The 144,179-nt window shown below is 42.7% G+C and overlaps 1 protein-coding gene across 5 annotated transcripts; it reads left to right on the top strand.

Moving 5' to 3' along the window:
* Positions 1–45,635: 45,635 nt before the first annotated feature.
* GPAM (glycerol-3-phosphate acyltransferase, mitochondrial) lies at positions 45,636–105,584 on the top strand. Of its 5 annotated transcripts, XM_063102591.1 has the most exons (22): positions 73,236–73,347; positions 74,072–74,163; positions 75,138–75,268; positions 76,453–76,575; positions 78,732–78,805; positions 81,799–81,912; positions 83,648–83,794; positions 84,446–84,542; positions 85,195–85,331; positions 88,069–88,168; positions 88,488–88,700; positions 90,485–90,598; positions 91,797–91,882; positions 92,527–92,645; positions 94,560–94,630; positions 95,386–95,650; positions 96,209–96,351; positions 97,506–97,583; positions 98,225–98,365; positions 99,699–99,888; positions 101,058–101,116; positions 101,763–105,584. In XM_063102591.1, the coding sequence occupies exons 3-22, from the start codon at positions 75,167–75,169 to the stop codon at positions 101,877–101,879; spliced, it is 2,490 nt and encodes an 829-aa protein (XP_062958661.1). In that variant the 5' UTR covers positions 73,236–73,347; positions 74,072–74,163; positions 75,138–75,166; the 3' UTR covers positions 101,880–105,584. The 5 variants fall into 5 exon arrangements, with proteins under 5 accessions (XP_062958660.1, XP_062958662.1, XP_062958661.1 ...); XM_063102590.1 differs by lacking the exons at positions 73,236–73,347; positions 74,072–74,163 and adding an exon at positions 45,636–45,830; XM_063102588.1 differs by lacking the exon at positions 74,072–74,163.
* Positions 105,585–144,179: the final 38,595 nt, after the last annotated feature.

Genomic DNA, 144,179 nt, shown 5'->3' with positions numbered 1-144,179 from the left:
TTTAAGGGCTGGCTGGTTTGCTCAGTTGGTTAGAGTGTGGTATTATAACACCAAGGTCAAGGGTTTGGATTCCTGTACTGGCCAGCAGCCAAAAAAAAAAAAAAAGTTGAGAAATAAAAAAAAAAATTATTAATACTAAACCCATTAAACACTAACATAACTAATGTATTTTTAATGAAAAGTAACTATATTTTTCAAAAAAATAATAGAAGATAGCTGGATTCTCATACCTGCTTTTACACTTAATCTTTTGTGATATGTTGTTTTGGCTGAAGTATATGAAGAAATCTGACTTCACACAGATTTATAGTTAGAAAAGGGTGAAGTATTTGAGTAGGCTTTTAAGATAATTGTGGATATTCTTTTTTGATAACTGCACCAAAACTCAACAAATAGTAGTTTCTTATAGATCAGTAGTAATGTGGAATCTGAAACCATATAAATGAACTTTTTTCATGCTCTATAACACTAAACTCCATCGGTTTATCTTGCACTCTAATGGGGCTTTTGCATGCTTGATTTATAATACCCTATGTCGGTCTTTTGGAAAATATTGGTACACTGAGTTATGCAGATTTTCCAAAGGTTGATGCATTTCATTATAAATATATATATAAAAAATCACATTCCTTAATACCAAAATCTCATCAAAAAACTCAATGAGTATTGAGAACTGTCAAGATCCATGATGGTAGATATTAGATTTTGGAAATTCCATCCTTCTAGTGGAAGATCAAGTTTTATTGTTGGCAACAGACATTGCCTCTTGTTTTCTTGTAGTGACAAGGTCATGTTGTTTATTTTAGAGAAAATGTCTGCCAAAGACATAACTCTGAATAATGATAGCTTGTTTGTCAATTGTTCATTCAAGTAAGAATGTTGTTTCATAAAACAGTGGCTAGATAGGTCATCCTTAATTCAAACAATCTTTCAAGTACTTTTCCTCAAGATAATTTATTATACTTTGGTATGCAGCAGAAGTGCTTTATACATGTTTTCTATTTTGCCATTTGCAATACTAATATTAAAAAGTTATGTACTCAAGAGCTGGAATTTTCTTAATATTTTTTGCTACTTCACCAAGTTTATTCTTAGGTGAAATTTTTTTTTATCTTTAACTGCGAGTGTGTTGCATTGACAAATATGACTACTATTAGGGTTTGCTGCCATTGCCTCGATTCCTGCTAAGGAACCAGCAGTTTTACCCACCGTTACTTTTGAACCATTAGAGCAAATGTCAACCCAGTCAAAAAGGCCAATAAGATCTTAGTATAGTATCATTATGAAAATGGTTTTTACCTGGCTGACTCCCTGAAAGGATCTTGAGGACTCAGAGAGGTCTGCAGACTACACTTTGAGAACTGCTGGTTTAAGATAATTACAAACAACTTCTGCATCCTCATTTTCTGAGCATGTTGAGGCTGTCAGCTTTGTGTTAATGGTCACGTTATTAATTTCTCTGTTTGAATGCCTGTCTCTCCCACTATGCTGTAAATGCATGAGGGCAGAGAACTGTCTCTGTCTTATCCACGGATGAATTCCCATTACCCAGTCTGGTGCCTGGCATTTTACATGAGCTAAATATTTGTTAAATAATGACATAAAATGCAATGATTGCTGTCAGTCTCTTTCTAACCAGAAGATAGCATCATAGCCTTGGCCATAAGTGTGATGTACAGTAATTGTTTAAGTAATGATGGGAGGGGTTGTAGAAGAAGCATGTGGAATGGTTAAGAGTCAGGGCTTGAAAGTGAGACTGACTGCCTGTGTGTCTGTGGTCAAGTTACTTTACCTATAATTGACATTTAAATCATTTACATGACATCTTCCATCTGGGCCCTTAGGGCTTCTGCTGGATAGGCTCTCAGATACATCATATACAAGGAGCCCGTGGCCCATCTTTTCACACTGTCAACACAATTACCTTCAAGAGTTTGGGCACTTCAAGAATCCCAAGGTGCATGTGACCCTACAGCACAGTCTTTTTGACACTAACTTTGCTTTTAAATCACCTTATGGGACATTCATTCACCAACTCTGTCTTATCATCCTGTGTCTGCTCACATACTGAGAAATCAGGTCAAAGCACAACACGCAAGATCTGAGCTTGCAGGAGAACCCCTTACCACCTTTCATGTGCAGTACTGGGACACGACATGAGGTGTTTTTCTGGTTGCATTCCCTCTTGCTTTTTGTTAATCAGCTCTGTATTTCCAGAGCCAATTGACTTAATGATTTTGTGGTTACTGAATATTTCCCCATCACATTAACAATTTACAACTGAAAGGCTTTATCTGGCAGTGACTTCCTGAGGCAATAGGTCAGTCCAAATAACAACATTGATATTTCGGGGTCATCCAGAATTGTGCTCATGTATGCACAGCTGCAAGATCCTTTATGGGAGAACATAGTGCAATGATTTTTTTTTCTTTTGAAACAATAAACAAAACGGAGTAATCCAGTAAGATGAATTTGAGCAACTTGGCAGCTGCATAGTTAGGCCTGCAATTTTTTTCAATTATTGCAAAAGCTAGATACTTCTTTGCTTTCACACCCTGACCTTTGTGCCTTATGACCTTTACTAGTTACCTCAGACCGTTTACATTCCTTTAGCTTCTGCTTCAAAACCAGCTCTCTTTTCTTATCGTTGGAGTAAAAGCTATGGACATCAATCCTCCCTAGCAGACTTAAAAGATGGTTAAAATTGATAGAAAATCCACTTATGGCTGTGAGTTCACCACCAAGATAACCACAGCACAGTGTGTTCTTCTTTTGGAGGCAGAAGGGCTGCTGCAGAAGGACTTGGGCTTAGGAAGCCCAAGTCAGATTCTCCCCAGTTCTGGTTCTGCCCTTAACTTACTGTGCGATCTTGGGCAAATGGCTCTACTGCTTTGGCCATTCATTTCCACGCCATTCCTTAGGAGGCTGTGGTGAAGGTCAGAGAAGAGGCATTTGAAAAATGTTCTGAAAAATTAGAAGTTGTGTATTAAAGTATTAATTACATGTAAAAAAATTATGCCAGATCCATGTATATCTATCTATCCTACCTATCTATGACATCTCTTGCTACTAAGTAAAGAGACAGACAGACAGACAGACAGGTGGAGGTCATAAAAGCATTTTCAAAACCACAAGGTCACCTATGCATGCAAGGCACTTGTTAGAGATCTCATGAGAGATCACCATTTCTAACAGTGAAGCTGGCCTTGTGGCTGGGAGTGCTTTTATCTCGAGGAAAGGCTGCTGGTTAGACTGTTGTATTGACTATGATTTACTGGGTGTGCAAGTGGAGATGGGCCTTGAGTCGTGACTCTGAGCTGTGGTTTGCATGACCAGGATTAGCTTGAAACATTGTCTTTGGCTCTTACTGTCCTTTACCAATCTCTTTCTTTTGTGTTTTTATTTGTTCTTACTACAGAAGTACTACTTGATCATTGTGGAAATATTTAGAAAGTGTATAAAATATTAAAGAAGCAGAAAAAACAGAATTCTATCATCTTGAGGCAACCTCTGTTAAGACTTTGACCTATTTCCATTCTTGTGTTGTTGTTACTATTTTTTAGCTATGCATTTTTAAAACATCATGGACAGCCTACTGCTTATGAAACTTGGTATCCTGCCCCCCCTTATTTCTGACTACAGCATAGTATAACCTTGATGATTTTGGGGGATGAATCTCAGGACCCTCTTGAATTCCCATATTTGCTAACAAGTGCATGGAATATAATTTCCCCAGTAAAACCTCTCTTCCTTATACCACCTTCCTTTCTTTTCACCAGCAGTTGATTCTCTGTTCTGGGTCACTTCCCATGACTTTCCATGAAAGAGGACATGTGTGATAATAATTGGATTGCACTGTGGCCCATTGACTGGACTCCATCACTAACTATGGAACTGGATCCCATAACCCAGGCCTCCACGACCTGAAACTCTAAATTCACACGGCCAGAAAGAACAAGTGACTCATGCCTTGGACTTTCAGGATCATTTGCGAATCGTTCAAACCTCAAATGTTCAACTGTGGCGGTCAAGTGTGTCCTCACCATACTGTTGAATAAGAGGGGCAGTTTGAGCTTCTGTCTTGTCTGTCCTTGATTTCTTCCAGGTGGAATTTGGAGAAATGGAGCCTCAGAGAAATCACCTCAGTTAGCCTCATTGCCATCCAAGAAGGGGGGACCCACAGGAAATTTTCTTCCAGCTGGTGAAAGGGATTCAGGTGGGGTTAATAGCAGAATGACCTGTAAGCTGCCCACCAGAATCTCTCATCGGGGCCCAGTCGAGGACCCCTATCAAATGGCCACTGGAAAAATGCAAATGTTGACCTCTCCCCTCTGCACTTGAGCTTATCCTGAATGGAACTGGAATTCTCTCCTCCATATCACTCAAGCCCATGACTTTACGCCAGGGCCTCCTTTTCTGCACACTGAAACTATTATCCTCCAGGGCAATCCCCATTTTTCTACATTTGTGATTTCAAGGGAGCTGATAGCGTCCCCCATGGAGCAGGACTCATTGTCCTAGGACGTTTGGAACCCGTATTCAGTAACTTCTAGGTGGCCCGTTAGAGGCAGCTTACACATTGCAAGTGACGGAATGACAAGAAAGTGGCCTTAGGAAAAAAGAACAAAGTTGAGTCAGTGAATCAGTGGCACTGATATGGGCTTGGGTTTCAGTGACCCAGTACCACAAAAGGGCTGCAGCCCTGCACAGCTCTTTCTTTCATTGCATGTCCACTACTTTAATCAGAGGGAAAGAGAGATTTTCATACTTCAGAAAACAGGGATTCTAGGGGAAGCCTGATTGTGTGTAACTGCTCTGCAGCTAAGTGTCAGTCACTCCCTGGCTCAAACATTTTCGGTGGTTTCCTTTTATTTCCAGGATAAAATCGAATCCCCAGATACTAATGTTTGGGTCTCCCAATGATCTCTCTTAATTCTTGCTTACTGTTTTATTTCCTTCCTCTCCACGCCTTTTACTGGATCAATCACGTTCTCTATTGTGTTCTATTGATTAGCACGCCCCGGCTTTTGCTCAAGTGTTCCCAGTAATGGCTTCCTTCTCTGTGGGGAGAATAGACTAGGAGGTTGTGAGTCTGTTAGATTTGATGTTCCCATTAGACATCTTTTATGAGCTGAATTGTGTCCCCTTCCGAAAGATATGTCAAAGTGCTCACCCCAGTCCACCAGATTATGACCGTATTTGGAAACAGAGTCCTTAAAGATGTAATTAGTTAAGAGGTGTTGTATTGGAGCATGGTGGACGCTTAATCAAATATGACTGGAGTTCTTATAAGAAGAGGGGACGTGAATACACAGGAGGAAGATGGCCATGTGATGACAGAGGCAGAGAGTGGAATGACGCATCTACCAGCCAAGGAACTCCGAGGACTGCCGGTGACCACGAGAAGCTTCGAGAAGCTTAAAAAGTCAAGGAAGTGTTCTCGCCTACAGGCTTTAGAGGGAGCGTGACCTTGCTGATACCTCGATTTGGAACATCTAGCCTTCAGGACTATGAGAAAATAAATTTCTGTTTTAAGCTACTCAGTTTGTAGTGCTTTGTCATGACAGCCTAGGAAACTGCTACAACATCCAGTGTGAATGTTGAGCATGTGGTAGGATATGCAAATCTGGAGCTCAGTTACATATTTTATTCTTCTTGGTGCACCTGAGTCTTTTATACCCAATTGTATCAGTCACGAGCCCTGAAGGAATATGACAGCACACTCGGAGTAGTTTCAAGAGGGATTAATAAAGGGACTTTTTCCCAGGTGTGGGCAAGATACAGGGAAAATTCAGGGAAGAGTGCAGGGCCCTGGTGCTAGTGACCGTGGGGACTGAAGAGGTGAGAGAAGGAGACATGTAAAGGGACCTGGAGTCAAAGAGGGCTGAGAGGATTGTTTCTCCTAATCGGGCGGCACATACCCAGTCAACAGTGGCACCGCAGAGGGACGCAGGAGCCAGGTGTCAGGGAGAATTAAATACCCTGACCTTATTCTCTGCCCTCCAATCTCACGATGGTCTCTCCATTGCTAACCCAACGGGAAGCCAGAGGATAAGGGAGCTTGTTGAGGTGGTTCACAGAGGCCATACCTCCTAGCGCAAAGAACAGGGTGGAAATGAGATCTGGAAGGACACAAAGATTTCCCGCTCACCCTTTGCACACATGTGGAAATGACTTCAAGGGAGGTGAAGACATTTGCCTGATGTCATGTGGCTAGTCAGCCTGAGTGACTCCCAAATCTGGATTCTTTACCACTGCATGGTGTGGCTTCCCTGATGGCTCACAGGGTTCCAGGACATGAAGAATGCCTTTCTAGCTGGGGGCATCAGACACTGAGATCAATTAGGAGAGGAGGGAGATATTTGTGAGTCCATCAAAAACCTATCTAACAATAAGGATGTCAAAGGTGCTAGCCTGAGGGGAGTGGGCTGACTCAGGGGGACCATCACCACAGTTAAGTCAATCAGACCAGACAAGATTTGTCCAGCCCGGAAGCAGGAGGGCCCCAGGTTCCACTGTCTGTTGTAACATGGGTAAAGGCTGCACTTCAATGAGGAAGACAGTGGGAATTAGATGAAAGTAACTGCTATACCATGTCCTGGGGAACAAGAAATCTAGAGGGCAATTAGAGGCCTCTTGGTCAAAAAACCAAATGGAATCAGAGAGGAAGTAACTGGGCAAAGTGCACTCTTGCTGTTCTAGGCCTCTTGGCAAAAGCGGAGATCGCAAACAGCGTCATCTCTAGTGCTAACTCTGACTTATTGGTGGCGGCTGTCTAGAAAGCTGTGTTGAGAAAGATTCTCAGATCACTGGAGTCAGCATTTGGATAAGTGCTGAAATTGATTAGCAATGTCTGCCATGAGCGTTGAATCGGGAGAACCAAAATGCATGACACACGTGTGTGTCCTGGGGTGGGTGCATGTGGTGATCAGCAAAGCATTTCATAACCTGTACGGAGATCATAACATTTTACTATAGAAATGTGGTGACAGTTACTCTGCATTTTCTGTCCTTTTTTTTTGTTGTTGTTTTTTCTTTAATATTCCATAAGTTTTTGTTTGCTTTATTTTTAAGTAAAAATGCCACTTGTTTTAGCTGTGCTGAAAGGAACTAAAGAGAAGCCTTTTATGACCACTGTGGGCCTGAGTGCTATGAGGGGAAGGCCGGCCCTGGAGCTGGGGTCAGGGCTGACACAGGAACGGGGGAACCCGGGGCTGTGGTCGAGGCAGCTTATGTCACTGAGGCCCTCCCTCTCACTGTCTCACTCAAGCCTGCAGGTTGCTGGTTTTCATTTAAGGGATGTCATTATCCTCTTATACCTTTTTTCCAACCATCATCAGCCGATAGCTTGTCCCCATTTTGAGGTCTTCCTGGCTTCACCTCCCGCTGCTCCCCTGACCCCCATCTCCATGAAAGCTTAAGTCCAAAGCCTCCAGTTCTTGACGTCTCAGAGGCAGCTCTGGCTGAGTGGCCGGACACTGGGTCTCACTCTCAGGCTGGAGGAACATCAGGCTGTGACTTGGCCAAATGTAACAGCTAATGGGAATGACGGCCTTCAGGAGGCCTCCAGACACATTCACTGCTACATTCAGTCAAGTCACAACCTAAGGTACCTCCAGGAACTCCTCCAGGAATTTTCTCATTCTCTTGGGTGACTTTCTCTGGTGGTTTTGTTTACAAGAAACCTTGATAGCACATCTTGGGGGTGTGGAGGGGAAGGAGGAAGGGACTAAGGAGGGGTGGGGCTTGCTGTCGAGGGTTTCCCTCCCCACCTAGGGAGGTTCGGGGGGATGGGTGGAGGAAGAGCTCCTAGATAATTCTGGTGGACAGTCTCTGGCCTCGACCCATCATACTCAAGGGTGTGATTGAGGGGCTCCACTAGCCACCTGGCCTCTTAATTTCTCTCTTTCTCTCTGTTGGAGTCTAAAAGTTCTGCTCCAGAACCATTCCTTGGCAACCACTCCAGCCCTTATCCTTTAAAAGATATTAGGGTCCACGGAGCAGGTGGTACATTCAAACGCCCAGGATCTGAGGTGGACACAACACTGATCCAGGTCTGGAGAGTTCTGGATTGAGCCCTGGCTCTGCCCCAGGTAATCTGAGTCTTTCCCTGGGTTTCAGTTTCCTCATCTGTGCAATGTGAGAGCGGTGGGCACTCGGTGATCTTGGCCCTTTCTTTCTCTCTGTGTAGGATTCAATCTACTACCTCCCACCCAGGGCACCAGGGAAATGCCTATGTGCCCTCCTCTTCTACCACTGCCTTCCAGTTTCCAGTACTTTCCATAGCTGAAGGTCGACAGGGGTTTCCAGTGAAGCCTCTTGACAGCGGAAAATGTCCCAGAGAATCCACATGTCTCAAGAGTGGGTTGTGAATGTCAGTGTTTGGGGGCAGGGGACGGGAGTTCGAGGTAGGAGTTGGGGCCTGGGGAGGTGGTGGGAGCAAGGCTGCCTTAGGCACTGCAGAGGCCCTCAGCCCTAAACGCTCATGTTGCCTCTCCTATTTATAATCCAAAATATACACACTAAACAGCAAAACACAAATTAGGGCTGCAATGTAGTTCTGAATTTTTAATGCATGCCCTTTTGGAAATATAAAATAGCAATTAAAAAACAATACCTCTCTCTCTCTCTCTCTCTCTCTCTCTCTCTCTCTCGGGGGTAGGGTGGGGTGGGGGTGCCTGTGCTTTGCTGGGGTGGTTACCCTGGCTCCAGCTTCTCAACAAGTGGTGAGGGAATTTGTTCCTTGAGTGTAGGAGCCGCCTTCCTTTCCTGGTCGCCACGTCCACGTCTGACCTGGAACAAGTCACTTCCCTCTGAGCCTCAGGGGTCTCATCTGCTAAATAAGAAGTTGGCAATAAAAGGTCTCCAAAGACACTTCACAGAGAGGACACTTTATTCCTCTACAAATAGAGCTGGTGCTTCGGTTTGTGTTGAAAATTCTTTCCACCCAGGCACCTGTGCTATTGCTTGTTGAAGAAGCTGTCAAATGCAAGCTTAGAAAGCGCGAGAAGCAAGTAGGTCCTGTGCAAGCCTGTCCTGTCTGTCCAGGGTTGGTGCACTTGGGATTGGAAGTGTGGCCTAAAGACTGGGAATGATAGTACTCGGGTGTTTTTCTGTTTTTTTTTTTTTTTTTTTTTTGCTTCAAATAGATACGCTTTTGGAGGAAAACTGTGTGAGAACATAGGAAACATTCCACTCTAATATCATCTGGCTCCTGTCCCACTATTACTAGAGGAATCTTATAACAGTGAAAACATTGTTTCTAGAGGCTTTTTGTTGCTTTCTCCTGCCTTTCAAAGAACCGCCTTGTGATCTCCAAAGGTGGTGGTAGAGAAAAAGGGTCCTGAGGGACAAGGTGACAGGCCCGGCTTGCTCCCCTCCCCTCTTTCTCAGGCCAAAATAGGGAACAGTCTGAGTTGGCTTCAAACAGAAAAGCTCTTTTCAGGGAGGGGTGGGCGGCAAGAGGAGGCTCATGGTAAAAGTGCCTATTTTCCAACGTCTGAAAAGGCCTCCTGTGTTACAAGAAAACACGAGAAACTGGAAGGAAGAAAAGTGGGATTTTTATCAGATTTGTAAAAGCAGTAGTGGGGGGTGGTGGTGGCATAGAAACGGGTGGAGAGGCAGAGCTGAGCATTTCCTCCTGGCTGGTTTCAGAACCTCCAGTACACTGGCTGCCTTTGCATTTTCAGGTAGGTTAGGGGTTACTACAAGAAGCAGGGAGTTGGAGAGTTGGTTCTGCATCCAGTGTGTTGTCCTCCAGGAAAGCTCCATTGAATGGTGAGAGTAAAGCTTTCTCACTTCCTATATGTGACACCATCCTGAGGCACCATCTGCACGAAGCCTGTGCTGCCTGGAGGAGGCTGGTGCACCCTCTGGGATGGTAAACTCTAGGAGTTTGAAAACATCTAAGGATAAGAGTCTCTATCTTTCTCTTATTGGTTAGAAATAAAAGCAAATCTTTTTTCTGTAAACAGACTATGGCTGGATATTTCTGGGGACCTTTGGGAAGGCATAGACTATGATTGGTACCTACCCGTCCCTGGCCTCACACCTCTGGTCCAGGAGCAGGTCTGCTACCCTGGCCTCCTTGCCCTTCTGGGACCCTCTGCGGGGACTTCTCCCTGGATCTGGCCTGGAGGGACCAGATCTCCTTGACTGGTCAGCCTGGTCAAATCTGGCCTGAAACTTCCAGTTAAATCCTATGTCAGGTCTCAACCAGTAAGTGATAGCATGCAGGTGAGTTTCCTGGTGTGATCTGGATGTTGCCTGGATTCATTTCTGCCTTCTAGAATAACAGAACTCTCCATCCTTTGTCAAGGGCTTCATTGATTGCTACTGCATTACTAGGGGAAGTTTGGGGCTTAATTGGCAAAAATACTCCCACTAAAAGTCACTTCTAAGTGTTACCACTTGTGAGGCACTGTCGAGGTACTTAGTGAGCATCATATGGATTTCTCAAGGCAATCCAGTGAAATAGGTACTTCCAACATCCCCATTTTTCAGATTAGGAAACTAAGGCCTAAGAGTTTAGAATGGTGAGTAGTAGAGCTGGGACGATGGTCTCATACAAGTCTGGCTTTAAAGGCTCTGCTTCTACTACTGTTGTGTCTTCTCAGTGATAAAATGGATTAAATGGAATGTGTCCTTTTGCTGATGAAGAAACAGAGACTCAGATTGGTTAAGAGGGTGCCTGGGTTCATGTCCTGGCTGTATCCCCAACTAGCTCTGCAACTTTGGACAAGTTACTCAGTTTCTCTCTGCCTCTATTTCCTCATCTGTAAAATGGGGATAACAGTACCCACCTCATGGCATTAGTGAGAAACTTAAGTAAAATAGTTCTTATAAAGTGCTTAGCATAATAAACTTTAGCTATTTTTGCTGTTATTTTTCTAACAGTGAAAAATTGAAAATAAATTTTTAGTAATATTAGTTAAATAAATTATACATACACATATACATATTAAAATGTATATATAACTGCATAATTAAATATATGTGTAATTCACTATATACTTATTGACTACATATAACATAAATACATAAAATAAAATGCGATAAATACAATAAACTAAATACCATGCTTTTACAGAATAAGGACATTGGAAAATGCTCATAATTTATTGTTTAGTGAAAAAAATAGGTTACAAAATATTGTGTAAAGTATGAGCTCAAATTTAAATTACACATGCACACAGAGCTATCTATCTAACTGAAGCTACACCAAGATGCTAATAATTATTCAGTTATTTTTTCCAGGAGAGGGAATTATGGCTGATTTTTACTCCTGGTTTATGCTTTCCTGCACTTTTCCAATTTTATGCAATAAAATGAATTGCTTTCAAAAAGTAAGCAGTGCTCAGAAATAATAAGAATTTTGTCATCCTTGATGTTTAGTTGATTTGTGACCTTTCTTTCCATGGGAGCATTTATAGCTTTTAAGTTTCCTCAGTAAGAATGACTGGCCCATTTCCTATCTGTCGCAACATCACAAGGGCGCCTGCCTCAGCCCATGGGATGTCCATGAAGGCCTTTTGTCCCGGGTACAAAATGATAATGTTCCCCTAGGACCATGCAGTCCTGAAGCCTGGCGCCAGGGAGCACTTCGTTTGTTGGCAGTCCCCGGCTTGCTTGCTTTTTGAGCTAATTTTTTTCAAGGTGAACTCAAATTTTCTTTCCCACTTCTGTATTTTAATTTAGTTATTTGCTTTTGGTAAGCTCTGACAGTCTTGTGTGGAGGGGCCGGCCTGGCGCTGACACAGGAACACAATCACATGAGATCAAGGGAGACCCTCCTAACCTGTGTTTCTTAAACTTTTCTACCTCACAATAGAGTATGTGAATGGGTTATGCCCCCTCCCCACCTCGGTCTTAAAAATCCATGAAAACCTTGTCACTGTAATATTTTTCTGTTTGTTTTAATAAAAGCAAAAAAACAAGGTTTTATATTTCCATTTTAAAAACATGGCATAAAAATTAAAATTTTAAAAAATTGGAATACAACTGGTGTCTCAGTAAGACGAGCTGGCTGTCTCTGCATCTTTGGGTGTCCCTAGCTCCTGCTACATTCCTGCAAGGATACTTGTTCTCAGTTTGAGAAGCAAGGGTTTGTAACCACCTAATTCTACCTATAGGGTCCGAAAGGCCGGGGCAGGCCCCTCTCTTCAGTTTTCCCTTTGTGGTTACTGGAGGCGTGAAGGCCCATCTTTCCTGTCCTTCAGAAAGAAGCATCTGCAAAGAAGTTTCCCTTGATAATATCGGCCAATTCTTATACAGCAAATCTTTGATGTGCTGTTTTGCTAACAGGGTTTCTGTCTCTTTTCTCCATCTTACTAAAGTCTCTCTCCCAAGGTAGCTAGGAGCCTTGCTGGAGTCAGAAGGTTGTGTCAGAATATAGGTTAACTGCCACAAACCACCTCGCTTTCAGAGACTTGACCAAGGTCATTCCAACTTATTAGTAACAAATCTGAAGTCAGAATTCAGATGTTCCAGTTTCTAGTCCCAAACTTGTGTAACATTGCTACTTTCAAGGTTTGGCCTTTGAGTGTAGACTTCAGGGAGACTCTAACTGGAAAGAAGGACTTGACCCCCTAAGAGAACCCTGAAGGCTTTAACTAAGACCAATGAAATAGACTCAGTCTGAGAAGTTTGCACCTTGCACTCTTCTGTTCCTTCTTTCGTTAGTCCATAGAGCAAATGGTTATTAAGGAAGCACTCATTCAGCATTTGTTGGATATGAGTGAACATTTACTATGTACCTGGGGAGGGGTCTTAGACACTTTGGGAATCTGATGAGAGCTGTGGCTCTTTGCAGCAGACAAATGCACACATGAACATCCTCAAAAACATTTTAAGGAGTTATTGGACCTGCTGAGGCCTGTCCATTGAGGTCATAGGCTCCAAAGGAAGGCCTTTGTCCTGAGCATTAGACCTTGAGTCCGACATAATTCCTGTTCTCGTGTTCCTAGTTACCTCCTGCTCAACCCTTAAATTTCACAGCCCGTTCCACCTAAGGACTGGCAAACCAGTTAATGAAGTACAGAGTACTTCTCATTACAATTCCCATGATGTGGAGAGAAAATCCATCTATTCTTGGGTTATTATGAAAAAGGCTTTACACCAGGTGTCATGGAGGACAAACCCCACATAGGCTCTGCCCTTGAGGTATCCTTTGTCCGCTAGGAAGTGCGGACAGTGGTATAAAATATGGCAATTTCAGAGCCCTGTGTATGGAACAGCTGGTGAGGATCACAGGTGCCTGAGGCAGGAGAGCGCCTGGTAGGCTCAGGTGGGGCTCAGGTGGGGGGAGGTGGAGCTAAGGCTGACTTCCTGCTATTGGTTCCTGTCATAGAGACAGGTGAGGTGAGAAGGATTCTGTGCAGGGTAAGTACTCCGATAATGCAGGCAGTCAAATCTTACTCCTAGGGCCCAACAACCAATATTCCAGAAAGAATTGCAGAGTGGGGAGAAGGAACTGTGTAGTCAGAGAGACCTGAGTAGGAACCTTGGCTCTACCAGTCACTCACTTCATTTCTCTGAGTCCCAGTGTCCTCATAGGATTGTTGGAAAAATGAAAAATAAGATGTATCCAGTGTGCGTGTGGGTGCTTAGCAGGTTAAGGTTGGTTAGTTATTACCCCTTAAGGAAAAAATATGGGGCTAGGGAGATTAGCTCCTCTACCTTGGCCCACATCTGCTCAGTGATTTCAGGCTGTGACTCATCCCCTTAACCCATTTCACCAGACAGCTTTGGAAGGGAGGAAAGAGCAGTGCAAACCTGGATGTGAGCCCCAGTCCCTTCACTCAGTAGCTTGAATACCCTTGAATTCCTCAGTTTCTTCATCTGTGAAATGGGGATATGATAGCTATCTCACAGGGCTGTTGTGGGGATTGAATGAGTGAATATATGTGACAAAAAATAAAGCCACTGTGAATGATCCACAAAATGCCTATTGATGTCATGATGATCCGACCGAGCCCAGGTGGAAGCATGAGGCCCAGGCAAGGTGGCCCGGCCTGCATCTCTGAAGATGGAGATGGCAGATGTGAGCAGATGGAGGCTGGAGCTCATGACTTCATGCGTGCTCTCTTTCCCTGGGCTCAGCAGAATCGAACCCTGAGGATGACGTGGCAGGGAGAAAATGGATGTCTACCAAGAGCCTGCTGGATGCCAGGCCCTGAAACAGGTGCTTTGAGTACATCAGCTCATTTCTTACTCACACAGCCCTATTCAGAGATGTTCCAGTGCAGAAATGATCACACTGAAGCTCACGAGAGCCTCTCCAGACTCTTGGTATCAGGATTGCACTGGGATGTGGCAGAAGGCAGTTTTATAAGGGGGAAGGAATGGAGAGAGAAGACACAAGTCAAGCGGAGCAAGAGAGAAAATGTAACTGGATTCCTCTAGCATCCTCTTTGCAGACACTTAGCATTCCATAGAACAAGAACATTTCAGAGCTATAAAGAGGTATGTGATCTAGATTAAAGGGGGAGATGATCTGGATTAAATTCTCTTTTTTAAAGTGAGGAAGTTGAGGTTCAGATAACTGGGGAGTCACCCAAACTCACAGCTACAGAGATTAGAATTTAGCTCTCAGAGCCCTTGTTCCATGGCACCATTATTCCGTGTTTTGGTTTGTGCCTGTGTGCCTGACTAGGAAAAGGAAATTTGAAGAGGAAAATGACTTTCGAGTTCATCGCTTAAGTGAGAGGCTCAGGGGTCATTGAAAATATATTAGATTTTTCGGCATCACTAGGACGATTGTTAGTAACACTTGATGGATTGCTTTGGTGTCCAGGACTTATCTTTCTGGGTCTTGGGGAAGCAGGTCATGTAGGTTTTGGAAAATTTGGTGTTCACATGTGCAAAGAATGCTTTGCTGCAACTGAACTTTGCCATTGAATGTTATTAGTTTTGAAAGATGCTGCCAGGCCTCAGGGCCCAAGTTAAACTTGGAATTGGAGCTATGTCCTAATAGGTCAGAGGAGTAAAGTGCAGTCCAGATACAGTCGGTTGTGGTAGAAGACATGCCAATTCATTCAGCACATATTTATTGAATGCCTGTTCTTAGTCTGTGCTGGGCTCTTTTGTAGATTTTCCTAATGGAGGGAGACGGACCACGACAAATAAGTAAAACATACAGCGGTGATAAGAACTATGAAAAACGACAACAGCAACAACAAAAAAACCCCAGGAAGTTCCACAGATGGGGAGTGGGGTTCAGAGTAGGCCTCACAGAGAAAGGGATACATATCTATGAACCCTTAACATGAGCTCTGTCCTCTTAAATTTTTAAGTGCCCAGTACAGTATTGTTAACTATAGGCAGAATGTAGTTCAGTAGAACTTACTCATTTTGTGTAACTGAAACTCTACTCCTCTTCTTTCCACCCCCTGGCAATCATTCTACCCCATTTCTATGGGTTTGACAATTTTAGATGCCCCCTTTAAGTGGAATCCTGCAGCAGATGTCCTTCTGCATCTGGCTTATTTCACTTAGTGTAATGTCCTCCAGGTTCATTCACGTTGTTGCATACGGCAGAATTTCCTTCTTTTTGAAGGCCGATAACATTCCACTGTATTTATTCACTCATCTGTCAATGAACATTTAGGCTGTTTCCATATCTAGCTTATTCTGAATAACGCTGCAGTGAACACGGGAGTGCAGATATGTCTCTTTTTCAAATCCTGACTTTAGTTCTTTTGGATATAAACCTAGAAGTGAGATTGCTGGATCATAAGGTCGCTCTTTTTAATTTCTTGAAAAACTCCCATCCTGTTTTCCGTAGCAGCCGCACCGTTTCTCATACCCACCGACAGTGTCCAAGCATTCCAATTTCTCCGTGTCCTCACCAACACTTTTTTTTTTGGTAATAGCCCTCCTAACAGGTGCGAGGTGATGGCTTGTTGCAGGTTTGATGTGCATCTCCCTGATGACTGGTGACGCTGAACACCTTTTCATATACCTGTGGACCGTGTATGTGTCATCTTGGGAGAAATGTCTATGCCAGCCCTTTGCCTGTTTTTTAATTGAGTTGTTTGTGATTTTTTGCTATCGAGTTGTAGGAGGAGAGGGGGACATTTGGTCAGAGACTTGAAGGAGGTGAGAGAGCGATCCACCCTGCCACCTGCGGAAGGTTTGCTTCAGGCAGAAGGAAAAAGCAGCACAATGTTCTAGAGACAGGAGCCTGCCCAAGGAGACGGAGGAGTGGGAAAGAGGCCACTATGGCTGGACCCGTGGGTTAGGTAGAAGTTGAAGGACATGAGGTCAGAGTGGTACCAGAGAGCAGAGCCGAGGTGGGAGAAGTAGCCTGACACTGGGTGTATTTTGAAGGGGATATCACAACAAATCATCCAATGCAGTTTTACTTAACAAATACATGGTGCGTGCTTTCTACGTTCAAGGTAAATAGAGCACAGCTTCGAAGCACTCACTGTGACGATGGAGTGATAAGAAAAGCAGAGAAATAACTGCAATACGAGGCACTGTCAGATAAGCTCCAAAAGAGAGGAGCAAATTGCTAGGGTGAGTCTCTTGTTCCAGGTCAGGAATAGTGAAAGCTTTGCTTATTTGGCATTTGAGATGGGTTTTCAAGAATGGATAGGATTTCCAAAGTCTTCGTACTGTTCTGATAATCAAAATAATATGTGCTTATTATAAAAATGTCATAAATACAGAAAGATACACAAATAAAATACCCACCAATAGTCGGACACCAAGAGATAAATTTTGTCAAATTTTCTTTTCCCTTCCCCTCAATACACAAACACACACAGTATAAAGCTTGGATCAAACTATTTCACAGATTTATATTATTATTTTCCACTGAGCCAATTGTGAGCTTTTAAAAAAACTATGTGATTGCAGTGTTGTAACACCAAAGTCAAGGTTTAGATCCCCGTACAGGCCACCTACCAGAAACAAACAGAACTACATAATCTTTGAAATAATTTTATTTATTGCCTAGTATTGAATTATGTGACACCAGGAGTGATTTAATAATCTTCTGTTGTTGATAATTTATTGTTTTCATTTCTTTGCTATTACACAGCCCCATTCAAAATGCTTACCTCATCGAACATCCTTTTTCATAAACCTTTGTGCATATTTCTAATTCTTTTCTTATAATACATTATTGAGCTGGAATTGCTGGATCAAAGAATGTGTACATAAAGTTTTTGAATATACTGTATCTATTAATCAACTGCCTTTCAAAAGATTGTAGCAATTTATAGACTCAAAAGAAATCTGGAGGAAGACCTGTTTCACCATACCCAAATTAATAATGGTCATTATTACTTTAAAAGAAATTTCCAGTTTTAAAGGCTTAAAAGGAATCTCACTTTTATTCCTGCATCAGTTAGCTTTTGCTGCACAAGTCACCCCCAAAATAGTGGCTTATAAAAGCAACCATCTATTTATCTAATGATCCATGGGTCTGAAACTCACAAATCATTTGGGCTGGACTCAGCTGGTTTCAGCTGGAGTCACTCATGCAACTGCGATGAGCTACTATCAGCTATGAGGCTCTACTTTGGGGAGGTTTGCTCCTTATTGGCAGCCAAGGCAGGGAAATTTGTGACTGGATAATGTGCATCTCATCATCCATCAAGCTGGTCAGGGCTTTTTCACCTGGTTGGGAAGGGGTTCTGAGCACAGCAGGAGGGGACAAACCTAATGCACAAATGCTTTTCACATCTCTACTTGCATTGCATTTGTCACGTGGCTGAACTGTGTCAGTATGGGAGCGTGCTCCAATGTACATGGCAAGGAGGTGTGAATAGAGGGAGGGGAAGAACCTGTGGCCTTTTTGGCAATCTATTACAGCTACTGCAAACAAAACAGAATAAGACCAAACATTACTGAGCAATTAATTGTGTGCCAAACACTTTCTATGCATCATCTCCTTCAGTGTGTGGTAGGGATTGTTATCTCTGTTTTAGAGCTTGAGGGCTGTATTGGTTGGAGTTCAACCAGAGAAGCAGAACCAGTATGAGATATATCTTAAGAGATTTATTGCAAGGAATTGGCTGTATGCAATTGCGGGGGCTGTCTAGGCAAGTCTGAAATCTGTAGGGCAGGCTTTGGAAGGGCAGGCTGTAACTTCCAGGCATGGCTGAAAATGCAGCCCATAAGTGAAATTTCTTCTTCACCAGGGAAGCCTTAGGTCTGCTCTTGAGGTTTTTCAGCTGATTAAATCAGGCCTACCCAGATTATCTGGGATAATCTTCCTTCCTTAAGGTCAACTGATTATGTATTTTAATCACATCTACAAAATACCTTCACAGCAACACCTAGATTGGTATTTGATGGAATAACAGAGGACTGAAGCCTAGCCAAGTGGACACATCAAAAGACCATTACAAAGACTCAAGAGAGGTCAAATAACTTAACCCAAATTGCACAACTATGAAGGTGGTGGAGCTGGAACTAAAACGCAGCTCTGATTTTGGAGACCTGTGTTATCAATCAGTACACTTCCTTTTGGATTTGATTTGCATTTCTTCTATTATTAATGATGTTGGAATATTTTTCTACACATATTAGGCATTTAAGTATTTTTTTCCATTGTAACTTTTCCCTCTCTACTTTGGAGTGAAGGTAGCAATTTAACAAGTGGAGATGTGAGGTGCCCCGGGAAGAGGCAGAGCACATTTATAAACATACTGTTGGGAACTGAGGGGTTATAGGCAAAGGTGTTACTTTCCTGTTGCTGCTGTAACAACTTACCATGAACTCAGTGATCTGAAACAACACACATTTATTATTTTGTAGTTCTGGAGGTCAGAAGTCCAAAATCAGTCTCAATGGGCTAAAATCCAGGTGTCTACAGGGCTGTGCTCCTTCTGCCAGCTCTTGCCTTGTCTTTTCCTAGTCTTTTCCAGATCTTACAGGCTGCCCCAATTCCTTGTCTCACAGCCCTGCCTTACTATGACCTCTGCTTCCATTGTTACATCTTCTCTGACTCTCCTGTTTCACACTTATCAAAACCCTTGTGATTACATTGGACCCACCTGGGTAAGTCAGGCTAACCCTCCCCCCCCACCTCCATCTTAAGATTCTTAACTTAATCATATCTGCAAGATCACTGTTACAGATTGAATTGTGTCCCCTCAAAGTTTAATGTGTTGGAGGCTTGGCCCCCACTGTGACAGTGTTAAGAGGGTGGGAAATCCTATTATGGTAATTGAAAGGTGGGGTCTTGAAGAGGTGATGATTAGATTGTGAGAACCATGCTCAAGTGAATGGATTAACCCACTGATGGCTTAATTGTGGTCATGGGTGTGGTTCTGAGGGCTTTAAAAGGAGAGGGAGGGAGGCATTAGTGGTCTCTCTCCTTTCCCATTCTTGCTATGTGATGCCCTGCATTGCTTTAGAGTCACTCCACCAGATGTGTTCCCTGGACTTTGGACTTCCCAGCCTCTGAAACTGTAAGCATTAAATATCATTTCTTTACAAATTACCCAGTTTCAGGTATTTATATTGTAAATATAAATAGTACAACAGAAATGGACTAATATAGTTGCTTTTGTCATATAAAGTAACATTCACATGTTCCAGGTATCAGGTTGTGGACATCTTTGAGGCCCATTATTCTCACTATCACAAGGAGTTATGATGTGAGTGACCTATTAGGCCATGCGGTCCTTTATGGGAGGTGGCCACATAAGTCGAAAAAGGTGGATTAGGGCAGATAGGGAGAGTCTTGAGTATCTTCAGGAGTAATAAGAGCACTAAACTGGACGTCAGAAGACAGGGCTTCAAGTCCCTGCCCCACCTTTAGTTGTGTGCCTTGGTGAGTTTCTCTAACATTTCTAGGCCTCAACTTGCTGTTCAGAGTTTTTACCTTGACCTTAATCAGCAGTTTCTGTGGGCTATAGGACCTGGGGTCTGTGGAATTATCATAAGTCAATGAGTCCATGTACAGTACAGTGTAGACAAATCACAGTGCACTTCTTAATATGTGCTGTTTCTCAAGCATATGGAGATTCCGTAGTGGTGATTAAGAAACACCATTCATTTAAAAGTGTTACCGAATTCATAGCAGCTATCTGTCAGTCCACAACCTTTGCAAATAGACTACTGACATATAGGGATTCAGTGAATTTATTTTTCAAATGGGTTTGAAGCTAGTAGGATGGATCGATTTTTCCACTAATAAGATTCCTTTTGAATTGAGGAATGGAGAGACCTGCATTTTTTTTTTTTTTTTTTTAAGGAGGGGAGAGAAGTGGGTGGAGCTGTGTTCTAGGAAGGTGACTGTGGGTGGGGTGGTGTAGTAGTGAAAGGGAAGATAAATGGTCAGGGTCCCTTGGGGGTTTGGAGTCTTGCTGAGCATTTGATGTAAATATACAGGTGCACCCAGGTGTTCCTTGGTTATTGTCTAATGTAATTGTGCATGTGCACCCAGGTGTTTCTGGGTTGTCTGACTCACATTCAGGTGTCCTGGGTTATCAGACTTGAGTATAAAAGATGAATGGCTCTGATCCACAGTGTCCTCCTGCTTCTTGTCCCCCAGGGAGGCTGTTACTGCTGCTGGATCTGCTGGAGGCTGCCATAAGCTGCTGTAAGCTGCTACTGCTGAGGACTGAGCTTGTATCATCTGCTAATGGCTCCTGGGATCACTCCTAATTACCTAGCTCATGGACCTGCATGGAGGTGTCTGGTGACCCAGTCTGTACAATGGGTTTGAAGGGTGTGAGCCTTAGCAATACAATTGGCTATGTTGGCAGGATTCCAACAGTCGTCCTGGCCCGACAGGGGGCGTGGGGGATGGGCTGTGGACTGCACAGTGCTTCTCAGCCTTGCAGGCTCATTGAAATCATGTGGATCAACTGATGCCTGGGCCCCCTGCCCACGCATTCTGATGTAATTGGTCTGTGGTGCACCTGGGCATGGGAAGGTTTTAAAAACTCCCCAGGTGATTCTAATGTGCAGCCAAGTTAGAGAACCACTGGTGTAAGGTGGCATTGGACTCATCAAAATGTCAAATGGATCCCACAAGAAATGATAGGCTCTGAGCTTGTTCAGGTAAAAGGTAATGTGAGGGGGTTGGGAACAGAAAGGAGGGGATGATGGAGTCTCTGCAGAGGTGGAATCAGTAGCTCCTGGAAAGTGATTGCATTTGGGAACTGAAGTCAAAGTAACCTGAGGTTTCAACACTAATATTAATGGTCAATGGCAATGATAATATAAGAAAAGGAAAGATCCTTTAAAAATATTTAAAATATGTCACACCCTGTGTTAACACATCCACACATCATCTGTTTCTCCTTACAGCAATGCCTCCAGAGCCATAGGGGCTTCCTTTAATCATTAAAACAAGTGTTCTTTTAAAATACAGCCATTGAAATGCAACACATTAAGAAACATGTAAACACTGCAGCTGCTTAATTACAATTTGCACTGCTTGGTTTAGTACCTATGCCCTCCCAGGCATGGGGACCTTACAGGAGGGGGACAGGAATCTCGCCTCACTTTCATGGTTGGACAGAGTAGAGAATGGGGGCAGAGTAAGAGAAAACAGAACTCCTGGCTTGTGCACAGCTCCTGAGAGAATTGAAGCAAACTCTATCTACTAGTTCTCCCGGAAGAAAAGTTTCAGATGTTAGGAAGAAAGTTGGAAAATGAATTTGTGTTGTAAATTGGGAGGCAGAGGAATTGACAAATGCTTTCTAGTTAGGATACCAGCTATTGAAAGGAGGCACACAGGAGGGACTGCTGTATAGTAAACACTCTTTTGGTTCTAGAGAGACAGGTGAGTCAAAGTAGACTTGACCATGACCTTACAGTCCACGGAAGACAGACACAAATCCAATAACCACACAAATGAGATGTGTAAGTATAAACTAAGATTAACTCTCTTAAGAAAACTGGCTCAGTTTTAAAAGCATTTACCTGGGAACTGGCCAAGACTGAGGAAGAGGAATATCTAAAAATTATATGACAATTATTATTAATGGGGAGGGGCTTAGATGAACACTATAAGTATCTGATAAATAACTGGATAGTTAAGTAATCTAGTGTTTTTTTCATATCATGAGATGTGGCCCATTCATGGGTTGTAAAATCAACTTACTGGTTGCAACTGGTATTTGAAAAATAAAATGGAGTCGAGTCAAATATCAGAGTGCATTGCCCATTAGTGAAACTTTTAGTTATACATGTGTGTGAGTGTGATCTGAGTCCCCATGTAAAGTGTATTTTGTAAGGTGTCCTCATCCAAACGGAGAAGCATTAGATGAACTTCTGTGATGCAGGTGGTGGAGCTCCAAGTTTGAATCCCTACCTTGCCTCATTCTTCTGGAGTGACTTTGGGCACTGTACTTAACTTCTCCGAGCTTTCTCCTCTCCTAAAACACAAGAGCATCTCTCATGCCTTTATGACTGATTGCAAGCAGAGAATGAAGCAATGCACGGGCAGTGTCTAAAACGTACTGTCTTCCTTCCACCAGGCTTGCTCATGTCCAGAGGGCGCTCGCCTAGTGAAGTGAGCCCCCTGCACACTCACTTTCCTCACCCCTGTGTCTTTCTTAGATGGTGAGCACCCAGGAGCCTGCCCACCATTGAGCAGACCCCTTATGTACCCCATATCCCAACCCTTGGGCCCCTCTAGTTACAGGGCAGCAGTGGTGGACCCTGCCCACTGCCAGTGTCCGACCTCAAGTACCATATTCTACCTCAGGGCTTTCTCTGAAGTGGAGGGAACCACTGAGCCCACATGGAGGTGTAGCCCGGAGCTGGGGGCAGTTAATGTCCTTGGACAGACCCTCAACCGAGAGACACAAATGCCTCAGTCTCTTCGGATACTTCTGAGTCACATTCTACACGGTGCCTCAGAAATCTGCAGTGGGTTTGGGCTCTATTTCTCAAAATGGGAACGAGCTCGGTAATGCACCCTTAGCTGGCTTCTCCCCTCCTGGTCTCACCCTGCCTAGTCCCTCTCCTCCTTCCTGAGGTCGTTTCTCCATACACTGCTTCCCAGTGCTTGTTTCAGGCTCTGTATCCAGGGAACCAAACGAAGGCATGCCGGCACCCAGACAGGCTTGGCAAGACTTTTCTCAACAGCCCTGGCTTACAGAAATCGCATCCAACCCGCTGACTGTTATTTCTGTAGACACATGGAAACAGAAAAAGGTGGGGACAATGGAAGTCTCAGAAAATACACCCTTTTCCCCTTTGCAGCTTCCTCAGTATGAGCTTGAGCTCATGAGCTCAGCCTGGGTTGGTCCGTGCCTCACTTCTGTGTTCCTATGACTCACTGGGACAGTATTGATTTCATCAAAACAAATGCATGCAATTAATGATAGTGGTCATTTAGTGAGCAACTATTGTATCTATTAACTTTTAAATTTCTACTTTGATAAATTTTGATTTTTAAAATTTAAATTTGATGTTTTTAAAGAATGAAACACTACCATTTGCAGCAACATGGATGAACTTAGAGAAAATTATGTTAAGGGAAATAAGCCAGACACAGAAAGAGAAATACCATATTATCTGGCTAGGCTAAGCTAAGGCTGATGTTGTGTATCAGGTCTTAAAATTTTAGAACATTTTTATCATCCCCCAAAGAAACCCTGTACCTATTAGCAGTCATCCTCACTTGTCCCCAACATCTCCCCACCCCTCCCCTCCAACCTTGGCAACCGCTAATCTATTTTCTATCTCTGATTTGCCTATTCTGGACATTTCACAGAAATAGAATCATACAACAATATGTGGTCTTTTGTGCCTGGTGTCTTTCACTTAGCATGTTGTCAAGATTCATTCATGTTGTAGCGTGTATCAGTGCTTCAATCCTTCTTGTCAAAGATTTCATGGTATGAATATACCATGTATCTTTTTGATAGTCTCTGTTCACTGTAGTTTCCCTAACACCTAGAACAGCACCTGCCATAAATACTGTTGAATAAATGTATACATGAATAAATGAGTGATCAGTGACAGCTATCATAACAGGAATAAATTTTGGCCTACAAACTAACCTGTGAGAGAGGTATACATTTCTTTATTTTTCTATAACCAAGTTAAATTCCTATTTTGAGGCCTACCCTGCTCAATTCAGTGCCTTAGGCTTTTTTTTTTTTTTTTTTTTTTGGCCTAAGAAGATATGTGTCTCCAGAGTCATTACCTCTCACACTGGTGTCCTCTGGGGTAGCTTTATTCCCAAAGGCAGCAGGTTTGTGAGAGCCTCAGGTAGGATGCAGCTGGGTTGCCCCCTTTCCTGGTCACTGGTCCAAGGATTCCCCCTTGAAACTTCCATGCCCTCCAAGTACCAAGGGCTCCCTGCCAAGCTGGGCCCGGGGACATCTGTGAAGCTGTCCAAGATCCTCTTTGCCTGGATACAGCCTGTGTCTCCTTCTCTGGGGTCTTGCCCCTTTCCCAGGTATTGCAAGCTGACCCAGGACAATTGGATTGTTCACAATTCTTAGTTCTTCTTTGTAGATATGGACAGCCTGTGCTAGTAAAGTTTGCAAAGAAAGCAAGTCTCAGTTGAAAGTTGCCACGTGTGCATTTGCTTATTAGCAAACAGACACAGAAACATGTAATTTCATAAGCTTGATGAAGACTCAGCTCTCTCCTTTAAGGTGCTCCTGCAGCCTCTTGCACAAAGGGGTCTTTTTAGACAAATGTAACAATATTTTAGCAGCAGGAATCAGATCATCTATTCTGATTCAGCTGGAGAAACCTTCCAATTAGCCTATGGACAGAGTCTTAGGCCCAGGATGCCTTTCCAGAGAGCACAGGCTACCGGGCTGTCTAGATTTTCATATCCTATTCTTGCAAGAGCAGTAATGCCTGGACATGCCAATCTGTATATCAATCCATTTCACCGAGGAAAAATTGTTTCCAACATTGCATCATAACTGTTTATAAATTCTCTGAGGGCTGGTTGTAGCTTCTATTTTGGATTTAGATCAGTTTAAATGTTTACCAATGTCTGGAGTGTATATTCCTGATAAGTATATTTCAAATGTAAAACACACACACATCCCACTAAGTGGAATATTTCCAAGTAAATTACAGACAGTGTAACACACGGCCTTTCCCTCTATGAATTGAGGCACACAACTGGGTGACTACATAATTTATCATCTGCACTGGGATTATGTTAGGATGAAAGGGGGACTCATAATAATTCTGCAAGACAACAGGGACAAAATGGGACTGTCCCGTGCAAACAGGAATATGTAGTTGCCTTAGGTATTATTTCCCTTTACTCTCAGATCCCACAATTATGTGGGGGTTGGGCTGTTCTCATCCTCCGGGTTTGGCCCTAAAGAGAGAGAAGGGTGAGCAGGGGTCCACGACATCTCCCTGACTCTACTTCTCCCTTCCTTGACTGGCTTTTAAGAACACACAGAAGGTGGCGTGGAGCGTGACATTGGAACAGCACCTTGCTCGTGGGAGTGAGTGAGCCGTGAGGTGAGGCGGGACCTTCTAATCTTAACTTTCACCCGGTTCCCTCAGCAGGCACCTGCACGCCTACTGTGTGCCGGGCACTGCCATCAGCACTGCACATCTGTTGTCCGAGTAGGTTTCTCTGACGCTTTTTCTCCAGCTCCTGACTCTCCACTTTTCAGCTAACTGTAGTGGGAAGAGCAGAAGCTTGATCCAACATTCTCAGGAACACATCCAGCTTCCATCATCCTAACGGTGTGACCTTGGACAATTCCTTTGACCCTCCTGACCTCACTTGCCTTATCTGTACTGCAATGGTGGAAACCAGATATACTGCACGTGTCCCGCAGAAGTCTGGGGGCCCCCTTGTCTCTATTGTTGACCTTGTCCTGACCTCAGCACTGTCAACCTAAATAACAAACAGAAAGAGGTTCTCTAAAAGAAAATGCTGTTTATTCAGGAATAGGGCACTGCAATGGGAATATGCATGTCATAGTGAGTATTAAGGGAAGGAAAGGATGACAAAAGATTTTAAAAGAAAAATGATGGAGGATTGCATAACTGTTTTGGAGGAATGGTGGCTCCTGGCTTCCATCCGCACACGTGTGGTCACCCCGGCCACCTCCACCATGGTGAAGAATGAAGGGGTATTTGATGGTTTGCTGCAGTCTCACAGTCGTGCCCCCCCATTTGCTTTCCCAGCCGGGTATAATCCAAGTTGCCTAATTTACTTCTTCCTCTTTATCGATTCCACATTTTTCTGGGTTTTTCCTTCATTTTTTCCCCATAATGTTCTTGTACCTTATAAAATAGGCCCAAAGAAGCACATCTGCTCCATCCACCATGTGAGGACACGGCAAGAAGGCACCGTCTGTGAATCAGCAGACAGCCCTTCCCAGACAGAGGGTCTGCCAGAGCCTTTATCTTGGGCTTTCCAGGTTCCAGAAAAAGTGAGAACCCTGGCCAAATTTTCACAGGTGGCTCCAGTAGAGCTGCTGGTGACCCATCTTGCTTTCAGGAGGGCAACGAGACAAAAGTTCCCTCAGTTCTTACTGAAAACTCACCTCCTTCATGAAGCCTTCCCTGGCTTCCCCCAACACCACTCCTATTCGCTTCCCACATAGCTCCCAATTCATATGCCTCCTCTCCTGCCTTAGGTTTCACTACCTAACATTTGAGATCCTTAACTCTCTGTATCCCCCACTATAAGATCAGCTACAGGAGAACAGATTTTGATCTGTTGAGTTTGCTGTTAAAGTCCCAGCACCCGAAACACTTCAGAAGGTCTATTTGTTGAATGAATGAACGAAGGTGTGGGGGGTGGAGAGAGCCTCTATTGTCCAGCTCATCCTATGCACTGTCTGTCTGCAGGGCTAACCCCAGATTTCCCATCTGGGGACTTCCCATCTGGGGCCTTCTTAGCCTCTGAGTCTCCTGCTCCCTCTCCCTCCTCTCTCTCCTGCCCCCAGGCCTCTAGCTGTCCCATTACTAACTTTTGCACAGCAATTCAGATTTTTTAAATTTGCAGACCCTGCATGAGGAGGGCAGCCCAGAAGGGCCAAGGGTTCAGGAGTAAGCAAACATCAAAAAGTCCTTTTTTCCCCTGTTCTGTATAAAGTGCTTATCAGAGGCCTGAGCAGAAGCGCATGTAGACAACATGCCTGGCACACAGTAGGTGCTCAGGTGTCTGCTGAGGGGACCCAGGATGGAACTGGAGGGTCGGAGGTGCTGCCTCCCCTCACGCTCCCTCCCAGGATCGAGGTGCTGTTCAAATGGCGTGCTTCAGAATCTCAACACGCCCCACTCCACCTTCTTTGAGCTTTTAAAACCTAGCCAAGGAAGGGAGGGGAAGTGAGGTCAGAGAAGAATGGAGCTATACACAGATGTTGGGGATCCCTGCCCACACATCTTTTGCTCCAGAGCCAAACCCTGAGGTTTACTATCAAGTGGAAGTGGTTGATAGAGCTGCTGACACACACACAGAGGGTGAGGGCAACTTCGTTTTCTCCTACCGTCAGCACCTTTGCTCACATCTGCTTAGGTGGGCAGTGGCATACCTTAAGTGCTCACTCCTTTGTGCAGGGCCTGAGGAGCAAGTGGTCTAATACACTGGGAACATTTGGTTCTAACTGTATTTAACTTCAGCTTGCTGTGTGACCTTGAATAACATCTTCAGCCTCTCTGAGCCTTTGGATTATCCTCTGCAGAGATTGAATTAAAATTAAAATGTCCAGTAGTTTTCATAGTTCTCATGTCATGAGAAATAAGATGCCTTGGACATAAGGGGCTTTGTGTGCAATCTGCCTTAGCCCTTCCTCAAGCAGAGGTAAGAAACAGTTGCATGGGCCGGCCCCGTGGCGCACTCAGGAGAGTGCAGCACTTGGGAGCGCAGCGACGCTCCCACCGCGGGTTCGGATCCCATATAGGACTGGCCAGTGCACTCACTGGCTGAGTGCCGGTCACAAAAAAGACAAAAAAAAAAAAAAAAAAAAGAAACCATGATTTGGGCCGGCCCGTGGCTCACTCGGGAGAGTGCGGTGCTGATAACACCAAGGCCCCGGGTTCGGATCCCATATACGGATGGCCGGTTCGCTCATTGGCTGAGCGTGGTGCTGACACCAAGTCAAGGGTTAAGATCCCCTTACCGGTCATCTTTAAAAAAAAAAAAAAAAACAAAAGAAACAGTTGCATATCTGCTATGCCAGGTTCTTGATAGAGATGTGGACATCATGTGGTGAAGCTTCAGGCACTGCTGGCTTCCGGTGGATGTTTACATCTGAAAGTACAGACCAGTTGGGCTTGTCAGTCTTTATTTCTCCCCCATCAGCGGTAGGATCTGGAAACTCACGTGAGGAGCTGGACTTTGCCGTTGACTCCCTTCTCTACCCCCCAGCTAATCACCAATTTTGAGCAATTTCACCTCCTAAAGAGCCTCCAAGCCATCTACTTGTCTCTATTCCTCCTGACACCACCCTAGCCCAGGCCTGTATGCTCCCCGGTTTGCAGGGAAGCTAGAGTGATGTTTGGAGTTAGACCAGGATCGCTTCTCTCTCCTGCTTAAGCCCTTCCAAGCTTCCCCGCTGCTGTCATGCAATATCCAAACTCTTCACATAGCTCCCACTGCCCTCTGTGATCATCTCCAGCACCTTCTGCCCTCTGTTTTTATAACCCGGATACATCGAATTACTTGCCCCACCCTTTCCCACCTCCAGCCCTTTCCACATGCTATTCTGGAAAGAACCACCATTCCTGCCATCTTCACTTAGGTAACTCCCACTTAATATTTAGGGCTTTGTATTTGGGGGGCACTCTCTCCCCCAAATTTCCCTGACCCATCATTTCTGTCTGGCTTAGTCTGAGATTTCTCCTGTTCTAACTTTGATTAATTGTGGGCACCTGAAATGCTAGTTTGAGAAGGTTTTGAGGTGGAGGTTAGTGGAGAAGAGAGCGGTGGATGGTTACAGGTGTTTGCCGTGGAGGGAGGAGTGGGTGTGTGCAGCTGGCCCTTGCACCCCACATGTAGTCCTTCCCCTCTCCTATATCTAGCCCACTCCTCCTGCACAAAATCGTCTGGTTGCTTCTCCTCACACTGACCTCAACTTGTCCAAATGCCCCAAATGCCTTTGTGTGGAATTAGAGCCACACGAGTCCCGATTTGTTCCGTAATTGCATTAGGCATGATTTTTGTCTCCTGGCCTAGACTGAAAGCTCAGAGAAAACAGAAACTTTTTAATCTAATCCTCTATGTTCTCATCTAGCTGGTCTGGAAAACAGTTGCTGACGGATGTATGGCTGCTTGTAACCTTTGCTTTGGCTCCGCAGTACCCTGTAGATGCCACTTGTTCTTGAATCCAAACTCCCCCTATGGCCTCTAGTCCCTGAGCTGCTGCACTACCTCTGGGGGCTTCGTCCTGCTGCCTGCCTGTGCCACGCCTCCCTGCTACACATCATTCAGCTCTCAACTCCAATGTCATCTTCTCAAAGACCCTTTCCTGACCATCCGCCTACTCCTTTGTGACTGTCTAGAACCTTATGCTGCTTTATATTCTTTAAATCACACTCTCATTTCCTGAAATTATTAATGTGATTCCTTCAAAAAAATTTTCTCTCTCCCCTTAACCCCCTGCCTCCCCCAAATAAGCTCCCTGAATGCTGGGTTTAGTCTACCTTGTTCGCTCTGTACCCCTAGGATGCTGAGTGGAGGGATGAACAACCAAATGAATGAATGAATGAATGAATGAATGCCTAAGGAGGGCTGTCTCCTTTTAAGACTGATCCAGTAGGAGGCCCCTTTTCCCAGGCATTTGGGATTATGTTGCTGGGCTCTGCAAATTCAGGAGAATTGTAGATAATCTCTGGCTTTCCGGGAGAAAGCAGAGTGTTTACTGGAAAGAAAACAAAAATAATAAGAGAAAGGAAAGGCTGCTGGATTTGTGTGTGGACTGCGCCGCCTGAAAGGCAAATGGGCCTCTTCCCTGCTTCCCGGCTTCCCCAGCCTCCTGGGAAGAAAGGGGCCGTGAAAGGGCCCATTTCAGTGGCCATATTTGCCACAACAATGAGCCACGTTTCACAGCTGACTCACCAGAAAGGAACAAACACCCCTCTATCTATGGAGCTCTGAGCCTTGAACTTGAGAATCCCCTGAAGAATGTTAAGGGGGTTTAATGTTTCTCAGCAGAAACTGCTTTTGGAGAAAGGAAACAGGGAGGGAGGAAAGGATTTTACCATATCCTTTTGGTCTTAACAAACAAGGCCTGTTCCTCAGTAGAATGTTTTCTCTTCCTTCCTTCCTTTCTTTCTTTCTTTCTTTCTTTCTTTCTTTCTTTCTTTCTTTCTTTCTTTCTTTCTTTTTTTTTTTTTGCTGCGATTTTCATTCCCAAAGCCTGTTTTTCAGTTTATGCTCAAAAGTCTCTGTTTCTTCCAGGTCCAAATAGAGAGCTGCTTAACATACGATTGCTATTTGTTTCTAATAGTTTTTACTGTGATCGATTTGGAAAATGCCAAAACGCAGAGGAAGAAAATGCAAACAATCTGTGTTCCCACCATTCAGAGGCGACTCTCCAGGCTTTTACTTCTCTCTTATATAGTTACAAAAATTGTGAATACATTGTAGATACTGCTTTTCTATTTGATAATATACCATAAACAATCATGAATATTCTTACTTAAGAAAATTTCTTGCTTTCTTATTATAAAAGAATGCAGTTTTGTTATAGAAAATTAAGAAACAAAATAAAACAAAACCAGATAGCACAGAGAAATAAATTTAAAATACCTGTAGTTTCACCACTCAGACATAATCACTATACAATGTGTATCCAACAAATTTTTTAGAAATATATTCTTAAAAACATAATTATATTTAAAGACTCACTTTTAGGAAGATAAAAATAAGGCTACTTTGTACATTCACTGGGGCCAGGGAAATAGCTTCTTCTAATATGATCAGATAAAACAAGGTGAATTTTATACATTACATGATTATTTTGTACAAATATACGGCACATGCTATTGATCCAGTGAAACCTATTTGAATCCCCTCTCCCTTGCCTTTCTTTATTATGAAGCCTGCAAAGTGAAAAACAGTTCCCTTGCAGCTGAGGTGGCCATTTAATTTGTTCTGACCATGAGATAAAAGTGGATACCTGAGGAAACCTTCTCTTCTCAAATAAAAAGGCCATAACTTAAAAAGAGAATCCTTTTTCCCTTTACACTGCTCTTGTTTTTTTGTTTCTTGGGATGTGGACACAATGCCCAGAAAGCTGCAGTGATTTTGAAAACATGAGGACAAAATCCACAGCAGAGGACACTACAGCAGGAAAATAGGAGAAACTAGTGATGATGATTTTCATGACAACTTTACCAGCTATGAGCTGTCTAAACTCCAGAATTCTTGATGACTGAGAAAAATATGTCTTATACTTGTTTAAGCCACTATCTCAGTCATCAAGAATTCTGGAGTTTAGACAGCTCATAGCTGGTAAAGTTGTCATGAAAATCATCATCACTAGTTTCTCCTATTTTCCTGCTGTAGTGGCCTCTGCTGTGATTTTGAAAACATGAGGACAAAATCCACAAGTAAATGGATTCAAGATGAATGGCATTTTATCAAATCTAGCATTATTCATGTCTGTCCTTTATCTCACCATGCTCTATACCAAATTATCAACTCTCAAATCATAGCTTTTCTGATTTGGAGCATGTTCACAATAATGCCTAATCCAACAAGATACCTATTGAGGACATTTATTTCAGTGGATGTTCCTAACATCTGGCTGAGTTTCCACTCACTTATTTTTATGTAGGTTGTAAAGCTTTTCTGTCCTCAGACCCAATTTAGTGATCAATTCAACATCCCCAAGTTGAGCACTTAGCTTTATATGTAATAAACCACAGCACAGTGCCTTGTGAATGGTAGATGCTCAAAAAATATTAGTGGTTTGATTGTTTGATTTTAACTCTCTTGATTGCTTGGTTATGGAATGTGTAAGGATTTCTGAAACCACTGATTTTACATCTTTATAGAACCCACAAACACAAAATGTTGTTTGCTTTCTAAAATGCTAAGCAGAACTGTCGAAATGACACTAACTGTCATTCTTTGATTTATAGTATATTTTCAGCTTCTTGTCATTCGTCACTTAATATCTTAGTCTAGTGGTGAAATAACTCCTTTGAAAGAAAGGCTGTGTTTGGAAAGACCTAGAAATGATTAGTGAGCATGCTATGATTCTCTTTATGTTGTCTTGTCATGATTGCAAGTGGGGGGTGGTCAGTTAGTTGAACTGTGCTCTGTGCATCCCAGACCCTTATAATTGAGGGGCTGGTGTTCTTGCCTGTCTGGGCAGACCAAGGGTCAGCAGGGGGCCTCATGGCCAGGCAAGGAGGGAAGAGGGCAGCGTGGTTGCCCAATGAGCCTTCAAAATAAATTGATCCAGGCTGTTTGTGGTTACAAAAGGCACCAGGCACTTGCAATGTGGCTCTCCCGGTGAGCAATTGGGCAATGGTAGAGGGTGGGAGGGGGAACCTTGACCTCTGTCTGTCTATTGGCAACATCAAGAAGGGAGCCAACTGCTCAATGCATGTCTTCTGCTTATGTCTTCATTTTTCTGGCTCAAGCCATCTTCTCCAGCGATGGGGACCAGCATGATGAAGGAAAAAATCACTTAAGAGGCCAGTCTTGTTGGTTTCTGCTTTGTGAGGGCCAGAAGCCAAGGCCTCTTGGTGCCTGCAGGGGCCTAATGGGCTTTAGACCTCACAGCCAATTAGGTGAGTCAGGAGCAAAAGAGCCAGGACAGCCTGTGGCTGAGCTCCAGGAAGGGGAGGTCCCAGGGGAGGGTGGAGCAGGAGAGAAGGCTCTAGGGTGAGCCGGAAAGAAAACAACAGAGAAACCACTGAACTCTTTTATGTTCTTTCATCCCCCAAACTATTTTGCCTAAGAAGTCAAAGTTCAGGTTTAATAAACCCTCCTTTAGGCAAAACCCACATTAAACACCAAAAGTCATTTTCTGTGCTGAGTTATCAGGACAGGGCCCACAGGAAATAAAGGAGGAAGATGCTGTGTTGGTTAGAAAGGATCATAGATATTTGCATGTAAAGAGCCTTAGAGGTCATTTAGGCCACCATTACTGCCCATTACTGACACGGAAACACCCATGACAGAGAGAGTGGAATGCCCGGGGTCACACGGGTTCTTTACACCAGGCCTGGTGATTTTTCCTTACATTTCTTCTAAGCGTCCCTTTGTATTTCCAACAGAAAATGGATCCTGTCCCCTTTCTGCCTCTGTGTTCTGACTCCTGCACCTGGCAAGTCCCCTCTCCTTCCTCTCCCGCCCTCTGTGCCCTGATAAACCTCCTTTCAGGGGGAAACCCACCTGGTTATAGAAGAGCCCATGTCACACACTGAGAATGTAGTTAGTGCCCAGGCAATGTCAGCCTTCTCCCTTCTTCAGCATCTCCCTGCTCCTTGGGGAGAAAAAAAGTATCATCAGGAAGCAGTTAGAAACCCAAACTGGATGTTTTTATGTGCCAAACTACATTGCAAGCAATTTGAAGGCAAGAACTTTGCTTAGTCTCTTCTGTAAACACAGGGCCTAGCATGGGATCTGGCACATAGTAGGTGCTCAATACAAGCTTGTTGAAAAAAATGAATGAACACCGTGAGAAAAATGGTGTGATCCTCAGAGCAGTTGGGGGAGGCTCCCAGAGGAGGTGGAGCCTGGGCCAGGCTCCAGAAACATGGCTGCTTGAGATCCCTTTGTTTCGTCATTCAATTGGTTCAATAAATACTTATTGTGCCAGGCATTCTCCTAGGCAATAGAGACACTGCTGTGGGCAAATCAAAATAAAAAGTTCTTGCCATTAAGAAGGTGATATCCTAGTAGAGGTGGGTAGATAATGAACAATGAACTCTATAGTATTCTACAGTGATTCATGGTGATTCATGGAATGGAGGAAAACAAAGGAAAGTTAGAGGGACAGAGATGCTGGGTAGGGGGGGCGGTGGGGAGGGAGCTGACGTTTTATATGTAGAGGTCAGAGAGATCTTCACTTATGGAAGGCTCTATAACAGATCACAGTGCCAGGGGATCCTACTCAGGCTGCCCCTTGCCCATTGCTCCCTAGAACATTCTTTTCCCCGCATAAACATCCTGGCAGTGAAATCAGGCTGGCTAGCTGGAGCAGCTGGGAGGATGTAATTGTGGGGTTAAAATGCATGGGGGGTTACACTGGGCCCTGTGCTCTGTACCCTGAAGCTTTGAACCTCAGTCCCCGGCTTTCCATGACTTGACTCAGCAGTCCTCCCCCTAAGGACACCTCTCTCAGGAGCCAGTGGCTCTCAAGCAGTGTCATTAGAAAGCCTTATCTAACACTGGGCTCTGCTCTGGGATTCTGAAATTGTGGACAAATTTGTGCCTGTGTGTGGAGGGGGACCCTGGGTGGTGCCATGTTGTGATGCATTCCAGACTGGATGCTGAAATTCGTTTTGCAGCAGCAGCCACCCTGTTCTGGGAGGGATCCCTGGGAGACTTCTTTGTCAGGCAGTGAGGTTGGCACCCATGCCTGATCACCAGGGTGGCCCTAACTACGGCCAAGTCATCCTAAGGCACATGGTTCAAACTGAGTATTCTTATTAATGATGAGAAAGGCTATTTGCATCTTGCAGAAATGATTATCGTGTTATCTGGTCTGGGATTACTGCTGTTTGTACTCACATATACATAAAGAGGTGATTCTGGAGGCTGGAAAACTTGGGGTGATGAAGATATATGTGCCTTGGCTATCATTACATTTCAAAAGGAGTGGTAAAAATTCACCTATTTGATATTTATAAGGACACTCGGCTTCCTTGGGGCAGGAAATTCCTGAGTGCTTGCATATTTTACAGAAGGCTTTGATCTTTCTGATGAACAAGTTGATAAGAGAGAGGAAAGGTCAAGGTTGCCTTCCCAAAATGCAGTGACAAAACAGCTTCAAGGGGAAGGGAGGCTGGGGAGCACTATGTGTCCCGACCATGGTGCCTATGCTTTGAACACAGTCACTTGCCTGGAGGGAATCTAAGATGGCTTGCAACCCTCTTTTAGCACCTGTGTTGTCCTGCAGAGGAGGAAATGTAGACCTGACCTCTGGACTCCCTCTCGGGGCCACGGGGCTCAGCTCATTTTCTTCAGTGGAAAAACAGAGAGACATTTATCTGTACATACTAAAAGACTAAATCCCTACCTTGAGGACATGGGAAAAGGGCACTTTGAGTCCAATGGTTCCTGATGCAAAAAACCATCATGATTATTTTGTATGAAATGATTTAACTTCTTATTATTTTAAAAATTTCATTTAAAATTAAAAAAAAAATGAACAGCATGTTTTGCATTGAAGAAATGCTTTATACATTTCCAAATACTTTTATATTTATCGTTACTGAATCACTGTCCGGAGTTTTCTCAGTTGGGAGTTGTGGGAACTGAACAAGATTAGGGGAAACTGACAAACTTCACTATACGTGACAGCTCAGCTTGATCTGTAGTCGTGTGTTAAGAAGGATTCTGAGGCCACTTCTAAGCTCTGCCCGAAGGTGCTTCCTAACTGATTAGTCAGGTCTTCCTTGAGTGTAGAATGAAGGATCTAGGTACCCCAAACCTCCTGATGCCTATTATCTTTTCCACCCATAAGACTCCATGACTCTAGGGTAAGGAGCAAATCCAGCCTACCACCAGTGGTTGGTTTTTTTTTTTTTGGTAGCTTTTGTGCTTCATGTCAGAGTTGAATAGCTGTAATAGAGACTGTATGGGCCACAAAGTCTAAAATATTTACTATTTGGCCCTTTATGGAAAAAGTTTGCCAACCCTGTGTTAGGGCACTTCTAAGCACTTTTTAAGAAAACATACATCTAACATCTCCATAAAGGAGGAAGGAAGACCTCATTAGCTTTATTTTAAGAATAAAGTGAGGTACCACGAGGAGAAGTGCTTTGCTCCAGGTCGCAATGCCAGGTGTGACTGTATAGGTCCCCAAGACCCCCGATTCATTCCACTGCAACATGTGACTTCAAAAGAATGTTCTCGTTTGGTGCAGAAGAATTTATTCATTTATTTATTTATAATTTATTTTATTTATTGAATCAAAATCAATTATACATATTTTGGGGGTTGAACATTGAGATATGTTGATCAGATCAATATTACTAGCATATGTATTGTTACAAATTGTAATTATTCTTTATGCCCCTTGTCCAATCTCTCCCCTTCCCCCATTCCCTCCCCCTCCCCCCTCTAATTGCCCTAGATTTCTTCTCTCTTTCTGAAAGAATAATGGTTACTCTGTTAATTTATTGCCTAGATGATCTGTTCAATGCTGAGAGTTGTGATCAGGTCCCCCAATATTATCATAGAGCAGATGCTGCTTCTGCCACTCTGAAACGGGCTTTGTGGAAAGAGACATCCTCTTCTTTTCTTTGTCTCTGCTGGTGACTCTCCTTGTGTGAATGCACTCCAGTGGTTGGTGGACCATCTGCGTGATGCTTGTGGTGTTTAGTCACTTTCATGGCAGCCATGGTTATGGTGGAGGCTGCAGTGGGCCACCTACATGGAGGTGCTCTTTCTGGTATGCTCTTTGGCACTGGCGGTATGCCTGGTTGTGGGGTGTGTCTGGTCCCCTTCTCCATGTCTCTGGTCCCTGGACAGGCCCCAAGTCGCTGGTTCCATGTGCCAGGTTGTGGGACGTGTGTCCAGTCACCTTCTCCATGCCTCGGGTTACCAGGTGAGACCCAAGGAGCTGGCTTGGTGTGCCTGGTTGGGGGAGGGGGGTCCAGTCCCTTTCTCCATGCCCCAGGTCCCTGGGCAGGACCCGAGGTGCTGGCATGATGTGCCTGGTTGAGGGAGGGCGGTCTGGTCCCCTTCTCCATGCCCCGGGTCCCTGGGTGGGTCCTGAGCAGCTGGCACAGTGTGCCTGGTTGTGGGAGAGAGGTCCAGTCCCCTTCTCCATGGCTCGAGTCCCCAGGCGGGCCCTGAGGCACTGGTGTGGTGTGCCTGGCTGTGGGAGGAGGGTCTGGTCCCTGGCTCCATACCTTGGGTCACTGGGCAGGACCCAAGGTGCTAGCTAGGTGTGCCTGGTTGTGGGAGAGAGGTCTGGTCTCCTTCTCCATACCTCAGGTCCCAAGGCAGGCTCCGAGGTGCTGACATGGTGTGCCTGGTTATGGGAGAGAGGTCTGGTCCCCTTCTCCTTGCCTTGGGTCGCTGGGCAGGCCTCGAGGTGCTGGTGTGGTGTGCCTGGGTGTGGAAGGAGGGTCTGGTCCCCTTCCCCATGCCTTGGATCCCTGTGCTGGCCCCAAGGCACTGACACAGTTTGCCTGGAAGTGGGAGTGGGGTCCGGTCCCTAGATCCAAGCCACTGGTTCCCAGGAAGGCCCCAAGGTGCTGGTGGTGTGCCTGGGCTGGAACTAATTTTTTGTCCTTTGCTTCTAACAGGGGGGAACTTCCTGTGGGAACCAGTACTCGAGCTGTGTGGTTGAGCTAAATTGCTGCTTTGCTGCTGTTTCCCTAGGGAAGGCTTTTTGTGCAGCTCAGAGTTTAATTGTTGACCTTATAGGTACTTCTGGCTCTCCAGATACTCAGTGCATCTGGGTTGTGTAGAATCTCTGATCTGGGCCTGAGTTTTTTCATCAAACTGCACCCCATGCAATTCTGTATTCCTGACCATTCTCCTCTGAGTGGTCCTGCACTGATTGGGGGCAGGTTGTCTGTCCTTGCTGTGTCCCAGTGTTCTCCTGGTGTTCCCATCTCACCCACCGCCCACGCTCCAAACACTTCCCGTGGGATGGGCCCTGCGCCGGTCCCTTGCAATGACTCACCAGCCTCTGAATGGCTCCTTTTTCTGGTTGTTCTGGCTCCTCGCTCCTGTGTGGGTCCATGGGAATCCTATTAGTGGTTTTGCTGTCCTGGGGGCCGCCAAGGCCCTCTTCTCCCCTTAAAGCGACTGTGGCCCGAAATGCTCAGAGCAGCTTTTTCTTTCTCTCATCGTAGTTTCTCCCCTTTCATGAACTCCGTAGGTTCATGAGCTCTTCCCCAGAGCTCCAGCAGGCCTGGCTTGGCTGATGTTACATTTTTATAGTTGTAAATTGGTTGATTTGTGGGAGAGAATGACGTTGGGAACTGTTTATTCTGCCATCTTGACCAGAACCCCCTTGGTGCAGAAGAATTTTAAAAAATTTTTTCAGGGTAATAATTTCATACCAAGTCTTTAAATGTAGGCTGGGAGGTCAATGGAATTTTTTTCATGTGCAAGAAAGGGAGTGAGCATGGGAATCCCTGGTTATTGGTGGAGTTCAGGCACTTCAAGTGCTCACCAGTTTAGGTCCTCTGAGAAGCAGATGCTAAAAGAGAAGAAGATGTGCAAGAGATTTATTGCAGGGGTTGGGGGATCCTTGTGAAGGATAAAGGGGGAGGGAACAGAAGTAGGTAGGACCACGCCTCCTTGGACCATGGGGCAGGTCTGAGCCCTGTGAAGGGAGAGAGCAAAGGAGGGACTGGGTAGGAAGAGTCTCAGACCACAGGGCAGCTCTTAGAAAGTGCCTGCCAGGCTGATGGGAGAATGACTTGTTGGGAGAGGAGGAGTGACTCTCATGCACCCTTTGTGCCCAGCCACTGACCAGGAACAGCCTGGGGGAGTGTGGCCTGGGCTGGAACACCATGGGGCAGCCAAAGGGGCAGCATCAAGAGGCTGTCACACAACTATGCTCCTGCAGCAGGTTCTTTTGAAGTGGAATCGGATCAGTGCACCTCCGGGGCTGCCATGGCAGGTGTTATTCACTCACGCACCCTGGGCCAGCTCCGTGCGAGGCCTACAGGCTTCAGAGATCTGAGGAGCATCATTCCCATCCCCAAAGAGCTCAGGGTCTGGCTGGGAAGACCAGATCTGCACACCTGAACAAGCAAACATGCGTTAAGTAATGGCAAAGGCAGTGATAGAACGGGGTATGTGTGACGGAGCAGTCTGAGATTGTCGGGAATATTGTGTGCTGGTGGTTCAAAGAGGGCCCCCAGGAGGAAAGCTTGGGATGTTCCCATTTGGCATTATGATAGGTGTGTGTGTAGGATGTTCTGTGTCATTTCAGCCTTTCCCTCACCCACGGTTGGTCTCCACCCATTTGGCATTCTTTGAGTACCTACCAGGTACTAGGCTCCATGCCAGGTGCAGTGATTACGTGGGCCCCTAACCATAAATACTTTTACTATATTGGGAGGACTTAGAGACACTGATGAATCATTTAAAAGAAAACAAATCTATAGAAATATGTGTGGGTTTGTGTGGGACTCTTAATGACTAGAATCCTGCTATTCAGGCGAAGCATCAACAATGCACGAAGCCATTCATTTAGCAACCATATATTTGCTGAGCTCTGTAATGCATGATGCAGTAGTAGGAAGGAAATCTTTTATTTCCATTCATTATGAAAAAATAGGAAAAAAATTACATGTAGAAAAATAGGAAAAATATAGAATAACAAATCATACAAATCATACAACGGGCCCTGAATATACCCATCACCAGGCTTCAACAATTATCAACTCATGGCAAATTTTGTTTCATCTTTAGCCTTACCCACGTTCCCCCTCTTGCATTATTTTTGAGCAAATCCCCAGATGCCGTATAATTTCACTGGTGATATTTTGGTATGTGTCTCTGAAGGATAAAGATGCTGTTTTTCTTTTAAAACATATCCACAATGCTACTATCACACATTTCAACTTCCTGTGCCTCATTTTCTTATCCATGAAATGCATAATGGAATCTATTCTGCAGGGTTATTAGCTACATTTTATGTAAAGTTCTTAGCTCAGTACCTAGCCATAGTTTCCCATTAGGATCATAACACATATGAGAAGTTGTGAATCAGAAGGGCCTGGAACTCTGCATTTCCACAGTATAGCAAAGTGATTCAGGTGGGGCCAAGACCACATGTTGAGACACGTGGTTTTGGGATATACAAAGATTAATTGAAGCCATCTTTTAAAAACATAAATTGAATTATATCATTTTCAGTGACTTTCCAGAGCTTTTAGGACACACTCAAATGCCCCATCTCAACACCCAAGGCTCTTCAGAACCTAGAGCCAGTGATTCTCAAATTTTAGTGTGTATCAGAATTACTTGTGAATCCTGTTAAAATGTGGATTTCTGGGTTCTGTCCTTAGGGCTTACAGGTTGGTGCCTGGAAATCTGTGTGTTTATGAAATACCTGGAGACTTTGGAAGCAGGGATCCTTTTGATGACTCTAGACCCACTTTAATGATTCTAGACTAGGGGAGCAAGAGAGACAAACCCACAAGCCACTTAGAGAGCTGGCTCCCACAGTCTATTTAGAACTTTTGGTCACTGGGCAAGATCTAGTAAGTACTTGTGTGAAAGCACATATTTTTTCCACATTAGAGGGCAAAGAATGGTAGCCACAGGCTGAATTTATCTCGCAAATCTGTGTGAGCTTTTTGGCCTGAAAAGTATTTAATTTCTTTGAACAGTTGCCAAATTTAAAAACATTTTGGAGATTTCATACTTAAATCCATATTTAAATACATATTTCCAGACTCCCTTGAAATTAATAAGATTTTACCATACTGGGCCTACATTTTTTCATAGCAATATTTGGCTAGAGGTGGTAGATGCCCTTAGATGGGATGTATACCCTCCATTTGACCCCAGACCCCACTACTCCCCTTAATCACATCTAAGCTATTTTTCTGATTTATATTAGCTGCTGGTGCTGAGATACTTTTGAATTTGTGATATATTTAACAGTTTCCCCATTCAATTGACGTGTGTGTGTGTGTGTGTGTGTGTGTGTGTGTGTGAGATCTGTCCTCAGGCTGTGCAGATCAAACCCAAATCAGAAAGGGTTTTTTTTGGTCATGACATGTACATTGATGGGTATTATCATTGTATACCCCCATCAATGGAAGATTGTACAAATATTCTTCTCTGGATGAAAGACCCATCCCAGGAAAAGGTATTCAAAAAATGCTTACAGTGCGGTAATTTTCCTGGTCACAGGAGCCAGTTTCTCTATTCAAGTGCTGACATGCAGTAGGAAGACCACCACAAGCCAACTCTCTAAGAACAGACTTTTATACGACCTCAAGGAAATTAAAGCTAAAGCCCCTCATTCCCTTCTCTGAAGGCAACAGAACACACATGGCTAAAAGCGAAGAGACACACACATGAATATATGTGCACAGAGAAATGTGTTCTCACAGGTATGTATGAGTCTGCATGTAGATATGTGTGTGTGTTATATATTAACACATGCACGGATGATTTTGGTAGTGCTAGAAAAATCATGGAAAGGAGAATGGGAATAAGTGGAAGCTTATGAGAGACAGAAAAAAAATGAATCTAAGAACTTCCTTATGAGCGGCAGCATAAAATAATAGAAAAATCATGGATTTGGAGTTAGCTGGACTTGGGTTCAAGTCTCTGCTCTACCACATAGTCATTGTGTGAACTCGAGCAAGTTAGTTGGCCACTCTGAGCTCTACTCTTCCGTTCTCTGAAGTGGGTATAAATATTTCTAGCCTACAGGATTTTTGTAAAGAGAAACTGTGATCAAGAAAGCATCAATCCAGGTCCTGGCCCACAGTAGGTACAAATAGATACTGTGCTCTTACACCATGCTGGACCTACTGATATGTGCTTGCCATATTCTACATGCCAATGTCCAGTTCTTCTGGTGCTCAGACGTGGGAGCAGATTTAAAGGTACCCTTTAATTTTCTAGAATTGGATCTTATAGAGAGCCCAGGAAACTGAGGGACCTGGAAAAAGCTTGGGTCCACTTCCTACCCTCAAAGAGCTTTTCTAATCAAATTTTTCTGACAGTGCTTTGACTGATGTGTGCCAAATTCTGTGAATAATGGGCCCAAACAAATAAAAGGGCAATCAAATGAAGTGGGCATGATCTTGGTACGATAAATCAAGATCCAGGAGCCGTAAGACGCCTGGCTGGCTCCAGACCTCTGGTACTCCCACGCTCCTACTTGCAGATAAGAAGCACTTTGCACTGGAATCTCCACCTCAGAAGTGACCTGTGGCTGTGCCCTGTCACTTGTGCTCACCTGGCTTGCTTGGCCTCCTTTCTCTCCCTATGGAGAGCTTTTCCCTTCTACTCCTAGGAAGGTCCCTCTTCGGCAATGCTCTCTGTCAGGGCTGTGGACTTTGGTTGAGACTGGATGGGTGATAAGAATCTGGGAGGATTCTCCAGCTCTCAGTCACTACACTTGCTGTCCCTGGCTGACTTTTCCACATCATTCCACCCAGCACATGTGCTCAGATTGTTTATCAAGTGGCTTGGATTAAACTTTCCTGGCTATGGGTCACACTGGGAATGTGGCCAGCCTTTCAGTGGGAACTTCCCGATGTTCTCTCTGTTTTCTCTTTTGCTTTTTTACTCTCCCTAGCCATTTTGCCCTGCATCTTCAGGCTTTCATGTGTCCCAGTCCCCTCTGCATCCCCTGCTATGTATGGCGTCTTCTGCATCTAGGCCTACCCTGACCTGCAGTGCCCCCATCCAAAGTACCCTTTCTCCCACCTGAGCAACCGAGACATCTGGGATGCACGGCTGTCAGCCAGCTGTGAGCAAGAAAGCAAGCCGATCTAGCCTGTGTTTGGGAATCATATATCCAGCTGCCTTTGAACCATCAATGGCTGGCTTACTAGCTCTGAACCTTTAGATAAGATCTTTCTAACCTTACTGAGCCTTACATAAACATTTAAAAAATGCTAACCATAACAACTATTTGTTGACCTAATTGCCATTTTCTCCATCAATAATGATAAAACCCTTTTAAATTTCTTCCTTCTTCTTTTTTTTTCTCCTTGAACTAAGCATTCTGGAAGTCAAGACTAAATATGTAGGAGAAGAATAAAACCATGTTTTGTGTGTGAATGAAGAGCTGGAGAGGAAAGAACATAGGACTTTATTCTGACTTCAGTTCCTGGCTGGGCAGCTTTTGGCAAGTTACTCGAACTTTCTGATTCTCCATGACCTCATATTTGAAGTGGCCATAGAAATAATACCTTCTTCTTGCTAGGGTTGAGGGAAGGATTATGCGAGAGAGAATGTATATGACTGTGTTTTATGCACTATAACATTTTGTGCAAATGTCCGATTCAGCTCTTGCTGTATCATAACTTCTAGTTATTGAGAAGCCCTTTATGGCTAGTTCTCTCACCTGCTTTGTTTCCCTGCTATGGGGTTGTGAATTTGTGGATAAAATGGAATGGAAACTTATACATGAATGTCCATGGCAGCATTCTTCATAACAGCAGAAAGGTGGAAGTAAAGCAAATGTCCATCAATGGGTAAATGAATAAACAAATTGTGGTATATTCATACAATGGAATATAATTCAGCAATATGAAGAAATGAAGGGAATCTTTAAAACATCATGCCAGTGACCAGACCCCCCTCTCACAACCAGGCACACTGTGCTAGCACCTCGGGGACTGCCTGGGGACCTGAGGCATGGAGAAGGGGACTGGATCCCTCTCCCACAACCAGGCACACCATGCCAGCTCCTCGGGGCCCAGCCGGGGACCAGAGGCATGGAGAAGGGGACCAGACACATATCACAACCAGGCATACCACCAGTGCCAAGGAGCATGCCAAAAACATCACCTCCATGTGGGTGGCCCACCACAGCCATCACAATAACCATGGCTGCTGCAAAACCAGCTAGACACCACAACCCACACAGATGGTCCACCAACAACTGGAGTGCAATGACACAAGGAAAGTCACCAGCAGAGATAAAGAAAGGAAGAGGATGTCTCTTTCCACAAAGCCCGTTTCAGAGTGACAGAAAAAGCATCTGCTCTATGATAATACTGGGGGACCTGATCACATCTCTCAGCATTGGACAGATCATCTAGGCAACAAATTAACAGAGTAACCATTATTCTTTCAGAAGGAGAGAAGAAATCTAGGGTTATCAGTGGTGGGAGAAGGGAGGGGGGGGGATTGGGAGAGACTGGACAAGGAGCATAAAGAATAAGTACAATTTGTAACAATATATATGCTAGTAATATTGATTTGATCAACATATCTCAATGTTGAACTCCCAAAATATGTACAATCAATTTTGGTTCAACAAATAAAATAAATTAAAACCAAAAAACCAAAAAACCAAAAAAACCACATCATGCCAAAGGAAAGCAGCCAGTCACAAAGGCTACATGTTGCATGATTCTGTTTCTATGAAATGTCTAGAATGGGCAAATTCATAGGAGACACAAAGTTGCGCAGAGCTCGTGGAGGTTTTAGGTGGGGAAGAGAGACTGCTAATGGGAAGGGGTTTCTCTCTGGGGTTATGAAATTTTCTAAAAACGATTTTTGCTGATGGCTGCACAACTCTGAATATACTAGAAATCACTGACTTATATACTTTAGATGGTTAAATTGTATGGTTTGTGAATTATATCTCAATGAGGCTCCTTTTTTTAAAAAGAGGAGTGGAGCTACAACTTTGCTTTTTCTCTTTTTTTCCCCAGGAGGGGCCTTGCAGGGAGTTCACTTGGGGAATGTTTGGCTGCACTTGGCCCTCTGACTTGGGTCCACTTCCTGTCCACCACTGCTGGCTTTTTCCTTGCTCTCTTTGGACAGGCCCATACCCTTCATAACAAGTCCCTTCCAGGGGCCCCTGCCATTGGTTCCATTGCACCAAGAGCCTCTTTAATAAACTCCTACTCCTGTGCTATAACAGCGTTTCATGAGGGCAGGGAACTGTGTTAGGTCTGGTTCCCCTCTGTGCCCCCAGTAATCAACATGTCTTTTACATAGTACAGGCAGAACAAATAGTTGTTGAAGAATAGTTATTTACATAACAAAAAGGTTGCTCTTAAGTTTCTTTGAATACTGGACTGTAATATATCATTATCATTTAAGGGTTTGTTTATGTCTTCTCAGGTCCTGAAAGAGCCTGATAGGAGCTGGGGGAGTTCTCATGCATTTAGTCCTTGCAGCAACTTGGCCAGGAAGGGACTAATTGACAAATTCAAAGTCACAGTGCTAGCAAGATGTAGGGCCATTATTCATACCTTTCTAGCCTAACAGAGCAACGATAGCTTTGGAAGGGGAGGGTGGCTGGAAAGGATGAAGTAGAGAAGCCCAAAGTCACTACCCATTAAAGACAAATAGGAAATGGGTATAAAGCTTCCCCAACATGTGACAGCAAGTCACTAGGGTTTCCACGACCCGTTCAGGGTCACGGTCATTGAGCTGCACATCTGGTGTCAAGGTCGCTCCCTCCGCCCCCTACCCCTGGGGACCCCAGCACTGCTCAGCCTCACTCAAGCCTCGCTTCCCTCAGCAGTGAGAACTCTCTGGTTATTTAGAAGCAGCGAGGATGGAGCCTGGAGCTCCATGTAACTCAGGAGGCTTAGCCGCAGCCCCTGGCCCCAGCACCTCCACTGAGAAGGAGGTCATTGAGCTCAGAGCTTCACTCCCTGGTTAGAAAACCCCACCAAGCAACGCTGCCAAGAAGACACCACCCCCATCATTAAATTATAACAAGCCCTGAAACTCACTCCAGAAGCCTGGGTCTGCTTGTCCTTGCAGTCGGAAGGAAGCATGTGATTGGCTGGCCTAGCTCAGCCTAGCAGGCCTTATCTCTGCCTGGTTATTATTTGATTAAAGAGCCTTCTTCCTCCTAGGGTGTTTCAAAACCACACTGGAAAATTTGCTGCTGCCAGGGGACTTTTTCTGAGGTTACTGCCGAGTACCCAGAGTCCTTCAGCCTTTGGCCATGCAAATAGGCACCCAGGGGAGCTAGACCTTGCTTTTTATTCCTGCACAGCTGGGACTGTCTTCTCTAGTCTTGGTCTCCTTTGCTAACCAACGGATCTGAAATAATTTTTCAAATACCACAGAGTCAAGGATACAGGTATGTAAAAACTTTTTCGTGGGGGTTCTAATTTCTTAGGATGTCATGACTTTAGACATGGGGTAGAATGGAAGGCTGGGGAAGCAAAGTGGGACACATGAGAGACAGACACCATAGGAGAGAGGAAGTCAAAGAAAATAACCAGAATCTCGGAATTCTACGGAAAGGCAAGCTGAGGCCCTGGGACATGAGTTGTTTGCAGTTGGAAAGAGGTGCAAGCGAGCCTGTGTTATAACATTCACGTCTGCTTGCACTTGATCCCCACGAAATCCTTCCCAGGGTCCAGCTACTTTTCCAGCCTGCACGTAATCCTTCGCCCTGGCTCAGAACCTCAACGTCCTGAAAGAGCTTTGGCCACTTTATGAGAAATCCAATTGCTTTAGCATGAAATGTCATCAAATCTGATTTGAAAATGGGACATATCCTTTAAAAGCTCTGCTGAGTGGTACAAATTCTTGTCCCAATCCTCGTGATGTTGGCTACAGAGAAAGAAGAGTGGGGCATTTATGGCACCCCATTTATGGCAGTTTATTTCCCACTTGGTCCGAGATCTGTGTGTGATGTGCCATGTCCGTTTTCATTCTCACCATATTCTCAGCTCAGTGTTTTTCAAGCTTGAGCTGGGCAGACAGAGCTTTATGTGCAAGGACTTCCTCACTACAGATGGAAGCTGGGTTCCATGTGGAGCCAGCATGGATTTAATCCCCTGCCCCAAAGATGAAAGGACGGACCTCGTCTTCTCTACTGGTTAGGTTTGGCTGGAGGTGGCCGACAAGGGGAGGATAGAATGCAAAACCAAGGAAAACAATAACTTTATTCTAGTGTTGAATGGAAAAGAATGCTTTTATGGTACATCAGTCTGCTTAAAACTGCTTTTCCCCTCTATGCATTGTAGGTTGAGAAACCACCATGCCAGCTGCATTTCCTTTCTCTGGTCTTGGGGCTGTCTTTATTGACAAGTTTTTCTATCCATATTGTCTTAATTCTTGAGCATTTATATCTGGGTTGTCCCTACTTCGTTAGCTGTGGAGGGATGATACCCTGGTTTTGTCACATAAAGTTTCTCCACAGGATGGAGGATATTTTTCCTGCTGACTACTCTGAGGTTCCCTAGGGGGCTTTCTCTGCTGGGGTCCCATTGGATTTCCTGAGACTATTCAGAGTACAGGTTGACTCTGCACATCTGAAATGTGTGAGACCAGAAGAGTTTCAGATTTCTGACTTTTTCAGCCTTTGGAATATTTGCATTATACATACTGGTTGAGCATCCCAAATCTGAAAATCTCAAATCCAGAATACTCCAGTGAGTATTTCCTTTGAGCATCATGTCAGTGCTCAAAAAGTTTTGGATTTGGAGCATTTTGGGATCTCAGATTTTAGAATTCGGGATGCTCACCCTTTAACAGGTGTGAGAAGTTTGTCATACGCAATCCTGCTCCCCCCACAGTTTTAAGGGCAATGCCAAGGGCTGAAGGACAAGCCCAGGGCAGGGGATTATCCCTCCTGGACCTGATTCTTCTCTGCTCTTTTGGGATCATTTCCTCCCCTTGCCGTTGTCTGGATGGTCTGGGTCCTGCTTGCCTCTCTGTCCTCCCCCCTCTTCACCATCTCAGTCTCACCAAACGGGCGCTCTTTCAGTTCTTTGCACCTGCCATGTTCAAATCTTATTGCAATTTATCCTTCCTGCTTGAAGCACTCTCTGCCCTACCCTGCTCCCAGGTCTGGCCATGTTGAGAGATTAGTCAGGTAACTCTGAGTAAATCCACTTCCTCTGCTATGAGGTTAGGGCACCCTGAACTTCCCCTTATTGGACCACTCACCACACTGTCTTATGATCGCTATTTCCTGATCCATTGTCTGCACTGGACTGACAGCTCTGTAAAGGCAGGAACCATGTCTGTCTTGCTCACAGCCAGGCCCCCAAAGCCTGGCAGTAGACTCTTAGTGGTAGTAATGGCTAACACTGATGGAGAGCCTCCTACCTGCCCAGCACTCTTCTAAGTGCTTTACACTTATTCAGTCAATCCCCACAAAACGCTGGTGCAGCAACCAATTAAACAGATGAGCAAACTTGTAAGTTAAGGAAAAGGTACAAGGTAACACAGCAAATGGCGGGCTCCAGAGCCCATGCTTTTACTCCTATGTCACAGTCAGTGGGACGTGAATGACCGAGATCAGGCCAGCGGTAAGAACACAGCACCTCTCTCACACGCTTGGTTGGACCTGTTCACTTAGCTGAACCCACTGAGTGCCAGCTTCGTGCCAGGCTGTGTGCTAGGCTTTGAGGTCTGGTTGTAAGAGGGCACAGACCCTGAAGTTGGATGCTTCCAGGTCCGAGAGCTCCATCCTCTCTCAGGATCTGCTTTCTCCATCAGCCTCTTACCTGCCTTGATAGCCAGGTTTAACCACTTAGCCTAAAGACTGAGGGGGGCCCCAAATTGGGAAGAGGGGCCCTTGAAGGAAGAACCTAAGGAAACCAGCATTGTCCAGATGCTCACTGTACCTCAGGCACTGTGCCAAATGCTTGGCCTGGGCTTATCTCATGTGTCCTGCTTGAGAGGCAGAGGGGTTAGCATCATCCTATGTTTTGGATGAAAAAACTGAGGCTCAGAGAGCATAATAACTTGCCCAAGCTGGTGAGTGCAGAGCCGAGACTCATTGTCAGACTGTTCTATCCCTTTCCATAGAGCAGGGGCTTTCCCCAAGCCCCTAGCTTTGGGCTGGCTGCACCCTGGAGGCTGGCCCTCTCTAATAGTCCTGTCAGACAGATATTCCTGTCTGTCTGCCTCCCCAGGTGCTGAATAGGGATTCTCTCCTGTGTGGTCCTCAGCCTCGTCTTCCTTGCCTGGACCCCTGACCTGTCACCTGTTCTGACCGCTTGTGCCTGGCTCAGCAAGACCAGGTGCCCCTGGTTCTGAGCTTCCCTCAGCCCTAAGATGATGCTTCCTCTTCTCTTACAGAGAATGGTCTTGGGGCATCTGGTCCTAGAATGTCTCATTTGAAAAAGCATAAGCCAAGCCCCCAGCTTCAGGCAGTCTTGTAAGTCTATTAAATCTTTTGTTAGAAAAATAGTCCAGCATGGGGAAAAGGGTCATTCAGATCCAGAGCTGAATCTTGCTTTTCCCTTTTGTTCAAATTGTCTAAGCCCTAGTTTCTTCATCTGTAAAATGGGTGTAATGCTTCTCTCATGGGGTTACTTTGGGAACAGAGATTCTGTGGTCAATAAATGTAGGTCATGTATGAGGCACTAGAGATATAATGAAGGAAGCTGCCTGCCCTCATGGAAGTTCCAGGTGAATGTGGGTGACAGGGATTTAAAAAATCACACAAAATAGTGGGTCATTCCCATCTATGATGAGAAAAAGACCAAAGGACCTAATTTCGATGGGCATGGAAGCTAGTCAAGAAAAGACTCTTGGATGAACCAACAGCATTTGAGCACCTAACATCCTGCCTCAACGAGAATGCACCCAGTGCTCAGTACATGCCACCCTGGCCAAGCACCTGCGTCTGTCTGGGGCTCAGAGTCTGAGAGAATAAGATAAGGGAGTAGGACTGAATGATTCCCGAGACTGAGTTGTCCATCTCTAATGATTTCTGATTCTCTGGATCCAGGGCAATGCACAGTGTGGGACAGAGCCAGATGAAATGAGGGCCTCCAGGAAGGCAGGAAGATGAATTGCCTATTCTGTCTGCTAGAATCTCCTTTCTCTCAGCACCTTCTAATTCCTCCAGCTGGAGCCCAGCATCCTCACTCTCCTGGAGTCATTCCTATCAGCAGAAAACCTCTAAGCCCTTTCCCAGGAACTGTGTCCTTCCCGTGGACACAGTTTTCTGGTTCCTCCCTCCCCAAACACCTACATGTCCAGTCTGGGTGATTAACCCACCTGGGGCGGTGTTCACTGATGGTGAAATTCTGAGAACAGCAGGGCTGGGAGGGAGCAGGGAGCTGAGGATTTGGGGGGTGGGCCTGTGGTCTCTTCCTTGGCTGCCCATGAATGCGCTCAGTGGAGGCTGCCCACTCAGCCTGCCCCCAGGAGCACCATGTTCCTCTGTGCTGCACATAGTCTTCTGGCCAGGGCATTAGTGACAGCGCTTGTAAAGAGGTGGTTAACATTTTTTCCAGACAAAGCCAGAAACCCTGGGAGGTGATGGGAAGGCTAAGCCTGCAGAGTGCTGAAAGGAAGTGACTAGCTTCAGGCTCCTGAAAGAATGGTGATGCCGCATCTTTAACTCTCTCCCACCTTTCCTGTGGGGTTCCCTATTCCCTGTCCCCTCGGCCTCTGGAAGCAGATCAATTCTCCCCCCATCTCTTCTTCCCTACCTGGACCCTCACTCTTACCCTCAGTGGTGTGTCAGTCAATCCCTGACTACTGTACTGGCCACAGGGCCCACGAGGACCTCCCAGGGGCATCGGTGTTTCAGCCAGTGAGGCCTGAAGGGGGCAAGACACGGTGGAAAGACAGGCAGCAGGACTGAGACTTCAAAGCCAGAAACTCGTGGAAAGACAGGCAGCAGGACTGAGACTTCAAAGCCAGAGACTCTTCTCTGCATGAATTCAGGATTTGAATACTCCCAGTTTGGTGGGAGAGTTATAGAGGAGTGGATGTTGACAAAGGAACAGAGGTGCAACACAACAAAACACTAGTCCCAGAGCATTTCCAAAGAGGCTTTGAATAGCAAGTTATGCCCCAAGGTGAATTCCCCCCAACGGGTCATGAGAGGAAAGTGACAGGATCTGCGATGGAGGGCTCCCCTCACCCTTCAGAACCCACAGCCTTGCTAATCGTCCGTGGCAGGAGCATTCTCCAGCTGCTAGCCACATTTCATAGGGATCAGGGAGCTCCTGGGGGTGATGCTGAGCTGGTGCTGATGAAAACATCCATCCGTCGTCACTCCTGGGCTCTCCAGCAGCAGCGGGCAGGAGCCCTTCCCCACCCCACTCCTTGGCCTCAGTGCGCTCCTTAGTGAGTTTTGCTTCCAGCTCCCACCCAGTGCCCTGTGGGGCTGGCAGGAAGTGGAAGTATGTGTTGGGCTTCAATATCCCTCCAGAAATCAGGTTGGCAAAACCAAAACAAAACACCCAAAATGAGTCTTGAAAAAAAGTGACATCAATTTCCCTGTGGACTTTCTCTGCAGAGAAGGGGTGGTTGCTGCTGTGGAATTTAATCCCGAGTGCTGCTGGTAATGATGCCGAATTTTTCTGGAGTCAGTTCCAAAAAGTGACTATGAGGAACAAGAGCCTGAGGAAAATGGGAAACCTTGGGACTAAGAGTTTTTCTAGGACTTGGCAATGGGAAAACCAGGGGACCAAGCAGCAGAAGTAGGCAAAAGACTGGTTTTTCCCCACCCCCAGCCCAGCTCCCACCCAGACCTCAGCAGGGACCATGGGAGAGGAGCTGGGCTTTTGCTGAGCAGTCCTCAGGCACCTCTTGGGGCACCAGCAGTCCTGACCCCCAGGAAGTTCCCCTTGGGGTACATTTTAACTATCTCATGAGATGGTGTCAGCGTGAACCTGCTGGATAGCATGGGGGTGGGTCTCTCCCCACTCCACCAGGCAGAACAACATGCACTATTGGATAACAGCAAATGTGCCCTCCACTCCGCAGCTGGCATGGGTCTGTGAAGCAGCACTTGTGTCCCTGGTGCTTGCCACACCACCCCCCTTACCCCACATCTAATTAGCTCCCTGACTCTGCACAGCAAGACACAGTCACTGCTCTCAAGGAACTCACAGCCCAGTGGAAGAGACGGGTAATTAAGTAGGCAATTTAGTGTAGTATTACAGAGTGGAAAGTGCACCTGTAGAGCAGGGCCACGTATTCACAGGACAGCTCCTGTCTCTCCCATTCTATGCCCGCTCTTCTCCCTTCCCTTGCCCTGGAATATCTCATTCAAGCTGGGTCTCAGACTAAAGCTCATTCTGCTCCAGCCAACTCCAGTGGTTCCTTAACATGGTACCCACATTCCCAACTGCAGATGGGTGCTGGTCTGTAAAGGTTTTTCCAGTCAAGGGTGACATAAGAACTAAAGACAAAACTGCAAGTCTTTAGTTCAGCTCTATGTATTCAACCTGAGGAACTTCCCTCTGTTCTGGGAGTCTATCTTTTCTGCTTGTTGGAATGTTAAAGCATTCTTTCTTTTATCAAGTGATGGTACTTGTGGATTGGCAATTTATGTTAGTTTAATTTTAATATTATGGCTTGGCAGAATAAAAAAGTTAGCATCCCTTTGCTTACTGTGCTGTGTTAGCTCAGAGTCTGGGAACATTGTCCAACAAGCTTCTTGTCATTGAGGCTAACACTCATGTCCAAACCCGAGCAGGAGCCCTTGGCGTATCTTTCTCAGTTTCTAATTTCCCAGTTTGTAGCAGAGGGGCAGTGTTGATATACTCAAATTCCACTCACTTCTCCAGGACACTTAGCAGGCTGCGGCAGCCAAATCCTTAAATAGAAACTACTGTTTTCTTGGCGTATCAGGCTCCTGTATGTTTAATGCCTTGCGTATCCGCTTTCTGGGCCAAACTCATGAAAATCTAAAGGGGAATTATCCGTCTCAGAAAGCAGTTACAATGGAAAAAAAAAAGCCATTAGTACTCAGAGTTATCAGGGTGTTTAATTTTTCATTGATATTTCAAGATAAAAGTTGATCTTCGGGTTGTGTTAACCCAGGTCGCCAGCTGCCTTTAGACACAGCTTGCTCAGAGACTGCTGTAAAAGATGCCAGGACTCTCTCTTGAGGTCACCACATTTTAGCTGTCCTCCATCCAGCTGCTCAGGTTAGGGGATCTTGGGGTCATAGGATCTACTCTGGTTAAATAAAGTCCCATGTTTCTTCTGGTTGTCCTAACATTTTAGAAATGGTCCAGAGCATTGAAATCCCCCCGACAAAGCTTCATGGATAGGAGAAACTGTCCATCAGGCAAGCCAAATCCCAATTATACAAGACGTAAGGATCGTGTTCTTAGACAGTAGTTGAATGTCTCTGTGTTAAAAGTTGTTTAAAATAAGCAAGTCATGCTAAAACAGTTTTGTTTGCAGTTTGGCTTTGCCATGTGATGACAACTGCAAAAGACTCTCCTGCCTGGACTGAGTGCTTCTCAAGGTCACAAATCATGCACTCCTTATGCGTGATATTGGTGGACATCCTTTTATCCCTCTGCCCATCTCTCCTTCAAACCCAACACTTCTCTTGGCACTTAGGAGACAAAAAAAAAAAAAAGAAAAAAAGAAAAAAAAATTTGTTGGTGACAATGACAATGCAAATAACTAATACATTTTAGAGAGAATCAGTTTCTACCTTGACTCAGATGATCACTTAGTTATTAACACTTTAAACTTGCTTATTTAGTTATTAAAAGAAAACTTTCTCTGACTTGATAATTCTATTTGGTTTGCAACCTTATGAAAAGGGAGGGGGGTGGGGCGCATGAAGCTGGTGGCAGCAAAGGCCTCCAGGTGAGCACTCTGTTCCGAGTCTTGGTCTCCTAGTCCTCTGGAGCCTGCCCTGGCTGCTTACTCAGGGGCTGGTGCAGACTGAAGAGCAGCAGGCATGGTCCACTTGAACTTATGTAATCGCACTTGGTTTACTTGGGCTCTTACACCAACACGATCTTTCTCACTAACTGCATGCCTCCTGTAGCAGGGAGACCTCTGACTGGTCAGCAGCTGAGGTCATGGCAAGAACATTGGAGAAGGCTTCAGGGGATGTTTCTCATCTTGCTGTGTGGCCTTGGGTAAATCTCTTTACCTCTCTGGGTTTTGGTTTCCTTGTCTGTAGAATGCGTTATATTAAATCTGAATCTCTAAACCTTGGCACTGTGGACATTATGGTCAGATAATTCTTTATTGTGGGGGCTGTCCTGTGCATTGTAGGCTGTTTAACAGTATCCTGGTCTCTACCCACAAGATGCTAGTAGTACCCCTCCCCTTATTTGTGACAACCAAAAATATCTCCAGACATTTTCAAATATCCTCTTTAGGGGTGGGGGTGGGGGGGGAAATCAACCCGCATCTAGAACTATTGGATCAGATGATACTCACCTCTCTCTGAGAAACCACACTGAGGGTTGTTCATACATCCCAGTTTATTGAGCTTCTACTGTGTGCGAGGCACTGTATTAGACTTTGCAGCTTAAGTATCTGTTTACAGATATTCTATTGAGAAAGTACCATCTACTTCATGAACATCTGTGTTAGTGCTAGGGTGGTATCTGCAAAGGCATGGAAATAGAGTAGAAAAAAGAGAGAATCCCTGTTTAGATTTTTACTCTCACTAGCCATGTAACTTCAGTTTCCTCATCTGTAAAGAATCAGTTTTACACATGGTTGTCAGGATTATTAAGTGTCTAATATGATCTAGTTGCTCAGTGTATAGGAAAGCAACTAGATCATATTAGATTCAATAATTAAACGTGATCCTCTTTTCTCTCCCTCACCACTGAGGGAATGAGATCTGTGAAAACAAAGCAGTGTGCTGAGAGAGGCCCGCTCCTCCAAGGCTCCAGCCCACATTAGCCTGTTACTTGTGCACAACCAAGCACTACAGAAACCAACTCCTTTGTCCCGGGGTCTCTCACCTTCTCAAAGTTCAGCTCTTGCCTTCTAGCCCAGACCCAAGGGACTAGTGAGTTGATCTTTTGCTTGAATGCTCATTGTCAGTCTCAAGAGCCAATCTAAATTACTAAACAACTGAGCACAAGAAATGTGATATTCACCTTCCCAATGAAATTATAAGAAATGTCACTGGGGTGGCTAGCACCTGTGATTCATGTGTTTTTTACTTCTGGCCGATAACTTATAATTTTACTTGAAAAGGAAGGACTGAAGTGCTCTGGATCAATGGGTTGAAAGAGGATGAGTTTTAACAGAGTGACTATGCACAGGTTTTGCTTCAATATTGACTATTTTGGGCCTGCTTAAGATAGAAGTTTATGTAGGTGTGTTAGGGTGTTGGCATACGAAATCATGCATAATTACAATATGAACAGAGCATTGGTTAAAATGGAGTAAATTATTTGAATTAAACTCTAGACTTAAGCGACGGTTATAGTTCAGTCAGGAGGTTGAATCAGTAGAGTCATAATTCCTATCAGAACCCTATCCCCTGCTTTGCCTTTTAAAAAAAATGTATCAGTTTATCTACCTGTTGTCATACTTATTCAAAGAGGGTTCACCATGTACACAGCACATATTTTAATGCTTTTCTTTTACTCCTCCTCCCTTTTTCAGCCCCTTCTTAGCATAGAATATATAGAATGATGACTTAAAGGAGGGATTGGCAAACTATGGTCCCTGGGCCAGCTCCTGCTCACCATCTGTTTAGTAAATAAAGTTTTAATGGCATGCAGTCACATTGACTTGCTTGTGTATTGTCCATGGATGCTTTCAGACTACAACAAGATTGAGTAGTTGTGACAGAGACCCTACAGCCTGCAAAGCCTAAAATATTTACTATATGGCCCTTTACAGAAAAAGTGGTGCTGACTCCTGAATTAGAGTATGAGTGTTAGAATCAAACATACTTGAGTTCAAATCAGGTCTTGGTGTCTTGCTAGCTGTGACACTGGAAAAGTTGCACAACCTCTCTGTGAAACCTAATCTGTAACATGGGGATAATAGATAAAGACCTACCTTGGAGGGTTGTTGTAAGAATTCAGTGAGACAGTATTTGTAAAAACCTACACCCTGTTCCTGGCACAGAGTAAATAATCAATACATGGTAGCTATGATGATGATTATTCATTCCTTTATCCAAGAAATGTATATCTAGTGCTTTCTCTGTGCTAGGCCTGGGGGGACATAGAAAGTTCCTGCTCTTATGGAGCTCACATTCTAATGGGGAAGACAGACAATGATCAAGAAAATAAAAAAACAGGTTATTTTCAGATAGTGGTAAGTGCCATAAATAAAATAAAATAGGATGATATAGAAGGAAGTGACAAGGCAGGGGACAGAAAGTTGTTAACTGAGCTAAGAGCTAAAATAAAAATGAATCAGCCATGCAAATATCTAGAGAAGGAATGTTCCTGGCAGAAGGGACCGTGAACACAGAGTCTTGAGCCAGGATGAGCTTCCGATGCTCCAGGAACAGAGAGATGACCTTGGGACTGGGACAGAGTGAGGGAGGGAAGAATGGAGGCGGACAAGGGAGGAGAGGTAGGCAGGGGCAAAAGCATGTGGGAGCTTGCAGGCCCTGGGAAGATGTTTGGCTCAGAGGCAGGGTTGCAGTCTGAGACCACAATGGGACAGAAATGCACCTGGGTCCTTGGCCTCACTCTGTGATTATTTCTCTAAGTATTATTATTCATTTTCTTTGGTCTCCGGCATTGGTCACTGTTAGAAACAGAAATGAGTAGGGCCCTAGTGAGTCCTGGTCAACGTGTCAGCTCTTGACTATGGCAAGCCCATCACACTGCCCTGGCTGGACACTGCCACCTCCCCTGGGCTTTTCTCCTCTTAGTGCCTCCGACTCACCCCACAGATCTTCTGGCCAATGCCATTGCCTCTAGGAAATCATTTCGTATCAGGAGCTTTTAATGCTTCTCCAGGTAGAGCACTTAAGGTGAAAGTCAGTTAATGTAATCTTAAAACTCTCAAATAAATTTCCAGCAACATAAGACCACTTGATAAGAATTTTGTCCCTAGGGTCATTCAGAATTCACAGCTCAGTTCCCATAATTAGCATTTCTTTTATGTCTGACTCATGGAACAGGCGTGAAGAGCCCCAGTGGTAGTATTTCGCCTGCTTGAAGTTTAAAAGAAGGCCTTAGATATGATCAGTTACTCAGACTGCCTCCAGAGTTGTCAACAATGGCCATACGGTATTTCACGGTTGCAAAGCACTGCTGCACACTCAGCTCATTTAGAGGTAAAAGTATACCTTTGGTTTCCCTCCTTTATCCTCTTGGATGACTCCTCTTCCCCTCTTCTTGTTCTCCTGTTCATCTTTCTCTTTGTTATCTTTATCATCATCAAAACCCTTTATTGGAAGTACTTAGCTCACTATCAGTAATTAAAACTTCCCTTACAATGTGCAGGTATGTGTTTCTGTCTTGCCTTGCTTTAGGCATTGTTAAAAGAACAAGATCCAAATGTGGCTATCTTCCAAGCCATGCTTTCACAAACTAATTCTTTTTTTTTAACTAGCAAAAATTGTATATATTTATGGTATACAATGGGATGTTTCGATATGTATATACATTATGGAATAATTGAACCAAGGTAATTAACATATTCATCACCTCACATACTTAACATTTTTCTATGGTGAGAACATTTAAAATCTCTCTCTTAGCAATTTCCTAGAGTACCATACATTATTCTAAACTATAGTCACTATACTGTACAATAGATCTCTAGAACTTTCTCCCCCTGGCTAACTGAAACTTTGTATCCTTTGATCAACTTCTCCTCACTGCCCGCCCTCTCCCCCAGCTCTTGGTAACCATCATTCTGCTCTCTATTTCTATGAGTTCAACGTTTTTAGAGTTCACATACAAGTAGGATTATGCAGTATATGTCTTTCTGTGCCGGGCTCATTTCACTTAGCATAATGTCCTCCAGATTCATCCATGTTGTCACAAATAATATAATTTTCTTCTTTTTTAAGGCTGAATAGTATTCCATTGTGTGTGTGTGTGTGTGTGTGTGTGTGTGTGTGTGTGTGTGTATACACGACATTTTCTTAAGTCATTCATCCATTGATGGATAGATACATAGGTGGATTCTATATCTTGGCTACTGTGAATAATACTACAACAAACAGGGGGGTGCTGCTATCTCTTTGACATACTGATTTTATTTCCTTTGGATATACAGCTGAAGTGGGATTGCTGAATCATGAATTTTCTGAGGAACCTTCCCATTGTTTCATAATGGCTGTACTGCAAACATTGATTCTTAATCTGAAGTCCACGAATGACTTTGGAGAGGGGTTATGAGCCTGCTGAAATTGAATGCAAACTTTTGCATGTATAACTTTTCCTAGCAAAGAGTCTGGAGTTTCATTAGATTCCCAAAGTGTTTCCTGATGTCAAAAAGTTAGGGACTACTGCTTTAAAGACTTACTGACTCACAAAATACAATTATATTGTATAATATTGAATATACTAATTATCCTGATTTGAACATCGCATATTGCACACAGGTATTGGTATTCAACTGTGTATCCCACAGATACGTACAATCAATTATGTTTCAATTAAAAAAAAAAAGACCTACCAACTCAATCAGTAGTATGGTTGTCAAAAGAAAACTCTATGCAAATTTATAACTGGAAAAGGATAACATGCTGAGGTTGAAGCTGGGAAAGCCTGTGATTCTAAAATACCCCATTTATCAATTATGATCTGTGAAAGCAGGTAGGACTGATGCCTGGATCAAATGAAAACTTTCTTTTAGAGGACTAGACATTTTCCTAGGAACTCTTATGATAACTGCAAACACTATACAGTACCCACTATGTATCAAGCACTGTCTCAGTGCCTTTCATATTTTAACTCTTAATCCTCACAACCCTGTGAAGGAACTACTATTATTAGCCTTGTTTTACAGATGAGGAAAATGAGGTACAGAGAGATAAAACCATAAGCTGAGTTTACATTCAACATTCCAAGACCCTTAACAACTGTGGTTAATGTAGTTTGTCGAGTTATAATTAATGGTTCAGAATAATTATCATTTTGCGTGTATCTAAGTGGCTGCTATGTTGTAATCTTGAAGCACATGCCTAATTAATAACTGGATTCCTATATGTGCCACCTGTGGTTTCGCGAATAAGAACAGTTTACCAGGTCACATGCAGAGGAGAGACAGTTGACTGCTCTTCTTAATTAGAATTTGGCAAAGAGTCACTATGGCTCATAAAATGGGGTTACTAACCAAACAGGTAATTTTATTTTTATGACTATTATCACTATCAGAAAATATTCATGCTGTGTACATAAGACATGCCAAAACTGCAGAGTTTAAAGTCAACTAAACCTTACCTTTGGGAAGTTAAAATTTTATTCATTCCAAGATTTGATCAATTTATGGGGCTTTAGATACAATTTGCTCTTTACCTAGGTTATGAGGTGTTGTAAAAAAAATTCATGGAAATATCAGTATTATCTTTTAATTCTATTTTCCCATGAAATTTCTGAAGTACCTTCATATATTTACCCAACAATTAATGAGCAGGTGATCTATAAATATAGATGGACTCTCCTCTAAGACCATTACTTATAAATAACCTTAAGAAAAACCATCATTATTTACATTAAGATTTATTAATCCCATTCACTACCTGTAGTGGTTACTAGGAATTCTACAATTCAAGGATGTGTGCTTAATTTACATATGTGTCCAGTGATTTATGAAAGTGATACAGGAACACCAGACCAGAACTGAGAGCTTCTGGAAAAAGTAACTATAACATAATTGATAAAGGGAGAAAATATTTTGCCACTTTGTAAGCAGAGTGGGATGCATAACCAGAATGGACTGAGGTATATAATTCACCCCAAGTGAAGTACCAGGCTCCATGAACCATCAAACCAGTAGTACATAACAAGAGGAAATTGCACCTTGTGATCCTGGATTATGGAAAGCCTATTCTCTAATACCTTACCTTCATGTTGGAGATCATTTTTGTAATGAACTTTATATATTTTATGGAGTAATATGATGATGATTGCCAGTTAGAAAAGGTTTGGTTAAAACCATAGTCAACTGTGTTATGTTACCTACGTTTTGCTATATATCAGGTAACTTCAATAAATGGAAACTGGGTTGAGAAAAATTCTTTACTTTGGAAATCTTTTCTTTTGGAAAATCTGTAAGTTAAAAGCTAAAGACTGTTACCCAGAGTATGTTTAGAACACCTAAGAGAATAAATTTCCCCAAAGAAAATCTTGAGCTTTTATATGTCCTTGAAAGTAATAAAACTAAAATTTTTTAGAAGTATTCTACAAATGAGCCTTAGTTGAACTTAGATTGATCTTCCTGCCAATTAGACATAATGAGTGAAGTTCTGGCTTACTTTGAACTTATTAGAAAAAGAATAATCTAAATGCAAAGTGGTTCTTCTTTTCCTCTTCATGAAAATTCTTTTTATTTATTTATTTTTTTGACAAAGACTGATTCCAAGGGAGAAAAGATAAAAATACATCTGTCTCTGGCCATGTCTAACTTTCTTTTCTTTTTTAAAACATTTTTATTGAATCAGGATTATACATATTTTGGGGGTTCGACATTGACATATGTTGATCGGATCAATATTACTAGCATATATATTGTTACAAATCATACTTATTCTTTATGCTCCTTGTCCAATCTCTCACTATCCCCCTCTCCCTCCTTCAACCTTGTCTAGCTTTCCTTTTCAAGTATTTTCAAATTCCTTTTCTCAAGTGTATTGGGCATATGTGTGTTGACCTCCCAGTCTCTGCTTTGCCTTGTTCTCAATTGTGACATTGTAGTCCATTCTAGTCCATTCTCGTCCAGTGGACCACCCTCCAGCTGTGTTGCTGGTCACCACTGAAGGTCTGGGACCCGATTCTCCATTATAGTTATGTTGTTCCCTCTACTCTGACCCAGGGAGTTGGGGAGGGGGAGAGCTGGAAAATCTGTGACTACATCTCTTCGAGCTTGGGTACATGCATGCCCCAAGACCCATAAAGTCCTGAGCCCCCAAAACTCTATGGTTCACACATCCCTCCTTGAATATTTCTGTCCTTAGAGCTATCCTTGTCCAGACCTGTTGACAGTTTTAATAGCCATTCACAAAGTCCTTTACTAAGTAGTTGATCATGTCTTGTATTTAGTTATTCAACAAATAGATACTGAGCATCCGTTTTGTGCAAGGCACTGCTAGGTGCTAGAAACTCAGAGGAAGAGAAGTCAAGAATGACATTAAGAGGAAACAGTAGATGTTAAATGACTAATTCTACAATTAAGTATTTAATTATGATTGTGATAAGTCCCCTGGGGAGAAGCATAAGAAAGGTTCTTATGCTTAGTCTGGAGAGTCAATAAAGGTTTTCATGAGGAAGTGAGATTTGAGCTGTGTTATGAAGCATGAATTGGAGAGAAGGGGGGTGTGGGGGAGACCATTGCAGGCAGAGAGAGGAAGGATCACGGGCAAGAAAAGGCAGAACCTATCTTTCTTGAGAAAGTGAAAACCAGGGTGGCTGAAGTCAGAGAGAGAAAGGATGAATGGAAGGAGACGAGGGAGGTCAGATTAGCAAGGATGGACCATGCTGGGCATTAGAGGCCACGTTAAAGACTTTACTTTTTGTCCTAAAATCTGTTAAGAAATAATTGAAAGGATTTAGTCAGTTGGAGTAAGAATGAGGTGGAAAGATGGGATGTTTGACGTGGTCAGTGTTGCATTTTCAAATGTTCACTCTGGCTGATGTGTGGGCGATGTTCAGAAGGGTAGTGGGTAGCGGCAGGTGACACGAGGAGTCCAGGCAGGAGTTGCTGTGGCTCCGGGTGAAATGCTGGTGCTTTGGATTAGGGTAGTGCAGGTCGAGAGGGAGATAAGTGGATGCTGGGCTTAGAGCTATTGAGAAGGTAACTCTGCCAGGAGTTCGTGTTGGATTGGATGTGAGAAGTTGAGAACGACTCCTAGGTTCCTGGTCTGCTAAGGAGAGAGTCTGGACTGAGGATAAAGGAAGGCCCTGAGCCAGCAAAGATGTCAAGAAAAACCATCTAGGTAGGAAGAAAGAAAAGCAGGAGGGCTGGGGTTGTGAAAGCCGAGAGAAGGCCTTGCTGCTCACACCCAGAGCTTGGACTTGCTCAACAAGTCATTAATACCCAATAATCTGACATCAGGTTCTGCAACAGCAGAAAAGCTCTGGAAGAGTCTGGGCACGCACATCTAGTCCACAATTGGGATCTCTTTTCCAGAGGACATGACACTTTGTTTCTATATCACTCCTGCCAGCGTCTCTGCTCCATAAACCATCTTGGACAATATCTTCCAAGAACCAGCACTGATTTTTCAGGGGAGTGTAAGCAATATTTAGGAACAAAATGTTTTCCTAAGAGACATGTTGTCTTCAGAGATGCAATTCTGAGCGCAACAAAGACAAGCTTTTATGATGTCGCGTAGGGTAGCCTGGCTTGTTAGAGGCTCCTAAATCTCATCATTCCAGGTTGGGATCTTTGCTTTATCTCAGCCCAAACAGAAATGTCACTGAGGTTGTTCTGATAGTCATTAGGGCTATCCACAACTGTTTAGGTATTTGGTTTGGGGCACATTATAGGATTACACTGCTTTACCCATTTGCTTTACATGACTTACTTTAGCTAGTGAGTTGTGAATAGAAGTGATATGTGGATTAAGAGTCACTTCACAGTTCACTACACTCTCTTTTCCCAGTCCTGGCAATCATGAAGGCACGTGTCATCATATTGCCCCCCTCGGCCTCAGTCCCTTAGCAACCACTTTGAGCAGAACCCCTATAATAAACTGTTGTGGCAGGCAAGAAATAAACTTTGTTGTCTTGAGACTCATGTTTGTTGCTGTATCAGATCCTAGTTCATCCTGACTGCTACAGACACTCTTTCCAGAACAAAGTAACTTTAAGGGTTTATATGAGTTTCAAAGGTTTTAGGACAAATTCTTTGTCAGAATTCAAGTTCAAACGGATAGGATTTCCATTTTTGCCCCCAAAGTCTTTGCAAGAAGTATGTTTTCCAAGTGCAGTCTCTTGGCAGCCTACTTCTGAGATGAGGAATCCAAAGAACTACGGCCACTTCCATAGCAAATCCTAACAATAGTTATATTATATTACTACTAGTTAGTAAATCTTACCATGTGGCAGGCATGTGCTAATTATCTTGTATACATTATTTTACCTCAAAATAACCCAATAAGTAAGTGGACATTAGCAAATCTATTTTCAAAATGAGATAACTGGGGCTCAGAGAGGTTAAGTAACTTGCTCACACAACTAGTAAGAGGCAGACCCAAGATTGGAAACTGGGTTGTCTGGCTCCATTGCCCTTGTAGAACTCTCAGAAATTCTGCTAGAAAGACTCAGGGTTATTCCACTGATGTCTCAACTAGCAGCTCTGTTCTTAAGCCAACCCATCTGAGTATTGGTACCCTAAACTCTTCCATATAGCAGGACTTACCATTAAGATATGTTTTTTCAGGCCTAAGAGCTGGTGGCCCAGCCCTAACTGCCAGGCTCAAACCTAGGCTGGTTTAATAACATTTCACGTACTTGGGATAGAATCAGACAGATCTGAATTCAAATTGGGGTTCTGCCACTTGCCAGATTCACCCGATTGCTCTCTGTGCCTCAGTTTTCCCTTTTGAAAATGGGGGTGATAACAGTTCCTAGCCCATGAAGCTGCTGGGAGGATGGGCTTCTCATTTGCCTGTTTGCCCTCAGATCCATTGCCCATCTGTCCTTGTACTACTCTATATCTTGGGGGGATCTCCCTGCCAACTTATTCCTCAGGCTCCTTTCACCTTGGTTCAGCCAATAGGAGGAGCTGGCAGGTGGTAGGAGGGCAAAAAGACGGTAAAAGCTAGGGTATGTCCCTCTTTCTCAGGTGGCATCTCCAGCGGTGGTGGCTCTGTAGTTTGGGCCCCTTCTGGACAGTCCCCCTCCCATTAGTCCCAGTTGTCACCCGGGCAGCTCTGTCTCCTGGCTCTGTTAACACCTCACTTTGTCACTCCGGCTCTAGGAAGGGTAGTGATCTTGCTGTTGCTAATCTCTGGCTTTCTTCACCATCTCCTTTCAGGTCTTCCAAGACCTTTCTTTTTTTGTGGGGGGCAGCTGGCAAGTATGGGGATCCAAATCCTTGACTTTGGCATTATAACACTGCACTCTAACTGGCCAGCCTCCAGGACCTTTATAAGTAGTTCTCTGTATTAAAGTCCCACTACTGAGCTGTCCAGCATGGGCTCCATTTCCCTGACTACAACATGACTGATGCAGAGGATTGCTTGAGATAATGCCTATAAGGTATGTAGAATAGTGCTTGGCACATAGTAAGTGCTCAATAAAGGGAAGCTTGCAAAATGCACTTACTTTCTTCCTATCTAGATTCTCTGCTGCCAGTTTCCCCCCGGCAGGCACCTGCACACATCGTAGCTCCTGAATCACTGCCCACTTCTCCTCCTTCCAGTTTGTCCAAGTCCATACACCTGGGCTTCTGTTTTGATTCATACTTCTCAAATCTTACAAGGTAAAGGGTATGTGAATGCCTCTATTACATTTATGACACATGTCAGAATTTTATTTTTAACCTTTCACCTGCTTTATCTGTCCCCTTCTGGCTTTCCAACCCCTCCCAGTGCCTCCCTCTGCCACTTTTCCACTTACCCACTCCAGCCACACTGACCTTGGTTCAGTTCTCACTCTCTGCCATGCTCCCTCTCCGGGCTTTGGCATAGAGTTTCCTCATCTTGGAAAGGTCTTCTCTGGGCTCTTTCATGGCCACACCCTTCCCACACCCCAAACCAGGGTGGCTGCCAGAAGCCTTCCGTGACCACCCAATGTCGGTTACCTCTGTTATTCTCTCTGACAGATGCTCTTTGGATTCTTCATTGCACTTTTCTTATCTTGTTTACTTGTTTATTACCTTTCTCCATCCCTACATGCCATAGGCCATTAGACTACCTGTTCCATGAGGGCAGGATCCATGTGTGACCTCTCCATCTGTGTATCTTTAACACTTTGCAAGATGCCTGACACAAAACAGGCTCTCCGTCACTGTGTTGTGAATGAATGAATGTTGGATTAATCTGTCTTTAAACAGCTCATGTCAATGTTCCCTAGATGTCCAATAGTGATCATTTTTGGGACACCCTTCTCTCACCCAGCTTAGCTGGATGTTGTGTTGTGCAGAAGCCAAGCAGAGGCACTGGCTCAGTTCAGGCTGGTCTCCTTCACTCTTACTCCTTGCCCTTGCCCTGGATGGTACATGAAGCTCCATTTCCTGCCTGACATGCTCAGCCCACTGGGACCTTCTCTGAGACTTCAGACTATCACTCTTCAAAATCCTGTCATCTTCACCCTCCCTCAAAGACCGGTCACCTCCAAGTTCCTGCTTCAGAGCAATCTCACATCTGAACCACAATTGGACCCCTCAGCCCTGTCCCCTTCTCAGTGCTGGGCCATCCTGGCCCCTCTCCCCTTCTTAGACAATGTCCCCTGCTCACATAATCGAGCTTGACTCCGTGAGAAAAACGACGGCCCATTTGGGTTTTGTTTTCTTGGCTACCAATTCCAGTTGAGCAGCTGCTCACTTGTTGGCTTTCAGTCACAAAAAGGCTGTTAATTGTCATTACTCAGCTTCTTTCAAGGACTGAGGGAATCTCATGATTTCAACCTCAGAGCCTGTCTATGCTCCTGAGAGAAGGAAAACATACCTTTCATTCTTTGGCAATGAGCTAACAGTTGTTAAAGAAGAAAAAAAATACAAGTGAATTTCTTTTCTTAATTACCCTGCTCTACTAGTTATACTATCTAGTGTCCCAGTTCCCCTCTAGAGATGGTGCCCTGCCCTGAGGCACAGCAAGTGACTGCAAGCCTGGAATTTTATCTTGTTCCTGCCCTGCTTCCCTCCTGGAGGGTAGAGACTTGTCATATACCCCATTCAGTATGAGATGCCAGGACAGATCTCCCAGAAGCCTGACTGCCTCCTGGTTGGCTCCAGTGTATTCAATGACCATCTTGAGAGACTGTTGCTCTAACCTGCCTGTCACATGGACCCTCCCCATGCCAGTGGATGTCTGAGTTGGACCTGGGCTTGGTGCACTTTTTGGGCACTGTGTCTAACTATAGCTGGCTTTGGTATCTGAGGAAGTTTCCTCACCTTCCGTTCTATTTGGCTGTACCCTCCCTGCTCTCCCCGCTAATCCCAAATATTTTAGCTTGGGAGCAATAGCTCGGGACTAAGCAAATGGTTGTCTGTGGCTGTGGGCTGGGCCTACATTTCTTGGTGCAGCATTTTGGAGGGGTTGGCTTTCTCTAGAAGAAGCCAGAGTGTTCATTATTTGCTACTCTAAATTATTCAACTTTGAATTATGATTACAGCAACCAATGTACATGTAGTGGGTAATGCAATTAGCAGTTGAAGTGTGGTGTGTAGTTATAGACATTGCTGACCAGCACTATGCTTACTGTTTCACTCATACTTCGATGTTTCCCATTTGAAGCTTAATCTACTGATTAACTCACTGATAAAGTAGTTTTCAGTCTTATGATGCCACAAATTTGGTAAAAGTAAGTCAGAGGGTTTCCCTTCTCTTCTGGCCCAAGGTCCTTTCCAAATGGCAGAGTCTGAGACACTTCCATCCTTCAGCACGAGACTGGCAGAGACTACTTCTAAAATGTCTTTCTTTTTTCATGTTTGAGTCATTCTAGCAGTGAGATTTGGGCTCAAAATTAAATATGACTCAGGAATGCATTTACCTGAGAGTAATAGAAGACAAGATTCTAGTGGCTTAAACAGGTAGAGGTGTGTGATTGGTGGTATTGGGTTTGAACATTAAATTACACAGAAAATGGGGGGTGGGTTGGAGGTGAATGAAAAAGCAGCAGTGCCAACTGTGTCTGTTCCCTTTTACTAGGAAAGAAAAGCTTCTCCAGAAATCTTCACATTTGCCTTTCTCTTAGGTTGCATTGCCCAGAATTGGGTCATATGACCATCTTGCCTGCAGGTACTATTGCAGTATTTTGGAACAAGTTGGTCATAGTTGGCTTAGATACCCTGATTTATTCTTTTCTCAGTACTCAGGGCAGCAGATCACCCTGAACAAAATCAATAGGTAGGAATAGATATTGGACAGGCAGGTCTTGGTGCCTGCCCCAAATCAACTAAGTGAATTCTAGAAGCCACAGGCCAATGAACTTGATGCTGATTTTTGAAACTTTTTGGAAACAATGATTAAACAGGAGTAGTGTAAGTATTCTAGACTGTAAGCTCTAAGGGAGTTGGCATCGTGCTGTCTTGTTCAATGCTGTATCTACAACAGGGTGCCTGGCATGAAGTTGATGTTCTATAAATATTTATTGAATAAATGAATAAACAAAAGGAGGCTGAAGAAAAGTAGATGATGAGAACCGCATGGGTCTAGTAAGAATAAGTCCTGCCAAACCAACTATTTCCTTTAAAAGTTTTGGGTAGAATAATTGTTATATTTTAGCTCAGGGAATGCCATAGGTCCTTTATCATTGGACTTTGTTAAGTCAGTTGACAATATTCTCATAATACTCTTGCAGAGAAGTGCTAATTTTGCTGTATGTAGGTGGATCTGTAGCAACTTGAACACAAGTACCCAAGTAAGTTTTGGTCAATAAATCTAGGTTGGTCTGGAGGGAAGCCTGTTGAACAGGGACTAGTAGGAAGGCAGAGTGAATTATTGTCAGGAATGTGGGACTTAATATAAAACCTAGGTTCAAATCCCTTCTCTTCTACCTTCTATCTGGGTGATTTTGGAAATTTATTTAATTTCTCTGAGCCTCATTTTTTAAAAATCTGTAAATTGAAGATCATAATATCTGGTAAGATCATCATGGGAATGAGTCAAGTTCAGATGTTAGCAGGTATGTCAATATGTAGGATGGCACGAAAGAGATTTTAAAAAAATCCTGAAAAACTGGAAAAGGGACAAAACAAAATGAAATGCAATGTGCACAGAGAGAGATGTTTATTACTTTCACAAATGCAGGATGGGGAAGGCCTGGCTTTCCTGAGGCTTCTCTGCTGGTACCGTGGATGGGACCAGCTTTTTATAGGATCTAATCAGACACCCCTTATGGAGGTAACATCTAACCTCTTACAATACCACCCTGAAAACAAAAGGAAACTAGTTTGTGCTATGGAAAGGATGGCTTATTAAATATGGAGAGTTTATAGTGATGTTACTTTTCTCATTCCTGATTTGGTAATGTATGCCTTCTCTCTCTCTTCCTTGTCAGTCTGGCTAGAGGCTTATCAGTTTTATTGATCTTCTCAAAGAACCAACTTTCAGTTTCAATAATTTTCTCTAGTATTTTTGTTTTTTACTTTTTCTGTTTTCATTGATTTCTGTCCTTATCTTTCTTATTTTCTGGTTTCGTTTTGCTTAATTTGGCTTTAGTTTGTTCTTCTTTCTTAAAGCTGAATCAGAGATCAATAATTTGAGATCTTTCTTCTTTTCTACCTGTAAGTGCTTTAGTGCTATACATTTCTCTCTAACTGCTATTTTATTTGCATTCCTCCAATTATGATGTGTTATGTTTCCAGTATCATTCACTTCAAAGTATTTTCTAATTTCTATTTTTATTTCTCCTTTAAGCCATGGTTTTTTAGAAGTTTCCCAACATTTGGGGATTTTTCAGGTACCTTTAAGTTATTGATTTCTAATTTCCATGTGGTCAGAGGATATGTTTTATATGATTTGAATCTTTATAAATGTATTCAGGCTTGTTTTATGGCCCAGAATATGGTCTATTTTAGTAAATGTTCTGTGTTGACTTGAAAAGAATGTATATTTTCCTGTTACTGAGTGGAGTGTTCTATAAAAGTTGGTTGATAGTTTCCTGCAAGCTTTTTACATCTTTACTGACTTTCAGCCTACTTATTCCACCAGTTATTAAGAGAGGGGTGTTGAAATTGCTGAGTATAATTGTAGATTCTTCCATTTTGTCTTGCAATTCTGTTAGTTTTTAATTCATGTATTTTGAAGGTCTGTATGACACACATAAATGTTTAGAATTTTTATCCTTTTGATGGATTGACCTCTTTATTATTATAAAATGATCCTCTATATTTCTGGTAATATTCTTTGTATTGAAATCTACTTTGTCTAATATCAATATAACCACCTATATTTCTTTTGGTTAGTATCAGCACAGCACATCGTTTTCTAATCTTTTACCTTTAACTTATTTGTCTATTTATTTGGTGAATGGCCAGTAAGGGGATCCGAACCCTTGAGCTTGGTGCTGTCAGCACTATGCTCTAACCAACTGAGTTAACTGGCCAGTCCTGTCTTTATATTTAAAGTGGGTTTTTAGTCGATGTCATATAGTTGGTTCTTGCTTCTCTTCTTCAATCTGACAAGCTCTGCCTTTTAATTAGGATGGTTACTGTTATGATTGGGTTTAAATCTACTATCTTTGTATGTGTTTTCTCTTTATCCCATTTATTCTTTCTCTTTTTCTCATTTACTACCTTCTTTTGGTTTCACTCAGCATTTTTTTTTATTATTCTGCTTAATCTTGTTTGTTGATGTATAAGCTATAACTCTTTGTTTTGTTTTTATAGTAGTTGCTTAGGAGTTAAAGTATGCCTCTTTAACTTATTATAGTTTACCTGCAAGTATACCATGCCATTTTGTGCTTGGTGTAAGAATCTTACGATAGAATACTTTCTCATTCCTGGACTTTGTGCTGCTGTCACACATTTTTATTTCTACTTTTGTTCTAACCCCCCCCCCCCAAATATTATTTTTATACTAAGTAGTCAGTTATCTTTAAAAGAGTTTTAAAATAATAAAAAATTACCTACATATTTATGCTTTTTGAAACTCTTTATTCCTTTGTGTATATTCAGATTTCCATCTAGTAGCATTTTCTTTTTGCCTGAAGGACTTTCTTTAGTTAGTCTGCTGATGATAAATTCTTTCAGCTTTTGTGTGTCAGAACATGTCTTTTTTTTTTTTTTTTGTCTTGTTTTGAAGTATATCTATTTAGAGAAAGAATTCTAGAGTGACAGTTTTTCCAGTAAGTACTTTAAGATACTGCTCCACTGTCTTCTGGTCTGCAAATTTCTGATGAGAAGTCTGCTGTCATTCTTATCTCTGTTTTGTACAGAAATGTCTTTTCTTTTCTCTGACTGCTTTTAAGATTTTCTCTTTATCACTGGTTTTGGGCAATAGTATAGTATTCTTCATATCTCCACTTAGTTTGTTGAGCTTCCTGAATTTGTAAGTTTATAGATTTTATAACATTTGGAAGTTTACATTATCATTTCTTCAATTATTTTTTTCTGTCCTCCCTGATTTGTTCTCATCTCATATTTCTCCTTTTTAAAGGGAATTTAATTGCATGTACACTAAGCTCACTGATACTCTGTTCATTTTTATTTTCAGTCTTTTTCTTTCTTCAGTGTTTTTAGATAGTTTCTTTTTTCTTTCTTTCTTTTTTGTTTTTTGGCAGCTGGCTGGTGCAGGGATCCAAAGCCTTGACCTTGATGTTACAAGGTTGTGCTCTAGCCAACAGAGCTAACAGGCCAGCCCCCCATTTTAGACAGTTTCTATCACAATGTTTTAAAATTCCTTACTCTTTTTTTCCCCAGTAATGTCCAATCTGCTGTTAATCCTATACAAGTGTGTGTGTGTTAAAAAATCTCAGACAATGGTTTCATAATCTTGAGATTTTTTTAAAAAGAATTTCCATGTCTCTACTTAACATGCTCAATCTCTTTCCTCTATTTTCTTGAACCTGTTGAATATAGTCAAAATTACTTTCTTACTGTCCTTGTCTACTAATTCTACCATCTCTGTCACTTCTAGGACTCTTTCAATGGATTGTTTTTTTTTTTCCCCCTCCTCACTATGGGTAATTTTTTTGTGCTTCTTTTTGCATGCCTGAACATTTTGACTAGATGCCAGACATTGAGAATTTTACCTTGTTGGGTGCTGGATATTTTTGATTTCCTATAAGTTTTCTTGTGCTTTGTAATGGGACACTTTGTTTTTGGAAACAGTTTGATCCTTTTGGGGTGGGCTTTTAAGATTTGTTAGGTAGAACCTGAACAATATTTACTCTAGGGCTAAATTTGCCCACTACCAAAACAAGACCATTTGAGTCATGAATTATGAGGTTTTCCAGTCTGGGTGCCAGGATCAGGCACTATTCCTGGTCCTGTACGATCACTGGACACCATTCCACTCTGGCTTGGGGGAACAGGACTAATTGCCTACCCTGTGCAAGCTTTGGTGATTGTTCTCTCTTCTCTTTCTATGTGATTCTTTCCCTGGCTGTGGGTAGCTTCTTCACACACATGAGCTAATTAGCTAAGGATGGAGGAAGGTCTTCTGCAGATCTCCACAGATGCTTCTTTCTCTGTGTAGCTTTCTTCTCTCTGTTATCCTACTCCCAGCTCCAGCTGCTTTGGCCCTAGTCTTCCAGTTTGACCTCCTGAACTCAGGGAGTCTGCCTAGCTCTTCCTAGATTTCCCCTTTCGGTACTGCAGCATGGCAACTCTCTCTAGGCAGTAAATCAAGGCAATCATAGGACTTACCTGATTTGTTTCCCCTCCCTTAGGGACCACTGTCCTGAGCTGCTACATGATGTCCATTGTTTGAAAGCCACGTTTTATATTTGCCTATTTGTTTTTGTTTTTAGTTGTTTTAGGCAGGAGAGTAAATTCAGTTCTGTTGCTCCATCTTGGCTGGCTAGACTGGATTACTATAAATTATTGTGGCTCTGTTGATAAAACAGATTGCTGAGGGTGTCACCTGTTTCCAAAACAATTCTCATTAAGTAACCTGAAACACCTGGCATTGCAATTCACATCTCCTACAAGTACATTAACCCTTGTGCAATGGGTGTTACAGAAGAGTTGCCTACAAATGAACTTTATGTAAGACAATCTAATTTTTCTCTCTGACTTTCATTTCATCCCTGCGGTGCTCTCTACTTCATTTCTTAATACTCTTTAGCAATGACTTCAAACTCTAAGACTTTCGTCTATTTTCTCCCCTCTTTCTTTTCTTTGTCAGGCACCAGTAACCTGCACACAAAATTTCATAATGTTTTGGGATTAGAATTCATCTTATTCTAGTCATACAGTCCCTGAGTACTTAGGTGTGTGCTTGTTGCTAAGGTATGTGTGGGGTTGAATAAAGACCAGGTCTTTGACCTCAAGAAGCTCAAAATCTTTCTTTCTTTTTTTAAAATATGAATATCCACTCCTACTGTTTTGGGTTGTTCCAGAAGAGAAGAACATTTGCATCTTGGGATGGATTTATAAACAGAAGTAGAAAGTTAAAGAGAAGGAATTGTTTTTCTTGTTGTTCCTGAGCTTCAGCAGGCATTTACTGAGTGCTTACTATTGCAACACATTTTGGTGTTAACTAGAAGACTGAGGCAAGTCACTAGCATGATGAGTTGGTAATCTTGTGGAAGACTGACACAAACTGATAAAGACCCAAGGTGTGGTACCATAGTAAATCTGTGAGATTTTACAGAAGGGTGTGGTTATTGAAGGCTGGAGAGACTAGGGAAGGCAGAATTAGGAGTGTAAGTGTCCATGGCTTATGTAGGGACAACAAGAGAGGTAGAAGTAAAGGGCTCCTGCTGGAGAAAAGAGGGAAAAGTAGAGTACTCTCTGTGGAGGCCTTATGTGCCAGCCTCAAGTATATGGATTAGGGGAGCCGTGGACTGTCTTTGATTGGGGGTGGACATGCATGAAGATTCGTTTTGAATGGAGGATAAGGGTTAGTGTGTGCAAGAGGGACAAGGAGTGGTGGCAGAGGCCTGAGGCCTGGGACTATTTCTTAATCACATCTGTATGTCCAGATTCTAGTTCATACTTACTGCTTGTTAATTGAGTGCATGTAAAAGGTTATGTTTTTCCGTCTAAATTGCAAATGCTCTTAACAACCGTTGGCCTTGTCAACGGTATGACAAATATTGTGAAAGAACCTCTTCCTGCCCAGTGTTATTTTGTTTGAAGGGCTAAAGGTAGGGAAATTTGGATTAAGACTCCTTCAAACCTTTGTTATTTATTATTTTTAATCGTAAATTGACATATCATAGTCGTAGATATTTATGGAGTACAAAGCCATGTTATGATTTATGAATACAATGTGGAATAACTCAAGCTAATTAACATATCCATCACCTCAAATACCTATCATTTTTTGCGGTGGGAACATTTGAAATGTACTCTCAGTGATTTTGAAATGTACAATACATTATTATTTACTATATTCACCACTCTGTGCAATATATTTCAAAAGAAAAAAACTTGTTTCTCCTGTGTAATTGAGGCTTTGGATGCTTTGCCTCTCTTTTCATTCCTCATTTTCCTCCTTAAAGGAAAAGGCACTCAGCCTGTCTTAGAGAAATGACACAACACGGTCATTTGCAATTCCTGCCTCCCCCATCCTTAATAAATTCTGCAGAGTTTTACAAATCTCATAAAAAAGACTTACCACACATATACACATAAAACCAGACGGTCTGTGCACATACTATGAACAAAGCCCGACTGGGACACAAGCTCCCAGATGAGCAGCATTCGCCCAATGGGCACTTAGGACCACACGCACGTGCGCGCACACACTCCACTCTTACATCCACGCCGCGTGCCCAGACTTCGGGGCCCCCGCCCCGCCCCCGCGTGCTCACTCTCGCGCGCCGCTTGCGTCATCAGGGCGCGACGCTGCCGCAGACACTGGCTGAGGCTTCAAGTGCGGGCAGATGCCGCAGCTGGAGCCGGAGCTGCCCGGTGCTAGCAGCCAGGGCGGTGCGGGCTTCGGGAGGCTGCCCGGGCCGGGAGCGCCGGGACAGGTGCGTCGTGGCCCTTCTCTCTGGACCTGGCGCGACTCTTGCAAGTTGCCGGGGCGGTCCGGGTCTTCATCTCCCCACTCCACCGAGCTCCGGGGTTTCTCCTGAGAAAGGGGCCGGGCTCGTGCTGGGGTGGAGGTCGGGGTTGTTCCCCCTCGGAGGCTAGGCTGCAGCGTGGGTTCCCTGGGGGAGGAGGGAGCCCTTCCGGACTCAGTCCCTTAATCCCCGAGGGCGTGCGGCCAGCCAGCCCCGGGAGGCACTGAGGCAGCGAGGATGCTCCGAGACCAGCTGGTGCTGGGCATGAGACAGTGACAGCAGCCACCATTGATTGGACGGAGCGCTCACTGTGTGTCGCAGAGTGTGCTAGGCGCTTTGTACGTATTATTGAGTCCTCCCAGAAACCCAGGAGGTAGGTTCTATCATATTATGCCCGTTTTCGAGATGGGGAAACCGAGGCATAGAAGTTAACTATTTTGTCCAGATTCACACAGATGGTAAACAGTGGGGGATTTAAACCCCAGATCTGCCTCCGTCCCTTTCGGATTTCACAGTCGGCTCCCCTCAGCCCACTCTGCCTGTTGGTTGCCTCCGGATTTTTTTTTTTTTTTTTTTTTTGACGTTTTGACGTTTTGACCCTGGAGAGAAGAGGTGGGGAGCGAGTGTGGACTTCCTATTGGCTCACATCTCTTTTTCTTCCCCCCATCCCTTCATCACTTCGTTTTCTAAGGCAGCAGCGGGCTCCCCCTGTTGTATGGGCATTCTGCACCCGAAACCAATAGCTGAGTGCTGAAGTTTTATAACACAGAACTTTCATCCCAGGTGCATTGCTTTCTCTCCCTCCATTTATTATGTTAGATTGTTACTTATGTTAAATTGTTGAGGACATACTCGTTATGCGTGGGTAACATTTATCTCAGCAAACCCATATGGGGATTGTGTAGAAATCAGAATACGCCCTCCAAGGAACACTGTTAACTTGGACTTGATCTTTCAGGATTTTAAAGGAATGATTTAAGGCCAGGTGAGAAACAGCCAAAAGCTGAAATAATTTGAGGATACATATTATTGTTAGAAAGTATTTATATTTTAGGTTAATATCTATTGTAGAAGTTCACGCTTAGCATTTTCCCTTAGGGTAGGAAAAGGCTGATGGAAAAGGATGAAAACTTATAAATCAGATATTTCAAAGTAGTGTATTAAAAGTGCAAATATCATTTCTTTTGAGGCGTCACAAGAAAATTAAGAACTTAATTCAGTTTAAGTGGGAAACTTTAGAGGTGTCCTAACTGGCTTTATTTTACATTGTATAAGTATGTATGAGTGAAAATTACCAGTACATAACTTTAAAAAGTTATCTACTTGTGTGCATACATGTAACATGGAAACACATGTTAAACACATTCATTCTCCCAGGAACTACTCAATTATTAACAAAAATGAAATAATTCTTTGTCACATACCTAAAATAAGCTCTTATTTATACTTGCAAGTGACTCTTCATAGCTGTTTCATTCAGAAAGTCTAAGGATACAAATGTATCCTTGTGTATTCTGGAAGTCTTAGGATACAAATGTTAGTTTTTGTTTTTGTTTTTTTTTCATCAGGGCAGCCTGAGTTCATATAAACACATCATCAAAGTCAGTTTTTACACTCTGACTCAACTAGTAGAAGTTCATTAGTAGGTCATTTGATATCCTATTATGGATATCAAAATAATGTAGAAGTCAGAATTTCGAGTTCTGGTATTTATTTTTTGGATTCCTCTCTAACTTAAATGGTATATATTTTTATAGCACATGATTTGGGAGTTACACTTTGTGACATGGATGAATCTGCACTGACCCTTGGCACAATAGATGTTTCTTATCTGCCGAATTCATCAGAATACAGTGTTGGTCGATGTAAGCATGCAAGTGAGGAATGGGTAAGTTTAAGATGAGAGTTAAGAGCATTCAACCAAAAATGTTCATTTCAATGTCATTTATGAAGGTGAAACACTGGCAGCAACCTAATATCAGGTAGAGGTTAGTAGCTTCAGAAATTGCCTCCAACTTTTAGAAGACATATTTATGAAGTCTAATAATATTTAAAAAAATTTTATGGTATTAAGAGGGAAGAAAAAATTAGGTAGAAAATTTAAGTACAGTGATTATGTTAAAAAGCAAAACACTTTGCATAGGGACAAAACCCTAGCAGTTGTTTGGGGTGGTGAAATTTTAAATAACTTTTTTTCTTCCTATCACTATCTTCCTTCTGTAAGTTGTATTTAATAAGCATGAATTTTGTAATGGAAGTAAACTTAAAAAAAATTAAAACTACAAAATTATGGTATGAATCTAATCCAAAGGGCATGCATTTTCTTGTATTGTTTTCCCTATTTCAACATAACGTGGTATGTTTTAAATATTATCTCAAATGCTACCTGCTTTATATAAAAAAAGGGGTTTTTTTTGCTTATTTTTGAGAATGTTAAATCTGTGAGATTTGAGCAACTAATGAGCTCAAAGTTAAGAGAAAAAGTTGTAGAACAGAAGAGTAGGGTTTGACCCTAATGGAACAGCAAAGCTGTAATTTAAAATTCTAGCCTTTAACCTCTTCTTGATAAGAAAAAGGAACGTTATACAAGTTTACCTTGTTTTTTATTTAAAGTAAACTATTTTAAGCTGTAGTATAACAACTTGCTCACTGTGTAAGGCCTTTATAGTTCTACTGTGGGAGTATGTGTTTTAAAGGGAGTAAGGTTAATTGTTAGCATAGGATTCAGGAATCTGAATTTATTTATCTTGCTCTGTCACAAGTCCGTTTGACCATTTACCACTTAAATTTTTAAACCTTTGAATGCTGCCTTGAGTGTGCAGCAGTTATTACCAGCTATTACTCACTATTCTTAGGTACTCAACTTTTGCTTATGTGCCAAGCTTTTTTGACAAGTGTTGATTATGGAGGGAGTACTTAAATTAAAATCACTATGTGAGACATACATAATTATACTACCAGAAGAAAAACATGTTGTAAGTTTCTCTTCTGTCTGAAATAGTTTTAGAGATCAAGTGGACAAGTGTAATTCTTTTGCCATTTAGACACTATTTTTTCCTTAATATTTGTTAGGATGAGTGTGGTTTTAGACCTACTGTCTTCAGATCTGCAACCTTAAAATGGAAAGAAAGCCTCATGAGCCGGAAAAGGCCATTCGTTGGAAGATGTTGTTATTCCTGCACTCCCCAGAGCTGGGTAAGAATGTTATTACTTGTTGACCTTTAATAAACAGAGTGAAATATGTGACATAGATTTCCAACTTTGTGTGAATTTATATTAGTGGACTTAATTCATTTTCAGATCTGAGGCCCATGTTTATAAACCAAATATTCCAAGTAAAGAAGTTGACTAAATTTTCTTTTCCATTCATTTATTTAGTAAATATTGGTCCTGTAATTGATACTAGATATTATTCTGGCTTTTTTGTAGTTTTAGTATGATTTTAGGAGGACAGTAGATCTTACTTTCAGTTAACTCTTCTGAAGAGTTGGTGGGACCCTTCATGTAACTTCTAGGTGTTGAACTTTAGCACTTAACGTTTAAATCCTAGCAAGATGAGAGAGAGAAAATGGACAGAATAAGAAGGTAAAGCTGTGACTTTGCTCTTAGCTTTTGCTAAATTGAAATTTAGTTTTGGGATTTGTCTGTTGACTTTGTGATAGTGAAGGATGGTCACTAAAATGTTAGGATAAGGATTTAAGGAAGTGTGTGTAGGTTTATTGTTTTATTTTGATGAAAAAAACACAGTGTACTATTTGAGAAGTGTTGATTGGGTGAGAGGTATGCTTCTGATGGCAGTTGGCATTAGAAGCATACAAGTTAGGAACAAGTTAGCACAGGAACACAGAATTCATGTGCCTGTGTTCTAAGGCAGTAGAGTTACCTTGTAAAAGGTATATCTTTTTGTTATACCTTTGTTATACCTGAATATTAGGGTCTCTCTGGGATGGGCCAGTTATTTGGATGTACTTAATCCTGCCATTTAACTACCTGCCATTTATAAAGGGTGCTTATAACCTGCGTGAATAGCTAATTGCTGTGTGAATTTTTTACTAAGGGTCAGTTTGGCAGGAAATAGAATTCTGAGTCTGGTATAAAGGGATTTACTAACATGGGAGAGGTTTGTGTGGAACCCAGGCAGTTTATGTTAAATGTTCAGGTCTTCTTAGGAATGTCTCATTATAAATATTGCTTCTTTTAAACCACAAGTTCTTTGTTACAAGAATTTGGTAGTATTGAAGGATCATGGGAATTTCTAGTTTAGGAGTAAGATCAGTTCAGAGTAGGCCAGTGGAAATAAAACATTTAAATGGAAGGTCATATGGCTTTTCTTTTTAGATCTAGCATCTTACCTAATTCTAACTTTGAATGCTTAAAAGACCAAAACAATATCTTAACTACAATGTGTTCTTGAGTCAGGACAGAGTATAGGATATTGCTTGGTGGTGGTGATGGTTTGGGGTGGGGATAGATAGGTGGTGTAACAGATAACTGATTTTTGCTAAATATAGTACCTGATAGAGCTGAGCTTGATCTTTAATTTCTTCCCTGGCATGTTCATTTAAAATAACTTACTTGAAAATATTTTTATATAACTTTGTGATATTTGCTGTCCTTTTTCTGAAATCCTTTTTTCCTTTTCTCTAGAGATTTTATTTAAATATTTTTACATCCTTTATTGAGGGTACATTATTCTTTTTTAGCATCTATTTGTGGAACATCTACCTTTTTTGCCCATATTGATAAAGCCATAGACTTTCTCTTTTCAGCAGAGCTATCTCTGGATTATCTTTCAGGATCCCCTGTAAAGAGAGTGACCTGTAGATGTACATTTTCTCATAAAGTGGACCGTCACTTAAGGGGAATAGAAAGACCACACTGTTTGGAGCAATATATTAGATTAAATCCGAAACCCCAGCCGACCTCAATTTTTTCACCTATAAAATGGGGATAACAATTTTTATGTGTCAAGATTATTGGGAAATTTAACAATAACTGCACGGTACTTAGTGTAGTATTTTGGGAACACTCAAATATATTGACGTTTCTGTCAATGACTTATGCTAGTGCTGCCTCAACTCTTTTGGGGTGCAGGTGTGGAGCTGGGTAGGAAGGGAAGAGGTACTACTTCGTTTGGTTTTAAGGTTTTAAGGATTAATTTTGAGTTTGTGATTTTCTTTGAAGCCTAAAAAGTACTTTTCAGTAAAACATTTTTTCTTCATCACTTAGATTTTTGAAGCAATGCCTAACTTTATGCCTGAATTTTATAAGTCATCGAGAACGAGTAATATGAACTCTTTACCATCTATTCAGTTATATATTTATGTCTATATTCATTTTGTTTTATATAGGATAAGTTTTTCAACCCCAGTATTCCATCTTTGGGTTTGCGGAATGTTATTTATATCAATGAAACTCACACAAGGTAAAAAGAAAATTCCTATACTTCTAATAAATATCAAAAGAAAAACTCTGTAACGCTTGATATACTTTAAGATGAATCTCTTTATGTTTTTGAGAGTTAATAGAATATGAGCTTCTTCATCTAAAAATTGAAAGCAGCCACCAGAGAGACCTATTACTATTACCACTGCTGTACTTATACATATTTTCATTGGAGTGTAGATGTCACTTATAGTGTATTTTAACTTATTCATGCTTGTATATTGATTTTGCATATGCAGTGTACCAAAATGTGGAAAATATTTGAGGAGAGGTGTAGGATTAAGTGTTTTGTAATCTAGTATGACTATTTTATACTTACAGAAGTGTAAATAATTAAAATCTGCCTAATGTATAGGGTATTAGAAGGTATTTTTCTCTATTTAGTAAATGTTCTTTGGTTTATTATTTACCTAAGACTTTTCTAAATTCCAGGCATATGGGGATGGGATACTATGTACTAGAGTGAGAGAAAAAGGTCTTTGTTTTGTATGAATCCAGGCTAAGGGATAAGGAAGGAGGGTTGGAACATTGTGTGAACGTCTGTGAGGCGAGAAGTGCTACCAGTCCCTAGAATTCTAAGAGTAGATGCCTGGAGTAGATAAGCAGGAGGCTTAGGTGATGAGAACTTTGTTACACTTTCCTCTGTGTAACCGAGACAGAAAAAAGAGAAAGAAAGAATTCACTCAAAGTACCATCAATGAGGCCTGGAGGGACTGCCACCCATCAGGGGAGCAGCAGCCCCTATCCAAAATCAGCCTTTCTTTTTATTGGCAAGAAAAGGAAGTTTCACAAGAAAAATCAGTTGGTTTAATAATCAAAGAAGGACATAAAAACAGGCAGTGTAAAACTTGTAACAGCAGTAAATTAACAATGTGACATTCCAGAATGTAATTTGTAAAAAGCTAGGATAATTCACCAGCAAACAGCTTGTCCTTAGTAAACATTTTCTTTTCCACATACTTCCTACAGCAATTTCCTTAGCATATTTAAACAGCATTCAAGCAGTTTCCTTAACATATCTCAAGAACAGTCAGTAGGTTAAATAGTCAGTAGTCATTCAAGCCGGAATCAAACCAGCAACCTAAAACAGTCAAAGTACACAGTCCCATCCCTAAACAGTGATTAGAATTGATTAGGTGGCTTTTGCCAACCTTATCTGTGGACTTTTGTCCTCTACTCAAGAACCTTTTGGCTCAGGCTCATTCATTCATAACCTAAAAATCCTATTCTAAGATCAAAGGAGAATCAAGATTTGTAACCCACTGAAATTCAATGAAATTGAAATTCTATGAAAAATTGATTCAAGAAGTCAAATACTTAAATTTGAAGCCTTTCTGATGTTACTTCTCATAATTTGATGATGAGATCACATACAAGAATGATAATACCTGCCTATACAGGAAAGCTTTTTTTTAAAAAAATAGAACAATGGTTAAAGTCAAGGGATATGTTTTTTTCCTATTCCCAGGCTACTCTTCTCTCTCTCTCTTTTAAGTTTAAAGGGTAGCGAAGAGACTCTGGTCCACTGAGTTTTTTCTTTTTCTTAGTGGATGTAATTAAGATCCTAAGAAAAGGAGTCTTATAGTTATGTAAGTAGGCATTTTATGTGTAAAGCCAAAAGATTTGTTTATTGCCCTCGATTAGAGGCAGTTAAGACAAATAGCATTTTCTATATTGACTAGGCAATATGAAACTATTCAGTGAAATACGCTGCCTGTGCAGGTACTTAGTCCTTCTAAGTGTTATATGAAGCAAAGCCTGAACATCTTTACACATAAACTCCTGCTCCCCTCCCACCCCTCCGTGCTTTCAGTCGATTGCAGAGGGATTTCTTAGGGAGCTTGGACGTTGTACATTCCAGTAATAATTCTGAAAATGTTCACTGAAGAAAGAGTTTAGAATTAACACTTGACGTTTTGGGCCACGTTTTCAGAACATTGAGACAAAGGAAAGGTGAAGGAGAGATGAAGAAACACATAACTCATAAACAGTTCTCTCTCAAACTACTTCTCAGTTAAGAACTTTTGGGATCTTCTTGGAGTTAATGAATTTATATTTGAAATCTACTGTCTCTATCATTGTGAAAGAAATGGTAATTTGGCATTATATAATCATTACAACTGGGTTCAAATCATTACATAATGAAAGTTTGTAGCATTCTTAGTCTGAAATCCATCTTTCCATCCCCCAGTCTGAACACCACACAGTCACTGTCATTGGCAGGAATATGTCCTATCCCTTAGGTTTGTTAAAAGTGTGAAGAAAAAAATAAAAAAAGTAAGAACCTCAGGCCTTGTGTGCCCAGAGTATAAATATTCAGATCAGAGACCACTTATGCTTGACTTTTCTCAGCTGTTCAGCCTTGTCAATTCACTTGTCTGATTACTTTAGAAGAAATATAATAATAATAATAATAATAATAATAATAATAATAATAATAATAATAATAAATTAGCTCTTCATGGTAGGAAAAGACTTCTAATTTTTTCTTTTTATAGCCCAGAGCCATAACTATAAGCTATATAGCATATGTGAGAATACTTCAAAAAGTTCATGGAAAGATTTGTATTGTCTTTTAATTCTATCTTTCCATAAACTTTTGATGTATCTATGTGTGTGTATGTATGTGTTTAATTTATATGTAGCATATTTGCCTTTTTAATATTAATAAAGTTAGATGTTTTAATTTCTTTTGTTTTTACATTGTTATTATTAAGCAAAGTAACACTATTTAAGTATTAATACACAAATTCCAAGTTTTAATTTTAGCTGAGAGTATATGAAATTATGAGTAAAATTGGCTGCACATGTACCCTGAACTACTAAGGAGAATTTGCTATAGGAGAACTCTAAATCTCAGGAATGGATGACATTAATCTTCGTTTTTATGGGCGGAAAATCACTGTAAAATTGAAGCAACTTGTTGTAGGTATGCCTAGAGTACTTCTCTGCTAAATCATTTTCACATTGCAGGCACCGAGGATGGCTTGCAAGACGCCTCTCTTATGTTCTTTTTGTTCATGAGCGAGATGTCCATAAGGGCATGTTTGCCACCAATGTGACTGAAAATGTACTGAACAGCAGTAGGTAAGGGTGGGGACGCTGGAGAGGCAGGGATGGGTGGTAAGAGCGGGAGTGGGGAAGTAACCTTTGCTAACCTTTAGTTTCTTGGGGACTCAAGAAGTATTTGTATTTCCAAACATTGAATCTTTAACTCCAAAGGAATTGGGGAAATGCAGGAGAATGGATGGTTTTGGTGAACAGTGCCATGTAGGAATAGCAGTCTTGTTTTATGGATTAGTAATTGAATGGGTTTCTACAACATGAAAGTCAAGTCAGAGTTCAGAGATGTGTGTATTTCCAGAGATCTCTGTTAAATTTTCTGTACTATGAATGCTGGAGACATTGCATTTCCTATTTTATAGCCAGAAGAGAAATGAGTTCGATGTTTTTGTCAAACAATTATTGAGTACCTTGGTACAAATTCCTGTACTAGAAAGTCATCGTTAGAAATGTTAAGAGAGTAAGATACTATCCTTGCTCTCAGAGGAGCTGGCTTATGAATAGGAGAGACTTACTTGAACTCAGATGGAATGGGGAAATAAATATTCTGGAATGTAGGAGTTTGGGTCAAGGTTGTTCTGTTCTACATCATTGGTGTGCCCCATTTTAGAGTCTACCAGGGTTTGGGGAGTGGGAGACAGGGTGGATTTAAAGGCTGCTTTGAATTCACAAGGGTCCTTTGTAGACCCCATTTTGTGGTTGTTAGGCTTGAACAGTACTGGCACATAGTAGGTACTCAAGAAATTTGCATTGAATGAATGAGCGAATAGTTGATAATGGAGATGTAATAATCATGTTAATTACTTTTGAAAACATTGCTGGACAGAAAGCAGTAAATGCTATTCAAGGAAAAGACATGGGGTTCATTGGTGTCCTGTGGAACAGGTCTTTTTGTATTAATGAATGATAGGGCTATGTGGAGTTTCACGGTACGTCACTAGTCTAAAATCAGTAGCAGCAGTGGGAGAAAACATTATTTGAAATGCTTTTGTATTATTGTATATTATATTTTCTAGTTAAAACCTTCAAGTATGTTTTATTCCATCCAGATGACTTGACTAGTAACTAGGAGGTTAGGAATGGTTTAAAAAGGTTTTACCTCATGCTTTCTCCCCTAAGTCAAGTGGAATATTTATAAAACTGGATTAAACTTTTCCTTTTACCTCACTGCTTATTGCTCTGTGCTGTTTTGATCTTAAGCTGCTGTACGTTTCTAAAATGACTGATTTGATTTGAAAAAACATTTATAAATATTTATGTTCCTCTTTGATCCCTCCCAGAGAGTTTTTTACATCTAGTTCTACTAATGGGGTCACAGTATAAATCAGTTGTAAATTAGGTGTTCAAAAGAAAAATCTCACATTACTTTGGCAGTGGGCTTTTGCGTACCTCTGAATTATATGCCTAAAGCGATAACCTTTCTTTTTCTCTCTTCTGCTAGAGTACAATTTTGTGTCCCTCACAGCATAACTGGAACATTAAATTCACACAGTTATCACCAGTGAATGTGAATTAAATTCTTAAGTCTGCCTTTCAGATTCGTCAGAGATTCATTGACTTAGGAATATAATATCCTTAATATTTAATAGACAGCTGGAAAGAGCACTTCTGACTTGAGCTTATTCTCATGTTACCACATATTAAAGAGAATGTACATTTTGTTTTATGATTTACTGGTGTAGCTGTGATTTAGAAAATACTGGATACAGAGTGTGGTGCAAAACCAGTTACATCATCTGTCTTTTCATTTTCAAATCAGAGTACAAGAGGCAATTGCAGAAGTGGCTGCTGAGTTAAACCCTGATGGTTCTGTCCAGCAGCAATCAAAAGCCATCAACAAGGTGAAAAAGAAAGCCAAAAGGATCCTCCAAGAAATGGTTGCCACTGTCTCACCGGCAATAATCAGGTATTAAAAGGCAAGGCAAAAAGCTTTCAAGAGCCAACTGGTTTTGAGCAAATAGGTCTGAATCATTAGGGTTTCCTAGCACAATGCTTTTTATCTAAAAGATGTTTTAACATATTCTGATATTAAATTCAACTCTTCTTTATATTCTTATTTACATTTCATGTGTAGTAGCATTGTGGTAGGCTTTAAGGTGCCTTAATCTCTGCTAGTTCATAGGGGCTATTGTATTACTGCTGACATGCTCTCCTAAACCAGTTGTGCATCAGGTTTCACATATCCACGTCTTCAAGGGAGTGGTTTGTGTGCATCAGAGGGATCTTTCTGCTCACTAAATATTTGCTTGGTCATTTGCCTCTGAAGTATAAAGTGTTATTTGAGTGAAATGTGATTTTAGTCTATCACAAATAGATACTTCTGTAAATAGTGTGTATATATATAAAGTTAGCTCTCTAATTCCACAATTCAGATACACATGCATGGGTGCACAAAGACACACACACACACGTACACACACGTGCATGCACAAAATCATTTACAAATACTCTTAGATTATAGGTTCAGAAATTTAAGTAGACAAAAGTCAATTATATATGTATATATATGTATATTTAAATATATGTGTTTACTTAAAAATTTTTTTCTATTTTTCAGATTGACTGGGTGGGTGCTGCTAAAATTGTTCAACAGCTTCTTTTGGAACATTCAAATTCACAAGGGTCAACTTGAAATGGTTAAAGCTGCAACTGAGGCAAGAATTTCTGTGAATCTATCATTCTGTCTTCCCCACATTTGTAGGGTGATTTTATAGTTCTTTTGGACGTGTTTTCTTGTCTACTGTTGTGTATCTCAACCCACTTGGAAGATTTCTCCCATTTGTGATAACTGCAGCAGCTGTGTATTTGGGGAGGAGAAGAGGGATAAAGGAGGACCTAACCAGCAATATGCAGGATTCCTTTTGTGAATTACTTTGCAGCAACTTTGAAAATCAAGCAGAACAATCCCTATTTTATAGATGAGAGAATAGAAGTACAGATAGATTAAGAAATTGCCCCAAGTCACAGATAGTAAGTGATTTGCCCAGGATTTCAAACCCCAAACCAAGCCTGACTCCAAACCTTACTCTTTTTACATAATAAGGGCTGCCTCTCAGAAGAGGCATAGGGTCAAAGCTTGAACTCTTGATTACTCTTCTGCTCCCATCTCACTTCTGTTGTTATAGTTGTTCTTGTTTTTAGCTAGATAAGTATTAAATTGAAAGAAGTTCATATTGTTGGAAAATGTTTTTAAAGAGTGAGTCACTGATTAGCCAGAGTTCGATTGACTCTAAGCAACTATGCAGTTGCAAAGTGTGATTGAACTTCACATTTGAATTTTAAATTTGGCATCTTTCCCTTTTCTAGATGAATTTGCCGCTTATATTTCTTCCAGTTCATAGATCCCACATTGACTATCTGCTGCTCACTTTCATTCTCTTCTGCCATAACATCAAAGCGCCATACATTGCTTCAGGCAATAATCTCAATATCCCGATCTTCAGGTGGGTTCAGCTTATTTTGAAATTAAAGTATGAGAAAAACTGTGCTTTGAATTTTTTTATTATACCTTTGATACATGTTATTGTAAAGATACCATTAGCCTTTTTTTTTTTTTTTTTTTTTTTTGTCCTTTTTCGTGACCGGTACTCAGCCAGTGAGTGCACCGGCCATTCCTATATAGGATCCGAACCCGCGGCGGGAGAGTCGCTGCACTCCCAGCGCCGCACTCTCCCGAGTGCGCCACGGGCTCGGCCCACCATTAGCCTTTTTTTGATTATAAAAGTAACGTGTGTTTACTGAGTAAAATTTGGAGCACAAAAAAGCATTAAAACTATCACCATTGTTTATGTATTTCATATGGGATACTTAGTGAGCTGTGAACACCTAAACTTTATGGGCAATATTTATCAAATGGATTAAAGGCAGTCAGAAAGGCAAAATGGCAAATTACTGTATGAGGCTTGGCACTATGGAGGCACAGTAAGCAGAGGGTGGGGGTGGTGGTGGTGGTGGTATAAAGGTAAATAAAAATAACCAGGCCTGTTACTTTGACCTCACAATTTAGTAGAGCTAGAAACATGCAAAAAGTACAATATAACATGAAAGATGTGCTTTAGAAGTTTTCAGGAGAATACCATGTATTCCATTCAGAGGAAGTAGTGTGTATAAAGGTGGAGAGATTCAAGAGCATGGTATGGTTGAGAAGTGATGAACAGTTAAGTAAGCTTAGAATATAGGATGCATTAGGAAGGGTCAGAGGCTGGAGGTGGTAGCTGCATAGGTAGTGAAAGCTAGATCAGAGCGATTTTAAGCCAAGAGTTTACAGTCTATTCTGTGCTTGAGAAATGACATGTTCAGATTTGCATTTTGAAAGGTCATTCTGCATAAGAAGGAATTAGGTCCATTCTGATTCTATCACAATAGTACAGGCAAAAGATAATGAAGGCTTATCTTAAAAGTGTAGTATTGCTCTTGGAGAAGATGGCTTAGATTTGAAAGTATTGTATAAATTGAATTTACAAGACTGAGTGCTAATCCAGATGTGCTCAACAGAAGCAGAGAGGAGGGAGGAAGACTCCCAGATGTTTACCACCTAGGAAACTGATCAACAAGGAATTGGTGAGGAATAGGTTGAATTGGTTTGGGAAATTGCTCTGAGTAGGGAGTGAATAAGAGGAGGGTGATTTGGAAAGAGACTGGAAGGGAAGTGGGCTGGCAGGTTATGCAGGGCGGGCCTCACAAAATGGCATCATTGTCTTAGTGTGCTGTGAAGTCTAGTCCAAGACCTCACAGTCCAACGGGCCCCTTCCTAACCCCTAGGCTCAGAGTTCTGTAGCTAACCAGACTTATTATTTCTGCAGTTGATGATGCTCTTCCAGCTGTGCTTTTGACAAGAGTGAACAAGATACATAGTCCTTGCCTTCAAGTGTCTTATAATCTAATGGGAAACGTAGACAAATAAATAGTTAGCTGTAATCCAGTGTGATATGACCCTGCAGGGTAGACATACTTTTCCAGGGGTTAGAATATCTATGTTTACTACCCAGGGCACCTCTTCCTAGTATCAAGTCAAGCTGAAGTAGAAAGTCATTAGAAAGTTGCTGGTAGACACAGACTTAAGTGAAGAAAACTATTCCATTGGGGCTGTAGGGAAGCCTTGCCTGTCTTGTAATTAGAATAACTGATATACTCATTCCCTCCACGTGTGGTTCTCAGCTAGGATCTCTTGGTAGCACTTCATAAGTACTGATAATTTTACATAATCCAATTTTCCTTTTCATGAACTTTATGCCAGTTATTGCTTAGCTCAGTCTTCCTTCAGACACAGCAGACTGTGTATAATCCAGCCTGTTCATTTACAGCTTTCTTTTATTACGTGCCAATCTACACATTCACAAATCACCTCTCAGGGTGTGTTATTTTTGTGGATGGCTCATCTCATTTATTATGAATTTGTTCTGCAGAGTTTTACCCTCAAAGAGTGATATTAAGCTTTGGCAACATCTTACTGTAGCCTCCTTATACTGATCGTAGAGGATACAAAAAGTACACATTAATATTGGTCTGTTTGAAAAGAATGGGAGGTGGCTGTGAGTTTGGAAAAGCTGACTTAGAAAATTTCAACTTCACTTAAAAATTCATCAGCGTTGTAGAAAGAGACATGAGGTTGTGACAATAATTGTTTTTTTTCTATGTATGCATTCAAATGAAGCAATATTTTGTTTTGTGTTTTGGAAAGATGGTTATGTTGGTTGCGGTTTGATAAATTTATCCTTCTCTCATAAGGGACCCTTTCTAAGTAATAATGATTTGAGAAAATGTCCTCTGAGGAGCTTTTGTAACATCACACTCATTTGGTAGTAAATATGCCATGAGCAAATTTCAGGATGTCTAAGGGTCAGTGTTTTGAGACCCTGGACAGGGATTTTAAATTTAGAAGTGTTCCATAATCTTCTTTAAAAATGTGCTATCACCATTGTGGGGTGGTATATCATGCAGACTCCTTCCGGCTTGGAACAGATGTAATAGAGCTTCATTACACACAGTGGTGTTCCAAACGCTGACGAATAATGTAAATGACGGAAACATGTCAGTAAAATGGAAAAGGAAAAAATGTCTGCATTTTGACTTTAGCAGCTCAAAAGCACATGTAGCTTTTATCCAAATGGCAAATGCTTTGAATTTAGTATTCTTTTAAAGTTTTTCTCTGTAAATGATTATGTGTTTTTGAATTTATAGTACCTTGATCCATAAACTTGGGGGCTTTTTTATTCGACGGAGGCTAGATGAAACACCAGATGGACGGAAAGATATTCTCTATAGAGCTTTGCTCACTGGGGTATGTATGATCTCTAATTATCTTTAAAGCCATTATGTTAGTTATTACAGTGGAAGGAAAAAGAGACTTGATTGAGTTGAGGTTTTTGAAAAACTGCTACCTGAGTAGTTTTAGTGATTTTTGCTTGAGTGTGAGGTTGATTTTTTGTTATCACTAAAATGTACCATTGGAGGAGCTGCCTTGCTGTTACCGGTGTGAGTAAAATATGTTTTCAGTAGTGAAGTTACTGAAATAATTTTTTTTTTAGTTTTAATTTTTCTGAGCTCATTCTAAGTCGGGTGGCCTTGAATTCATGTCTTCCTTTCTCCTTATATCCCAGCATATAGTTGAACTCCTTCATCAGCAGCAATTCTTGGAGATTTTTCTGGAAGGCACACGATCTAGGAGTGGAAAAACCTCCTGTGCTCGGGCTGGACTTTTGTCAGTTGTGGTCGATACTCTGTCTACCAATACCATCCCGGACATCTTGATAATACCTGTTGGAATCTCATATGATCGTATTATTGAAGGTCACTACAATGGCGAGCAACTGGTAAAGGAGCTGCTACGTAAAAGTCTCGCTTTTCAAGGCCTGCTTTTAGATTTAGCTTTTAGAATTTATAGTTGCTTATAGAATTAACTAAGAATATTTCTTTTGGTATTCTCTAATTTTAAAGCACTGTATGAAACATGGATGGGTGGGCATGGTGAGTAGTTTTCATCTCCTATGTCAACTTGATTGGCATTGCTAGTATGATGTTCTCCTGCACTAGGAGGATGTGACATGATTAGATTTGTAAGTGCTGACCTTGGTCTTGGAATTGGGAAATGGGAGAATACTTGCTACTGAGTTGCCATCTCTATTGTGGGAGGTTATCTGTAGTTCATTATTCCCAGGGCTTATTGTTTATGTGCAAATTTTAAGTTAAGCCTGAAGAACTGGTGGAGTCATGTCAGCAAAATTACTACAAAGTGATTTGAGAAGTGGCAGTAATTTTTCCAAAAACTTTTATTGAAATATAATGGTTACAAAAGAATGTACAAATCATAAGCATGTAGCTTGAGTGATCACAAAGTGAATACACATATGTAATCAGCAGCCAGGTCAAGGAATAATATTATCAGGATCCGAGAAACCCCCCTTGTGTCCCTCCTATCACTGTCCCCTCAAGGATAGCCACTTTTCTTGACATTTTACAGAACAGATTAGTTTTGCCTATTTTTGAACTTTATATAAATGGGATAATATAGTGTGTGGTCTTTTGCATCTGGTTTCCTTTGTTCAAACAGGTATTTGTGAGATTCATCCAAGTTGTTGCATGTAGTTATAGTTAGTTCATTCTCATAACTGCATAGTATTCCAATGTATGAATATACCACAGTCTATTTGTTCTACTGTTGAAAAGTTTGGCTGTGATGATTCCTGTAGATTTCTCTTGATGACCGTATGTGTTCATTTTATTGGATATGTACCTAGGAGTGGAACTGATGGGTCATAAGGTATATGTTCAGCTTTAGAAGATACTGCCAAATGCTTTACCAAAATGGTTTTACTGCCTTACCACTCAGCAGTATGAGAGTTCCAACAGAATTTAGTTTTGTTCTTATTTAATGTGGAAGTCTCAGGCAAGGTACTTCTTTCAGGCTTACTTCCTGATATTTGACAGTCTGAGGCTTTAACTATTAAGTGATTGATCAGGATTATTGTCTGTATGGTATTCTTCCTGTGTTTTCTGAGTCTGTCCTCAACGTGTGTCTCACAAGGTCATATCTGAGTCTTTGTGTCCATTCTATGGCCTATCATTGTGCCTTATGTAAAATAAATGCTCAGTAAATGTTTACTAACTGAATAATCAGCTCCAAGGCCACAGTGAAGATGGATTTGGCATTCAGTTGTTTAACCTTAAGTATTTAGACTCTGATGATCATCAGATCTCAGATAAGTGGCCTCTGTGATGTCTTATTTTTATCTGAGAACTGAAGAACGGTTTTTCAGGCTATTAATGTCATTTTGTCTTTCACTAGTTTGTAGTTGTGTTCCTGTGAATTACGTGAACATTGTCCTAAATGAACTAACTAATGTTAAATGTTTTGTTTTTCATTGACTGAATTACCTCTCCCAATGACGTGATTACATCTTTTAAGCATCTTTGAATACTAAACATTTTCTCACAGGTCTCAGTTAATGAATACTTATTTTCCTTCTTCATTTACTGTTGTCTTTTTCAAGATGAACCTCTAGTTTCCATTAGAAAAAATTATTCTTTGGATAACAGAATGTTTATGTATGTGTTAGCTTTATTTCTTACCGTGTTATTTTTTCATATTGGAACTTAGGGCAAACCTAAGAAGAATGAGAGCCTTTGGAGTGTAACAAGAGGTGTTATTAGAATGTTACGAAAAAATTACGGGTGTGTCAGAGTGGATTTTGCACAACCATTTTCCTTAAAGGTGAGTGTTGAAATGAAGGTCTGTTAAAAAGAAGACCTGGGCTTATAGTCCTGGCGGTAACACCATCTCTTTGCCTGACTTGGGGCCTTAGTTTCTCTCCTGTAAAATGAAGACTATGATGAGACTGGTATTTCCTAAATTTTTCCACCAAAGTGTCTCTATCCAAAAGTAAATCTTTGCCTATTGGCAAAGGAGAGTGAGTGTCTATCTTTGGAAAGTATCAGGCTCAACATTTATTGCTATTTTTAAAAAATTTATGAGAATCTTGCGTGTTGCTTTATAACATATATTGGTATTTATAACATATGTTAGTATATGTTTATACATAAACATATAACATATGTTTAAAATTGCCTTTAGGGGAAATTTTTCAAAACACCTTCCCTGAAAGCTGAGTAAAATTGACAGTTAGGGTGATGCTGTGTCCTGTTGAGTGAAATCCACGTATCCCAAAGAATAGTGCATCCTCATTGAGACGTCTGAGACTGGCAGGTCCCTGAGTCCTTGCTATCTTAAATTCCCAAGTTTTCAAATAAGTGAAGGAGAAAGGATGGGTTAGGAAGTAGGGAATCCAGGAATAAGGAGGAGAGGGCCTGCCTCTCCTTTGTTCTACTTCTTGGCTTAACTTTAATAGATTCTAACTGCTGTGCTAGATGCTTTCTGCCCTTAAATGCTTTTAGCTTTTAGGAACCTGTCATTTCTTTCCACTTTTTCTTTATATTTTCTTCTTTAAACTTGCTTAGTTTCTCTATCTTGTTATGATTTGCTTTTAGGTTGAGATTCTTTTGAATATCATGTGACCCTCGGGTTGCCAGGTTTCCTTTAAAAAGTATGGGTAGGTTGATTCACTGTTAATGATATTGGAAATGTCAAATAATTTCATGAAGATGTGAGAAAAGTTAAAATTTTTCCTTTAACTTTTAAATGATTTTGTTTAAGCATCATTCTGTGCTTTTTATCTTCAGTTCTTAAACATCACGCTTAACAATATTGTATGAGTCATCTTGGAATTCTGAAGATAGTTTAGGAAATAGCAAGTATTTCCCATGCCCTGTAGCATGGCCCATGGACCATTTTATAAACAACTCCCTTTTAACCTTTGTAAGATCAAATTATATTTTATATGTTCATGTGAAAGTGAGACAGCGTAAATGATCATGTTGTGAGTTTTTTTTTTTTTTTTTTTTAAATTTTTTAGGAATATTTAGAAAGCCAAAGTCAGAAACCTGTGTCTGCTCCACTTTCTCTGGAGCAAGCATTATTACCAGCTATAATTCCTTCAAGGTAAGATTTGTGGAAATTTTTTATACTAACTAAACTATCAAATATCACTTATTTCTTGCATTGCATAGAAAAGAGGTTCACTTAATATTAAGAATGTGCATCTTCTTGCTCACTTTCTTACTCAAGTAACTTTTCTCTTGGTCCTATTTTGATTTGTGAATCATGTAGTTCTCATTTGATTTATGCTTTTAAATGTTTGACCTGAATTCTTTTTGGTAGTAGCTTAGGTTATGCATTTTGTACATAAAAAAGTTTTGCTATTTGAATTTTCCAGAATTCAAATCGTATTATAACATAGAGAAATTGAATATGAAGCCCCTTCTTTAATATGTGGAAATTCTGAATTTTTGAAAATGTTTTAAAATGAGGCCTTTTGCTTTATACATTCTTTTTGCCAGTGCATTTTGGAAGTGATGGACCAACAGACTAGTTAGGTATTTAAACATATTTTATCTAGGAGAGTGTATTAAACATAAGAAAGTATATTATGGAGGAAAACAACCCATGGAAATAATCTTTTTGTGGTTTAAACTTAAAATATGTAGGAACTTAAAGTATCTAAAACATTTATAGATTAGTCCCATATAGTTTGCCTTGTAAAAGAGTGGGGTTAGAAGGTTGACTTTTTAAAAAACACTTTTCAGACCCAGTGATGCTGCTGATGACGGTACCGACACATCCATTAATGAGTCCAGAAATGCAGCAGATGACGAATCCTTCCGAAGAAGGTTGATTGCAAATCTGGCCGAACATATTCTATTTAGTAAGTAGAATACCAAACTCTTTAATTCTACAGTTCAGGTTTGGCCTTGTGCGGTGTAAACCGCATAGATTTTGGAATCTGCTGAGGTTAGTTTCTACTTCTGGATTTATTACATAATTCACAGGTGGTGACAGGTAAGTTATTAGAAAGAAGGCGAGTTATTAGAAAGAAGGCGAGTTATTAGAAAGAAGGTAAGTTATTTGAGATAACAGGAGGAAAACATCTCCCATGGTATTTGATGAAAATTGTAGGTGCTCATGTGGTAGTTATTGTGCTTTTAAAAAAGTAGTATTGTCAGAATGATTTGGTGCTTCTTTTGCTCATGAGTGTGTGTTTTTTGGAACTAATTTGTGGTACGACACCTAGGTTTACAGTTGTATGTCCCTTTCTCCTCTGACCCATGAGTATTTTTATTCAGCAAATATTGAGTGGCTGCTATGTGTAAAACTGTTTTGCTGTGAGGAATACAAATAGAATAATTAATGGTTCTGCACTCAAAGAGCTTATGCTCTTCTCAGTGGGGTGGTTGCACACGTAATTCAAGTGGGTGTGAATCCAGAGCAGAGTATGAATTGAGTGCAGAACTAGCCTTCCTGAAGTTCCAGTTTGCAGTGTTGTGTAGCACCGTGGTCCCTTGGTGTTCAGCTGGGTGGGTTTTCCTTGCCATTCCTTGGTCAGACTTTTAGCACTTCCTGGAGACGCTATTGTGAAAGCTTCCTTCCACCCTGGCTACTCCTATTTCTACTTGATACTGGGCCAGAGGATTCTTTCTTAAGTACATCTGATTGTGTCTCTCCCCTGTTAAAATCTGGATGCAAAAAATAATACATCCTTATTACTGAAAAGTTGGAAAATAAAAATGAAATAGATAACAAAAACCCACTACCCAAGTAGCCAGTGACATTGCTGTCTAATCTCTAAAAATATTTTTTACAATTTTGTATTGTGCTTTTTCTATTTATAGCACAAACATTAATTTATGTTTTTAAAGGCCCTTTATAAATATTCTTTTTAATGGCTATAAATGTACTTGGTACTTTTTTTTTGAACTCTGGAGACAACTTCAGTTGTGAGTGAAATATTTATGAATTCATTGTCATCTCAAAAACTCACAAATAATGTCTTTATTTCAGATTATTCCATGGATATTCTTATAGTTGATTTGTATGATCATAATTTTCTACACCTTCCAAGTGTTGGGTTATGCACTATAGATAATTCTCAAACATCCCTTTCCTCCCCACCGCTGGGCCAGGTTGAGAAGAGGAAATGCAAATATATTGAGCACCCACTACTATGGGTCCTGGGCCAGGCCAATCATTTCCTTTTCATGAAGCCCAGTGAGCTAGGCAGTGTTCTTATTTTACCAATGAGGAAACTGAAGCTCAGGAATTTAAGCAGTTTGCCCCAAGTCATGAAATTAGTGTAAAAGTTAGGATTTGAGCCCAGATTTTTCTGACTTCAAATTCACTTTTTCCCCCTACTACACCTTCATAAACATGGTGAATACTGCAAGCAGAGTGAAGTAGAGTTGCAGTTACAGTAGACTGTAGCCAGGAACAAGTAAAGAAACATTACAGTGGGATATCCTGTAAATTCGTATAGGCTCAGACTTTGGGCCTTGGTATTTCAATAAAGGTGTCTCTGGGTTACTCAATAACTAAATTCCATTAGCCTGGATTGAAGGTGGACCTACCTTAAACTATTTTATGGTAAGTAGGGATCTCTAATGAGGTTCCATTGTACCAGAACACTGTGTAATGTTATAACTTTTTTTTGGTAAATTATAGTTATGGGAAATGTGGTAGAGGACTTTTATAGTTTTAAATATTTCTGTTTAAAATTTAGGTACTTTTAAAAAGTTTCAGCTGTATTAAAAAAAAAGTGGAACTAAAGCTTTGTGTTTCCTTCCAGCTGCTAGCAAATCCTGTGCCATTATGTCAACACACATTGTGGCTTGTCTGCTCCTCTACAGACACAGGCAGGTATGTTTGCCATGTCACCTGCAGTTATATAGAAAGCATGGGAATGCTTTTCAGCTGTTCAAATACTTCTTCAGGGATAGATTTGGCCCATCCCTGGCTACTACTGTGAGATAAACAGTAAAATAAGCTATGGACGATGCCCAAAGGAGCTTATAAACCTGGTGGAGGAAGAAATCTATGTTAAAAAAAAAAAAATCAGACTGCTTAATATATGTAGAAATGAGACATTCTTTGATTAATATGGTTAATGTAAATAAGGTATATTTCATTGACATGTTGGATGTGTTTTGACAGTGATTTGTGTTTTAGAACTCACCCTCTGACCTCCCACAATACACTCATCTAAGCTTTATGGTGGGAGAGACTGTGTCTGTCTTATTCACAGTCATGGTCTCAACACCAAATGTAGGTCCAGGTATAGGCAACCAAATATTTGTCACATAAGTCTTTAAAATGAGGGAAATTCTTACAAAAAAATAAGCACTTCTTACTTTCAGATGTCTTTTCCTTCCCTTTGTGATCTCATTCGCTCATATCAAGTGTTGTGGCAAGAGTGTGCTCTGACATGTAGGATACCTTGACGTTCCTGAGGGACCAGCTTTTTAAGTGGTTTTCTGAGTTGTTTTGCACTGGTGTTCTGGCCCTTTTTCTATATGTGCCAATGGCAAGCTGCAGGAAAGCCAAGGGAGGAAGAAAATCCTTGGAATGTTAGGCTTTTGCTGCTGTCATGAGACCATTTCTGTCTCTTTCTCTAGGGAATTGATCTCTCCACGTTGGTGGAAGACTTCTTTGTGATGAAAGAGGAAGTCCTGGCTCGTGATTTTGACCTGGGGTTCTCGGGAAATTCAGAAGATGTAGTTATGCATGCCATACAGCTGCTGGGAAATTGCATTACAATAACCCACACTAGCAGAAATGATGAGTTTTTTATTACCCCCAGCACAACTGTCCCAGCAGTCTTTGAACTCAACTTCTACAGCAATGGGGTACTCCATGTCTTTATCATGGAGGCCATCATAGGTATGTCAGGCCATGAAATATTTTCATGGAGATTATAAGGGCCTAAAATGCATAGTGGTGTCTACTTTAACGTGGGTAGTAGCACCTTGTTTGAGGGAATGCGTTGCTACATTTTTAGTCTTCTAATGAAAATGTGATCTGCTATATTACTGTTTATAACTACTGAGTTATAAATATAGTAGTTACTGAGTTACTGTATACATAGTATGGCAGGGGAGAGCTAAGGTGTCTTGCTATCCAGGAGCCGAAAACCTAAATGAGACGAGACATATCCAGGGCAGTGAAGTGAGTGGAGCAGCTCATTTGTGATTAAGAGAAAACAGAGCGGAAGGAGAACAGAAGGGACTGAGCCTTTGGGAAGGCCTTTGATGGAGTTGGGATCATGTGGAATCATAAAAAGCACATCTTAGGGGATTTACTTAAATTTCTCCAGCAAATACAGGGCATTATTTTTGATACAGTAACAGTCCATTAAGGTAATCCAAATTAAATGAGCCAGTTGAAGTTTTCCTTGGAGACCTAGAGCTGGAGACTTCATTGTTGCTTTTATCTCCTTAGCCTGCAGCCTTTATGCAGTTCTGAACAAGAGGGGCTCGGGAGGGACTGCCGGTGCCCCCGCCAACTTGATCAGCCAGGAGCAGCTGGTACGGAAGGCTGCCAGCCTGTGCTATCTGCTCTCCAATGAAGGCACCATCTCACTCGTGAGTGAAGACTCCTCAGTGTTGCTTGTTCTCTTTCTTGAGCATTTGCATGAAAACACAAACCACCTTTGTTTTCCTCTTAGAGAATTTTTGGCCCGTTACTGAAGCTTCATATTCCACTCCTGAGTTTCAGTGACCACTGAACCAATATGTTGTTTGCTGTCTTGGTTTGCTGTCTGGCTCACTGCCCCAGCGAATCCTTCATGCATCTGAGGCATGATAGGACAGATTGCTGTATGTTCTCAGGCAGCCAGATCCAAATTTACTGAGCATTTATTGTACATAAGGCACCGGGTCAATGGCTGGTAAATTATTAACACCTACCTGTGGGTGATGGAACCACAGATGATAAGAGTTAAAAATAACCTTAAAAATCATCTAGTCAATCCCCTCTCAATTTATAGATGAGAAAACTAAGGCCAGCAGTACTAATGAGTATTTATATTATATCCAAGCACTTTGGCACATCTGTAAGAGGCATGTGTATTAAGCAATAGAGAGATTTTTTCTCCTCTCAAAATTGTCCACAAGTACAGTGCGTATTTTATTTGAACTCTAATATTCTCTTCACTTATATGAATGTGTCTCAGAATGTTTACGAATACATGTATTATGAGCACAGTCCTGTTCCTCATCGTTCTTAATGTGTGGTATATTGGTGGTCCTATTGGGGAATCTGTTTTGCAGGACGGGGTGGGGAGAGTCAAGGCTGCTAAGATTGACCTTGTCCTTTCCCTAGGTCTTTTTTGAGTTATTCAAATGTTGTATTTCCTCAGTCACTACTTTTGTGTACAATATTTATTGTAAGATAGCTTCTGCACAGAAATTATAAAGAAAAAGAAACAGGTGGTGGGGGCCTGACAAGCAGCCCCGTCAGAGGGTTAGCTGCACTTTGGGGGAGGGGGAGAACTGAGCTCAGGATTGCCCTCTGCAGGTGGTGCCATGCTGGGCACTCTGCTAGTCAGGGGAAAGGGCTTTGTCCACAACCAGGCATCTGTCAAGAGTGTGGGTACTGGAAAGCAGAGGGCTTGCCCAGTGGAGTAAGGTGGTGAAAGAATGGAAGTATTTGGGAGCTGTATTGTGCAGCGTTTATGTCTTTAAAAAAATAAGTATAGAGCAACAACATTTACATTTTTAATGACTGTTCTTTTCAGCCCTGCCAGACATTTTACCAAGTTTGCCATGAAACAGTAGGAAGGTTTATCCAGTATGGCATTCTTACAGTGGCAGAGGTAAGAAGAAGAACTTTCCTTTGTCTTTATTTAATTACTTGCTCTTCATTTCCTTATCTTTTTTACCAATTATTTAAACCAATATTTCTACCAATTATTTTAACCAATAATTACATCTGAAGTATAGTCATGTCCAGATGAAGAGAAGAGAAAAGTAAGAATGGGGAGAATAACTGTCTTTTGGGGTTGTTTAATATTTCGGTTCTTTCTATGAAAGTGGTACTGTCTAGGACATATCTTGCCTTGATTTCGTGACATCCAGAAGTTTGTGTTGTAAGGTGAGATGTGATACATATCTGTGTGCTTGCAGCCTGAACACAGGCCTTTTTTTCTTTTGAGATTTTATTTTAATTTTGATAGATTTAGAGTAAAGGACATGGCCTGGGAAAGTAGATATCCATTTAGAAGATGTTAAGGTGTTTTTATGTGATCTGTTTGGTAGGCCCCCCTGTTTCTGTCCTCCACCACTGTCTCCTGAATGATTTAGAGTTTGCAGAGGAAAGTAGATTGACATCAGTAATGGCTAAATAGGGAAGAGTTGGGAAGGGACTGAGAAGGGGACTGCCTGTCTGGGCTCTTGCTGGGCAGTTATGTGTGTGCCTGTGTATATGTATTTACTGTCGATTGTCTCCCTGGCATAGCACGAAGACCAGGAAGATATAAGTCCGGGTGTTGCTGAGCAGCAGTGGGACAAGAAACTTCCTGAACCTTTGTCTTGGAGAAGTGATGAGGAAGATGAAGACAGTGATTTTGGAGAGGAGCAGCGGGATTGCTACCTGAAGGTACTTTGGTGAAGAATTCTGGTGGACATCATAGAGATAGGTGGAGGTTTATGGTGCACCTAGATAAACTAGGACTCTAGTGACTTACTCATATCTAAAGTACTCACTGACCAGCCCTGTTACCTTCTTCCTAGTAAAGACACTCAAACTGTTTAAGTTGAGTTAAAGCCTTAAATTGTTCAGTTTGAGTATCAGTGAATAGAAAAGCAAATAGGAGCCTGAAAAGTCAGAAGGATGAATGATGTAGGTGCTACTTTCAGCGCCCTCTCATGAAATGCACAGGTTTAGCTGTTCACCCACACCCGCAGCCATCACTCATGAGGCAGTCTTTTTGTGCAGTCATCACCAAAGCCAGGCAGTGCCATGCCAGGGATAGGAGAGAACTCAGCATCGAGCTGTCATTGGCCTGGTTGCTCTTTGTGTGTTATTCTCAGTCTTGCCATCCCTCCTTTCGTACATTGAGCTCTTTGCCTCCAATTAAAACAAATCCTATTACAGGAGAAAATTTGGATTTTTAAAAGGTTGTCCCTGATTTAGAAAAATCAATTTTGCTTAATCTATAATTTTAGAAATTAGTAAAATAATGACCCATCTTTTCTGAATATGCTAAGCGTATTGCAGTGGGATAGCACTCATAGTTTACACATACACACAGTCAGCCACTCAGGAGGTGCAGCTTCTGGAGATTCCAAATGACGTTTAGAAATTCTTTCTTTTTCCATTTGGGTACATTAGTTTCAAGACTAGGGAGTGATCTTGCTTCCACACTCCAGCAGGGCTTAGCTAAGCCTGCATGTTTTGGGTAGGTATAGTGAGAGCCTCCCTGCCATGAAACACCCATTCACTGTGGCTGTCGTTCCCCAGGACAGGGTGCTAGACTGTGGGCAAAGGCCATGTAGGGGAGGCAGAAAATAGAAGCTGAGGAAGGACTGAGATGATCTTGTTGGTGTTGCCCTGTGGTCTTTTTGCATACTTCAGGGAATGTTGAGCCCAGGCTTAAAACCCTGGAGGGCCCAGCCTCAGAACCAGCTGTTTCCAGTGGTGACACGATGCCATTACTATGTCATTCAATTATGAAAAGTTCTTCTAGGGACTGTTCAATGAACACAAGTCTCAGATACTGTCAGAGTGACTGTTTACAGTAAAGAATCCATTTTAAAACCAGCAGTTGTTTCCAACAGAGATTGTGGGCAGAGAAGTAGGACATTTTCCAAAGTGCTGGTGTGAGAGGCTGTCTTCTCAAGCCATAGTTCTCCAAGGAAAGGTCTCTGTCTGCTTGCTTTATTTCTCCTGTCCCTTCTCATAACTTCATGTCCTGCTCTTGCACTCTCAGGTGAGCCAGTCCAAGGAGCACCAGCAGTTCATCACCTTCTTACAGAGTCTCCTGGGGCCTTTGCTGGAGGCCTACAGCTCCGCTGCTGTCTTTGTTCACAACTTCAGTGGTCCCGTTCCAGAACCTGAGTATCTGCAAAAGTTGCACAAATACCTAATAACCAGAACAGAAAGAAATGTCGCAGTGTATGGTATGTTAAGTCACTACTTTGACTTCTTTTGAAAACTATGTTTGTTTTTTTTTTCTTATTACAGAAATCTGCTAATTGTAGAAAATTGAAAAAATGCAAAATTATCCTGACCCCTAACTCCATAGACTATTACTATTATCTGCTTTGGTATGTAATTCAAGTTGAATGATACAGTTATATATTGTTATGTCTGGCTTTTTTCACTTAACGTTATTGTGTGATTCATCCATTTTGCTCATAGTAGTTTGTTCTTATTGTGTAGTGTTTCACTGTATAAATATGTACCACATCTTATTTATTCACTCTACTGTTGATGGATATTTGAGTTGTTTGCTGTTCAGAGCTACTTTGAATAGTGCTGCTGCCATAAACATGTTTGAATATGTCTTTGAGTGAACATCTGTGCTCATGTGTGCCATATATGTAGGAATAGAATTGCCTGGTCATGGGCTATGGACATATTTGGCTTTAGCAGATACCACCAGCATCTTAAGTGGTTGTACCAACTTGCACCCCAACTAACAGTGTGTGTTTCAGCTGCTCCCTGGCCAGCAATTGCTGTTGTCTGGCATATCATCTTTCTATAAAAGGTGTGATTGGGGTGGGAGTAGCATTTTATACAGTTACAGTTTAGAACTGGGCCAGAAGGGATCTAGAAGTAATCAAATTCATTCACCTCACATTATGGATGAGGAAACTATCCAAGGTCACATAGCTAGTTAATGGGCAAACCTGGGTTTAGAAGTTTTGTTTTCTGACCTCTAGGCTTGTGCTCTCTTGGTGTCACTGATGTGGGACATTGTTTCATTTGATTCCCACAAAATCCCTGCAAGACAGATGTTTTAGGTATTTCCCCTTCTCTCTCCTTTCCTCCTCCTCTCCCTCTTTCCCTCCCCCTCTCCCTCCATCTTTCTTTCTCTCTCTCTCACCTCCCCCTTTCTCTCCCCCTCCCTTTCTTTTTGACCTTAATGGATAATGAGGTAGGTTTAAAGAAACAGCGCATCATTCGAGACGTTGCAGCTTGCCAGTAGCAGAAGTGGAGCTTGACCCAGTCTGCTGACTTGCTCTAATCCTCTTTATAGCCTTCCCTGCCTTCTCACTGTGGATACTGGGATTTTCATGTTTTGCTGGATCTAAACATTTGACAGGGTCTTATTCTTTCTCTACAGCCGAGAGTGCCACATACTGTCTTGTGAAGAATGCTGTGAAAATGTTTAAGGATATTGGGGTAGGTGTCCACCATTTATGGTATAAAAGCTCGTGTTAACTTCTGCTCTCTGTAGATCAAGTCTGTTTGAGCTACCCTGTGGTGGGGTGAGTCCCGAGAGAAGCCATTTCTGCTGGGTTGATCCTGAAGGCATTTCTGGGAATGTGGGGAGGGGGATAGCAGTGTGCTGAGGTTGAGGCCCGTCAGTATAGATTTATTTGACTATTCCAGAATTGTGCTGGTTTTATACTCACTCCCAAGCTGTTTATATAAAACAGGTGTCAGGATGTTTCAATATGCTACCACAGTTTTGGCTGTTAATTATTCCATATGATTTTCAGTTATTTTCTTGTATTTTTACCAGTATTATTAGAAGTATCCTGAGGTATCCTTTACCTTCATGTATCATACAGAACATGAGTTCCATGGAGTTACTAGTGTTCTTTTGTAAGGGATTATTTGTGACCTTATTCTAACATAAGTTTTAAAGTGTAGTACACTGGTTGAACTCTTGCACCCATAACCTCCCACCTCATACTCACACCCACCCACCTATACATTGACTTAAAGCCAGGAAATGGGATATGGTTTTTTGTGCCTTTACTGCCTTTTAGGTCAGAGTTGGTGAATTTTTTGGTCTTTAATTTAATGTAAATTTTCTCTTTAGGTTTTCAAAGAGACCAAGCAGAAGAGAGTATCTGTTTTAGAACTAAGCAGCACTTTTCTACCTCAATGCAACCGGCAGAAACTCTTAGAATATATTCTGAGTTTTGTGGTGCTGTAGGTAACTCCTGGCACCTCTGGGAAGTGAAGGGCGTGAGATGAGTCACTCATAGGCTCCAGCCTCTGACTTGAGAGTTGAAAGTGCCGTCACGTGGTCAGGCCTGCCCCATCCCAAGGTGGTCTCCCGGAAGTCAAGTGCCTTCTCCCCTCCACGGATCTGTGATCTTCCCAACCCTGAGATGACACAGCAGCCTACAGATAACACTCGGGGGACCCTCAGCTTCCATTTGCAACTCATAATCAGTAGATTACAAGATGAATTTCAATAAATTATTTTGGAGTTTATTAAAGATTTCCATTTTAAGTACAACTATACAGACTAATTACTGTGATGGACACAGAAATGTAGTTGTATTCTAGAACTGAATCTTGTATGTGTATACTATACTTAATGTCGTTGGGTAAATTATTGGTATATTTTCTGATTAATGGTTAATGCTTCCCTTAAAAATAATTGAGTCATTCATTCACTGTTTTTCTGTTCTATCTTTGTCGGTAGTAGCTAAATTTTAAATGAGAGCACCTTTCATCCCAAAGTGCTTTCCTAATGAATGGGCTGATATGCATCCTACCCAGGTATCACTGTGCTGTCCTTTGCAGTCAGATTTAGAAAGTGTTTTAAGAGCTATGTGAAAATAGGCAATATTAGTTTAGGTCAGGAATTGAGATACTGTGATCAAACAGCAAACATCAGGAAGTTAATTTGACTGGCAAAATCAAGGTAAACTTGGCCAGAAAACTGGCATTGAAAACTTTTGCTCAGATAAAAAAGTGCCATTGATTTTTACATGACCAGCAAGTATTTGGAAACTAGTCCTGTTTTATGTCTGTAATCCCTTTCACTCCTCAGGTGGTACCTGCCTCTCAGCGGTACAGCTGTATCTTGGAAATCCTCCAACCAAATAGCCCCTGTCCTAACATGATTAGCTTGGTCTGACAGACTCTGTTAGCGTATGGTGCTCGGGCTGCAGACTGCTAATCCAGGGTTTTCCTGTCCTGATCGTACACTGCACCCTGTCTAAGTGACTGGTACCCACTTGAGTTGTGCGGTATACAACCTGTGCAACATGTGGTGGCCCTACTGACTGGTACATGGTGGAGGCGTTTATGGATTTTCAGCTTTGAGTAAAAACCATGGTTCTCTAAAAATTTATATGGATTGTATGCCTAAATCCCAATGCCACATAGTGGCAAATAATTATGAAAAATTGTTCAAAATAGATAGGTGCCTTTTTTGTGAGCAGGGAGCATAATTGTTAATTTGGATAATTATGGTGATTTCGTAAAAATCATGTAAAGTTAAAACATTTTCTAACAGTTTACTGTCACTTATCTCCATGATATTATGAAATTAGAAATTTGTCCTGGTGAGTGTTGCATAGATTCTTTGAATGTAGTGTCGAAGTACTGAGAATTAAGTTTGTACTTTTATAGGCTTGGATTTTAAACATTAGTAGCATCTCATAAATAATGTATGTGTTTTGGGAGAGTAAAGGATACCGATTGGTATTTCATGTTGTATGAAATGTCTTGTTTGAAACTCATAGCAGTAATGCTACGCTGTTGTGATCCTCTTTTACTCTCATCAAATTCTGCATTTAAAATATATTTTTTCTTTGTCTTTATAGGAACTCACATACCATTAAGTCATTGTCAGTTGTAGCAGCTCTGTTGTGGAGTGAGATATTCACCTTTTAGCATTCCATTTTACTAACTAGGGTAGAAGAACACTTCTTTTCTTGACTACATTTGGGGAAGTTTGGGGGAGTCCTGCTTATTCCCTTGGGTGTTCCTTATCTGGGGAATCAGATATTTTACTAGTGTGTCTTTTTTTCATCCAATAAATTGCAGACCCAAGATTACTCAAACTCTCTGTTAATTAGGGGGAAAGCCAAGGTTGGGACGGACTTCCCAGTAGATACTGCTGCCCTGCCTGTCTCTTCTGCAAAGAGCTGCTACTTTGCCAGCCTGAGCAGAAAAACTATGGCTTCTTTTGCTTTATTTTCCCTTTTGGTTGGTTGGCTTTCTAGGAATTCAGTCAGATGCTTTGGAGAATGCAATGTATGATTTGCTAGCTCTCTCACCACTTAACTCACTGTGAGGATAAATATGCATGCTTTTTGTAATTAACTGGTGCTTTGAAAACCTTTTTTAGGAAAGAAAAATCTCAACCAAAGTTATACTTATCCAGACAAGCTGACTTGTTGCGTTAATTTTAGCACAACCCATTCTTCAGTGCCTCATTATTGGGGAAAAATATCACATTTAAGGCTTCCATATAGCTCTGTTTTGCTATAACATATATTCTCAACAGTGGATGGCTTCCATGTAGGGTTAAACATACTCTAGGTGCTTTTATATAATTTATTACAGTTTACTCTATTGCATTTCTGTACAACGAAATGCATGCCCTCCCGGGGAAGACTGTGAGTCCAGTTAAAAAAACAAACAAACACAAAAACCAATAAGCAATATAAAACTGCACTCTGTTTTTTAAAATGTGAATGTCTTGAGTAATTCAGAAGAGAGGAAGGAATTTTGCTCTCTTAAAATTTCAAGGAAAACAAAGGCAAAAACTAGTGTGAAGTGTGTAGAACTAGTAACCTAGAAAGCATCGAGTCTTCCTTCTCTGATCTATTAAGTCTCACAAAGTCCAGGAGGATGAGTGGAGAAAATATATCTGGGTTTGCAATGAATGTAAGCTCAGATTGTAGAATTTCTGGTAACTTGGAGGGGGAAAAGCATTTTCCGTAGAGCTCCATGTAACAGGAATGCTCTGTGAAATGTTCATCAGTGTTTTGTACAAAAGTGTTGCTGCTAAACGAAGTTCACACGTGGAAACTTAGAATGTGCTTGAGCGCAGTCACGGCTCCGTGTCTGGTATTGAAACGCCTGTTACAGCATTTCCCAAACCGTTTTGACCCCAGGACCTTTTTCCCCTTTGGGACACCTATGGACCTCTCACTAGTATCCCATGAAAAACATTTTGGGAAACAGCATTATGTAGTTCTTTAAGGAGACAAAACAGTAAGGAACAGATGGCACTGAAGCAGACTTTGTATGCATTTTGTACCATAGAATGTTGAATTGATGGATGTATACTTCCTCCTCTGGAGAGAACGAGCACAGAAAACTGTAATATAAGTGGTTAGAGCTCTTTCCTTTGATGGAAAGATCAGCAATCAATGATCCTGGCTTTTTCACTGAAAGGAGCAGAATTAATACAAGGATTAATTGGGGCAGGTAATTAAGGTTTTAATTCAGATCTAGAAGAAAACTTTGCACAATTGAATGCAGGTATTTATTCACAAATAGTTCTAGTGTTTAGAAGTGACAGGACCTATCATTGAGGTTTATAAGACTTACTGTGGGATATAAATCTGTTTTTTAAAACACTTTTTAGGAATCTGAAACTTGCCATCTGGCATTTTAGTTTAATACAAACTAATGATAGCATTTGAAAGAGATTCTTTATTACTGAACATCGAAGCTCTGAAATGTCTTGAAAGGTGTTAAACTATTTGCCTGTTGTACAAAGAAATGTTAGATTGTTGTAAAAAGAATTGCTATAAAGAACTGTAAAATAACACTACATTATCTGGTGTTGAAACTTACCTGGAAATGTTGATTGATTTTTATGCCTGTCAATGTATTGTAAGAAGCACAGAATTGTAGTTTTGTTTTAATAAACCCCAAAATGAACATATTCTTGATGTCTTAGATTTGTAGTTAAAATTTCCCTACATAATTCATTATATAAACAGTTGTTCTTGTTTGACTTTACATAGAACTTTATTAAATGCTTAAAGACATAATCTTACATAAGTTTATGGACCTACAGATCATGATTTTATCATTGACTCACATCTCTTCAAATTTGACCAAGCATTTGGAGATGTAGATCTGCATCTTAGCTACTGCTCTCCTTTTGTTTAGTAAGTATTCACATCACAGAGATGTTCTTTGGTTTTATGTAAAGATTTCTTTTTAAGCTTTGTGCTACTCTGTCATATTTTATACATTTAAGTTTATAAAAATGTGTGCTGAAATGTTAGGTTTTTCCCACTAGTTTCTAATAGCCACTCAAACAATATCAGTTTACTTATTGGCAAATAGAAAAGCATTTCTTCGGTCAGAGCACAGGTGTGTTTTGTGGTGGATCCTTTGAAAGCGCTCACATTCAGTCTGCCCTTCGGAGGGTGCCCTCTGGAGATGGTGACAAACACGTGCCTGATGGTGGCGGCTATATCTTTTGGATGCAGGACGTGGCTGTGAAGAGATCGACACCCGAGGCTATCCCGTCCGTTCTCCAGCCAGCACTTTGTGCTTTAATCCTTCAGTGTTCCTCTGGGATGTTGTTGCCGTGACTCCATCCTCACTCCTTGGCACATCCACTCTTTGCTCAGCATTAGCAACTCTCTTGCCGGCCGTTGCCTTCCCTTTAGTATAGCTAAATTCTGACTTTAACAGCCACTCTGTCTCTTTTGGTGGATATTAATTTAGAAGGCTAATGTCTTGATGTTTAGCCTTCTAACTACTTTTAGTCCTATTCATTCCCTTTTTTTGCCCCCTTGTGGTCTCCACACACCCGGCTGGTACAACTCTAACATGCCTCCCTGACAAATGCAAAGGCTTTTTTTTCACTGTTGCCCATGGCGTCTGGTTTCGATACCACTGTTGAGAGCCTTCCTGCTCTCTTAGTTCCCACAGCCCTCCCATCTCCTCTTCTGTCTGCACTCGTAAGTCCCTTCTTTGTTGTCCTTCTAGTTTTCAAACAACCTGCAAGATGTGAATACTTACTAAACGAAAGGAGAGCAGTAGCTAAGATGCAGATCTACATCTCCAAATGCTTGGTCAAATTTGAAGAGATGTGTGTCAGTGATAAAATCATGAACTGTAGGTGCATAAATTTATGTAAGATTATATCTTTAAACATTTAATAAAGTTCTTCCTTGCCTTCCCTCGCTTACCAGACAGTCCTGGTGGTATTTAATTCCAATTTTATGTAGAATTTGTATTTTTTATGTGAAAGCACCTAATTTTTACATGTTGGTACAACAAACTGTAGATCAAGTAAATTGCCTCTATGGGCCATTTTTATCTTGCCAGCTGTCAATTCATGTCTGTTGGCCTGGGAAAAATCTGCATGGAAGGACCAGTTTAAGGTTCCCTTTCCAGGAGCCAGAAGGCAATCTGCAGAAGAGAAAAGGTTAACCTTGGTCTTCTGACTTAAGCAGGAATGGAGGCTTGAGGCAAGTCTTTGATGAGGACCCTTGGGTGATGTTTAACCAGGCAACGGGCATCTGAGTCAGCCTTTGACGTCTTGACTATTGCCATGTCTGTGTCAAAGACAGTTTATGTTGAGACAAGCCAGTGTTGGCTGCTGACAGAGGGCATGTTCCTGGTGTAAAAGCTACCTATGAACTGAACAGATGAATGAACAAACCTAATTTCTGGCCTTGTTGGAAATATCTTGCTACCTTCATCTTGCAGGTTGGTTGAAAACTAGAAGGAAAAGAAAGCACAGACATACTTTGGGCCCCACCCCAGAACCCAGCAATCAGTTTTAACAAGCCCCCATGTGATTCTGATGCACATGAGGTTTGGGAATCCTTGCTCTAGACATGTTGCCTCGACAGAAATGGGCATTTCACAGTTCTGCACAGTGTACTCAGGAAGTGAAAACAAGGGAGAGTAGATGGGTAACAATCACCCTTTCCAGAATGGTTTTTCTTCTCAGAAGTATTAAAGCCATCAGGTTAACTTGGTAGATATGGGCTTTCAGATAGCAGTGCTTGAACTCTCTAGGCACGTTGAGATGCTTCTATGCTGGGAAATGGTGGCCTCAATCTGTGTCCTTGCTTAGACATCTCTGTAGATGCTAACATGGGTCCTGTGTTGGTGCATGACTTGCACCACAAAGCCTGGCATCTGGGTGCTTCTCAACTCTCAAACTCTGAAAAGGAAGGCGTGCCCAATTTTAGTTCTGCATGTGAGCTTAATATAGCCCTTTGAATCAGTTCTTGTTATTACTAATAAAAGGAATATAGCAGAAAGAACATGGGGTTTGGAGATCAGTAAATCTAGGATTGAGTTCTGGCTTCTTATGCACATGCAGAAAGACTTTGAGCTGGTCACGTCCCTTCAGTGAGTGTGGATATTCTCTGTATTGCACAGGGCCAACCTCACAATGGAATTTTGAAGATGAAATTAGGTGTAATGAATGTGGAAGTATTGTGTAAGCTTGAAAGTGTTTGGTTGTATTCTTTTATGTGATGGTCAGTTAGGTGTGACCACAGAAGACACACAGGAGAGGCTCATGAAACCAAAGTTTATTATACTCACAGGTCCCAGAGACAGGAGGTATGGGCATGCTGCACAGGGCCACATGGGAAAGATACCATGGTGGTCAGGAGGCAGAAGGCAGGAGCGAGGGATAGGTTAGGTCAGAGCCTTTACTGGGGTTTCGGTAGTAAAGGCGAGATAGGACAGGGTGAACAGTTTTGGATTGGCTTATTTGGATAATTTTGTTGGGCTCTAAATTATAGAAGTAATCCCTGTTTGGTACCTGTTGCTGAGAGGATTAAGGCAGAGGAATATTGCCTCCTGGGGTGCCTGGGCCAGGTATGGGATTCTGGTGCAAAGACATGCTCTAGGCTGTCTCTAAGAACTGGCTAGCCCCAGGAGAGGAGGGGCAGTGTCTATACCACCAGAAAGGTTTTTTTAAGATGTCAAAGAATCATAGGGGAGAAAATTTAGCTCTGGAATGGAAATCAGGGGTCACCTGGTATAGTATTCAGCCTCCAGGTTTTACAGAAGAGAAAATTGTCCATGCTTATCAGCACCGTACTCTCCCGAGTGAGCCACGGGCCAGCCCGCCCGAAAATTGTCCATGCTTACACAGCACATTGATAGATTTAGACCAGAAGCAATATCATTTGACTCAGTCTAGTGAACAGCAGCCACATGGACCGTGAACAAGTCAGGAAAATGATCAAGTTCTTATCCAGTGAAGAAGAGATCACCCCTGAGTTTGATGTGGAGCTTGACAAGTTACATAATGATGTAAAACTGGAAATTGGCTCCAGCAAAACAAAGTACTAGACACACTCACATCTAGGGCTTATTTGTGCTTCTGTAGTGAGGCGCTGTGATAAGCACTTTATCCACATCATCTCAGTCCTCTGGGGTGGATACTATTAGCTTCATTTTACAAATGATGAAACTGAGGCTCAGTAGGGAAGTAGTAGCCGAAGACTTCTGCCAAGGCAGAGTTCAAATATGCTCCTATGACATGCTTCCTTCCTGGGGTTTGCAAACTCTGCTCTTACTCTGGGACAAGTGACAGAACAAGGAACAGCAGGGTGGAAAGCAGCACTTCTCAGGATGGGGGGGGGGGGGAAAGAACGTATGCAGAGGACTTTGCAGAAGCCCTCAGACTGGGCTGCTTGAACAGAGCTGAGCAGGAGGAGAGACTTTGAGGCTGAAAATGGCTGGAATGTGCTACCATTTATTGCATTTCTGTCTGGTGCAGAGCAGAACTCAGCGATGATTAGCATACAATAATATCGTTACTATCATATGTGCCAGGCACCATGCTGATCACTTGATGATGGTCCTAAACAACCCTAATTGAAATTGAGTGGAAGCAATCACTCCAGGTCATGCTGCTGGAGGCATGTGGCTGGTTTTCACACTTGTTCTTCAACACTGTGTTTTGCAAATGCTCGGTGGAGACACTCTGCATCCCAGGTGGGTCTGTGTCTGGAAGAGAGAACAGATAACATCGAAACAGAACCTGGAGATGGCATTTATTTGGTAGGTGTTTTGAGCACAAAGCAGACTTCAGTTGGGCTCACTTGGAAGTTCCCATTGTGTTCACTGGGCTGGAAAACTCACTTGTCTCTTGTGGCCGAGGGAGAGGTGGCAGTTTCACCCTGTCTTCCCATACTGTGCAGGCTGCGGTCCTGGCCCCTTTGTGCGCAGTCAGGAAATATCCCCTCCCGTCCAAGGCACAGAATGAATCACTTCCAAACCTGCAACCTTGAGACAGTAATGGTGTTAAAGGGGCTACACTATGTAATGCTTTAAGGCTCTAAACTGCAAATCCCTTTTAACAGAAAGTTTTTTCCACCTCTGGATGAGACATTTTTACAGATTCTGTTTTGTAGGAGCCTTTCAGCCTCATGACTTTTCCCCCACAGAATTTCCCTCTCAGTGCAGGCAAAAAGCAGGAAAATTAATTTGGAAAGTGTGTCTGAAATGGGCAATGGAACACATTCATTGTCTTGGGTCAGGATGAAACCTAGTTTTTATTGACAACAACTTTGCATTTAGGTCTTTCTCTATGAAAATTCATTGAGTTTCTTTAATCTCTTGAAGCAGTAGGGTCAGCTTTAGTGGTATGTCTGTGGTTGCTGTTTTAGTTCTATTTTATTAACAATAAAACCTTGTCAGTGCCCAGGAAATAGTTTTACGTAAAGGTGAAATGTGGAGGTTGAAAGGGTAAACATCAGAAAGGCGTTTGGGTCTCATGGCACTTTGAGGGGCCAGGATGTCGTGGACACTAAAAGTGGGGTTACTGTGGCAAAACCAAGTGCACAAAGACAGGAGACACCACACACCAGATGAATTCCCAAGAAGCTGTAAGGAAATCCACTTTAAAATTACAAAATAATTTTAAAGGATGAAATGCTTTGCTATGTAAAGTAACCTGGCAAGGTCTTTAGTAATATGAAGTTCACCAAGTCTGCCAAGGAGAGTTAGTAGTCGATTGTATGACTCGGGCAGTCACTTGATTTCTCCCTTTTGTAAATTAGGGCTGATAATAATGACCTCACATCTACCCCAGGAGTGTTGGGAAAACCACCTGAGCCAGTGGGAGGGGCTTTGAAAGTGTAATCTATTCTCTAAGTGTAAAGATGGGCTTCTGTCTTTGAACTGGGTTCCCTGAGGTGAGGCCACTTCCACAGCTTTCTTCCGGTGCAGGGCCCCTAAGCACTGGCTCGCCAGGGACTCCAGCAGGTGGAGTCCGGCACAGGAGTCTGAGAAAGTGGCTTCTGGCTAAGTGCCTTCGTATGTGCCTGCTGCTCAGGCGTCACTGCTTTGTGATTCAGGGCCAGAATCTGGCTAAGGCTACCTGGATTCGAATCCCCGTTCCCGACAGCCGCCACCTAATAGAGGATAAAATGAAGTAATGACCATGCATGAAGCGTCTGGCACAGGTCTGGAGCATAGTAAATGCTTTATAAGTGTTAGTTCTGCTAAGGGTTTGGACCCTTTCCAGACGACTCAGTAAACTTTCTGCAGGAGCCTCGGCTTTTTCTACCTGCTCCTGCCCACTCGCGCCCTCGGTCCGCGTTTGACGGATGCTCTTCAAGCCCCCTGTGTAAACATGGGTAACCGTGCACGGTACTAGTGCCTTGAGGTTCACCAGATTTTCGGGTGCTAATTTGCTCGAATCGGCCCCCCGCCCCACACCAGGGTGCAGGGTGCAGGGTGCGGCCACGCCGCGCATTCCAGCGCTGTCCACTAGGTGGCGCTGGCACCTCATCAAGCTTTGCCAGAGCCAGGACTGAAAACCAAGTACCGTCCCCGCCCCGACCTGGGACCAAGGTGCTACCTCCTAGGACGTTCCTCGAGATGCAGCTTATCACTGACTGCCAGAAATGAGACCTCAGATGGATCGTCCAGTGCAGGAAAGGGAAGGAAAGAGACAGAGTGGGGACGGGAGCTGGGCATGGGGCAGAGTGGGCGTGGCGCGGGCAGGCTGGGGCCTCGTCTCCCCCTTTCTCCATCTCCCCCCCGCTGCCCCCCTGGGACAGGGATGCGGATTGATGCAGCCTGAGGCCCTGTCCCCTCTGCCTCTGTCTCTCATCTGTGGCCCGTCGCCCTGTGCTGTGGTCACTCTGTCGCTCTGTCCTGGATTTGTTTGTTCATTAGCTCCTCTCCTGTCTCACGTCCACCTGTGCCTCGTGGTCTGTCTTCCATAAGCCTTTCTGCTGCTCTATTAACAACCCTCAGAGCCCCTAAAGTCCACTTCCCTTTTCCTTGCCATCGGTGTTCACCACACTCAAGGATTCCCCAGGCACACCCCTCCTGCCCCCCTCCGTGCCTCTGCTCCTGCAGTTTCTTTTTCAGCCCCTGTGCATGTTCAAATCTTATGTCACCCGTGTCACCTGAAAGTGATGGCTTCCTCTTTGCAAGCCTCATCGCATCTCTCCTATGGCACTGGGCCCTTTCATGCACTTATTCATCACAGTGTTCTCTGAGCACCTACCACGTGTGGCCCGGTGCTGGGGACATGATGGTGAACCATACCAGCAACTTGGCCCTCATGGAGCATATGTTCTAGTCAGTGAGATAGGCCTGAAAGAAGTACAGGAGTGTAAATAAAATAAGTACAGACTCCTGCATGATAGGTGCAGTGGATGAAACCAATGGGGTTCTATGGGAGAGGGTAACGGAGGGGTGTGGGCTGGGGGAGGCTTCTCAGAGCAAGGTGACATTTCAGCTGAGCCTCAAGGCTGGGACAGAGCGGTTTTGCAGAGGGCTGGTGGGGGTAGAGTGGGTCATTCCCAGCAGAGAGAATAGCTTGAGTCTGGAAGAGACCAGACTGGCAGAGAACTGAAAGAAGCTTGCAACCCGGTGTCGAGCTGAGAGGGGCGCCAGAGCACAAGGCAGGGAAGCTACTGAAGGGAAATAGTCACAGTTGCAGCTTTTAAAGAGCATTTTTGCTGATCTGTGTACAATGGCCTGGGGAGAAGGGGAAGAAAGGAACCACAGTCCAGAAAGAGGTGCTGGTGGCTTGGGTAGGGAGATGGTGAAGTGGGTGGGTTGGGGTATGTTCTGGAGACTGATGGGCAGGTCTTCTCTGATGTGAAGGGACGGGTGACTGTCATGTTGGATACCAGCTCCAAAGGCTTGGGGTGGCTGGGGACGGCTGCCTGCTGTAGTGCTGTGAGGACAGGGTCCTGAGGCTGAGAGGCAGAGTGACCTGACCAAGCGGCCAGCTCTGGCACAGGAAGGACAGTGTGGGACGGGCTATTTGATTTGACATTTGATGAATGGGCTTTAAACTCCTCAAGTGCAGGAGCTGTGCTTGATTCACTATAGTGTCCCTACAAAGCAGTTCCTGGGACATGGGGAAGTGGCCTCTCTTTGACAAAACAGGCATAAAGATTTGATGCTGTTGGGAATGTGGGTGCTGATGGGGGTCATCCTGGCTGCACACCACCTGCTGTCTTGGGAGCACTTAGTGACGCCGGTGGTGGCTGCAGAGTGGGGGTGGGTGGGGAGGAGGCTGGGTCATTGCTTTTCTCCTTTGCTGTCCACTGCACTGTGTCCAGGGGACGCGAAGCCCACTCGGTCCTCACAGCTGTTGCTTAAGCAGTGAGCTTGGGGTCCCTCTTACTCCTCTTTATGGCCCACGGGGATGCCTCCTCCCTTTGAAAAGTGGAATGTTACGATTTCAGAAGTCCCACTTCTTGCATGAAGGGAGAGTGGGAGCCTCCTGTGCACCCAGAAATGCCTCCTTAATACTCAAATCACCATGTGGGAACGTCACTTCGACACTTTGCCAGCTGCAAGACTTCCATATGTAGTCTCATCATCCATTTATAGTGTAAATTTCACACGTAAGTAAAAATGCCATAACAGAGCAATGCCTGGGGAAGGGCGGTAGGAAGGATGCGGGGAACGCTGGGGCTGGAGGCAAGCGTCCTACACTTGGCGGTTTTGCCCTGAGCTGGCGCCTGTCTGGGACCTTGAACCCTGCCCTCAGTGCCAAGGGGAGAAGCCCTGAAGCAGAGACACCGGGTGGAGCCCGCTGTAACCAGCGGCCGTTCCCTCCACTAGAGGGCGCCAGCACCTTCCATGCGGCCTGACGTGCTGGGGCTGGCTTGAGAGGAGGCTGAGAGTGAGGTTTGGGGGTGTCTCAGGGACCTCAGAAATACTCTGTGCCTGGAATCTACTGCCCCGCACCCCTGAACCTCTTTCTCCCTCTGCCGCTCAAATGTGGCTGCAGTTTCCTTGGGCATCTCACAGACCAGCTCTGGCCCCACCATTGCAGCATGAGCCCTGGGGAGTGGGACCTCTGCCCAGAGGGACTCCCTGAGCTGGCCTCAGGGGTAGGCCTACCCAGGAGCCTGTGGGTCCCTATGGCCTCCTCCCTGGAGGGTGAGCTTCCTGGGGGAGGAGAATTTGTCTTGGGCATATTTGTTCTTTTCCCTGTCCCCCAGGGCCCTGAGCGTAGGAGGAGCTCACCAAAGCCCCTGGGCCAGTGTGCCTACTGGGCGTTGGCCCTGGTTAGCTGCTGGACAAATTGGGGGCCGGCACCTCGAGAAACACAGAGTGGGTGAGAGGCTTCAGCTGGTCCTGCCGAGTGGGGCTCAGAAGACCACTGAAAGGTGGGGGTACTGGGTGAGGGGCTGGGGGGAAACAGGGTAGGATAAGGAGGGCAGCGAGCTGGGGAAGCAAGCAGGAGGATTCAGACAGGCTGAGAGGAGTCACATTCAGAGAAGGGCTTGGCCACCTGAAGTACCACTGTTCCAGAACCAGGAAACCAACCCATGAGGCCAACCCTGCTCCGGGCTTCCAAAGCCCTCTCCTCTAGGCTTTTCTGGGCCAGAGAACTGAGGGGGAATGTTTTCCATATTCCACTCTGGCCTTTAGCTGTGGTACCACCTGCCAAGCTCTCTGGAGAAGCCAGGGGGATCCGACAGCTGTGACCCTCTGTCCAGACACTGCTCAGCCACAGCCTTGGCCAGGCCTTTCCTCTGGGACCCACGCCGAGGACCCAGAGCTGCCGGGGCTTGTGTGTCTCATGAGCTCCATGAAGGTCTTCACAGCTGCAGGTGCAGGTGTTATTTTCTGCAGAGGTTGCAGCGGGCAGGATTGGCAGCACTAACATCTCGGAACATTGCTAACCAGGGCGTGGGGCCACACAAAGCTCCTGTGTGGGGTTTCAGCCTTACTAGCATGGTGACAGTCATGCGGGACCCGTTGTAAAACCATGCTGGTCAGGCTGCACTTTCTTCTCCAGGATGGTCAAGCTTCTGTTCCAGCAGCCAGAGGACTTACTGCTGGTCTCCAGCAGCCATTTCTCCTGTCTGTAAATAATTCCTTGTTGGGTTAGTTATGCAATGGGCTTGTCTGAAATGTTAATATATTTGTTTTTAAATGCCATTGGTGTATGATTTCCATCATAACGAGAGCCTTAGTGATGAAAATTGTCTACAGCCCGAGGACTTTGTGAAGAGCTGCTGTGGAAGGTGAGGGAATCTAACGGAGAGGGGAGGCTGGTGGGTCAGATGGGGTGATGCCTATGAAGCTGAGGGCTGCTAGGACCACCAGGGAGCTGCTTTGGGCCGGGGGTTTGGACAGTTCCCATCAGTGCAGGTCTCAATGCCAATCAATGAAGATGTATAGAGGGGGTTGTGTCACAAAGGTGGGTTTGAAACCAGTAGGCAGTGGGCAATGGCCAGATTTCCATCTATTTTGTATCATAGTGTGCCATAAGTAAGCGTGATTTATAGAGAAGGGGAGGCCCAGAGATGTTGAGATTCTCGCCCAGGGTCACACAGCATAGCAGAGACAGAGTGAGGCTCAGAAAGCAGATTTCTGCATCATAACTTTCAGAATTTTCTCCAAAGTGGGACACTGAAGGGCTGGGGGTCCAGAGTTCATTCATTCAGTGGGTCTCATAATCTTTACTGATGCTAGCTGCCAAGTGCAGCTCAGAAGCTAGAAGAGGATCCCCAGGCAATGTGCAAAGCCCAGGCAAACTGTCAGGGTGATCCAGAGGAGAGACCTCCTTCACCCGGGTGAGGCATCAAGCAAGCCTTCCCGAGGAAGCAGAAGACAGCTGGGTCCTGTTGGAGTCCATTAATTTGATGATTTGTTGAGAATATCTTAAGGGAAACAGAGAGTAAACTCTAATAAACAAACAAATAAATATCAGAAACAACATTGGTGGAGCTCTTACTAGACATTGTCCATGCAGAGCAGGAATCCTTACCCCTGAGGAGGCTGAGGCTCAGGGAGAGTCAGGAATGGTCCAGAGGGTCCCAGCCTGTCAGCAGTGGAGCTGGGAGTCTGCTGGGCAAAGGTCTTTTTCTTCTTTTTTTCCCTTCTAATTCTTGTTCATTGTGCAAAATTCCAAACATATACAAAAGTGGAGAGAATAGTACAAAGTCCCAAGCTTCCATCATCCAGCTTCAGCAATTTCCAATTAAGGCCAATTTTGTTCCGTCTCCCCCACCATCAAACCATTTCAAAGCAAATCTCTGATGTCAGGTCATCTCATCCATAAATATTTCAGCAGGCAGCTCTAAAGCATAATGACTCTTTGACAAAAGCATAATCACAGCCCCATTATCACACCTAGAAACATCAACAGTGATTCCAGTCAGTGTTCAATGTTCAGTTGGCTCAATTTTGTTTTTTAACAATTGGTTCGTTGAGTCAGGATCCAAGTAAGATCCACACATTGTGTTGCAGTGAAGTCTTCTAAGTTTCTTTTGTGCTGTAGTTTCTCTCTCCCTCTTTTTTTCCTGGCAATATATTTAAGAAATTTGGTCATCTCTTCTGTGGTTTCCCATACCTGGCAGTTGCTGTTTTCATCCCTGGGGTCCTGTTTAACATGTTCCTCTGTCCCCTGTATTTCCTATAACCTGGAACTTGAATCTGGAGGCTTGATCAGACTTAAGTTCGAATTTTTGTGGCACCAACATTCTTTTTTTTTTTTTAATTTAATTTTATTTTGTCAATACACAATGTGGTTGATTATTGTGGCCCATTACCGAAACCTCCCGACCCTCTCCCTGCTCCCTTCCAACAACCTCCTCTCTGTTCGCTTGTCATATCAGCTTCAAGGAATTGTAATTGTTGTGTCTTCTTCCCTCCCCTACCACCCCGTGTTTGTGTATTTATTTATTTATTTTTAGCTCCCACAAATAAGTGAGAACACATGATATTTCTCTTTCTGTGCCTGATTTGTTTCACTTAATATAATTCTCTCTAGGTCCACCCATGTCATTGCAAATGGCAGTATTTCATTCTTTTTTATAGCAGAGTAGTATTGCATTGTGTAGATATACCACATTTTCCGTACCCACTCATCTGATGATGGACATTTGGGCTGGTTCCAACTCTTGGCTATTGTAAAGAGTGCTGCGATAAACATTGGGGAACAGGTATACCTTCGACTTGATGATTTCCATTCCTCTGGGTATATTCCCAGCAGTGGGATAGCTGATTCATATGGTAGATCTATCTGCAATTGTTTGAGGAACCTCCATACCATTTTCCTTAGAGGCTGCATGATTTTGCAATCCCACCAACAATGTATGAGAGTTCCTTTTTCTCTGGAACCTCGACAGCATTTATCATTCACAGTGTTTTGGATATTAGCCATCCTAACTGGGGTGAGACGGTATCTCAGTGTGGTTTTGACTCGCATTTCCCAAATGCTGAGTGATGTTGAGCATTTTTTCATGTGTCTGTTGGCCATTTGTATATTTTCCTTTGAAAAATGCCTATTTAGCTCTTTTGCCCATTTTTAAATTGGGTTACTTGTTTTTTTGCTGTAAAGTTGTTTCAGTTCCTTGTATATTCTGGATATTAATCCTTTGTCAGATGTATATTTTGCAAATATTTTCTCCCACTCTGTTGGTTGTCTTTTAACTTTGTTAATTGTTTCTTTTGCTGTGTGGAAGCTTTTTAGTTTGATATAATCCCATTTGTTTATTTTTCCTTTGGTTGCCCGTGCTTTTGGGGTCATATTCATGAAGTCTGTGTCCAGTCCTACTTCCTGAAGTGTTTCTCCTATGATTTCTTTAAAAATTTTTATTGTTTCAGGATGTATATTTAATTCTTTAATCCATTTTGAGTTGATTTTAGTATATGGTGAGAGGTATGGGTCTAGTTTCATTCTCCTGCATATGGATATCCAGTTATCCCAGCACCATTTGTTGAAGAGGCAGTCTCTTCCCCAGTGTATGGGCTTGGTGCCTTTGTCAAAGATCAGATGGCTGTAGGTGTGAGGGTTGATTTCTGGATTCTCTATTCAATTTCATTGATCAGTGTGTCTGTTTTTATGCCAGTACCATGCTGTTTTGGTTATTATAGCTTTGTAGTATTGTTTAAAGTCAGGTAGTGTTATGCCTCCAGCTTTATTTATTTATTTGCTCAGCATTGCTTTGGCTATGCGTGGTCTTTTATTGTTCCATATAAATGTCTGGATAGTTTTTTCCATTTCTGAGAAAAATGTCTTTGGAATTTTGATGGGGATTGCATTGAATTTGTCTATCACTTTGGGTAGCATGGACATTTTCACAATGTTGTGTCTTCCAATCCAAGAGAATGGGATATCTTTCCATCTTCTTGTGTCCTCTTTAATTTCTGTCAGCAGTGATTTATAGTTCTCATTATAGAGATTTTTCACATCCTCGGTTAACTCTATTCCCAAGTATTTTATTTTTTTGGTGGCTATCGTAAATTGGCAAGCTTTCTTGATTTCTCTTTTTGCATGTTCACTATTGGAGAATTGAAATGCTACTGATTTTTGTGTGTTGATTTTGTATCCTGCTACTTTGCTGAAATCATTTATCAACTCCAAGAGTTTTTATGTAGAGGCTTTAGGCTGTTTGATATATAGGATCATGTCATCTGCAAACAGGGACAGTTTGACTTCATCTTTCCCAATCTGGATGCCCTTTATTTCCTTCTTGTCTCTGATTGCTCTGGCTAGTACTTCCAACACTATGTTGAATAGGAGTGTTGAGAGTGGGTATCCTTGTCTAGTTCCTGTTCTTTCATCCCATTCAGGATGAAATCAGCATTGGGTTTATCATATATGGCTTTAATTATGTTGAGATACTTTCCATCTACACCCAACTTGTAGAGTCTTTATCATAAATGAGTGTTGAATTTTATCAAATGATTTTTCAGCATCTATAGAGATGATCATATGGTTCTTGTGTTTGATTTTATTGATATGGAGTATCACATTTATTGATTTGCATATGCTGAACCAACCTTGCATCCCAGGGATGAATCCTACTCGATCATGGTGTACAATTTTGCATATGTGTTGCTGTATTCTGTTAGCTAGTATTTTATTGAGTATTTTTGCATCTATATTCATGAAGGATATTGGCCTATAGCTTTCTTTTTTTGTTGTATCTTTACCTGGTTTTGGTATCAGGGTGATGTTTGCTTCATAGAATGAATTTGAGAGAATTGCCTCTGTTTCAATCTTTTGGAATAGTTTGTAAAGAATCGGTGTCAATTCCTCTTTGAATGTTTGGTAGAATTCTGCTGTGAATCCATCTGGTCCTGGTCTTTTCTTTGCTGGGAGCCTTCTGATAACAGCTTCAATCTCTTTTATTCTTATTGGTCTGTTCAGATTTTCTACATCATCTTGGCTCAGTTTGGGTAGTTTGTGTTTGTCCAGAAATTTATCCATTTCCTCCAGATTTTCAAATTTGTTGGCATATGGTTGTTTACAGTAGTCTCTAATGATTCCTTGTATTTCAGAGGTATCAGTTGTAATATCACCTTTTTCATTTCTAATTTTTGTTATTTGGGTCTTCTCTTCTCTTTTTTTAGTTAGCCATGCTAATGGTTTGTCAATTTTATTTATCTTTTAAAAAACCAACTTTTTGATTCATTGATCTTTTTTTTGTATCATGTTTTGGGTTTCAATTTCATTGAGTTCTACTCTGATCTTAATGATTTCTTTCTGTCTGCTAACTTTGGGTTTGGATTGTTCTTGTTTTTCTAGTTCTTTAAGGTGAAGTATTAGGTTGTTCACTTGCCATCTTTCCATTCTTCTGAAGTAAGCATTCAATGCGATAAATTTCCCCCTTAGTACTGCTTTTGCAGAATCTCACAGGTTTTGGTATGATGTATCATTGTTTTCATTAGTTTCAAGAATTTTTTTGATTTCCTGTTTGATTTCTTCTTGGACCCATATGTCATTATGTAGAATACTGTTTAATTTCCATGTGTTTGTATAGTTTCCAGAATTTCGTTTGTTATTGATTTCTAATTTTAATCCATTGTGGTCTGAAAAACTACATGGGATAATTCCAATTTTTTTGAATTTGTTGAGACTTGATTTGTGACCTAACATGTGATCTATCCTGGAGAACGATTCACGTGCTGATGAGAAGAATGAATATTCTGAGGTTGTTGGATGGAATGTTCTGTAGGTATCTGCCAAGTCCAATTGGTCTAGAGTGTTGTTTAGATCTTGTGTTTCTCTGCTGATTCTTTGCCTAGATGATCTGTCCAATATTGATAGTGGGGTGTTCAGGTCCCCTGCTATTATGGTATTAGTGTCTATTTCCTTCTTTAGGTCTAATAGAATTTACATTATAAATCTGGCTGCTCTGACATTGGGTGCGTATATATTTATGATTGTTATGTCTTCTTGATGGATCAATCATTTTATCATTATGTATTGGCCCTCATTATCTCTTTTTATGGTTTTTAGTTTAAAGTTTATTTTATGAGATATAAGAATAGCTACTCCAGCTTGTTTTTCATTTCTGTTTGCATGGTAAATCTTTTTCCATCCTTTCACTCTTAGTCTATGTGAGTATTTAAAGGTGAGATGGGTTTCTTGAAGGCAGCATATAGTTGGGTCCTCCTTTTTAATCCAGTCAGTCAGCCTGTGTCTTTTGATTGGTGGATTTAAGCTTTTTACATTAACAGTTGTTATTGAAAAGTGTTGATTTACTCCTAGCATTTTATTGATTTTTGTTTGGATGTCTTAAGTGTGTTTTGTTCCTTTCTTTCTGATTTACTGTTTGTCTTCTGTATTTGTTGGTTTCTTGGGTTGTAGATAAACTTTTTTTTTCTTTTCATTGTTGGCATTTTTATTTTACTAGTGGGTTTTGATTTTAGTTTTTATGGCAGTGGTTGTTATATTTCAGGTACCAAACCCAGTACTCCCTTGAGAATTTCTCGTAAGGGTGGTCGTGTGGTAGTGAACTCCTGCAGTTTTTGTTTGTCTGAGAAAAATGTCATTTGCCCTTCATTTCAGAAGGAGAGTCTTGTGGGGTAGAGTATTCTTGGCTGGCAATCTCTGTCTTTTAGTATTTTGAATATATCATCCCATTCCCTTTTGGTTTTTAGGGTTTGTGATGAAAAGTCTGATGTTAGTCTGATTGGGGCTCTCTTATAGGTGACTTGATCCTTCTATCTTGCAACTTTTAAGATTCTCTCTTTGTCTTTGAATTTTGCCAATTTTACTATAACATGTGTTGGAGAAGACCTTATTGGGTTGAATACATTTGGGGATCTTTAAGCTTCCTGAATCTGAAGATCTGTGTCTTTTCCTATACCTGGGAAGTTTTCTGCCACTATTTTGTTGAATATGTTTTCAATGCAATCTCCTTTTTCCTCCCCTTCTGGAATACCCATGACTCGGATATTTGAGCACTTATGGTTGTCTGACATCTCTCTTATATTTTCTTCAATGTTTTTAATTCTTTTTTCTTTTTTTTGTCTGCCTGTGTTATTTCAAACAGCCCATCTTCAAGTTCAGAAGTTCTCTCTTCTGCTTCTGCAAGCCTGCTGGTTAAACTCTCTGTTGTGCTTTTTATTTCATTGAATGAATTCTTCAGTGTGGCAAGCTAGCTACATTCTTTTTCAGGGCATTAATTTCCTTGTACATTTCTTCTTTCAGGTCCTGTATACTTTTCCTCATTTCATTGTGTTATCTAGCTGAGTTTACTTGTATCTCATTTAATTTCCTTAGAATTATCACTTGAAATTCCTTGTCAGACATTTCAAGGGCTTCTTGTTCTATAGGATCTAGAGCTTGAGAGTTATTACCCTTTGGTGGTGTACTTTCTTGATTTTTCATATTTCTGGTATCTTTCCTTTGATGTTTAGTCATTGTGGGAAGGGATTTCACGGTCCACTGGTTCGACACTATTGTCTGGCTAGGATCCTGCCAGGGTTGCCAATTTGGTATGGCTGCCTCAGTGTCTGCTCGGTCACCTGCTGGCAACCAGGGCACATGGTCATCATGGGTCTTGGGCCTCTCTGGGGAGGCACCTCTCTGGTTGGTATGCACTCAGCCAGGCTGGGGATGGGTTCTGGTGGCGGCGAGACCTTCTGCTAGGTCATGCGCTGGCCCCACAGTGCGTGTGGTCTCCACGGGACTTGGGCCTCTCCGGGGGAGGGCTCCTCTCTGGTCGGCACACACTCTGCTGGGCTGGGGATGGGGTCCAGTGGCGGCGAGGCCTACCTGCTTGGTCCTGAGATGGCGACGTGGGGTGTGTGGTCTCAGTGGATCCTCGGCCTCTCTGAAGAGGCACCTCTCTGGTTGGCACACACTCGGCCGGGCTCACACCAGCATTCTTAAAGCACAAGTCAAAAGGCAGCCTGCTGAGCAGTGTGTGTGTGTGTGCGTGCATGTGTGTGCCCGTGTGTGTACCTGTGTGTGTGCATATGCATGTGCCTATGGGCTACTCTCTTTTGCCTTTGGCCACTTTCCAGAAGCCACTGCTTTCCACTTGCCACGGCCACAGACTCCTTTGAAGGTCACTAAACTGCTTCAAGGCTACTTGTTAAGGGGCAGGCAAGCAGCAAATGGAAAGTGTCCCCTTTGTCCAAGCTAGTCCACTGGGATGCTGCCTGGAAGAAGCCTTCAGTGGGGACAGAATTCCTTTTGACATCTGCACTTCAGGGTCTTCCTGCTGCCTCCTTCTGTTGCTCATACTTTGATTTTGGGGTCTTTCCTGTCAGGAGCCTTGAGAGGTCTGAGGATCCAGCCTTTTCCTCCCCTCCCTCCTGCCATTTGTCATCTGTTATAGATGACTTAGGTCACAGCAGAGAACTTAGATGTGGACCTCTGCTTCTATCTGAAGATCTGATGGGGCGGGCTGAGGTGGAAACTGCAATGACAACAATTCAACCAAGTGCCACCCAGAGGTCACCATGGATGCCCTGGAAATAGGAGGAGGACTGGGGTGGGGTGGGGTTCTCAGAGTCTGGGCCTGCTCTCTGCTTCTCCAGCTGGGGGGAAACCACTGTCCAAGCCAGAGACTGCACCTGGAGGTGTCAGCTGTGAAGTGGAGAAAGAGGCTGTGGGCCAACTTCTAAGATAGCTGCCCTGGCACCTGACACGTTTGCTCTGAGCCATCTGTCAGTGTACAGGTGTCTACTTGTACAGAATGTCTTGTCTGTGCTGGGGGAAGGAGGGGCTTTTCACATGCTCTTGAAGTAGTGTCCGAGCAACTGGGAGGCATCCCTGGAGCCCTCTCCTCTATTCCTCACATGCAACCCATGGCCCAGAGTGTCCACTCAACCTCCAAAGCACATTTCAGATCTGCCCTGCCCCACGCGGCCTTCGTCATCTCCCTATGTCCTCCGCTGGCCTCCTGCTTTCACTCTTCCTGGCATTAATCCTTCTCTCGCACTGCAGCCAGAGTCCCATTTTTGAAACATAAATCTCATCATACCCATCCCCTGCCTAAAAGCCTGCAGTGAGTTGAATAAGCGTCCTTCCAAAATTCATGCTTACCTGGAACCTTGGAATGTGACCTTATGTGGAAATAAGAGTCTTTGCAGATGTAAGTCAGTTAAGGTGAGGCCATACTGGATTAGGGTGGGTCTTAAAGCCAATGACTGATGTCTTTATAAGAAGAGGATAGGACACAGAGAGGCACAGAGAGAGGATGCACATGAAGACAGAGGCAGAGGTTGAGTGATGCATCTGTAAACCAAAGAATGCCAGGGATTGTCGGAAACCACTAGAAGTTGGGACGAGGTGTGGAAGGACCCTCCCTGAGAGCCTTTGGAGGGAGCGTGGCTCTACCAACAACTTGATTTCAGACTTTTACCCTCCAGAATTGTGAAGGAATACATTTCTGTCATTTTGTGCCATGCAGTTTGTGTACTTCATTATGGCAGCCCTAGGAATCCATTTCAAACCCATAATAAATGGCATTCAGCACTGCACCCAGAATAAAATATAGAACCGTTCACATGACCCACCAGCCTGGCATGGTCTGGTCCCTTTGTCCTGTTGCCCTGAGACTGCTGGGGCTCAGAGGAGTTGGAGCGGTCCCACCTCCCTCTCAACGTGGCTTCTCACGCCTTCACGAAGTCTACAGGTCTCTTCTCTTCCCCTGAGCTCCAGCAGTACCAGGTTGGCAGTCTTTGTGTTCTAATACTTGTAGACTGATTGGTTGGGGGGGAGGAGGAGTGACAGCGGGGACTGTTTATTGTGCCATCTTGATGACACCATCTGCATCACCCCTTTTAAAGTTGCTTTGTGGAATGTGGACCATGTGGGAGACAAGCGAGGCAGCAAGGACCAGGCACGGGGCTTCACTCGGCAGCCAGGGGTGGCAGGGCTGCTCTGAGGTGGTGATGAGAAGAGGAGCATTTGAGATGTGTCCTTGAGCTCGAGCCCACAGCTCTTGCAGAAGGATGGCAGGAGCAGGGGAGGAGAGGACTCCAGGCTGATTGCCAGGTGCTCTGGATGAGCAAGTGGGTGGGGATGGGGACTCCAAGATCCTTGTCACCCAGAGATGCTGTATTTCTCTCAGTGGGGGAGACTACAGTGCCACAGCAGATGGGGTGAATCACAAAAAGTATCAGCTGAGTCTCAGGCACTCAAGTCATCCCTGGCTCTTTATTGCCTCAATCAAGCTTAACTAAGAACTAACCAGAACAAAGCCAGGCTTTAAGGCCCTACTTGGATGGTGTGCATGGTCTAATGAGTAACCAGACAAGGTAAATGAGGTCCCATGCCTCCATACTGCCTGCACTGCCATGCCCCCCCCCCACCCCCAAGTCTGTCTCAGGTTCCCAGACATCAAAGCCTTGAAAGATCAGCAGAGGCAGAAGTGGAGGCTGCAGAAAGACAGTAGTGACCTATCCAGCCTTGGCAAAGTTGTTGGAAAAGTTAGAAATTTTTTAAAAGTTTAGCTTTCACATAAAGTACAACTGTCACCTTTGAAATCTTTAAGTAAAAGCTGGGTTGGATCTAGTTATTTAAATGCCAGGCTGCCAGGGAGCATGAGGTGAGGTTCTCTGCTTGGTTTCTGCTGTTTTTCTAAGATAAAAGACTGCAGAGTAGGCAGGAACAGCCCAAGGAGACCTGGAGTCCGTCCTGCACTGCCACAGGGAGGAGGCCCGTGGTTGACCCTGGGCAAGTCACGAGCCCTCTCAGGGCCTTGGTGAACCCATCTGTAAACTGTCATTGGAGTAGATGCTCCCTAAGGCCCTTCTCACCTTGACACCTAGTGTCTTGCCTGTGCCGTAAATTTTCACTACTGGGTGATGTCATTCACCACGGTTGTGGCCCAAAAGATGTGGCTCTTGGAAAACCCGACCACATGCTCTCTGTTTGGGAACCATAAGTCCTAGCACAGACAGCTGAAAGGCCTTTCCTGCCCAAACTCAGGGCAATGTGTTAGGTCACAAAACAGATCTCAACAAACTAAAAAGAACTGAAATCATATCAACTACCTTGTCTGACCACAATGGAATAAAACTAGAAATCAACAACAAAAGGGACACTAGAAACCATGCACATACATGGAAATTAAACAACATGCTCCTAAACAATGAAGGGTCAAAGAAGAAATCAAAAAGGAAATTAAAAATTTCCTGGAGACAAATGAAAATGAAAACACAACAATATCAGAACCTATGGGATACAGCAAAAGCAGTTTTAAGAGGGTAGTTTACAGCAATAAAGGCCTACATCAAAAAAGAAGAAAGACTTTAAAGAACATAATATTATACCTGAACGAGCTAATCAAACCCCAAATCAGTAGAAGGAGAAAAATAACAAAGATCAGGGCAGAAATAAATGAAATAGAAATTTTTTAAAAAATTACAAAAGGTCAATGAAACAAAGAGTTGGTTTTTCGAAAAGATAATTAACAAACCTTTAGCTAGACTAATGAAGAGAAAAAAAGAGTCAAATAAATAAAATCAGAAATGGGAAAGGAGACATTACAATTGATACCAGAGAAATACAAAGGATCATAAGAGACTACTACAAACAAATGTATGTGAACAAACTGGAAAACCGAGAAGAAATGGATAAGTTCCTGGACAAATGCATTCTTCCAAGGTTGAATCATGAAGAACTAGAAAGTCTAAACAGACCAATATCAAGTAATAAGATTGAAGCAGTAATAAAAAGTCTCCCAACAAAGAAAACTCCAGGACCAGGTGACTTAATTGCTGAATTCTACCAAATGTTTAAAGAAGAACTAAAACCAATTCTTCACAAACCTTCCAAAAAATTGAAGAGAACATTTCCAAACTCATTCTATGAGCCTAACATTAACCTTATACCAAAATTAGAAAAAGATACAACAAAAAAGGAAACTACAGACCAATATCCCTAATGAACACAGATGTGAAGATCCCCAGCAAAATACTAGCAATCAGAATCCAACAACACATTAAAAAGATCATTCACCATGATCAAGTGGGGATCATCCCAGGGAGGCAAGGATGGTTCAACACACGCAAATCAATAAACATGATGTATCACATCAACAGAATGAAGGATAAAACCATGTGATCATTTCAATAGATGCAGAAAAAACACTTGATGAAATTCAAAATCCCTTCATGACAAAAACACTCAACAAATTAGGTAGTAGAAGGAAAGTACCTCAACCCGAAGGCCATGTATGACAAACCCACAGCTAATTTCATACTGAATGGACAAAAATTGGAGGTTTTTCCTCTAAGATCTGGAACAAGACAAGGATGCCCACTTTCCCCACTCTTATTCAACATAGTACTAGAAGTTCTAGCCAACCCAATTAGGCAAGAGGAAGGAATAAAGGGCATCTAAGTCAGAAAGGAGGAAGTCAAACTATTCCTATTTGCTGATGACATGATCCTATTCATAGAAAATCCTAAAGACTCCACCAAAAAATTACTAGAACTAATAAATGAATTCAGTATAGTGGTGGGATACAAAATCAACACACAAAAATCCATAGCCTATCTATACACCAATAATTAAATCAAGCTGAAGAAGAAAGTAATCCCATTCACAATAACTACCAAAAAAATGAAATACCTAATAGTAAATTTAGCCAAGGAGGTGAAAGAACTCTACAATGAAAACTATAAAATATTGGTGAAAAAAATTGAAGAGGACACAAATAAATGAAAAGATACCCCACGGTCATGTGTTGGAAGAATTACATGATCAAAATATCCATATTACCGAAAGCAATCTATGCATCCAACTCAATACCTGCAAAATACCAATGGCATTCTTCACAAAAATAGAAAAAGCAATCTTAAAATTTGTATGGAGCCACAATAGACTCTGTATAGCCAAAATAATCTTGAACAAAAATAACAAAGGTAGAGGCATCACATTTTCTGACTTCAAAATATACTAGAAAGCTGTAGTGACCAAAACAGCATGGTACTGGCATTAAAAACAGAAAAATTGACCAAATGGTATAGAATAAAGTGCCCAGAAATAAACCCACATTCTTACAGCCAACTGATTTTCAACAAAGGTGCTAAGAATGTACAGTGGGGAAAGGACAGCCTCTTCAATAAATGGTGCTGGGAAAGTTAGATATCCATATGCAGAAGATTGAAACTAGACACCTATCTCTCATCATACAGAAAAATCAACTCCAGATGGATTAGAGACCTACATTAAGGACCTGAAACTATGAAACTACTATAAGAAAACACAGGGGACACTGTGCACAAAATGGGCAGCACTTTTTTGAGCGAGACTACGAAGGCACAGGCAACTAAAGCAAAAATACACAAATGGCATTACCTCAATCTAAAAAGCTTCTGCACAGCAAGGCACACTATCAACAAAGTAAAGAGACCACCTACAGAATGGGAGAAAGTTTACGCAAAATACACATCAGACAGGAGGCTAATATCTAGAATATATAAAGAACTCAAACAACTCAACAGCAAAAAAACAAAGAACCCAATTTAAAAATGGGCAAAGGACCCAAACAGACATTTCTCAAAAGAAGACATACAGATGGCCAACAAGCAATGTGAAAAAATATTCATCATCATTAGTCATCAGGCAAATGCAAAACCTACACTCCCATGTTCATTGCAGCTCTATTTACAATAGCCAAAATATGGAACCAACCTAAGCATCCATCAGCAGATGACTGGATGAAGAAAATGTGGTATACATACACAACAGAATACTACTTGGCCATAAAAAAGAATGAAATTCTGCCATTTATAGCAACATGGATGAGTCTGGAGAAAATTACGTTAAGTGAAATAAGCCAGACAAAGAAACAAAAACACCACATGTTCTCACTCATAACTGGCTGCTAGAAAGGAAGGAAGGGAGAGAGGGGGGGAGGAGGGAAGAAGGAAGAAATGAAAGAAAGAAAGAAAAGACCACAACAACACGTTGAACTTTCAGAAGCACAGAACAAACCTAAGGATACAAGAGATGTGGGGGAGGGGGCGGTTGGGAAGTGAGAGGTTGGGCAAAGAGCTTAAAGAAATATCATGATTTGTAAGAATGGATATGCTAATAATAAATAATAAATAAATAAATAAATAGAAGTGTTTCAACATTAAACAAATGAACAAACAAAAACCACTCCAGTTAGAACACCTATCATCAACAGTACAGAAAATAAATGCTGGAGAGGATGCAGAGAAAAAGGAACCCTCCTACATTGCTGGTGGGAGTGTAAATTGGTAGAGCCACTGTGGAAAACAGTACAGAGGTTCCTCAGAGAACTGAAGATAGATCTACCCGACGATCCAGCTTCCCCACTACTGTGTATATACCCAAGGGAAATGAAATCAATATATCCAAAGACACCTTCGCTCCTGTGTTCGTCGCAACAATATACACAATAGCCGAGAGATGGAATCGACCTAAATGCTCATCATGGATGAATGGATAAAAAAGCTGTGTGTGCATATATACTGTGGAATACTATTCAGCTATAAAAAGAAGTGACAGCCTATCATTTGTACAACATGGATGGAACTGGAAACCATCATGTTAAGTAATGTCAGGAACAGAAAGATAAATATCATTTCTCATTCATGTGTGGAACCTAAAAAAACAACAAAAAAGTGGTTCTCATAGAAGTAGAGGGTGGAGTAATGGTTGCCAGAGGTCTGGAGGGGAGGGGGTTGGGTGGACTAAGGGGTACAGAGCTATGCTACCTACCCAAGTGGATCATTGTTCAGTATATGCAGGTCTTGAAACAACACACTGAACCCCCTAAATATGTACAAGTAAATGTTAAAGTAAAAAAATAAATAAAAGGGGCAACATTTTTTAAAGATGAAAGCCACCCCAGTTCTGCCGGTTCCCTGCTTAAAACTGTCAATGGCTTTCTGTAGCACTTGGAAAAAATCCTGGCTCCTTGCAGGGCCCACAGGCAGTGCCCTTGTGTGTGGGGCCCTGCCCACCCCTACGGCCCTTCTGCACCCGCCGCCCCTCCCCTCCCCAGCCTTGTCCTCTGTTCTGCTGCCCGGGGCTCGCCCAGCTAAGCTTGTCCCTGCTTTTTGTGTCCCCTATGCCGGAAGGCTCTCTCCCCTCCCTTCCCCTGGCTGTGCCTCCTCACCCTTCAGGTCTCAGCTTAAGTGTAGCTCCTTGGGGACATCCTCTGTGACCATCCATGTCATGTAGGTCTCTTGTCACCCCCTCCCTCCACACCACACGGAAGCTCAGGGGTTGCAAACTCTATGGCTAGATCTGACTGCAGCCTGATTTTGTGAATAAAGCTTACTGGAACACGGCCACAGCCATTCCTTTACCTGGTGACTGGCTGCTTTTGGGTGCCAGAGGCAGAGCTGAGTAGTTGCGACAGAGACCTAAAATATTGACTATCTGGCTCTCTTTAGAAAAAGCTTGCCAGCACCTGTTCTAGATTAACCTCTTGTTTTCTTTCTTCATGCCATTTTTCACATGCAGTACTTATTTTACATATTTTTATGTTTCCTTTTTTTTTTTCTTGACTATCTTCCCATAAAAACATAAATTCCCTGAGGGTAGGGTCTTCTATGACATATTCCCAGCTGTATCTGTCTGAGCTGGGGGTGGGCACGTAGAAGAAACTCAATTATTATCTGTTGACCAAAAAAGAAAATTCGTGAGATTGTCCATCAGTTTCCTAGGACTGAGAGAGGAATTACTGGTCACGTCGGTGCATTTGGACTATCTTTGTTTTGTGTGTTTGTCCCCAACACACGTTTGCACTCCGTGGACCAGACCGATGACTGTTGACCGCATATTTATATCACTTCTTGCTCGTGTGGTCACAGCTGGGCACAGTCTCTTCTATTTCTTGCTCAACATCATTGGCTTCCTGCATTCTTTTTGGAGCATGAACGAATTGGTTATCATAAAAAGTGGATAAAACTTTCCCCTTGAGGGGTGGATGGGGTGGAGGATGGATAACAGGCTGGTTTCTGGAAGAAGAAAGCCTGAGCGGGGCATTTGTTCTAGTCTTGCTGCCACGAACTTGTTATGAATGGCCTCAATTTCTTCTGGAGGTAGGTAGATTATAAATTATAATTAACCCTCCCTGGGCCTTAGCTTCTTCATCTGGAAAATGTTTTCCGAAGAGTACAGAATTACCACTGCAAGTGTCCTGGGGCTCTTGTTAAAGTCAGAGTCTGCGCATGAGGCCGAGTGATTCTGACTCACAGAGGGACCCACTGAACCAAATTCCCTCCCGTAGCTCATATTCCTGATGCTCATGCCTGGTTCAAGTTCTTCCACAAGCATTTGTGTCTTTGGGCAGGAAGCCCCAGTCTCAGACTGATTGTTGTTAATGTTGCTGTTTCCTCTTCCCTTTAGCCCTTCCTTCCATCCCCCAGCAGGTGTCCTGACTTCCTCCCTGTCCCTCCCTGTGATAGCAGAAGGGAAAGGGAAAGAACTCCCTTGCTGGCTCTTGAGTTTCCGTAGCCAGATCTACTGAAGGAGAATTATCTTGAAAGAAACAAGATGCATGAGAGCAAGACCCTCCTCCCATCCCTATCTATAACCAGAAGAAAATTCTCAGGGCTGCAGACAAGCAAGCGAGTTGGAGAGGATGCAGGTGAGATGTAGACAGGAGAGACCCTGCCCGAGAGGGGCTTGGATTCCTCCTCCCCAGGTGAGCCCTGGAGAAATGGCAACCTTGTCAGACGTGCCTGCGGGAGCTGAGGGCAGAGCAGGCAGCAGGACCTCAGAGAAGAAATGGCTTTCTAACGAGTCTGGGTAAAGAGAGCCCTGGACAGCCTTGGTTTATTCACAACCCAAAACAAAAAAGGCACAACAGATTATTCCAGAGGGGTCATGGGGCCAAAAGGAGACTCAGGGGCAGGAACGGGGATGATGCGGCAGTGACCTGCATGGGCATAGGACATCAAAGTCCAGATGTCCTTTTCTTCTCCCTGCATTCACCAAACCTCAGCATTTCATTGGCTTTCTGGAACCTTCTGGAAAATTGCAGAGAAAAAGGAGGGTGGGACTGTAGTAGCTGGTGCAATTCCACTACCCTGATCAGACAAAAAGATATTTTCACCCTTGGTTGATGTTGTTTGTATGTGATAGAGAGCAGAGGAAATTTGAGGCTGGGCTTGAAAATGGGGATAAAAGGGAGTATGGGATTTTGAACTGATAAGAAAATTGGTTTGGAATAAAAACACAGGGTGGAGAAGGAGCAAGAATGAAAGGGAAAGAGAGAAAATAAAAGAGAGAGGCAGAGAATGAGAGAAAGAGAGAGAGAGAGATTGAGAAATCAATCCCCTAGCCACCAGCAGCCCAGCTGGTGGGCACCAGATGGGAAAATGATGATCTACAGATCAGATCCTGTTAACAAGCTTGATGACAACCATGAGAAGCCACCTGCAACTGGCTCTGCAGAAAATCTGGCACCAGAGCATGGCGCTTTGGGTAATCCATCTTGGGAACCACTGAGCCATGAACTTGTTAAACGCTATCCGTTGGAGACCTGCTCAGCTCACGCTCAACTGCAAATGGTGTTGGAATCTCTGCAACTAGAAGGCCAGATGGCGCAAATGGTGGTGGACGAGGGTCCCATTGCAGCAAACATGCTTTGCAGCAGATGCCTGGGTTTGCATCTCCCAGGTTATCTGAACTCATGTTTCTGGCATTCCCTGGGAAGTCAAGAGGCATCTGTTTATTCTGTGTGTGCCATTTCCTTCCTTTCAACATCCACCTTCCTCTGACCAGCATCTGCCCTTCTGCTCCGATGGAGCTGGGAGCTTCTGCTTACCTTCACCTACCAGGATCAGGCTGGTCCTGGTTAGGAATTGAGGCTAAAGTGATGGGACAGGTAGACAGGGTAGCATAGCGAATGGAGAGCTCTGAGCTCAGATGGACTTGGACCCCAGTCCTGGCTCCACTACTATCTGTGGGCAAGTAACTCATACCATGTTAAAGTTCAGTTCTTTCCTCTGTCAAATGGGGCTACCTACCTCATTGAATGGTTTTGAGGCTTAAATGGGATAATGCAAACAGAGTACTTAGTGCAGAATCTGGCATCTTGTACCCAGTACCTACTCAATGAGGGTAGCTTCAAGAGTGCAACCAACCATGCAGGTCTTGCATAACCCTTGTCTTAGTAATAGCCCCTGAAGCACTGGCACAGAACAGAGGGGACCAGGAGCCCAGTGCTCAGCTATCCGGGTGGAGCCATAATTCTTCTGGATCTGGGTGATCTTATCTTTTAGGCCTGTTTTCCCTGTGCTTCCTGGAATGTACTCCCTTCTTCTGCCCAGCGCAGGCCTTGCAGAGTCCCAGCTGCATGCAGTGGTGGACACTGACTCTTCCCAGGCAGAAATGCATTAGAGGTTTCCATTTCCTGACCCTGCCTGTTGGAGATAGCCTGTTTCTAATTACTGTACCTACCCATAATCAGATGAGAGCAAATGGAGAAAATGGCTTTGATTGGAGCCACTGGCACTGCTGGATTGGCTTTGAAGCTTTTAACCTCATTTTTAATAATGAACATTTTGGTGCTGAACTTTTGAAAACACATTCATCCACCATCCTTTCCTCAAAAATGGTCTTCACGTGAGAGGCAGTGTGTGGCAGGAAGGTTGGAGTTCAGGTCCCCGATTATGCTTCAAAACTCAGCTCTTCCCTCTGTGCCTCAGTTTCCTCATCTGTAAAAGCAGGGCTTAGATCCTACAACCTCTGGGATCCCTTTTGCTGCTTTATTGAAGTTGAACACTTGTAGGAAAAAATTAAATCACCGAGATCTGTAGTAAGCAGCTGAGAGTATCGGTGACCAGTCAATGCCCTTTGGTTTTTAAAATTACTTCTCTGAGAATAGACCTTTAGTGAGTGACAATGCTCTGTGACCCTTTAGCAGGGAGAGTTGTTGAGAAATGACTCCCTGGGTTGACACAGTTTTCATAAGAATATTTTTTCATTCCAAGGGTGTTCTGGATTAGATGTATGTAAGACCTGTGCACCATGCACAAATCCCACACATGCCGGGATGGCTCACTTCACGAAGACCATGAGACAGAGACCGTTGCAATCAGGCAAGAGGAGTTTCATTCCAGCATGCTGGGGTCACTTAGTCTCCTGGACAGAAGCGACCACGAGCTTACAACACAAGCACCTTTTATACAGTTTGTCTGGATAGACTTTTGTGACAGGATGAGTTGTTGGTTATCTGTGGCACCTTTAGATTTACAGGTAGGCTTTAGCAGGCTGGCACCCTGATAAGGAACAGCCCATTTCTCAATTGTTTATCTTCCCTGGGGCCTGGCTGGGTGGCCTTTAGATAAGGAACTAGTCAGTTCCTGGAACTGGGTGGGGGTCACTCCCTTCCTGGAATTTTTAGTGTGCTCTGGCCTGCCTGCTCTACAAGGCCCCTTAGAAGCTGCTTTACTTAAAATGATTTTAGTAAGCATTTGTTACAAAAGCAAACTGTGTATATTAAAGTTATATTTTTCTTGTAGTCATATCTAAGTGGTCCTGACCTTGGCTTCTCTTTAGCATTATCTTGGAAGGCCACTGGGGTGGGGTTGTGGTGATGGAGGGGGCTGGGCAGGAGATACAGAATAGAGTATGCAGGAGCCAGACTGGATTGGGTTTTCTGGGCATGGTCAGGAATCAACATCTGACATTTCACAGTAAGCACTGGCAAAGCATTGCCGCCCCCTCTGCTTCCTCTCAGTCCTGGATTCTCTCTGGTTGACACCTAAGCCTGGCCTGCCCTAGCACTTCAGAAATTTGAGGTAGAGCCTTGAAAGTTGGGATGGGCAGCCTCTCTCTCTGCAAAATTAGGATGTGGGTAAAGTTTGTCTTAGGGGTGGCTCAGATGCTCACTGCATTCATCCATTCCTTTCTTAGGAAGACATATCTATCAGCAGGTATAGGAGAGACAGTGCTATGGTAACAAATAGGCTCCAAACCTTGGTGGCTTAACCTAGCACATGTGGGTCTAGCAACCTTCTAGGGCAGCTGCCCGCCATGTAGTGACTCAGTGATCCAGGCTGCTTTGATCTTGTGGTGCCACTATTTCTTCACAAGGCTTCTAGGTCACTGTGGCAAGAGATGGGGGGATGGAAGGTGAAGCTTCACTCTGCAGTGCTGGCCACAGCCCCTTGGCCAGGACTGGTCACACAGTCTTACTTAAATGCAAGAGGACTGGGAAGGGCAGGGGAGCAGGTGGACTGTTGGTGAGCATGGTAGCTTCTGCCACAACATCCGGTATCAGTGATTCCCAAAATCTAGTTCAGTTTCTTACCTTAAGAGAAACTGGCATTAGAAGAAACACTTTGTGCTCGTCACTATATCTTGGTTCAATGTCACCAAACTCTATGAGGTAAGTACTGATATTATTGCCATTTACTATGAAGAAATGGAGACTTGGAGAATGTGTTATTTGGGACTTGTGGTTGCAAGTGTTCAGGTCTAATTGGCCTAGGCAAATAAAGGGGAATTTATTTACATAAGTAGAAATTCTAGGGCTCCAGGCACAGCTGGATCTAGGGTCTTAATGATGCCATCAAAACTCAGTTTCCTTCCCTTGTTTCTGCTTTTCGCTGTGTTGGTGAGCTTTCTAAGTGGCCTTAGAAAGGCCTTCTCAGTTACAAGTACAGTAACAGGTGATCTTTTCCTTCTCAGGGCTCCCAGCTCAGATCCCAGCACTGAATCTCTTGGTCTAATATGAGGCATGGGCCATGCTGATTCAACTGCTGTGACATATGCTGATAGACCTCCTGGGCTACTTACCCACCTGTAGAGGAGGGGTCAAGCAGTTGGGTACATTCAGTCTGAAGGAAAATCACGGTTCTGTTACCTGGAGAAGAGAAGATGGAAGCTGCATAGGCAAAGAAACCAAGAATGCAGGCACCTGCCTCAGTGAGTTTAAATAATGTGCACAAATTTTTACACTCACTAAGTGGAAGTGGCAGTATTTGAACCAGATTCTATTTGACTCCAAAGCCCATGGTTCTCCCAGTTGCTGCTGTAGCAGTGTGAGAGCACTTCTGCCATGTGACCTCCTGGGCACAGTCAGTCTGGTGCAGCTGGAGTCCCACTGGTGACAGGGACTCCCCTCTCTGCCATGAACCTGTTCTGTTTTTGCAGAGTGCTCATGTGTAGTGACATGTGCCACCTTCTTCCGAAGGGGAATGAATTGCAGTCCAGAGTCTCCCTTCCCCAGGGATGACTGCAGTAGAATCCTGGCTCTAGCCCTGGCCTGCGAGGAGGGTCTCTGCTGCTGAAGGCATTTTGGGCATCAGTGTGGAGGGCACAGGATGAGGGATGTGCTTCTTGATGGCTTCAGGTTAACAGCTCGTCAGTGACTGCTGACTGTGCCTCGGGGAAGGAAGCTCTGGGACTGGCTTGAAGTCCAGACTAGGGTCAGGAGGGCTGCTTCAGGCAGGACAGGTAGATGGAAATGAAGGGCGTTTCTCCTCAGTCACACATGCCCCGGGGGCATCTCATCCAACTTGACTCGGGGTGGCTTTGTCCATATGTCTATGGGATGCACTGTCTTCCTCATGGAAACTCCCTCTCCCCTCTTCCCAGATTTAAAATCCCTTCAGGGCAGAGACTGATTTCTATTTCTAACAAGCTTTATGGGTTGCTTTAGAGATGCCATTTCTGAAAGCCCCTTGAGCAGACAGACCTGGAGGAGGTGAAAAGTAGGTGTCAGACCCTCTGCGTGTGTGTCTTTACCAGGACCACACGTGTAGGTATGTATGTTTGCATGTGTGTTGTATGTGTGTGTGCATGTGTGTCTGTGTGTCTCTCTGTGTGTGCATGTGTATATGCGCGCATGTGTATGTCTCTGTTTCTGTGTGTGCATGTGTATATATGTATGTACGTTTGTGTCTCTGTGTGTATATGCATGTGTATCTGTGTGTGTGTATGCGTGTGTGTATGTGTGTGTGTGTGTGCATGTGTATATGTGTGTATGTATATGTATGTATGTGTGTTTACATGAGAAGCATACTTTTTTGCCTGGTGGTGGTCTTGCTGAATAAGAGACATATAAAAAATGTCTGCCCTTTCATGTGATAATGCAAGGCTGATAACATTTTTGCTTTTCCTTTTAAAAGGAAGGATAGAAAAATATGGCCAAAGATATTTTCCTGGTTTTTCATGGCTGATGGCCCTGCCGGCTACAGTCACCTCAGGCCTTTGAGCTGTGCAGGAGCCACGGCTGCTTTGAGGTGACAGAGGAAGGGGTCAATGGCTGGTCATTTGCTGGCTGGGAGCTGGGAGCCTAAAACCTGTCCTCTGGCATGCTGGTCTCACCTGTCCAGTCACCAGGGCCCCCCTGCTTCCATGCAGCACTCACCTCCCGCTTCCCTTTCACATGCTTTTGATTAAGATGGAAAAAAAACAAAACAGTGACCAACTCTGGAATTTTACCAAGCATAGATTTTTTTTTTTTTTTTTTTTTTTGCCTCTTACTGAAGTCAGTTTCCTCCTTTGTGAAAAGAAGGGGTTGGGCTGGGTAATCTCACAGATCCCCTCTGCTTTTAAGTTGATTACAATCCCCTTGTTCCCTCCGCACCCTCAATCTTCCCATACTCATTTCTGGAATTTGGTGAAGGGCTGTGTCAGTACTTAAAGAAGTTTCCAGTGTTAATCCTCTACAGTCTTACAAATTAGTCGGGGAACAGCAAGTGGGAAGGAGGAGGTAGGTCTGGGGAGGTCCCAGGAAGGCCGCTTCCCAAAGGACAGATTGTGTTCTTGTGCATTTGGGGGAGATGTTGAAGGAATCCCATTAAACCCTGATCCTCCTGAGAATCAGCAGGGACCCCCAGAGAGTCTAAGTTGGTCTGGGGTTCCACTCCAAAATGTGCATTTCTAATAATACCTCAAACTAACTCTGATGCAGATAGCCCAAGAACCAAACGTCAAGAGAGGTAGCCATGGACCGAGGCTACTCAGCCTCGGTACCATTGACATGTGCACTGGCTAGTTCTTAGGTGTGGGGCGTCCATTGCACTGCAGGGTGTCCAGCAGCATCCCTGGTCTCCACCCAGTAGCTGCAGTAGCACCTTCCCCAGTTGGTACAATCAAAAATGTCTCCAGACACTGTCACTTGCCTTTTGGGGGGTAAAATCAGCCCTGTTTGAGAACTGCTGCCATAGACAGGGCTTCTACTTGGGCCCTGTAATCGTACATTTTGCTCAACACAGATGGGTTTCTAGAAGGGAGGATACTTCTTGTCACAGCTGAGGGGAAGATGCCTTCCAGCTGAAGCCAAACTGTGCTAGACACAGCCAACCCTGTGGTTGGGGGTGTCTTTGATCCTGGTGACAGCCTGTGAAAGGGAGGTGGGTGCCTCTTGGAGAATCTCTCTGTTGGGACCTGCCATAGCACTACTAAACTTGCACAATTGTGGTGCAGGAGATATAACACTCTGACCCTGAGAGCGCATTTGTACACAACAAGCTCCTTGGGCACATTGGAAAGTAACCATCCCGCTACCGAGTGTTGACTGAGCACTTGCTCTATGCTTGGCACTATGCTGAGTGCTTTGCAAACATCATCATTTTTGATATTTCCAGCAACCCTATGATGTGGCTTCTCTTATTATCCCTAGCAGACAAATGAGAAGAGTGAGCTCAATAATGTTTCCAAATGGTTGCCCTGGGATTTAAACTTGGACAATCTGACTCCAGAGACCACGTTATAAACCACTGTGTGGTATACATATGCACGTTTCTTCCCATTTCCTGAAAAATACGCCTGTCTTGCTTAAACACCAGGGAAATACGACTTTAGGTGAAAACACATTATAATAAAAATCAAGGGATGCCTTTTGGATTAAACCTTGCTGACTAGGGACCAGGAACAGCAGCCTGGAAGCATTCTGCTCCCTGGGGAGCAGAAAAGGAATGAAGTTCCACCCAGTGTGAGTGATGAGGTGTCTCATTTTGTCCACGTTCCTGCCTGTTTGGGGAGTTTTGGAGTGTGAGAGAGTGACAAGGGGCAGCATGGGAGGTGGAGGGGGAGGTGACGTGCGAGAGGACATTGAGTGGGGCTTAGGACATCTGCATACCTCTGTCATCACCAGTGAGAGGTTTTAGGCAGTGTTCTTTAGCTGTGAAACTTTACAAACAGCACCAGCAACCCCCTGTGGGATAATGAGAACTTTGGGTTGGATGGTGCTGCAAAGGGTCCTGCTGTGCTTGCTTTATCGCCTGAAGACTAGCAAGTAGGGGAGACTGAAGCCATCATTTAGAATGGTTATTACTTCCACTAATGAGCATATTGCAATCTTACTTAAAAACCCCTTAATTCATATGTGGACTGGAAATAGGAAAAAGCAGGGAGATGTGGAATGTCAGCGAACTGGGAATGCCTCATAAGGGTGCTGCCGAACTGTGGCTGGTGTGTCAGGCTTATTTTCCTATGGCTGAAGATGCGCTTCAGCAGATCACGTTAGAGAAACAGGACAGCGGGCTGAGCAGATCCTGGGTGGTGCTGTGGGACAGTTACAACATGTTACAAGAGAGGAAAGAGGCATCAAGGGCAAGCTGGTGGCAAAGAAAAGTGGCGTGTTTGGTGGCATGTGGAAGTGATTTGCCTTGTCAATATGGAAGGAGAGTGTGGTCAAAGCAGAAACAGGTGCATATATATAGCAGCCCTGGTGCTGAAGGGCTCACGCTGACAGGATGGCGATCGTGAAAAATAAAAAAAAATTCCAAGTGGTGTGTCAATTGGGACTTTTACTGCAAGTGACAGAAACCCAGCCTCAACTAATTTAAGCAAAACATGAAACAAAAAATGAGTGTGAACATGTGTGTGTGTGTGTGCGCAGGGGGAGAGGTGTATTTATTAATATAATGGAGAATTTTGGAGGTCTATCTGGAAGCTCAAATGATGTCAAAAGGACTTTGTTTCTCTTAGTCTTTTGGCAGCACTTTCTTCAACTGGCCACTCCCATGGGCAGGTGGTCCCCAAGCATGTCCAGGTTCAAGGCCAGTAGAAAGAGAGGGCTTCTCTTTCTCAATCGTCCTAGTTATGGTCCCCAATTTGAGTCTCATTGGCCAGTCCTGGGTTCTACACTTCCCCCAAACTAGGGGTTTAGGTCAGGCCCACCCAAAGTACATGACTTGAGAGTAATGGACGGGCCTCTCTCAGAGGGGCAGACACCTCACGGGCTCACTGGGGGTTCAGATGGGCGACTTGGGTTGTTTCACTTTGTGTGGAACAGTGATCTACAGCCAAGAGCTTGCTGATCACACAAAGTAGTCCAGCCCCCGGATTTCCCTTCTGTTCTGTAATAAGTTGGGTCTACCAATTTGATTTCAATGACAGTCACGTCCTAACTGGTGATTTTTGATTAAAAAAAAATAAAATCCAGGGTTGAATTTGATGATAAATATCACATACTAAGTTGTAGAGATGAGCATAAAGCAGCATTTTTTTCTTCTTTTTAAACATGTACATTTTTTAAAGGGAGTCCGGGTCTTAGTGTCTTTTTAAAGTTTTTCATTACCCAACCCAGTGGTGGCTTTCCCGATTTCTTGTAACACCAGCTGATTCACACAAACCTCAGGACCAGGAGCTCATCCATCCTCCAGTGCTGCACTTGCTTCCCTGCAGTGAGGCCACCAGATGAAAAGGTGCATAAACTTTTCACTTACCTAACGGTGGCCACGACCATGTCTATGGTGACAACTGATGTGCAATCCCAGAAGTTTCAGGTTGAACAGGTTCAGTATAGCACATCTGCTTGCCTTCTTTCTTTTCTTTTTTTTTTTGGTGGAAGATGGTACTGAGATCAAACCCTGGACCTTGGTGTTTTCAGCACCGAGCTCTAGCCAGCTGAGCTAACCGGGCAGCCCTCCTGCCTGCTTTTTGTTTTACAACCCTGGACTATCTTCTTATGATCTGATCTTTGTTTCGGTATGCAAGCTCCTCCCAAACTCCAACCAGATCTTCCCATGAGGCATTTTAGTAAGAACATATTTTGCTCTACCCTAAATTTCCATTTTTCTTTTTGGGTTATGACTTTTTTCCTCATAAGATCATTCACAAGAGGGCGTAAATGGGGAGACTGGGGGAGGTGCCTGCTTAGTCTAGTCTTGGCTGGACACTTCCTTTTTGGCTCAAAATGGATTAAAGACTTCTAAATACAGGAAAGACCTGAAACCATGAATCTACTAGAGGGAAACAGGGGAAAAGCTTCCTGATGTTGGTTTGGACAATGATTTTTTTGGGATATGACACGAAAGCACAGGCAGCAAAAGCAAAAATAGATAAGTGGGATTATACCAAATTAAAAAGCTTCTGCATAGCAAAAGAAACAATCAGGAAGTGATAAGGCAACCTATGGAATGAGAGGAAATATTTGCAAACCATATATTTGATAAGGGATTAATATCCAAACAAAACAAAACAACAAAAAAGGTTAGACACAGAGTTACCATGCGACCCAGCAATTCCGCTTCTTGATATATACTCAACAGAAATAAAGACAAGTCCACACACTTGTACGTAAATGTTCACAGCAACATTATTTATAATAGCCCAAAGTGGAAACAATTCAAATGCCCATCAGCTATGAATGGGTAAACAGAATATGGTCTGTAGAGGATTTTGATTAAGAAGTTATTAATGAAATATGACACATACAGTTCAGAGGATCAAAGTCCTTAGTTTGGAAGGCCAAAGCCTGTAGTTAGGGGGCTGAAGCCCAACCCTTTAGGAAAAAATGTAGGAATGCTGAGACCGAGAAAGACCAGAACATGGTCTTTATTTTAGATTTTATTTATTTATTTATTACGAATATTCATGAGATACAAAGCTGATTGTCCTCCCTCCTGTCCATGATGTGGGGGCCAGATTCATATTGGGGGCATATCCATTACCAGAAATTACTTTTGTACCCTTTGTCTCCTCCCATTTATCCCCCAGCTTCCCTCCCCTTCCCCCTCTTCCCTCAACTCCAATTTGTAGCCCTAGGAATGTTCCCTACCTCTGTTGGATCACAGCACTACTGTGGTCTTTCTTTCCTGCCTTCCTTTCTCTCTTAGCTCTCACATATGAGAGAGCATATGTGGCATTTATCCCTCTGCACTTTGCTTGTTTCACTCAACATAAGTTTCTCCAGGTTCATCCCTGTTGTTGCAAATGGGAGTATTCATTTTTTTTATGGCAGAGTAGTATTCCATAGTGTATATATAAATATACCACAGTTTCCTTGTCCAATCATCCGTCAATGGACATTTAGGTTGGTTTGATATCTTGGCTATTGTAAACAGAGGTGCAATAAACATGGGAGTGCAGGTATCTCTTCGACATGATGATTTCCATTCCTCTAGATATATACCCAGAAGAGGGATTGCTGGATCATATGGAAGAACTAGCTGTAGTTTAAGACTGGCCCGAAATCACGAATCTTACTTGTTGGAAAGGCTCATCTGGCAAAGACCAGGAGACAGAGATCGCTGCAATCAAGCAAGAGGTTTTTTTATTCCAGCATGGTGGGGTCGTTCCATCTTCAGGACAGAAGTGGCCCCGAGCTCTTAACATGAGCACTTTTTATACAGTTTGGTAGGCAGACTTTGGCAACAGGATGAGTTGTATACAGCTTATTGGTCACCTGAGGTGACTTTTAAATTCATTGGTGGCTTTCAGTGGGGTGGTTTACAGACAAGGAACTGGGGAATTGCCCAACAGCCCACCCCATGTGTGGTTAGGCCCTTCCCGGAACTGGGTGAACTTTGGGCAGTTTGGGAAGTCCTTTATCTGCCCTTACCAGAAAGTCGCACCTGCAGGGGCTTGTAAAACCTTGCGCAAGCTAATTACAGAAGCAGAAAAGCTAGTCAGTTAATATTTAAGGGTGGAGGAAGGGGTTCAAGTCCACATTCCCCCCTTTTTCTTGTGGGTATTTCAATCATGAAATACTGATTCCTGTTGGTTTAATTCCTGATATTGTTGCCTGAACATCATAATTTGAACAGTACTAACACATTCTCTAACAAAAGCTAGCAAGTGATTTAAAATGCAGGGACCAAAGGTCAGAAGCAACACCAAAATGACTAGTGGTCCTAGTAGGGTAGACACGAGGGTTGTGAGCCATGGAGAGGAGTTGAACCATGACTCAAACCATCCCTGATTTTATTCTCTTTCTTTTTTTCTTTTGGCTAGGCCTTCCCTGATTTTGGCCATGGAGTCTTTAATTACCTGTGAGTGATCAATGTAAAAACAACATTCTTCTTTTAGTGCAGCACAGAGTCCCCCCTGCTGAAGGAACAAGAGGTCTAGTCCCCTTCTATTTTGTAGGACCACCTCAGAAAGAGAGGTGAGGGACTCTTGTAATTTAGTAATTGAATTTTCTATTTCTTTAATATCAGCATCTATGGCTGCCTATAAACTTTGGTAATTTTGATGTTGAATAGCCAGAGTGACGCTCCCGTAGCTGCCTCAGCTGCTCCCAATCCTAAGCCTAAGAGGACAGAGAGCGTGATACTTAGGGGCTCCCTTCTGGTTCGGTAGTTCCCGTTATTTTCATCCCAGTATGATAATAGTTCTTCATAGGGATGGTAAACAAGCCGAGGCAACAACCGAACCAAGACACAGAAATCCTGGGTCTCGTCTAGGGTCTGTAAGCTAACACAGGGCATGACCCCAGTAGCGCAGGCCCACCATCCTTCTAGAGGGGGCAACAGATATGTGTCACCAGACCACTCGGTCAAGTTAAGAGTCTGGTTGCACAGCTGGCTGTGTGAGGAGGGGATTTTTCCCACACATGTTCCTTGCCCCGCAACAGCTGACAGAATGAGTTTGACCTGTCGTTGCTGCCAACGACAGTTGGAGACATCAGTTGTAGTATTAATTTCATTTCTGAAGGCTATTCCTTCATAATATGGGGAACAACATTATAACAAAGCCAGCAGGATTGGGTAGCATTGGGGTTGGTACTATTTAAGACCTTGAAGGCTTCAGAAATTAAGTGGAATAACCCAGGTTGTTCTTGTGGCCTAGGTTCAGGGGGCTGAGTTATTCTCTTTGGTGCCTTTGTCTTGGACCCTTTAGTGGGGGCTGAGGACTCTGGTTGGGTACCCAGGGGTGCTGGGGTAGTCTTTGGTTTTACTCCTGGAACTAGGTATTTATTTGGGCCTATGGCAGTATACTTCGTTTCTACTTTGAGCTTGATGGTGAACAACAGCCCATCATCATACCTCTCTTTATAAAATCTTAACCCCCACATAATTCCCTTTTCCCACCCAGTGGCCTTTTTTCCTGAATCCATAAAGGACACTCAGAGGGGGTGACACCACCCATTACAGGCAGGGTTATCTTTCCACTTAGAGTGGCTGCTTCCCAATCGGCCTGTCCACCTTGCAGCAGGGGGAGAGGGGTGGGTATAATTAGCAGTTACCTTTATATAGTCCCAGGAGGACGAGGGATTCCAATATGTGTCTCCTGTGGTCTCACAGCCCCAGCCTTTACAGAAATAATCTGCTTTGCCTCCACACTGATGGTTTAGTGCTCTGTCACGGTGGAACCCAGGTCACACATAGAAGGTGAGGGCACTCAGCATTCTTCTCCAATCTTTAGTAGAGCAGCCCCCCCCCCCACGGTTCGAGCCCAAAGCACCCCGTTGGGGAGGAGGTAGAAGGGGGTTTGTGAGTATCAAAGTATCCTTCTAAATCCCAGTTGGCTGGGGCTCCCATGGCTAATTTGCACACATCTGGAAACAGGTCAGGCCACCATTTTCCCGTGGTGACCTTGGATAGGTTCCAGACTTCATCTCTCACCCTATTTATAACATACCAAGTTAACTTTTGGTGGATATGTGGGCTGGAAGTGCTGAGG

This window comes from Cynocephalus volans, chromosome 7 (assembly GCF_027409185.1).
Source record: "Cynocephalus volans isolate mCynVol1 chromosome 7, mCynVol1.pri, whole genome shotgun sequence".
NCBI classification, from domain to species: Eukaryota; Metazoa; Chordata; class Mammalia; order Dermoptera; family Cynocephalidae; genus Cynocephalus; species Cynocephalus volans.
This window is presented reverse-complemented; position numbering and strand designations above follow the sequence as displayed.

Coding starts and splice junctions, on each gene's coding strand:
- GPAM (XM_063102590.1), top strand. CDS start 75,167: ATGGATGAATCTGCACTGACCCTTGGCACAATAGATGTTTCTTATCTG. Junction 90,599..91,796: donor CACAACCATTTTCCTTAAAG/GTGAGTGTTGAA, acceptor TAAATTTTTTAG/GAATATTTAGAAAGCCAAAG. Junction 97,584..98,224: donor GCATTCTTACAGTGGCAGAG/GTAAGAAGAAGA, acceptor TCCCTGGCATAG/CACGAAGACCAGGAAGATAT.